A 120,480-nucleotide genomic window follows, 5' to 3' on the forward strand; every position below is an offset into this window, starting at 1 on the left:
ACATGCATTCTCATTGTTTAGGCTCCCTCTTAGGCAGACCAATTCAAGGAAGCCTTCTAAGAGCTCCTCACACTAGGTTAAATCCTCTTTGGGGGGAGTGGGAATGTTCTTTTTGCACCATATCAAGTTCCTGCTATAATATGAATCACATTACATCACTGCCTGTTTACTTCTTTTCCCCAACAAAAATCATGTGGCAAACAGAGCCCCTGTTTTACTGAGTCAAATCCTTGCACAGGGCCTTGCTTCCAGTCCACGTTTGTTAGGTAAATGGGTTCATATCTAGTACTTTGGATATACCTGTTTGAACTCAAGGCTATGAAGTTCCTTACCAGGAAGAAAGCCATCTGGCTATTGGCCAATCACAAAATATGGAGTCCAGGGTAGAAAACAAAACGTACACACTTCTCTGCCAAGTTCCTTTTTTAAGGATGTGCCCCAACAAAACTAGGGAGAGAGAAACAGAGGGTTCTGTCCAGAAGAGCAACATAGAGCATTCCCCCAATGGTAGCTGTGCAGCAGGCCCAGAGAGCAGTCCTTCTAGCTTGGAGCCGGAGGACAGAAGCTTCTGGAAAGAGGTTTCCATGTTGGAACAAAGAGAGGAGGTAATGAGACCAGTGAAGTACCCAGTAGGAGAGTATGAAAACAAGAGTCAAAGGATAGATAGACAGAAGATCTGCTGAGGAGTTTGAAAAAAAATTCAAAGAATCGGATTACACAGTCATTATAATGTAAACCCTGATTTTTTGATATAACGAAAACTATGGGACAAATGGGGGGGGGTGGGAGGCTGGAATAAGGAAGGCTAAATGTTTAGATCAGGAGAGTCAATAGATAATGTCTACATTTGGTAAAATGGGAGATAGTAAAATAAGCGTATTATTTAGGAATCGGAGGTAACTGTCCGGTGGGTGAGACAGCTCCTTGGGACAAACGATGCTGCCCTTGGAATGGGTCACCCGTTATGGTGAAGGGCTTGCTACATTTCTTTAGAAGCCTTAGGCTACTTTTTTTTTTTTTTTTTTTTTAACTACATGCTTGTATTAGTTGGATGAAATATCTTAAAAAACTAAGTGAACCCCTGGTTTACAAGCAGAATTTCAGTGAATCAGCTTTGCATCTGGCCGCCTGGCAGCACACTGACAGAAGACTCGCTCATTTGGAGAGCTGGCTTCTCCTGGCATGTTTATTTTGGCCCAGGGAACTCATTGCTCTGACTCCCTGCTTCTTGTTTAGAAGTGGAGGGAATGTCAAGTGACCACTTTGGCTAATGACAGTGGCCCCCGTGAATGAGTGTTGGACTGACTCGTGTCTAATCTCGACAACAGCTCTGTAAGGTGGGTATTATTATTATTCCCCTTTCGCAGAGGAAGAGACAGATTCAGAGGCACTGCCTCGCCCCAGGTCAGTATGTCAGTGAGAGGTGGGGTGGGGAGGTTCGCTGACTGCAGAGCACAAGCAACTCTAGAGAGCAAGCTCTCTCTAAGGTCACATCCAAGTGTGTCCCCTGCAGTGCCATCTGCCCCAGCAAATCGCCTTCGACCCCTCTCTGCCCATCTTGGCCCTTAGAGGCAAGGCCAGTTCTAGACCTCTCTCTGCTCCAGCCCTGCCTGGCCTCCACCACCCCTGCTGACCCCTGCCTTCACCGTCACTGCTTGGATGCGTATCCTTCCACCCACCTTCTGTCCAGATGCAAACAGATGTCTTTTAAAATTGGCGAAATCACGTGATATGCATTGTCCTGCCCTGTGTTGTTTTTCTCATATGTCTTGTCTCTCTGCCTCTGTTCAGATTGCTCCGGATCATTTCTTTTTCACACACAGTTTACAATATTCCACAGTATAGAGAAACTTAATTCACTTAATCTCCCTCTGCATGTCTATAGGGTCATTTATCACCATTTTTTTCATTCTGATTCTTACAGCAACACTTTAGGCACAGAAATTACCATCCTGGCTTGTAAAAATGCAGAAGGTAGGCTTAGGCAGCTAATTCTTTGGTCTCAGCCACTGACTTGACAAGAGAGGCTTGACGGGAAATACCCGCGGTCCAGAAACAGATCCAAGACTCCAAAAAGTGCCCCTCACGGGGCATTGCCCGTTCGCTGCCCAGAGCTGCTTCCCTCCTTCCCAGTGGTAGCCAAGGGCCATTGCCTGGCGGATGCAGGGATACAAGGGCTCAGTCCCCTTTGCCTCAGTTTGGACGACCTTGAAGGGTTGCCCTGGAGTGTCTGCTGGGGGCTCAGACGTAATCAAACTATGGCTCAGCCTCCTCTCTGCCCAGTCCTGCTGTCCTCATGTTCCCACGGATGTATTTCCTGAGAGCACCTCCCAACCCAACCAACCTTGTGCCTTCAGTCTCAAGCGCCGAGTGTGTCTCCGGGGCACTGAGACCAAGACACTGCTGTTTTGGAATTTAGATGCGTCCATTCTTTAAATACTTCTTTCTACACACGCCCTTTTCTCTTGTTCATATCATTTATCGATATCTGATATGTTATATATTTATTCCTTATTTGCTTTCCTCTGGGAGCATATGCTCCATGCAGACAAAGACTTTATTTTGGTCTCTTTTGTATTTCCAGTAGCTTTTAAAACAGGCCTGGCACTATTTAACAATAAACGATTTCTGATGCACCTGGGTGGCTCAGTTGGTGAAGCGACGGACCCTTGATTTCAGCTCAGATCATGATCTCAGGGTTGTGAGATCAACTCCGTGTTGGGCTCCATGCTGAGTATGGAGCCTGCTTGAGATTCTCTCTCTCCCTCTCTCTGGCCCCTGCCCCAGCTCACAAGTATGCATGCCCTCTCTCTCTAAAACAAGACAAAACAAAACACACACCCCCAAAAAGCAATAAAGGATTTCTAAATTAACTGAATAATTGATTCTTTGAGAGCTGTGGAGGCAACATAGAGAAATGGGTTGAGTTCAGTAGCAGAGAGACTGCTCGATTTCAACCCTGCAACCAAGGGTAACTGGGCAAGATTCTCAGCCTGTCTTAGGCTCAGTTTCCTCACCTGCAAAGTACGGTAAGTAGGAGCTACATCATAGTGTTTTGAGATAAACAAAGGAGATAACTTACACAAAGCCTAGAAGTGCCAAATTCAAAGTTAGCTCTGAAGCCTGTGAAGTGATAATTATAATTCTGAACAGATTTCTCAAAAGATGGTAATTATAAAAATCACAATTCTAAATTATTTTTCTAGACAATTGTGTTAAAATACTGGGGGAAAAAACAATTAGGCCGTCATTATCTCTCCAACCTGCTGCAGGAATATTTTCCCTAATTACAATGTAGATTTCATTAGCTGGTTCTGCAACATTCAGTCCAGGACACAAAAACCCACCAGACAAATTACCACCTAGTACTCCCTGGGCGCAGGGCCCCTCATCTGAGCAACCGGGGCTCTCCAGGTATATTATCATCATTTGTAGCAGCCTGCAATGGTAGGTATATTTAGGAAATCTGGTAGCTTGGAGAACTGGTTTCAAAGCTGGGTAATACAGAAGTACGAATATAGAAAGAAGGTTTGACTTTGAGTCCTTGTTCCTTCCTCTGAAAGCCATGCTGACTTGAACAAGAGACCTATCCACCCGTCCATCCATCCATCCATCCATCATCCACCTGACTCTTACTAAGCATCTATACATGACAGCCACTGTGCTAGACCCTGGGATAGGAATGAGCAATTTCAGCTCTCAAGGAGCACAGCCTCTAGTGAGAAAGAGAGTACACAACTTCACACCCAGGGAGTAGGCACTGGAGTTAAGTGGAATGTGCCATGATGGAGCCTCGTCCTGTGCTGGGACCAGGGGAGTCAGCTGAAGCTTGCCGAAGAAACTGATGTAAGTCGGTCGAAACTCCAGGCAGAGAGAATGACACACGAGCAGGGAAGGAATCTTGAGAAATGAGGTCCAGTAGCGAACTCTGACTAGTTGAGTACGAGTGGGACATAGAACACCAGTCAGGGAATGAGGGGGGACGGATCCAGAAAGAAGAGCTGAGTTACAGACAGAAGGGGACGCGATCAGCTAGGGGATTTGAAATGTGTGTTAATGATACGGGGATACTGCATGGTGTGAAGGAGAACTAGGATGCCATGCAGTCGGTGTTTATAAGGATCACGCTGTCAGCACTGGGATGTGTGGTCTGGAAGGAAGGGGACCTAGAGCCGGGGTTGGAGAGGACTGAGGGTGGCAACACAAGAGGTCGAAACAGCATCCAGGCCACACATAAGCCAGAGGAGGTGGTCAGGACCTACGCCGACGCAGGAAGGGTCGTCTGGAGAAGCGGTACTCTGCAGACCTGGGTGCACGGGACAGGAGGGGCAGAGGCTGTCTTGCAAATTTCTGGCTGGGTGATGAGGAGGGCAGTGGTGCTGGGATCCGAGGTGGGCAGTCCTAGAGGTGAACAGGGTCTGGTTTGGATCAGTGGGGATGGGGAGCTCGCTGAATCCCTTTCTGGACATGTATGTTGTCGGGATCCCTCGTGGGTTGTTGGAGGAGATGCTCTACAGTTGTGGGAAACACAGAATGGAGCTCAGAGGAGCAGCTGGGTGGGAAAGTGCCCTCCTCGACAAAGAGGAGCAACAGCACTTTCCTTGACGATTCAACAGCACCCGGGATGTGAAGGCACACTGTAACGTGAAAGGCACCATTTTCTGAGATTGAATAACGGGTCAGTCAGTGTTCGGGTCTCCAGACTTATACTTCCTTTACAGAGTGTAACTGGGATCTACAAGTAATGAGAACGACTGTGCTTTGTCCTCTACAAGGTGGACACTAAGTCCCTGTCCTGGTTCTCTCCCTGGGGGAGAAATCACTCTTCATGGTGACATTTTCTCAGGTTCCCTGAAGGACCGAGGGAGTCAAGGCACATGCCCACTTCTTGCCCTCCCTGTCCAGGGTTGGCCTTCACCTCTGCAGGGCTCCCACTGCCATGACCCCTCGTCCACCTCCTAGCACTCAAGGCTTGTGGGGTGGCGCATGGGTACTGGGACGCTACCACACTGGGGGTTTTGCCCCCTAGCCACCCCCCGCCCCCGCATGACTGTCATCTCCCAGACCCTCACCCTCGGTGCTCCCCGGGTAAGAAGGAGAGGTTCTCAGCTCCTGCGTGGGGGATGTTCCTGCCCTCGGTTTTGTCAGGCCCCACATGCATTGGACTGTGTAAGGTGCCTTGACCTGCCATTCTCTTCTGGGCACCAGGCTCCCTTACAAGTGCCTTGGCTGCTTCCGCCCCACGGCCCCGCAGGCCCTGGGCATGACCGCCAGCGTGGCTGGGTTCCGGGCACGTGACTCGGGCAAGGGCCCATGCACACCGAGTCATGGGTCAGGCCAGGATCTTTTTCTTTTCCTCTGCAACCAAGCTCTCCAGATCTGCAAGGGCCTGTTTGGGTTTTGCTATTCTGTTTTTGTCCTTCCTGTCGCTCTCTTTCCAGAGGCGGGGAGGCTGACTCCCTCTGGGTCCAGAGCGCCTGGTCCGTCCACAGCACAGGCGTGCGCCCCGTGCGCCGAGGGCCAGAGAAGCTGGGCTGGGGGGACGCCCTGGAGGTAAAGCTCCTTGTGCAAGGGCATCGTTCACAGCGCAGAAGGGGTTTGGAAGGGAGCAGAGGCTGCCTCTCCCGGTCTGCCCGGCTAGCTGGGAGGATGCTGCACTCCTTGCTCCCCGTTTGCCCCACCTGCTCGAAGAAGGCAGAGCCCATTTCCCTGTTTGACCTCAGGTGATGGATATACCTTTGTCATCTTAAAAATGGTGCTACCTCATTGCCTGCTTTTCAATTCAAGTTGTTGTCTCTATGGGGAGGTGCAGGAGAAGGAAAGCAAGGCGGTGGGTGAACATGTTGGAGCAGCTCCCTCCCCCAGCTTGCAGGGATAAAAAGACCCAAGAAGAAGAGTGGTAACACCACTAGAGCCTCAGAGTTACCCAGCTGACGGTGCTCTTTTGATTAGAAAACGTGATCCTGCCATAGGGTTCCCACGCCACCTGCCTTTGTGGTTTTGAGGAACCCATCTTTAGCGAGCTACCAGGTTCACTGTTGACTGACGTACCAGAAGCTCTCACGGCTCTTTGGCTAATGAAGAGGTGCTGCTTCTCCAAGGCTTTTCCGCTTTTGCCCAGCTGGTTTTCGCCCAAAGGATCTGTCTTCTGTTCTTTTTGTTTTCCATCATTCATTCAATGATCAAATGTCTTCTTAATCTATGCTACGTATTCTATTAGGCATCGGTGATACACAGTTTAAAACAGCAGGATCCGTGCTATTCAGAAGCTCCCAGTCTGGTGGAGGCCCCAGAAATACACAGAGACAAGGAAAAGCCAGGGTGACCAGGGACATGACAGAGGGCTCAGCTGAAGAGTTCTAATCCATTCTGACCTTGGAGAGGCAAGGCAGGCTTCTAGGTTGAAGGCATGTTTGAATTTTGACGGTGACACGGAAGACAAGGGTGGAACTAGGGGACATGTTCCATGCAAAAGCAGAAGAGTGTATTGGCCTGCTGGATGGAGCTATGAGTGTTAGGGTTCACCAAATAGTTTGCTATGATTAGAGCAAAGTGTATGTGTGTGTGTGTGTGTGTGTGCGTGAGTGTGCGTCTGTGTGCGTGCGTGAATGGGGGGAGGACTGGCAAGAGGTGAGACTAGAGAATGGATGAGTCTTCTAAGCATCTGTGCTGGACCAGGCGCAGGGAGCCTGGTGAGCCTTTGGAGAATCTAAGGAAGAGTGCCTACCTGCTCAGAGCTGTGCTCCACAGAACAAACAAAACAAAGCAACAAACCCCCGTCTGGCTGCAGTGTAGAGGGTGCAGGGAGAACCTCTGGAAGCAGAGAGATGAGTTTTGAAAATGCAAGGTGTTCTGCCTGTGAATTCCCTTCTCCCAGGCTTGGCCATAATGGGGAAGTCAGAGAACCATGTTGAAGCAAAATTTCCATCCGTAAGGTCCATTTCTTCTGTACAGGTAATAGACTAATAATCCCATGGCTTCGCTTGCTGTGTGGGGGTATAGCATGGTGCAGGATTTTTGGGTTTCCCAGAGAAGGCAGGGATTCCCATGAGGTGGGATCCAGGAGCATGGGCGATGGGGAGGAAGTGATCTCCCCTTTCTGGCCTTGACTGAGTCGAATGACTTGGACAGGTCACTTCTCATCTCTGAGTATCAGTTCTCTCACCCAAAACTGAGGAGATTTGAACTAAATTGTTTCCAGCTTTGAAACCAATACCATGGTAGTTTGGTGAGCTGATTTTAGAATCCGATGGGCCTCAGTCTGAATTCTGTGTCTGCCACTGCTGGCTTACATAACACTCTAAGGCTAAGTTTAAAACGGGGATGATACAACTTCTTGTAAGGCTCTTGAGGGGGGATCAAATGTAACATTGTACATAAAGTATTTAGCACGTATCTATCTATAAATGGGTGGATGCTATTGTGATAAAACACCTTCATGAATGAAAATGGCTGATCCGGAGAGACCATGAAACAAGGAAACTCACCCATAGACCACATGATGTCAAGGAACTAGACAAAAGAATGCTTCACAACCGGCACAAATTCATCTATCTGCGCGGTGTTTTCTGATGGGCGGGCTGGTCCATGTTACAGGGCTGAAATCATTGTGCTCATCTGCTGTGGGAGGGCGCCCTCTGGTGGCCTCAGAGTTAACATTTTCATTAAGATGATTGAAGAGCAGATATAGCTTTGGGGATTTATAAAGCAAACAGCGAGGATTTGGGGGTTCGTTAATCTTAGATCGAGCTAATATAGCTAATCTTAGATAAAGCTAGTAAAGTACCATTAATTATATCACTTCTAATAGTAATTCTTTAGTCAACTTTTCCATAAAAGTCATGTTCCTGGCATTTATTAGATCTTGCAGATCTAAAAGACAAAATTACATTTTAAATTAAAACATAAATTATATGGAACATTTGAATCGCACATAAAATCTTCACAGTAGTTCTTTGTGCCATGAAATTGAAAATAATTTGGCATCACTCAAAAGGACGGTGCTAGAGCAAAGCTGGGGTTTGCTTGGGGTATCCTTGCTACAAAAGGGGCTGTGTGACTTTGGACAAGGTGATTCATTTTTGGGGACCTGTTTCCTTCTATTAGGATATAGGACTCTAAGCCCAAACAGTTCCAAGGTCCTTTCCAGCTCTCAGATTCCTTGATTTAAGAGAAATATGTTTTCCATTTTCTTTTAATATTAGGGCTCTGGCTTCAAAGAAACTTGATGTCAGTTTTTCTTTATGAACCGGTGTGGTCTGAAGCACAGTAGTGCAAGGCCCATTTGAAGATGAGTTTGTAACATTGTATAGAATCAGCTCTAGCTGTCTGTAGCAGAATCTTGGTCATTAGCCGAGATTCATGTGCTCCTTCCATCAGGTAGAATTCTTTGCAGAAGCAGCTGCCCCATCAGCAGCCCCATGAGTGAGATTTTACCAGGTTGAGTTAGGGGCGGTTTGGTAGAGCATGCTTTAATGATCTCAACATATTCTCCAACTGCCTGATGCTGAAATCTCATTTGAGACATTGTATCTAAGCAAACTGAGCTCATAAAAGCTCCCTCTCATATGACTAACATAGAACTACTCAATGTTAGTCACAGCTCTGTTCTGAACAAGATCTTTCCAAGATTTCCTTTGAACTACTTAATTTTATTACACAAAATGAGCCCGACTTAGACATTCTTCTGGTTCTGGATGGGTCTAGACGCTGCAATTACTGCTGAGTCATACCTGTCAGGTGTTTGGGAACAAAACAAAATCCAGCAATCCCTGATGTGGAAAAAATTGCCTAAGCTGCTAAACTGTTTTCTGAAACTTTCTAGTTCTTCTGCATTTTGAAGTGAAAGGAATCACTGATTCTACCCAGTAACAGGTATCAGAGTTATTAACTGGTAAGTCTTATACTTGATAAGAGGAAAGATATGGGAATAAAAGCAAGATTTTTATTTGTTTGTTTGTTTTTTGTTGTTGTTGTTTTAGCAGGGGTTTTTTAAAAAATTTTTTTAAATCTTTTTTTTTTAAGTAGGCTCCACACCTACTTAAAAAGGTGGATCCCAACACAGGACTCAAAATATAAGATCAAAACTCTTGATCTCAACGCAGTTGAGAGTCAAACGCTCAACTGACAGAGCCACCGAGAAGACCCCAAAGCAAGTTTTTTACTTAGCTCTATCTTTCTGCAAACTCTGACAATATTTTGTTTAAGCCAGCACCCTATGAAAAAGAAATTGAGAATCAGTGATGTGGAAACACATCAGCAAGAGTAAGAAAAACCACTACAGTACAAATAGGATTGTGGGACAATGTTGGTCTGGAGCTATTGGCTGAACATGATGCTGGTCACAATCAGACAATTACAGCAAATGTTTAATTAGCAAGCATCGATAACAGCTGCACGAAGGAATGAACTTCCAATGAAATAGATGTCTCATGGAATTAAAACTCTTAGGATTTTATTGTACTTTGCCACCTAAATTATATCATTGAGGATCCTTGAGTTCAAACTGGTTCTGTAAACAACATGATACACGTGGCTGTATTGCTATGAGGAAAATGAGCTTATAGAAATGGAAGATTTTTCTGCAGATACTAACAACATTTAAAGGACCCATAGATCTTGATCTGACATCTTAGCTGCTAGGAATCTAGTCCGGGAAATATTAAGTGTGCAAAAAAAAAAAAAAAAAGAGAATTACTTTTCCTAGAAAAATGAAAACCACCTAAAGTTCATCTGTTAAGAACTGATTAGATCAAGGATGGCAAATCTGTGCCATAGAATGCTCTGTATGCCTTATAGAAAGCAAATAGATATTTATGTGCTGTTGTAGGAAGAAGTCCTCAATGAAAGGACAGAAGCTGAAGACACATAGTATGACCCTGCTGGTCCTTGTTGTTTTTCAAATTGGTGGTGTCACTGGGGTCCAAGAGGGCAAGAGCCCCTGGCTTGGGGACCGAAAATGCGTCAGGTTTGTTTGCCTACTCACCACTGGCCAAATCCAAAGGCAGAGACATAGGTGGTGGTGAAATAAGAACGGAACTTATTTCTGTGAGGCCAACACTGGAAAGACAGTGGACTAAAGTCTCAAAGACTGTTTCCAAAGACTTCTAGGTTTATATAAGGAAAACTGGGATGAAAGCAGGGGGGTATGTGCAGCTGGGGCCTAAAGGTCAGGTTGATCACTGCCTCAGGGTCAATCACGTGGGGTCCTGCTGGTGTCAGGGCAGTCCCTATTATTTGAGGGGTCATTTCAGTCCCATCATGGGATGCTTTGCCCAAAAGGTCTTTTGCCTGAGTTAAGAAATGAGCAGGAATGGGGCACCTGGGTGGCTCAGTGGGTTAAAGCCTCTGCCTTTAGCTCAGGTCATCATCCCAGGGTCCTGGAATCGAGCCCTACATCGGGAATCTCTGCTCAGCAGGGAGCCTGCTTCCCTTCCTCTCTCTGCCTGCCTCTCTGCCTACTTGTGATCGGTCACAGACCACATAAACAAGCTTCGTTAGTCAAAAAGACTCCAGTTAGAATTTGAATCTTGGGGAGTTTGTTAAAAACCTCAGAAGGTTATAAAGAACATGCTTAAATAGGATTCAGATAATTATAACACTCAATATGTAATTATTTAACCAAGTTGGCAGTAAGAAAGATTCTACAGGCAAGTATAGAAGGTTACACAGCCTTAGTAAAACTTAGCTCTTTCAATATGGAGAAGTTTTAACTTTTTTTAAGGAATCAACAAACTGATAAGACAACATAGAAATTTTGGTTTTCTAGGCAGATAAAGAAAACTTTGCTTATAATTTCTTATCAAGAGCAGACCAACAATTCAAGAGAACTTTGTCGTTTTAGCAGAGAAAAAACCCCAAATCCCAGTCTCATACTAGTATATTTTAAAAAATTCATTCATTTCCATTTCAGTCCTGACCACACATTAAATTCTTTTCCAAATATTCCCCTTCACAAACCTCGACAACTTTCTTTTTCATTCAGATTTTGTCCTAAGCATTCTCTCTCTAAATAATCAGTCTCATTTTAGGACAAAATTACTTTCTTTTCCACAAAAATGTATTCCCATTCTTACCAAATCATAGCTTACTTTCCTTGTATATAAAGTTGCTTTCTTTATCATTTCCTGACAGTCTTAATTATGTTTATCAGAACTTTTACTTAGAAGTCTTAGTTTCCAGTGAAAACGATGTCATGACTGACTATGCACTATTACACCAGAATTCTTTAGATCAGAAGTTTTTGAATATGTTTCCTAATTTCCAGAAACATGCTTCTCCATAATATATTCTTTCAATTAAGCATAAAGCTGAATGCAGTGTCTTTGGTTTTTCTGTAATAAGAAGCCAAAAGCAGATGAAGTTGTGTTTAGTAATGAATGTTTCAGTATTTTATCTCATTTGGAAAAAATTTAGCCACCCACTGAGTTCTTACTTAACCTAGCAAAACTTCAAATTCTGAGGTTACCAAAGATGCTGAAAACTATAAACCTTTTAGTCAACCTACTTGCTCTTAACAATTACCCATTCAGCTTTAAGAAACAGACAGAAGTAACCATTATTTTAAGTCAAATTGCAACAGATAAAATATGAATTTAGTTCAGGTAGAAGAGAAGTTGATTCTCTGTATTATATTCAATGTTGGTAACTCCAAAAGACATGCCTATTTTAATTAAGCCAGCAAACTTAAGTTAACGTTAATGCTGATACATTACACCTGTGTCCAGTGTGTGTTCATCTATTCCCCAATCTATTCTAAAATAGACCAAACGTCTATTTTCCCTGGGGCTCCTGTGGGGAAATCTGAGGTGGGCACTCTGAGTCCTTGGGCCCTTTCATGCTGATTGGGAGGTGCTCCAGCTTGAGCCTCATAACGAGATGGATGCTTTTGCTCGCCAGTAGTGATGGTAGGAGGAGCAGGAGCAATGGTAGGAGCCAGCTACGAGGCAGGGGTGAGGGTGCAGACATAGGGGGGGGGCAGGGAGAGGGGAGGGGCAAGGGCGCCACTGACAAGGCTGGAGGTGGGTTCAAAGTTTGGACTGATACTCCTTAGTCTCTGTCTCTTGTTTCTCCCTCCTGCTAAACAGGCTGTTTGGGTGATTTTCAGCCCTTTGCACCAATTATTCAAAATATGCTCTAATGCACTTTCTTTGGGAACAGAAGGAGTATTCCCCATCTTCCTAGGCAAAAGTTCAGAAAGGACAGGGAAGAAACACAAAATCTGACCCCGAAAGTCAGAGCTTCACTGACAGAACCCAAGGGCTTCCTAGTCAAACTAAGAAAGCCAAACCAACCCTCCCCACCCACCCATGTGGAGGCAACTGAATGAGAGGAAGGAATACCAGAGAGCTATGCAGTGGCCATGCTTCCTCTGAGCTTCACATGTACGGGTCAGGCAGTGTTGCAGTAAAGAAACCATCTCCTTAGTCACAGGGTTCTAACCAAACGTAGACCAGTTAGCCAGAGGACTTTGGGAGGGGGTAGTTAGCATCCCCCATCTTGTACACACACACACACACACACACACACTCCAACAGAGATCTCCCCAAATGCGTACCCTGGCTTCCTTCACGTCCACTCCTTTTCTCAAGGATACCTTCACAAATTAGATCAGCTCCTGCCACAACTCAAGCGACGCCAGCCTGAACAAATGGTTCAGAAGAAACCAACAGCAGGGAACCAAGGAACAATGGGTTCCAGTGTGCACTCCTGGGGAACTTACCAGGAGCCAATGTCTAGGACCCACTGATTCTTCAACTCATTTCTCTGCTTCACCAAATGCACTGAAGGCAGTCGATACAGCTCAGGGCAAGCAGGAACGTCCTGCAACAAAACAGGTTTCAGCAGCTGCCCAGGACTTCCTGTCCTCACATCCTGGTGGAGTCACCATGAGCAACTGATTCTGACCTACCACAGCCACTGGCTGGGGAAACAGCACAGCCCCTGGTGCTGCCCAGACCCACTGCTCCAATGGGGAGTGCCCAGGGGGGTGGGCAAACTGAAAATACAGCTCCTGGATGGCTTGCCAAGAATTGCAGCTGGGGGGCACCCGGGTGGCTCAATTCAGCGTCTGCCTTTGGCTCAGGACCTGATTGCAGTCCTTGAATCAAGCCCCACATGCTGCTCCCTGCTCAGCGGGGAGTCTGCTTCTCCACCCCCCCCCCCAACTTGTGCCCTCTCCAGTTCACTCTCTCTCAAAAAACATAAAATCTTTTAAAAAATTGCAACTGGGGTGCAGGGGTGCAAGAGCTCTGGCTCCCAGGGTCCCAGACAGACCAGTTTCAGCCACTCACTGCTGACAAAATCCAAAGCAGAGAGACGAATGGTGGTGAAACCAGAAAGGAGTTATTTCAGTGAGGCCAACACCGGGAGACTTCACACTAGTGGCTCCAAGTCTGTCTCCAAAGTGCTGAAAATACTTCTAGGTGCCCATCAGGAAAACATGGGGCAAAGTGGATGGGTACGAGCAGGTGGGCAGTAAGGGTGACATCGATCATTATCTTGGGGTCAATCAAATGGGGTCTTGTTGGTGTCAGGGCAGCCCCTGTTATTTGAGGCGTAGTTTCTGTCCCCACATGGGATGCTTTGACCACAGGGTCTTTCGCCTGCGTTAACAGATAAGTAGGGAAGAACAACTTCATCAATTAGATAGTACAGACAAGTCGGAATAGAAGAAAAGTCCTCCTTCAAGTTTTGTATATGCTAAGAAAAGACTAGGAAGGACAGTGAGTGAGTTAATTCTGATTTTAAGGTGAGATTTTCCTCTTTATACCTTTTGCCTCCTTAGTTGACTCAGTGTGAATTACCTAATGAGTGTCTACATATATACTCTACCCTCTGGCCAAAACTTACCATTCTCAAGTACTTCCCACTCCTCATCCCCACACCTGTGCTAAAGTCACTTCCCTCTAGAACATCTCTCCCCAGATGTCACTTAACCAAATCCTGTTAGGATGTTTAAAGGTAGATCTCTTCCAAGAAATCAGTCTCACCCCTCACATTCTAGAGAATGATTTCTCATTTGTCTTAACACCTATTACCGGGGTGCCTGGATAGCTTAGCAGGCTAGGTGTCTGCCTTTGGCTCAGGTCATGATCCCGGAGTCCTGGGATCGTTCTCTCGCTCTCAAATAAATAGAAAATAAAATCTTTTAAGAGAAAAACAATAACAACAAAAACAAACACCTATTACCTTTGAAGTCTTTTACAAGCATTTATAATCAATTTCAATTTGCATCTTAGTGTCTTACCTGGGTTGGGTTTTATGGATCTCCCACTTACTTACTAGGTAATGGGTTTCTTATGGGACGAAATCAAGATTTACTCATCTTTGTGGCCCCTACAATGCTCAACATAATAGACACTCAACCAATGTTTGAATTAATGAGGCATATTTGCATTTCAATGTGTATGCTGCTAAAACTTTAGAAAGAGACCAAACGGTTCACTTTTTTTCCAAAATTTTATTTATATAGAATCTTCAGAATGTTTTCTTTTAATTGTTACCACAAGCTAAAATCTCAAAGCTTAAAATCAGATATTTTATGTCATTGTTTAGTACAGGGAGGAGTTCAACCATTTCAAGGAAAAGGTTTCAAAGCTGTATAAACATTAATATTTACAATATTCTTTAATACAGATTTGACAATGTGGTATCATATTTAAATGAACAAAATAGTTTAAGTCATTATATTCCATTACAGAACATTCCAAAATTCAAAGTAATAAAAGAAATCCATAAACACTAATAACATTTGGGGAAAACAGCAGTGCAACAGGTTTATCAATAATCATAGTAAACTTATATGATACTTATACATAATACACAATTTACAATTTACATATTAAATCCATAAATTTAAAGATCTATGACTAGTCTATTTAATCATGCTGGATTCTAAATACTATTTTATAATTCATAGCTCAAAACAAATGTTCTATGGCAAAACTATGAAACAGGAGTACAATCTATGAAATCATATTTAACATTCCTCTTAAAGCCTAAGAGACTACTCTAGGAAACCTCAAAGATAGCACATAAGGCATTTTTCCCTGAAATTAAAGTTCTTATGAATATATTCATAAATATATTCAAAAGAAGAAAATACAAACAACCCAGATACCATGAGTTAATTTTACCTTCTCGAATTTAGTTTGGTATACAGCATCTAGTATAATCACAGCTTATCTGGGAAATTTTTATTTTCTCCTGATTTAGGGGGTTAACATATTTATTCTCTGCCTTGTTCCAGAAAGAATTTAAGGTAGCCTACAAGATTCAGAAAATGCTGGAAAGCACAAATTACAGGGCAAATGTCAAAACAGAGAAAAGAGAGTTTTAAAGAACAGCACACATAAAACCATTTGAGAAAAGGTCAGGATTTGAGTAAGTTAAAAGTATATGACATTATTCTCCACAGTGATTTTCTGGAAATATTGCAAAATAGGATATTAATCTGTAAGAAAATTCTTAACTGCTGGTAAGCTGGGAATACTGATCAAGTTTGTTAAAATTGTATTAATCCTGATAGAGATGATGATAAAAATGTGCTTTTTCCTTTGTGCTTGGGTGAAGTTAAGTTTTCCCAAATGCCACGATGTAGGAATCTGGACTTACAGTGTCTTGTTATTGGTAGAGGGCCGTGTAGGTGAAAAAATTCAAAATTGGGGTACCCTTACTTAATTCCTACTAAGAAACTCATCCACTGAATGCCTGTTGATGACCCGAGCTAGGGAGCTGTATGTCGGGTGGTCAGGTATCCACAGGTCCCCTTGTCCCTGTGCGAAGAATCAGTCTGGAGCATCCTGCCTACAGCACTTCCCCCAAGTCCTCCAGGCACCTCATCAGGCCCCAGCAAGACAAACAGGGCAAACCAAAGAGCAGGAGGCCTGCTCAGGCTGGCTTGTCGAGGCAGCCACCGCCCTGCTGCCCAGACAGCTGCAGAGGTTCTGACCCTGCTTGTTACCCACATCACCGACCTCACCCCACTCCTGTGGGGGAAGTGAGTTTTGGAGAGAAGGCTGGGGCAGCACTAATCAGCTTCCATGAAATACGAATGGATCTGTTCAACTCTATCCTTCCGGCCTTGCTGTCACCAAATGCTCAATGAGCCATCCTGTACCTGTATTCTGAGAGGTAAGTAGAGGGAGTGGGGGAAAAACGGGGAGTGGGGCTTGAGGGAAATGAAGAAAGAAAAGGAGTGGTAGTATATGTGGCATGAGTTTCAAAACTATAAATTACAGGTCAGAACAAAAATATCTACCTGAAAGCTAAAACTAATCACTGCCTCCTATCTTCTTCGTGATGATGATTACTTCTAAGCAACACTCCTAAATTCTCTAAGTCTAGAGCTCAACAAGGTCATGACTGCCAGCTTTCCAGAGCTACCCTTCAGAATACAGGCAGGGCCACCATTAGATACCAGGCAGGCGGTCACCAGTACTTTTAAGGCCAATAAAAATGTTTTCATTTTTTTTAAATTCAGAAGGAAAAAAACAATCTTTTAGGTTGAGGACATGTTAATGTACAATATTAGACTCATTTTATACAAATGCAGTTGTAATGAATTAATTTTTAATTTTTTCTGGAGGAAGACAAAGAAGGCAAAAGTGTCTAAGTCCTACCTAATGTGGCTTTGGAAATAGTTCAAGAATAAAATACTGAAGGGGTAAGGACAGTCTGATCTTGATGATTTTATTCACTGGTTTTTCTTTTTTGAATGTTACTTTGGGATTAGATTTTTAAAAGAGCTAAGTCTGATATCAGAGAAGTATTAATGTAAAATTCCACCAGCCAAGCAGGAAAAGAAAAAAAAAATTAAGTTTATTATTTTATTATCATTGTGCAATCTTAAGAATCAAATCAGGATTAAGAGATCTGGATGCATCCAGGTCCTGTCTCCACTCCTATAAACATTATCAAAGGTAGGTTTTTCTTTGGGTCTCTGCCTCCTGAACCTCCCATGTTATACTGCCTCTCAGTTCCAGACTTCTGTGCTTCTCCAAGGTCCTGGCTCTGACTATCCTAAGTAGCCCAAGTTGGCAGTGACAGGAATGTGGGCACCTGCAGTGGCAAAAATGTTTTAAGAATATGTTAAGAGAAAAGAGAAACAGGGAGAATGAACAAGGGAGGAGAGGAAGAAAATACCACAAATTTTAACGTTCTAAAATTGCCGGGTCCAGAGGCACCTGGGTGGTTCAGTTGGTTAAGCGACTTCCTTGGGTTCAGGTCATGATCTCAGCACTCCCCAGCAGGGAGTCCGCTTCTCCCTCTATACCCCCACCCCCCCGTTCATGCTCTTGAGTGTGCTGTCTCTCAAATAAGCAAATAAAATCTTTAAAATGACACGGCCCAAGGGAAAAAAGGGGGAAGAATTTATACTAAAATATTACCTGTGGTTTTCCAGATAATAGGGTTTATATTTTTATGTTTCTGCTTTTTAAAAAAATATTTTGAGATAAACATACTCTAGCATCAGAAAAAAAATTCTCAGTTAGTATTACTTATAAAATTGTGCTCTCCAAACTGTAACCTCTGAGGATTACCATCTTTGAGTTCCTCACGGTATGGCTTAGGTTAGTAAATATCTTAACTACTGGCATGCAGGGGACCCAGATTGGAAAACAGAATTTTTAGCAATTTCCATTATTTTCCATCACTGAAATTAATCAAAATTGCAGGGAAATGTCAATCAGGAGAGCTATTTCATACCAACTTCTAGGATGTGTGCCACACATACAATGAGAAAAACGTGTCAAAAGGAAGAGTACCAAGGAATCAATTACTACCTTTCACAGAACTGCAGACTTTCTGTATTTGGAAGGAAAAACAAAGCCATAAAATTTAGACCTATGGATTATATAGGTGAGGAGCCTGGGGCCCAGACAGATTATATGACATTATCTCTGCCACAGAGGGAAGTTGGTAATAGAATTAGGATGAAGACTCAGGTTTCCCGGTGTTTGGTCTGCAGCTCTTACCTCCCCCAGTCGTAAAGGTAACTGTGTTATAAGTTATGTTTCATTGTTTATCCTACCTACATAGAGAAATGCATTTTAGACCTGGAAGATTGTCAGGAAGATAACTTAACCCTCAGGTGCACAAGAATTTAGATAGAAGTCAGCTTATATTCCCTACGCCCCCAACTCCACCACCATGAAGTCACAGGGTTGAGTCAAGACATAGGCAAGCCATCTAGAACTGGTTCCCTGCTCCCTCAAACACTGCCATATTCTTCCATGGCTAATGATTACAACCAAAAAAGGTAAAAATACAGAACCATATCCAGATAAGGTGTAAACTGTTTACTAGTAAGAGTGCTTGGAGGTTGGGTATAAATTGCTCTATGGCTCACAGAAATAAACTCAAATCTATCTGTGCAAATGAGGCAGTAAGATTGCTAATTTTACTTGAAAATATATTTAAATGTAAATCATAATTCTAAGTTTTGTTGTTGTTTGAAGATGACGTAAATAAGGCCTTTCAGTGTCTCAGGTTCACATACCTGAAAATAAATTACAAATGTTTATAATTCTCTAGAGCGGGGATTGGAAGATAAAGGCCAGCAACCCATTCTCTGTGAGGCTCATGAAGTAATAAGAATGACTTTACATTTTTTAGGGACTGTAAAAAAAAAAATAAAAAAGAATGTCTGATAGAGACAGTATGTGACCTGAAAAGCCTAAGTTTTTGTCTAACTGTCCCTTCACATAAAAAGTTTTGCTGACATCTGTTCTAGATTTAGAAAACATATGAAACCGGACTAGATATGTAGTATGTCCTAGAAGGTTTTCTTCTTTTTAAAATTAAGTCTCCAATTTAATATTTAAGCATTATTAAAATCTGCCTCTTTCTCCTGGCAGTAGGTAGTAGAAAAAAAATCTAGTTTGAGAATTATGATTATCTGTGTTCCGATTAAATGAGGTTTTATCACACATACCAAGTGGACATAGAGTTGAAGTTAATTATTTTATGTATCTGAAATCCATATTAAATGTTTCAGCTAGCTGAGACAATGGCACAGCCTCTATTATTATTGCTATAAAGTAAAATGGAAACAAAGATCTATAACCGAAAAACCGGCAATCTGATTCTCTCCGTTGGTCTCCTCTCTATGTTTAAGACTTTGGCCGTAGGCCTCCCCTGGCCTCCTGCAGCGTGTTGTTAGATTTACTGCGCCCCTAGTTCTCATCCATGTTCATTACTTCAGTGACCATCCATCCACATTTCATTTGCAACCAGAAACAAAATCTCACCAGAAGACACGGCAAAAATGGAGGTGCTCCTAATGAGACACAGACACGAGGTACCAAAAGTGGAATGACTAGTTTGGGGAGAAATAAATACTAGAGATACATTGCATTTATCAACCTGAATACACCAGAAAAACAGACAGCCCTTCAGAGTCCCCAGCAGCGCCTGCCGGCCGTGGTGGGACTGCAGACTGCGGCACACCCTGCTTCACATGGCACTCTGATAACTGCTGTGTGAAAAAAAGTGTCACAGGATTTATGTGGGAAAGTTTGGATTTTGATGACTAGAGAAAAAATACTAAAGTTGTGCCACCATTAGCTGAGTTACAATACTTTCAAGGTTATTACTTGCAAAGAAGGAGTCGAAATCAGAAGATCTTCCTTAAAAATAATTACATTAACAATTCCTTTGGACCCACAGCACAGTTCTCTTCAGTCCCTCCATTCTCTTCCTTGCTTTTATAATTGGAAAGGAATAAATTTTCTATTTGAGTTAAGAATTCTTCAGCAATGAAGCAATTAGTCACTTTGCTCAGAGTTTTCCTCAGACACTCCAAAAGCTAGTTAAAAAGAAAATTTTATATTTAAAACACAAAAAAAGCATAAGAGGGTTTGCATTACTATCATTGTTGTATCTCTTTCCAAATCTCACATTTTCTAATGCGCAAATGAGAAATAGTCTCTTTAAGCATGGTTGGTGATAAATTTATGATCAATAATCATACAGCCAGAGTGTAGGAGTGTAGGAGAAATGCTTAGGCTAGTTCCTTTATGATTTCATAAAAGGAGACAAACCTGAGATTTTAAGTGTGATGCCTTCTACTTTGGACAAATTTGTGACCTTTTTTTTTTTTTTTAGTAGTTACATTTACCAAGGGAAATAATCCTGTAGAATAAAAATCTGTGTGCATACAAAGGACTCTACAATTTCAAAATTAGGGTACTAGAGGCTGTTTCCTAAAAAAATATGCGTATTAATCTTCCAACAGAACAAAGTGGACTTAATAGAAGGGTTGTAAAAAATATTAAAAAGAAACTTAGTATGTTTAAGTTTTCTCTTCTTAAATTGCTACCAAGAAAAAAAAAGGTGTTGCCATACTGATCTTTAATTCTATACATATGGAAACAAAAAGTGAAACGAAAGAATTAAGGACTCTTACTTCTTACCAGAAAGTTAAATAAAATGACCACCTAAATGTAATTATTAGATTTATATTACTATTACTGAAAATGATCAATTGTTAAACCTAAATGGAAACGTGGTGCTTTTGAATTTAATGAAATGAGAAAAATGTTCTCCACTGTGTACATTAATCTGCTAAGAAATTAACCGGCTAGTACAGACAAATTTATTCTAAAATAGTATTATTTCTATATGCAAGTGTGTGCAACAAAACGCATTACTAATTATCTCTTAGAAATTAATTTCTGAAAGGAAAAAGCCATAAAAAAAACACAGAGAAAATGTATCCACAAAGCATTTGGCATCATGGGAAAACACATCAAGATGAATAGCTTTAGAATCTATGAACAATAGAACCAATTAAAACGAAGGCAGCTTACTTTCTGCAAACAAGTCAGGTCAGAATCCCGGCGAAAGATTTTATCCATAGGGACACTGCTGTTAGAAGAAATATGAAGACAGACTGATGAAACAAATACCATAAACTAATCAGTTTTGTAATAAACTGTCACTGATGCCATATATCATAATTTTATATTTAACTTGGGCTTTCTCTGAAACCTAATTTAATGAGAAACACTGCAGATGTGCAACATCTCAAACCACAGTACATACCTATGGGAGAGCCGATATTTTTCTATTATCCATCTTGTCTTTTCAAACACTAATCCCCACTGAGGTTCTTCCAGCATCTGCTGTACTTCAAATTTGTAAGGTAACCCTAGAAAAGCATAAAGAAGCAGACTGTCATCAACTATTTCTTAAATCCCCAATCTCCTTTTAATTACCTAAAATCCTCACCCTCGCAACTTGGCACACCGGCTGAACAGCACTTTAAACATAGTGGGCATTCATTAAATATTTACTGCCTGGCTGAACCTGGTCCATCAAGCACATTAATGCCAAGCAATTAATAATAATAAAGAAAAGTAAAAGTACCATTTGCATGACAATTATATGTAAGGAACTGAGAGGCAGGATGATCACATAATTTATATCCAAGCCAGGAGACCTTCTGAGTGAAAGGTGGCATTGTTAAAAACTGTGCCAGAACCATGAGCTTAAAATGACATTTAGCTAAGCTAAACAAGACATGTTCCGTCCCAGTGATTTGTATTTTTACACAGGTTAAGCCTACAGCAATGCTATAAGGTAGGCAGCATTACTCCTATTTAACAGACAAAGAAGCTGAGGTTGAGACCAGTGAAACAACCTGTGTAGGCTGGTGAAGTGGAAGAGGCTGGATTTTAAGCCCCAGCAAGTCTGCCTGGCTTCTGAGTCCACATTCACTTCACCTCCCTATAAGTGCTCATCTAACACGAGCCAGGGAATAGGGCTAACTCTGGAGAAGCAGCAATTGCACTTCTCTGCCAAGCTAAACTCTGGAGGAGAGGAGCCCAAGGGGTGGATACAATGCACACAGCTAGAAAGGAAAAGTATCACGGATGAGCCTACTTGGAAATTTCTCACATAACCTTCAAAATCCCCCAGTAACTTTATTTGCCGTGTATTAAAAGAAAAGCTCAGCTGATTCATTACCAGAAGTCAATACCATAAAAATAATGGTAAAACTTACATAATGCTTACTACATGACAGGCTTAAGGTGGTTCACATATATAAGGCCACTTAAGAGAACCAGCTACCAGTACTATTCCTAAAATAAGAACATAACCTGTTCATTAGCATATATATAATCACAAAGAAGCAGAGTCAGGATCTAAACCCAGGCAGTTGTGGCTCGAGTTTCTCTTATTAACTTTACAATATACTGCCTCTCAACTAAGTTTCTGTCAGTATAAGGTTTTTTGAGTAAATACAATGCCAGCAAATCAGAAGGCATGAAAAAAAATGAAAGGAAAAAACATCACGACTGTACTTCCTTACAATATAAGCGTACTTTGTCAGTATTTCTAAAAAGGCCTTTACCCCATTTTTTTTCAGGTGGATTTTTTTTTTTTCACATTTCAATTCTCCTCCATTTTACTTTTTCCCTCCAAAAACTTAGGAGAGTGACACATCACAGAACACAAGCTATTAAGCAAACTCCTTTTGGTGATGCCTATAATTTACTTGATATGCTCAATTACTTAATAAGCATCGACAACAATATAATCACAACTACCTATTGAAGATCTATTATTTGCTAAGCACCTGACATATATTACCAGCAGTTTTTACAACTCCCCTGTAAGCAAGGTAGTAATTTTTTTAAAGATGACAGAAGCAGACTTCTGCTGAGTGTGGTGATGATGACACAGGCCTCAGTCCCAGGACTCTGAGATCATGACCTGAGCTGAAGTCAGATGCTTAACTGACTAAGCCACCCAGGTGCCCCAGCAATGTAGTAATTTTTTCTCATTTTAGAGATGTGGCGAAAGGGAATGAGAGAGGCTAAGTGTTCTGCCCAAAATAAAATAACCAGTAAATGTCAGAGCTGGGGTATGAATCCAGGCAAGCAATTCCTATTCTTAATGAAAGTCAAATATAAGAATAAAAAATAATGTGTTTTCAGTCTGTACTGGTGGAAAACCATGAAAACACACACACACACGCAAGTGCGCGTGTACCATACAGCTCTGTTTGGTAGTAAGAATACTTTTCTAAGTTAAAAAAGTGGCACTAAAAGCAGTACAAATTTCCTTTTGTACTGAATATTTTTTTTTTAAGATTTTATTTATTTATTTGACAGACAGAGATCACAAGTAGGCAGAGAGGCAGGCATAGAGAGAGAGAAGGAAGCAGGCTCCCTGCTGAGCAGAGAGCCCGATGTGGGACTTGATCCCAGGACCCTGAGATCATGACCTGAGCCGAAGGCAGCGGCTTAACCCACTGAGCCACCCAGGCGCCCTGTACTGAATATTTTTAAGTCATTAAAATATCAGAACACTAATCATTAAGTATATTGCCTGCCTATTACAAGTACAGAAAATGCTTATCCATTAGAGACATTTTAAAGATAGAATTTGGGTATATACCTAAAAGGAAAAAAGAAAGGACAAGACAGGACAGGCAAGGAAGAGAGAACCTAAGTAAAAAGTAAACTTAAAAGTAACACAAGGTATCCTATGGCTTCTAGAAACCTTTAATTTGTGAACCAGAATGTTTCCAAGAAGAGCAAAGTGAAGAACCTAGGATTAAGACCTACTAAGCAGGGTGCCTGGGTGGCTCAGCGGGTTAAAGCCTCTGCCTTCGGCTCAGGTCATGGTCCCGGGGTCCTGGGATCAAGCCCCACATTGGGCTCTCTGCTCATCAGGGAGCCTGCTTCCTCCTCTCTGCCTGCCTCTCTGCCTACTTGTGATCTTTGTCTGTTAAATAAATAAATAAAATCTTTAAAAAAAAAAAAAAAAAAAAAAGACCTACTAAGCAGTGTTAAGAAGCATTTAAGAGACAGTTCTGCCCAAAAGAACTTTCCTGCGATAATGATAATGTTGAATACTGTTTGTTGTGCAATGGCAGCTTGTGAGAGCATCAAGTACTGTCCCCCTCTCATCCTTTCAAGTGTTCCCTGCCCCTGCCTGGGGTACTTTCTTCCTCACATGCACTGGTCTGTATTTCTCTCAAATACTAAATCTGTACCTTCTACAAATCTCCAGAGTTGGGCTCTCCATGTAGGTTTCCACTCTCTGGTACAGTTTAGCTGCATTTGTCTGCCCTCTGTCACCTCACCTCAGTCTGCAGCCTCTCGGTGGGGTTCTCCTCCTGTGTCATATCTGGAAATTCTGTTAAGTTGGTACGCGAATTCAGGGCTCCCCTCATTTGTTTTCCATCTCTCAGCGATCATAACCCCTCACTGCCTGATGTTATGACCTAAACATCACTGTCTTACACATTTGTCCAGTTTTGTGGCTATTTCAGATAGGTCTTTTGTTACTTCCTTTGGGCCAGAAGCAAATTTCTAGGAACTGAATTTTAAATTTCACTGAATTCTAAATAATTTGTAGTCTTATGTAGCTCGTAGTTATTTGTATTCTCTGTATACTCTGAGTGCATCAGAATATAGGCTCACTCCCTAAATCCAGCAGGCCGTGAGATGAAAAAAATGATGTAAATTGAGAATGAGCTAATTGTGATTACTCCTTTTATAACTTTTTATAAAATTAAATTTTTATAAAATTTTATAAATTGGGCTAAAGAATGTTATATACATGTGCTATTTGGACTGAAGTTAGTGTCAGTACTATTTGTTCAATTAAAAACCAGCAGAGCTAAAAACCAGCTGACCACTTCCTAGATGCAAGGCAACTGATTACATGCTGGTGGGGTTACAGAGATGAAGGCAGAGTGGGCTGTTTGAGGTTCACATTTTAGAGAGACATGCTAAATAGATACATTAAAAGGCAAAAGCACCATGGAGGCAGGAAATAAGTGTTACAGTTGTGCAGGTGTACAAAGAACAGAGCAACTAATTGCAATGACGTGAGGGTCTTTGCCAAAGAGATAGCATCTAAGTAACAACATGAAAAACAGTGACATTAATTTGTTAAACATTCACTCAGTACCTGCTTTATGCCAGGCCTTGTGCTAGAGACAGAGGATAGAAAAACGAGTGTAATATCACATCTACCTTTAAGGAGCTCATGAGCTAATGGGAACCTGAGTACAATGTGCAGTGACAGCATCTAGAGGACAGTGAACTCTCAGAGCAGCAGTGGTAAGGATAGAGAATAGAGAGTAAGCATCCTACAGATGTCACTGTCTCTTCCAGTCTTTTCCTTTCCGTACACACTTGCTTCTTCCATTCCCCTCCTTTACCCAGTCTGCCACACCCACTCCCTGTCCAGCCAGAGCTGACTGGACCACAAGTGAACACAATTCCCAAAGGAACCAAATCATGTGATGGATTAAGCCCAGCACATTCTTTTTTGGGACAGAATGGAAACTAAGAGAAGGAAACCAGTTGGCACTGTTAAGCCTAAAACTGGGAGGCCAAGGAGAGCAGGTGACAGTGTGGTCATTTCTCTTTGTTTTTCCCATTCAAATGCCATTGCAGAGAAAGCCAGTCTGTGTTCGTAAGAAATTTCCCGAGAACAGAGACTTTGTGTATTTTGCTTACAGCAGTATCTCTAGTACAGGCATACCTCAGGCTATTATGCTTCGTTTTACTGCACTTCATTTCATAGTTACTGTGTTTTTCAGGAACTGAAGGTCTGTGGCAAACCTATGGTCAAGCATGTCTATCAGCAACATTTTTCCAATAGCATTTGCTGACTTCATGTCTGTGTGTCACATTTGGTAATTCTTGCAATATCAAAATATTTTTATTATATTTGTTATGGTGATTTGTGATTCCTGACTGACCCCTTGAAAGATCAGATACTGGTTAGCGTTTTTTAGTAAAAGTACTTTTTCAGTAAAGTATGTATGTCATTTTTTAGACATGATGTTACCTCACACTTAATAAACCATAGTACAAAGTAAACATAACTTTTATATGCACTAGAAAAACAAAAAATTCATCTAACTTTACTGTGATATTTACTCTAGTGGTGGTCTGGAGCCAAACCTGCAATATCTCGGAGGTAGGCCTGTACTTAACATGGACATTGCTTGGCCCAAGCTCTTCTCCACATTGTAATCCTTTTGCCCATCGGTCATGGTAATACAGTAGGGGCTTGAATCTAGAAGGAAGTCACCAAAGGTAAGAGGATAACTGCACTACATGGTGTGCAAACAGTGATTCCCTATTTGAGGGTACAAAGTTTTCCGTCACATAGCTTCACGTAGTTGTAAATTCTTTGGTATATAAGATTCAAAGAAATCAAGGTAGGAACAGGGTGAAGTTGTCTTAGTTGAAAACTTACGGTAAGAGCCATCTGAGCTAATTTCGTCACTTATAACCAGGCAGGTAATCTGGGAATAAGGTAAAGGATTGTTTTGATTATAAGGACTAACAATCATTCCAATGAATTTTGCACCGCCTCTGGAGAAGTAACTCTACAATAAAAAGAAAAATATAATTAGTCTTGACTGCATAAATTTAAAAATCAGTATTTACCCATACCAACATCTTAAACACCTAATGGAGGAAAAAGGAACAAAAAGTGTGTTAAAAACCTCACATCCAAACAGCAACTAAATGAAATATGTATCATTCCACACTTGAAATTTTTCAGGTCAAAATGTGCTCAACCCAAGCAGAAATGACCCTTATACAGATCACATGGCCTGCAAAATCTGTATCATGAATATGTTTACAAATTATTTTCACTACGCTTCAACTATAATCTTTATCAATATGGTAATAATTTATTAACAGCAGCCTACAGCAAAAGCATTCACCCATTTAACATAAACTATCAGAATAAAACAAAACTTCATTTTTTTCCAGAGATGCAAAATTCACTTGTATACCCAGTCCCTATCCTAGTTGTTCCCATCAATTTTTTTTTTAAGATATTATTTTTATTTGAGAGAGAGCATGAGCAGAAGAGGGGTAGGGGCAGCAAGAGGGAAAGAATCTCAAGCAGACTCCACGCTGAGTGTGGAGCCTGACGTGGGGCTCAATCTCATGACCTTGAGATCATGACCTGAGCCAAAATGAAAAGCCAGACGCTTAACCAATTGAGTCACTCAGGTGCCCTGTTCCCACCAGTTTTTAAAAGCTCTCAGAGTACTTATTACTGTTACTTAGATGGTTTGTCTGGGCTAAACAAAATAGCTGATTTCCCAGATGTTTAAATAAACACATATTATTCTTCTGATCAGAAAAAATGCAGTTATTTCAAAACTCCAGATGTAAATAATATTAGAAATGCCAACACTCTGCTAGAAATGTTAAAAATACATTTATTTAGTAGAAAGCAATGAGGGAGGAGAAAAAGTACAATTATTTACACACAACATCACATAAGACCTAGAGGCCCACCTGGTATTTGGCTTGAGTGTCAATATCTCGTAAGGAAGGATTTGGATCAAAGGCAGGATGGGAATGATACCATCCAATAACACTATAGCCTCTCACAGCCAAGGTCTCTGAGGCCTGTGTTTGCGAGACAGGATCCATCTCACACTGTAGTCCTGTACTCAGACTGTTACAGGGCTCTGCTGCACAGACCTATAAAAGATTAATCCTCATACAGTTATCCTGAAATCCTGTTAATTCTCTTAAAGTTTTAGTTCTTCATATGTAGATACAGAAACTTTTTTAAGCCAATGAAAGTAATTAACAGTATCACAGGTAGCCTTTAACTTGCAAATAAATGACACCAAAAGTATGGTTGTATGCAGGAACTCAGAATCCATTTTTCTACTCAAACAAGGCCTAATAATAATTGTTAGTTTTCCAAGTTAGTCCATATAATATCTGACAAATACAGTCTTTCAATGACTCCCATTATTTATGATAATAATTGCAACAGAATCATGCACACCAAGTTTAAACTATAGGGTTGGTGCATGTTTCCTGGCCTTTTAAAGTAGTTGTAGCTTTTTATTGGTGAAAGCAATGAGGAGGCCTGGCTGGCAGTGTGCCCTTTCTCGATGGTAAAAGGAAACAAGTGGTCAATAAACAGAACGTTAGTTTACTCCTGGGAATATCTAACCTACATTTGCATAGTCTCATTTCCATCACAGGTAAAAGTCTATATTTTAATTATATCCATTGAAATCGTTAAAAATATTTGGTATGGTAGCAGTACTAAATAATTACATTTTTTTACAGAGAAAACTTACTTCAACTATTTTATCAACTTCTGAGTATCTTCCTCCTAGCAGACCAATCACTTCTGCCATAGACACATGAGCATGCTAAAAAGAAATACAAAACAGGCTTAGCCCAAACATACAAGTCCATCTGACAAAAAAATCAGAGTAAAACTCACTTATTACAAGAGACTCATTTACAAGTATGGTAACTATGCTTTTCAAATACAGTAGCATAGCAGAGGAATCAGATGCTAGGCTCAGTGCAAAGAAATTTAGGATTTCAGATTTATCTTCACTGCCAGCTGAGAAGCTTTGAACCAAATATTCAAACACTCCAAGATGCTGTTTTTAAATTTACAAAATAAAGATACCATTTGTTTTCCTTACTCAGAAAAGGTATCATAAGGACACAAAGTAAAAAAATCACTCTGGGTCCTCCTACAGAAAAACGCCCGAAACAAACACAACTATTGGAGGTCTCTGGAATTTAGTGCCAACAGAGCCTCCAAACTGTAGGAGTTGTGGTTTGTTGCAGTTATCTAGAAGGCCGCAGACAAAGGATACCAGAAAATGAATATAGGGTTAATGATGATAAACAGTCTGCAAAACTCACATTAATTTATTTTCTCTAAAATATGGAAACATGCAATTGTTTGGCTTTTCTCCAAAAGAAAAGACTTATTTTTTAGATTCCTTGTAAAAGAGGATAGTTAAGATCCAAAATACACGTCTTCCATACTCTCTCTTAAGCCTGCAATAAAAATACACAAGAATAGAAATCAGAGTAAGTAAACACAATAGATTATCCTTACCAAATCCATTATTAAAAGTGCTTCTGAAGCCACTTTCACCTGAAATGGCTCCTGAAATATAAAAAAAAAAAAAAAATGGGGGAGCATAAAAATAGAGATTTTGTTCTTCCTCTGGAATGTCCACCCTTTCCTCCTTCACATGTCACACCAAGTTCTCATTCTCAACCAAGGCTCAGCACAGAACAGAGATTTTTAAAATATTATCATTCAAAATCCTAGCATGAAGAAATACTCTTTCATTTCCCATCTGTATCACTCTTTTGACCCTTAATGCACCTTGCTTTGTCCAATCTTTCATATGCATATATATCTTGCACACACAGAAAAATAAATACTTCATGTCTAACGGGGCATTATTTATGACTATTCACTGATGCATAATAGTACCTGCTTTTCTTCACTGAAAAAATTACAAGGTATCAGTTGGAAGGGATCAAATGAGCTACAAAAGAAAAAAAAAATCACAATCTCAATAACATAGACCAAGAATCACATTCATTTAAATTAGAAAATGTGCATCAATAATCTAAACCCCAATTATCAGAAAAACACTAAACTAGGAGAATTTCTTAAGGACAATTAATTCCATACAACCCTTTTGAAAGAAGAACTGGTTTTTTTTTTTCAGACTCAATAAAAAAGATGGGAAATGACAAGACCTTTAAGAGAAAGTATTCTGTCGCCTTAATTTCTTTTAATACCCAAAGAAAAGAAATAGTAAAGTACCCACACCCTGACCTACACTGAAAGCAGGTTTCAAAAAGTTTGAAGAAAATGTAACTAACTCCCTGACAAGACATGGGTAAGAAAGTTCAAGAAGGAAGTTTCTCAAAAACACTTGTAAGTACAGTATCAGCAGAGTAGGGACTCAACAAATCTTTGCTGAATGAATAAAGAACAAGCAGTTCTGCTAAAGAAATTAATGTATATAAAAAGCCCTATGATAAACCTTTTTTAAAATGAAAGAGTTAAAAAAAAAGACAAAAAGAGGGGCACATATGGGTATAATACAAAAGCATGTGTAAATCTGAGAGAAATGTCAGAAAGGCTTTTACCAGTAAAGAACTGAGATTTGAGAAAGATATTAAGATCAATTAATAAGGTTTCTTTAGGCTATGTCCAGAGAAAGAAAGAAAAAAAAAAAAAAACCCAAACAAGGAATATGTTCATGTTATTCGACTGGAAAAGAGCAGGACTATTTAGTTCCTATTTTACCAGAGACTGTTAGTGCCAGAAAAACAGACACTTCATATCCCAAGTGCCTAGAACAGTGCCTGATACATAGCAAGCATTCAGAAATACTTGTTGAATGAAGGGGAAAGATACTCAAATTAAACAAGCGCTTCATCAACATGAATAAAAAGAACAGGAAGACAGTGTATGCATCCCAGAGGACTAAAGAAGCATGATGTGAAACCCCACTATCTTGTTGGAGGAAATATACAGAATGGAAAAATTTACTAGAGTGCTATGAAGAGGCAATTATTGCAATGGCTTGTTTTCATTTTATTTATTTTCTGAGAGAGAGAGCAAGAGAATGTGTGCATATCTGAGGGTAGAGGGGAGAATCCCAAGCCAGCTCCAAGCCTCGCACCAAGCCCAACGTTGGGGCTCCAACCTGGGGTTTGATCTCATGACCCTGAAATCACGACCTGCTACCAGGTGCCCCTGGGCTTATTTTCAAAACACAAAAAAAGCAGAATTTATTTTTTAAAGATTTTATTTATTTGACAGAGAGAGAGCACAAGAAGGCAGAGTGGCAAGCAGAGGGAGAGGGAGAAGCAGGTTCTCTACTGAGAAGGGAGCCAGATGTGGGGCTTGATCCCAGGACCCTGGGATCATGACTTGAGATGAAGGCAGCCATTTAACTGACTGAGTCACCCAGGTGTCCCAAAAGCAGACTTTAGAAGCAGAGAAATTAGATGTATATATTGGGAAATTCTGGAAAAGATTATTAAACAGCTGATTTTGAGCCTTTAGCAAGTGCAGAGGTGACTACTAAGAATAATAATAATGGATCCAGGAAAATATAAGTCATGATAAGTAAATCTAAATTTCATTTTTTTAAAAAAGATTTTATTTATTCATTTGACAGACAGAGATCACAAGTAGGCAGAGAGGCAGGCAGAGAGAGAAAGAGGAAAGCAGGCTCTCTACTGAGCAGAGCGCCCCGATGTGGGGCTCAATCCCAGGACCCTGAGATCATGACCTGAGCCGAAGGCAGAGGCTTTACCCACTGAGTCACTCAGGTGCCCCTAAATTTCATTTTTGAAAGAACTGATTTGCTAGTAACTAGCAGACTCAGAGATTCAAATATATTTTATCTGAACATAAGCAAGATATCTGTTATGCTTTTTCTTTTGCATAAGATGAAAAAACACAGGTTAACCATAGCAATGTGGAGCTGACTGAACAATGAATAATGTCTAAGGCTTATATTTATCTTAGTTAAACATTTTAATCAGTAGTCAATGACAGAAGAGATAAGCCTACTGAAATGTTTTTAATTCAAAGCTATGAAGGCTAAATGAGAAAAGTGGATCTGAATTCAGAAAGATCCTGACAAACTAGAACAAGGGCCTAGAAATGACAATAAATATGCCTCACATTTAAATTCAGAAAATCAAATGTCTGGATACTGGATGAGGAGTCCTAGCTTATGGATGCCTATCTTTTTTACTTAGTTTTCTCATTTAACTCACTCTCAAAACAACTGTAAGTTTTAATTTTTATTTTAGAGAAGTGATGTGTAATGTAATGGTTAGCAGTATGGATTCTTAAACTCAACTAACTGGATTTAAATCACAGCCTTACCACTAACAAGCACAGGCAAGTTTCTCAAGCTCTTTGTGCCTCAGGTTCCTCACCTATAAAATGGGAATGATATTAACTACTGCACTGAGTAGTTATGCGGATTAAATGAATTGATATACATAGAGTGCTTAAAACATAGCTAACTAACAGTGTTAGCTATTATAATCACTGCTTTGTAAGTGAGGACTGAAGGCTTAAGGCTTTATGTAACTTACCTAGGGACATACCCCTGGTTAATCATCAGGGGCTCTTTCCACTGAAAATGACTTAGTGCCATTTCTAGATATCTTGTTTTAAAAGGGACACTGACAAAACTATAGTCTATTCAGTGGGGCATCTGCAGAAAGTAAGGGTCTAGAAAATCAAGACATTTAACTTACTTGGTGACCTTAACTGTTACAAGTTACAAATACCAGATTATTCAAAACAAGAAACCTTGCTAATAATCGGCACCAACCAAAGAAAAGTCATTCATGAGGTTATCTGTTTATAATGTCTAAGAAGATGAATGACTATCTGTCATAATTAAGGCCCCTTTACAACATATGTTGGATCCTATAGTCACTAAACCCAAACAAATTTAAAACTTTTGCTTAAGATCTTCTAAACTGATAATCAGGGAAATAAAAAATTTCAAAAATTTTAGTATTTTTTGAGTTAATATGAATATAACGTTGTTATATCAGATATTTTTCCGCATGCATTTCCTAATCATTGTGGTAAGTTAAAAAAAATTGTACTTATATAACACTATACCTTTTTGTTGGTCTTGGTACTTTTGAGGATTTAACAGGTTTACATTTTTCCTCTTTTTTTCTTGCCAATTCCTCAGCAGAGAGATGCTAAAACATAAAACACACGTTGATCAAAAAGTCCACCAGCCAATGAGAGGCAGAATTAAAACAAAAATCAAACAACTCTTTAAACCATATTTAGGTTTAGGCATGGTGAGACTAAGATCAACTACATTGACATAGATGTGTCTCACCTTTCTACTAGCAAACTGAAATGCTGGATCATATATAAAAAAATTGTTCCAAAATTTACAGCCACACCAAGCTTAAAACTTATTCCTTCTCTTGTTTTGCCTGTTTTAATTAATGGCACCAGTCACCCAGGTTAAAAAATCTCAGAACCACTTGAGTTCCTCCTCTTACTTACTCCCTATTTCTAGTCACCAAGTCCTACTGTGTTGAGTTCTCTTTCCCAACCAGAAGACACTGAAACATAATGATAAAAAGCACAGATTCTGGAGACAGAATGCCTGGCTCTGCTACTTACTGGGTGGCCCTGGACAAGTTACTGAAGCTTTCTGTGCTTTAGTTTCCTTACCTTTAACATGGAAACACATATAGTAATAACAATAATACCATGGTATTACTGTGATGACTGATTTGATTAATGTTTATAAAATCCTGATAAAATTAAGTACAGAACACATCCCACTTCTACCACCACTCTTATACTCTAGCCCAAATGGACAATGCATCTTTTTTAGAACTTGGTATTTTCCCTGTCTATACCTTTGTTTATACTGCTCCCTTGGCCTGGAATGTCCTCATGTACTAATTTTCCTACTAATCCTTTATGTCACAGTTGAAATATCACATTTTCTGTGATACTCCCTAGACCACACCCTTTGGGGAAGACCTGATATTTCTTAAAACCAATCTTATGGAACTTATCAGACATCATCTTTCCTTAATCTAGAAATTAAGTTCCTTCTAGGCAGGTACCCTGCATTGACTAATGCCATGCCTGGACTGGCGCTTGGGTGTGAGGCTGGGGGCAGGGAATGGGGAAGAGAGAAAGAACATCTCGGGGGGGGGGGGCGCGGGGGCACTTAAATCCAGGAAGAAACAATAACATTTACTAACTGGTATATGCAAGGCTTATTAAGTGCTTGTGGGACAATATTTTAAATGATGTATCAGAACATCATTCTATAAACGTTTACTGAGGGGCGCCTCGGTGTCTCAGTGGGTTAAGCCTCTGCCTTCGGCTCAGGTCATGATCTCAGGGTCCTGGGATCGAGCCCCTGTCAAGCTCACTGCTCAGCAGGGAGTCTGCTTCTCCCCCTCTCTCTGCCTGCCTCTCTGCCTGCCTCTCTGCCTACTCGTGATCTCTGCCTGTCAAATAAATAAATAAAATCTTTAAAAAAATAAAAATAAAAATAAAAAAGATAAATAAATGTTTACTGAAATGAATTAGGCATACCAACTTACTGGAAAACCAGCAGATACTGTTGAACTAGAGACCAGAATGCAGAATAGATAATTAAAATACAGAAAATGAACCAAACTCCTAGTTAAGTGTACTGATGCCTTTATTTTGTTATTTCTTGGTGACCTTTGGACAATAAAATTAACACAGGGAGGATACACACACACACACAAACGAGTATAACACAGGTGGCATTAAGATATATAAATACTACTGCCAGAACAACTTTCACTGATAGCTATTTGTAAAGGTCAAACTTACCTCAAAAGTTTGTCCTTCTAAGTCTTTTGCATCACACCAATTTCCCCATGGGTCTCGGACCCTACGTCTCCTTGTGCGCTGGGGTAAGCATTAAAATAAAGCAAAAGGTTAACAAGGTTAAGTTGGAGAAATTAGAGCACACTAATATATAACACCAAAATGGTATTTTTCTAAAAATCAGTTAATTTCTTCATTGAAATATAATCTCTGATCAGCAATGCCTGAATAAATTTTATTTTATTAATTTATGCTTAATAGCACTCTGTTCAAAAATAAGTCAGTAGTGATTTTCTGAATTTTACTTGGATTTCTTCTTGAATTTTCATTTCTCTTCACCTTTAGGAGCTAAAACACTAGGACAAAAGGTATTTTTAAGACCAAAAGAACCACCAAGAAAATGACTTCCCTTTCAACCACTTGTGATAGAAAACTTGCAAGAACCCACAGCAAGAGGTAGAATATTGAAAACTAGGAGCAAAATAATTATTTCTCAGTCTTAGAAAAGGAAAGATTGCCTAGTGGATACAAAGAGAAAGAAGTACAAAGTTAGCTGACTGAATTACTAATACCCAGCTTTGTAAACCTCAATACTGAAGCCTTTAAAATGCACTGGCTCAGAAACTAGCATATGAAAAGCACCAATTCCAGCAACTACCATTTCCAGGATCTAAAAACATTCTTTCTTACTAGAGTAAATCTAGATAGAAATGGTTTACAGCCTAAACACCCTAAAAAAAATACCCACTCTATTAGTGGCACTTTTCTTCATTTGCCTCACCTATTACCAATTTAACCTATTTCATTAGTAAAACCAGTAAGAATCCAATATGACTCTGCCTTTTAGAGGACTTGCAGGATCACCCATTTTAAAAATAAGATTCATGAATTGTGAGATACTGTAAAAATTCACTAACCTCAAGAATTAAGGAAAGGCTACAAGAGTTTGGATAGCTATTCTAAAAAGCTGAATCTTAGAAATAAAAAATTAAAAACAAACTGTTATGCTGAAAAGAAATAAAAAATTTAAAAAAACTCTTATGCTGAAAAGAAATAAAAAATTTAAAAAAATAAATAAAAATAAAAAGCTGAATCTTAAAAGTAAGACTTAAATAAAGTAACTGAAAGAGAAAAATGAGCCTGACTGGATGGCAGTAGAAGACATTCTAGATACAGAAACCAGAACCAAGCAGTCTAAGAGCACGCAAGCAAAGCACAATGCTTTCGTGTCAAGTCTGCCAGTGAGCTGTGGGTATTTCTCATTTTTGCCCTTTCAAAAGCTAACGTGGGGGCGCCTGAGTGGCTCAGTGGGTTAAACCCTCTGCCTTCTGCACCGGTCATGATCCCAGGATCCTGGGATCGAGTCCTGCATCAGGCTCTCTGCTCAGCAGGGAGCCTGCTTCTTCCTCCTCTCTCTCTCTCTGCCTGCCTCTGCCTACTTGTGATCTTTGTCTGTCAAATAAATAAATAAAATCTTAAAAAAAAAGTGAATAAATAAAAAAAATAAAAAGCTAACATGGAACTGAATGGGAACCAGGAAAGTGAATGCCTAAGGTGAAATATGAGAGAGAACACGTTCCTTTGTTAAATAGCAGGCGAGAAGGCAGCACACCTGACTAACAGGGCCAGGAGCAATCTGGAGAGATTTCTTAGCGAGGGGTGGCTGCTTACCACAGACTGCAGACGCTGTGCAAGCTGGTATGCTTCCACTGTATCTTTTCGGTCTCTGACTCGTACTTTGTCAACTGGTGGTGGCCTGTTGTATACAGCCTGTTCTACCGGAATTCAGGAGAAACAAAACAATCTATTATTTTCTGAAACTCATTTGTTAACTAGGAAGACACATCTACACTGACTGTAAGTTATAAGCCAATGTCTAAGTTCTGTTATACCTGAGCTTCTATCTTTCTCTACAATCACTTGGAAGTTCTCAGTAAAAGTAAGGCTCTTAAGGAAATCCCAGTAAAACAGGGTATTCGTGAGATGGGTAACGGAATTTCTAACTAAATGAGTGCTAAGCCCACTTCGCTGAATTCAAATATCTAATACAGAAAACATGATTTTGCTTTTGTGGCTGAAGAAGCTGTGACACTAGTTTTCTTGAATAGCCAGTCCCATATACAGTGCTTGGGGTAACAAACACACTGAAATGAAGGACAGACCACAGGGCAGACTGTGAATTTTCTCTCCTACAAAATAAAATAATCTCTGAAAGGAAACTTTCTGGTTAGCTGTGTTCTCTTATACATACAATATAGAATATACTTTTCTGAAACTATGGGTTACAAAATTCTAATTAACTTATCACTTTGCAACTATGGTTATTATCGTTTTTAAAAATGTTTGTGTCACGTTAATTCAATAAAAGTGAAGAATACATTTAAAGTCATGCATATTCATGGACTTTAAATTTGAGAAAAACTAGGATGAAAGAAACTTTCTTCCATGAAAAATATTTTGACACTTTTATTACACTTAAGTGTAGAGGCTCATAAATTATTTCCTTTATTTAAACACTACTAGACAGTATTTCTAGCATTAATACAGATTTTACAAATTAAATGGGCCATTACTAGATTTTTCTTAAAATGGCTTTACTTTTACGTGACAAAGAGCTGCATTGTTAAATTATTTCTACTACTTTGACTATTTTTCCTTTTCATACCACCACTTTCACAGCAAGTTATAGGAAAATACAGTTTAATCAACAGAAATCTGTTTTAAAGAAACAACTCAATGATACATTTACTTCATAATGTTGTAATATCCTCCTGAATTCTCTATCTATACTAAATCTGCTTGAATTTTAACAAAGAAGTTAATGGGTGCTCTAAGGATAAAAAAATGTTGTGTAAAAGATGTTGTTGGGTTTTTATTTTTACCACATCCAAAATTGATTGCTCCTATCAACTCGAGGTATGTATGAATCCGTCCAATACAATTAACATCCCCACAGTTCTTCAGGCCAGGACGTACTGAGGTCTTATTTAAGTATTTCGGTTTGCATATCTCCCTAATTAAGAGATGGAAGTACAGTTATTTTGGATAAATAAAAACATGAAAAAAAGATTTCTGGGGAAAACTTCTGATATTTGAAATATCTTAAAAATATACCCCCTCTCAATCTGTAAATATGTAGTAAAAACAATGCTAATACATAATACCCAAGTGTACTTTTTCCTGAAATATCTTTAAATTATACAAAATCGTATGAGTATAATGTAATTTTTATTAAGTATTATTTCTTTCCCATATGAAATGTAAGAGATTCCAGTTATCCCAAGATTTTAAAGTTAGAAGCTTTGTCAACAGATCCAAATTCAAACTTCAATGTTTGAATAAAAAGGGCACTCTGATAATAAATCTACAGTATTTACTATTAGGCTTTTCTTATTTTTAATATATTACTTAGCTTCATCTACTTTTACTTTGCTGGACAGTATATTTTAATTATAAGCTAACTTACAAATGCTTAAAAGTTTTATATTGGTTTTTAAACATTACACCAATAAATATCAAGAGCTTACTCTCCCTGGAAAACAGAAAGAGATATGGGGATTTCAAAGGAATCAAGAAATGCCCAAAGACTATGAAAAAATTAAAAAGTTTACATAATAAAATGAATATTTACTGAATATACTTACTATACCATAGTAGATACAGGTTAAGAGTAATGGAGTACTAATAATAGCAAAAATGCTTATACCAGTACTAATAGTTATCAACCTTAATTCTCATAACTCTACAAAGTAGCATTTATTATTCTTATTCTTATTTTAGAGAGCAGAAAACTAAAAATTAGGGGGATTAAAGTACTTGCTTATGGAGGTTAAAGTGGAGATTTATATACAGACATCATAAACCAAGTATTCAGATATATCATATAACAGGTATTTCTTATTTAATCTTTATTTTATTCTACAAATATTTACTTTGCATCCTACACACCAGGCACTGTTTTAGGCACTAAGGATCCAGAGATGAATATAAAGTTCCTGAACTTACATGCTAACAGAATATATACAATGAATAATATCTATTATATATGTATATATATATATATATAAATACATACATATATATAAATAAATATATATATAAAATACATAATGACAGGCAGCAACAAGTTCTAGGAAGAAAAAGTAAGAAGGATAAGGGATAGAATGAGAAAACTAGGTGCAGACTATTTTAGATAGGGTATTTAAAGAAGGCCTATGCAGAAACCAAATTTAAAATCATGAGTTCAGGGCACCTGGGTGGCTCAGTGGGTTAAAGCCTCTGCCTTCAGCTCTGGTCATGATCCCAGGGTCCTGGGATCGAGCCCCACATCGGGCTCTCTGCTTGGTAGGGAGCTTGCTTCCCACCCCTACCCCTCTCTGCCTACTTGTGATCTCTGCCTGTCAAATAAACAAATAAAATCTTAAAAAATTTCTTTTTCTCCTAACAAAAATTACTATTAAAAAAATAAATAAAACCATTTTTTCTACAGACATTCAGGGAAGGCAAAAAGTAACTTGTGATGTAGAGGGTATTGGAAATTCCACTGAGGGGCACCTGGTGGCTCAATGAGTTATGCACCGGACTCTTGGTTTTGGCTCAAGTCACCAAAATCTAAGGGTTGTGAGACAGTCTCACAGTGGCCGGTGCTCAGCAGGCTGTCAGCCTGGGATTCTCTCCCTCTGCCTCTGCCCCTTCCCCCACTTGCATGGACTCTCAAAAAAAAATGAATATAACCATGGTTGGGGGGGGGGAGCGGAATTCCACTAAAAAGTTTGAGATACCAGTGTGTTTTTACTTCACTTCAATCAAAGGAAACCAACTGCACAAATGAAGCCAAGAGAGCAGGAATAAGCAGTGTAACCAGCTTCCAAAAATCTATAGGAAATCTAAAAACTGTCTTGACTTAAAGATTGCCCAAATCAAGTCTTTAAAAAGAGCTCAGCACTAGCAACATGATGCTAAACAAATGGAAGGCTCCTGGGGGCACCTGGGTGGTTCAGTAGGTTAAGCGCCTGCCTTAAACTCATGTTATAATCCCAAGGTACTGGGGGATTAAGCCCCTCATAGGGCCCACTACTCATCAGGGAGTCTTGTTTTTCCCCTCACCTGTGCACGTGCTAATAAATAAATAAAATCATTAAAAAAAAAAGGGTAAGGCCTCTAAAGATACTTATTCATGATTCATTTGCACCATCTTTCTCCCTCAACAAATAGAGTGCCTCTGGATTTGCTTAGAACAAGTATTGTCCTAAGAATTAGGAGTGTAACAATGAAAAAAACAGACAAAACTCTGCCCATGTTTTGGGCAGAAGCCTGTATTATCATGGGGAAGGAGGAGGGAGGAAGAGGAAATAATACACAAATAAAAATATAATATCCAGTAGTAATAAGTTCTATGAAGCAAGAGAGTGGGAGGCAGAGCTGGGAACTATTTTAGATAGAGTGGTCATGAAGTCCTCTAGGTCTTTTGGAGCAGACCTGAAGGATTTGACGAAGCACAGTTCATTAAGACCTGGGGGGCAGAGTAGGGGGAGCATCCAAGGCAGAAAGAAAAGTCCGGGGAAAAGACCCGAGATGAAGTGTGAAAATAAGGAATAAGACTGCAAGACCCTGAAAGACCCCCTAAATGTGACCTGGAACAAGTTCCTTTTTCTCTCTGAACCTCATTTTTCTCATCTGTAAAATAAGGACAAGGTTGCCAAGAGGACTGGGGATGATTTAAATACCTTTAAATGCATTCGGTAGGCATTTATAATGGTATTGGTTACTATCTTGGTAAAACATACCCTTCAACAGGAAGTCAGTTGTGTTTTTATGGAAAGGAATTTTTAGCTACAAACAAATCTAGCAGGTCTGTTTTATTTCAAAACTTTACTCTTTTTAAATTTTTTTTAACACCACCTCTAGTTCCCTCTTCTATTTCCGAAGAGAATAGTTTTGAGTTCCTGTTCCAAAACATTTCTTTCTGCTTTAACACTGTTTGCTAAATCACTATATTGAAATAACATTTAAGTGGTTTTATGAACTAAGGCAAATGTCGTTAGGAAACTACTGCCATATAATTTATATCATCTATATAATTTATTCTGCCTTATTGAGGCAAAATTCAAATAAATGAATTTATTCAAATTCAAATAAATGAAATTGATGAAAGCACCATTAAGTCACTCATTGATGATTCATTCAGATAAAAAGTTTTTGAGGTATTATTTTTAAGTCCTTCGATTTTGGCCATTCATCCTCTTATTTCCAAAAAAAATTACATACCCATTGAGATCTAATTTGATTGGTCCTCTTCAATAGTGTGAATCAATCAGGCAATGTGAAATAATGGGGAAACTGATGGCCAGGGTTGAGACCTGCGCATAGGTCCTTCTGTCCGTAGCTGGTTGTATAATAAAAGGCAGAACCCCAAACCTCTCCTGACCGCAGAATCTATCAAACACTTTAGAAAACACCACCTGCCTATTTTTAGGCCAGTTGTGAGGAATCAAAACATAGAAAAGCTTTCTGTAAACTGTAAAGCACTGTGCAACTATCAGTTGTTCCTTATCATTCTTCTTTCATTTGATACCACCCTAACCCAGAAATTTTACTTTTAGTCACCTCAACCGTCAGTCAAGAACAAGAGCAAAAATACTTCATTTAGAATAGAGCTATCTTTGAAAACCAAATTAATATTGTACAGCAATGAAGGTTATCGATGTAGTAAGCCTGGTTATTTGTTTTCCTTTGGCAACCTTCCTAACTTATAGCATAACTTCTCTGTAAAGATGGCCCTACATAATTCAGTAACTCCTGAAGCAAAAATAGTAATTATGAATGTTTGATAATGTCTTAAGCTGGTAGGAAAAATTCAAATTATTTGCAGAACACTTGGGCTAATAAGGTGGGAAGTTTTTTGGTTTGTGCCCCATCCAATGCTAAATAATTCAAATTCTGACAATTTAGAAGATAAACTTCATATATTAGAGAATTCCTGGATCCTGATGAAGCTGGATGAAGAGATTATTAACATATTACGTTATAAGATCAAAGCTGAAAGCATTTATAGCAATTTAGAATGGTTTCTGTAATCTAGCCACACTTGATGACAGAAATATCCTCTGTCACCAAAATTTTTTTTTACTTACAAGTACATGATAAACTAGGAAAGACATTCTCCCCCTTTTCCAGTGCAGTAATGTTTTTATAACTTCCTAATACTGTCCTAAGAAACTGTTTGTTATTTTTTTAAATGTTTTATTTATTTATTTGAGAGGGAGAATGAAAGAGCATGAGTGGAGAACGTCAGAGGGAGAAGCAGACTTCCCATGGAGCTGGGAGCCCAATGCGGAACTCGATCCCAAGACTCCAGGATCATGACCTGAGCCAAAGGCAGTTGCTCAACCGAGTCACCCAGGCGCCCAAGAAACTGCTTCTTAAAGCAAATTATCTCTTTTTTCCAGGACCAAATATTCTTAATGAAAGACAGATGGATTGAGATAGCTAGAGACAACAATATTTACCAAAGCTTTCAAAGAAAATTTCACTATGAGAAATTTTAAGTCTTGCCTATTAAAATACATTCATATGTTTAAGCTCTCCACATCACTACTGATGTAAAATACTAAATTCTGCATAGGCCTAATTAAAATACTCTAGAGCATCATACATTTTACAACAGTATCTAAACTATAAGTCTTCCTTACCACTGATCCAAAATGTAATTTCTAATTTTCAAATAGCGTTCTGGTGTTTTAGCTTGCCGCCCCTCAAAAAACTCAGGAATTGCTTGTTTTTCTTCTTCTTGAATGGTATTTCTATCTATTTCTACTTCTTGTTCTGGTGGCTTAAGCTCTTCTTCCTCATGGCTCTCCTCTTCCATTTGACAGGAAGAATAAAAAAGCATTTCATTATCACACAAGTCTTTCTGAATTTCACAACGCTCTGGAGAAGGCAATGGCCTGGCATCATCTATTATTCCATTTCCATCATGTTTTTCAGAGATTTTCATCAGTTTATTACATTTCTGATCATTTAATTCAACTGATTTTTTGTCACTAATGCTCTGTTTTTCAGTCCAAAATTTACTTCCTGAACTTGGAAGTGCTTCCATCTCGCCTTGCTTTATATTCTGAAAATATTCCTTGGAAGATTCCAATACCTGATTGTAAGCAATAAATTCCCCTTGACTGGTTTCATGACTTTTACTATTAGAAATGTTTAATAAGACATCATTGCTAGGATTCTTTTGAGGATCTTGAGAAGTCAACTCATCTGCTTCATCTGTGATGTCTACTTCTTCATCATCAGATAACTTTTCAATTTTTATAGCATTCAAGTTGGGATCAGCACGTCCCCTTAAACTTGATGGTATCCATGCCTTTGTGCCTTCATCTTCATTTTTAGTCTGAAGATCACTGCCGCTCTTCTGATTAGGTATTTCCCTCTCTGGACCATCTAATTTTACCTTATTAAAAATCAAGATAAAAATCCCCATATTAACATTTAAAAATTTATCAACTGGCACATATATAATAAATACAGTATTATTAAACTGACACGTCAATGGTATATTATACCTTTATTGTGCTTTTAAGGGTTTACAACTGCATTTTAAATGTAAAATATCATCATTTCAAATTTCTATCATTATATTTGACTCATTTGTGGCCAGCTGATTTTATTTATCAAATAATCATGACCTATGACCTTGTACAACTATTACCTGTTTTTCAATATTAAATTTAAAACAGGACTCTGTCTCAAATCAACCACAGAATGAACCAACAACTGTTATACTAAGGTATTCTTTAAGATATTAAAATATTTTCAACAGCTAATACCTTAGAATGTCAGATACCTCAGCTGATGATTGTTTATAATGCTGAATAGCCCATTACTTAAAGGAATCTATGTCACATATCTTTATTTAGTAAATTAAATTCATCTTTCTTAAATACAGATATAATAGAAACAAACTATTTTTCAAAGGTTCATTTAATGTAGCTCCAATGTTATACAGCTTATAATTTAAGGCATGAAATTATCTTCCATATGGACTATTACAGACATAAATATCTAGTCGATGGAGAAAAAAATGACTATCAATCAATATAAATGATTTGAAAAAAATCTTCCCACACAGTTTTCAAAAAATTTTGTACATGACTGGCATACCCAAGGGATTTCAGCCTCTAAAAAGAGCTTACTTACAGATCCTGTATCACAACAGAATCCTAGTATCTAGTATTTGAGATTAATTGGCTTATTATGTAAAGAAGAATAAAAGGGTAGCAGGAGAGAAAAGGAAATTTGGACATATGGCCTGGAATAGCCTTTAACAACCTTGCTATTTACTTCAAGCCTCCTGTTTTAACCTTAAAAATTCAGATATGATTTCATATTATATTTTTTATGAATGTCTCTTTTAACATCACAATATATCCTTTCATCCCAAGTCTTTGAGTAAAACTGACATCCTAAGATGTTCTGCATGTTCTAGTCTGAGAAGCATGGGGACTGGAATAACCGAGTTAAACTTTATTCTCTTCCAGAATACCTTTACCTTGCCAAGCTGCCTTGAATATGCATTGCTTGGTTAAAAAAGGAGCAGATGACTGATATCTAATGAATCCATTCCACTCTTTACTTCCCATGCTTAAATGACATTAAGTTATATAAATCTTGTATACAGGATAAAATCCATTATTTGCATTAAAAGAAAACAGCAAATTTCACTTAAGACCTTGTCAAATTCTATATAAGTATGTTCCCAGAACTCAAGCAGAGAAGACATTAAAATTTTCTAAATATCAAACTACATGACTGAACATAGCACAGATTACTTAAAAGATTAAAGAACTACACCAAAACTATGCTTTTCTGAACACTTCAATTTACTGAAGTTTTCATATAATTCTTCAAAAAAAATTATAAAAGTTTCATTGTTATTAAACAGATTTTAGTTTCATGTTAGCATTTATGGTCCCTAAGCTCTAATCATTCCTAAAAGCTACAAGGCAAATCTTCAGACAGAGGTTCTGAGGCTCCTACGATGTCCCGGGTGCCTGCAGGAGGAGGCCCAGCAGAGAAATAGGCTGAAGTCACAGACCGTGGAGTCCTGAGAATATAGTAGAAGCTGTCGCCATGAGGATGGAGTAGGAACAAAACATTCAGAGCAGGAGCAAGGCCAAGCTTTTGGAACATCCAGTGTCAATTTTGCTAGGAGCTCTTAAACCTCCAAGTAAAATCCAGAAACTTTCCCAGCCTCTCTTACAGCCAGGACAGAGGTAAGCTCTGTGCCCAATATGGGGCTTGAACTCACAACCTCAGAGATCAGGAGTAGCATGCTCTGCCAAATGAGCAGCCGGGCACCTCTAACAGCTTGTATTTTCAAACACCATTCTAGAGCTTGTGGGCTGGTTCTTCTGGACTGGGTGTTGTACTCATATATTGAAAAGACTGGTTTTTAAATCAAACTCTTCTCAGAACTTACAAGTAGGCATCTTGCCAATAAAACAGCAACAAAAACAAAAAAAAGCTACAATGCATATCTTTAAAAAGAAAAGGTATTTTTCAGGAGCACTTAATACTCAAAGCACTTAAGATACGCTTTGAGATTTCTGAACATAAACATGTGTTGAGTACTTTATGAATATAAAATACTTTCACTACAAAAACTTAGAATATTGACATTAATGCCCAAATTAAAGCACTACTTTTGCTTCCTAATTTCATTCATTGCAAATACTATTACTAAGTTGGATATTTATATCCTGCTTACCTTATTTTTAAAATACTGCCTGGCATAACTCTTAACTTGTAAAACAGTGCGACTTCCAATTAGCTTTGCAATTTTGGTCCACCTTCGGCCAAATTTAGCCTATGTTATCAAAATGGAAAAGAAATTGATTTTGATTAACTTACTTGTTAATATTCCAAGCAACTGCACATTTAAAAAAAAAATTAAAAGAACAACCCATCTTTATTTATTTTCTAAAGCACACAACAAGCCTGATATATAAGCTAAGACTCTTGAAAGTAAAGCCCACACTCTTGGAATCTGGACTTCTGAAAACTGACCAAAATGATTTAGAAATTAGTTTTCTTTTTACAGCTATCTAAATGAAGATTCTCCACTTTTATGTATTCCTAACAGTATGTATTCATATTGAACATTACAATGTTCCAAATCTAAAAAAACAAGTGCCTGAAAAAGAGGCAGGTTACATTTTCCATTTATAGAATCAACTGATTATGTTCTGGAACTAATTTCAAAATGTCTTTTTTTACCCACATTCCATCTGGCACAATATCTATTACCTGTCCCATAGCAGATACCTTCACTCTACCCAGGTATCACAGAAAACAGACTTCGAAAAACGAATGAATCACAAATGAAGTGACCTGTAGCCAGCACCTCCCTACACCCCAGTACTGTTAAAGGCTTATGCCCGCTAATGACAAAGCTGTGCTGGGGAAAAAACTGAGACGCTGAGAGAGCTCTGCTGTTTTCTGAAGTACAGAAAGGAATGAAATACAATTTTAAAGCTAAAAGGAATTTTTAGGTATCAAGTCTATTATTTGATACATAAATCTTCACAGTTATCTCCACAACTCAGGGAAGCTGATCCCAGGGCTAGATTTATGTAACATTTATAGGTCATGACTTATGGAGGCAAATCATCTTTAAAACCTGACCCAATGATAAGTTAATTATATATTTATTTCTGATATTCATGAGAAAATATGACATGTGAACAATTTCTTAAAACTGAAAGTATTTCTAGGAAAATTCTTAGTAAATATAAATTAAGATTGTTATTAACTAACACTAGCTAAGATCAAATTACTGAACAATTAGTTAAATTTTGTGGGATGAAAGCAAATGAGTAACTTCATAGGATGGAGCACTTTTGGACAGATCAAAGATCTGGACAGAGTATAGCCAGTTGGGATTGTAGGGGCTTGAGCATTATGAAAATTGGAGAGGGTATGTGAACAAGAGGAACAAAGAAAACACCAATTTCAAAATAGAGCAGAGACAATTCTATACTCAAAAGGGAGGGAAAATTTTCCTTTCAGTACCACATAATTCCCTTCTCTAAAGCCTGAGAAAATTCAGTGTATAAGCAAACTATATCAACGGGTTAAAAAGGCTGTGAATACACCCAACAGTTCCGTGTAGTTTTGTGGGAAAACATTCTAGGTTTAAAATATCTGTTTATGTATATAGACAGATACCTACATATGTATATAAATAAATACATATTGGCATATATAGGGACAAATATCTCTGGAAGGACATGCAGAGAACAGGTAACAATGGTTACCTAAGGTGAAGAGAACTGAAGGCACACACAGGAGTGATAGGGAGACTTAACACCTATAACTTTATATACCCTTTGAAGTTTGACTCATGCAGACATAGCCCCTATCATCACCACCTAAAAACACACAAACCATTTTTGTGTATGTGTATACAAACACATACACACATATATATAGCCTTTGGTGAGGGGCAAAACACCAAAGTAGTTAGCAATCTTAAATAAGTGACTGGTTAATTAAAGTTAGGTATAAAAATGATAATCATGCAACAGAACGAAATACCAATATTAAAAACATCAACAGTATAGGAGAAAACCTCAGGAGGAGATAAAACCTTCAAGATAGTTTATTTATATAAAGACATCACAGAACATACAGAAGTCATGGCGATGTCTATAAAAATACAAACATATTTTATTTCCCATCATCTGTAGAAATGTTAATAATGACATTTCAATTTATATTCATAAAACCCACATAAATATTATACTAATATCCTATATATAATATATAAATCTATGTAATTTCAAAATTAGTTACTGTAATATATGTACCTTAAAGGAAAAGATATAACCTACTCCTAATAATTAGAAAAAAAATTTTTTGAATATTTACTTAAAAGTTTCTTTCTATTCATAGGGAGAATCTTTGGAATTACAAATGGGCATACATTTTTTTCTATTATGTAATTTGTGGATATTTAAATAGATTTCAGAACATTCATGCAAAAGATATGTTTCTGGTCTTCCAACTGTATACACTAAAAGAATATTCAGACTGTGTGCACAATGCCAAGTATCTGAATAAATAAGAACTCAGCTGATTATGCAGACAGTTCCAAATATCAAGGGTTTTTTGTTGTTATTGTTTGAGGGGGTTTTTTTTCCCCAAGAGAAGACATTAGATAAGTAATTTTATCCTTTAATCCAGGTAGTCAATGTATACAGAGCTCAGTATCTTGGGTTTTATTATTACCAAAAAAAGGGGGAGGGGATGAAAATTATCTTAAAATATTGATCCTAGTATATTTTAATATTTTAGTGACTTGGCTGTAAGTTAAAAGGAAGTCTCTTGTACTACAAACATCATCACTACAGAAAAATTAAAGATGTGATCACTGAAAGAATTTTCTGGTCTCCCCAAATTAACCTTATAATTCTATCAATACTGGCTTCTAGAATTATTTTACTATAAATTAAAAATTGCTCTATTTACCAGCCCTTGTTCAAACAGCTCTTTTTCTTCTATCGTCCACTTTACTGAGTAACTGGCTGGTTTTGTAGGAGAGTGTGCCCTGAGGGGAAAAAAAGGAATTGCAAAAAAAAAGTCTGAAATGGAACATTCCATATTTATGCAGCTAAAGGTTATAGATAGCCAAAGGCTAAATTCAATACTGTGTGAGTCTAAGAGTTAAAAAAGAAGAGAAGAAAAGGCTGCAGCCTCTACCTGGGGGACAGATTTACCCTGTCTTGTATACTTATCTAGCTCAGGATGATAGGAGCCCCAAGAGACATAATCCTTGGGTCTGAGTGAAGATAACACTAAAAGACATCAAAGGAAGTCAATGTGGTAACAAACACATACGCTTCCTTAGACTGGACACAAAGCAGCAGGTATTAGTACATTTCCAAATCCTGAAAGGCATGTTAAGTGTTTAAGTTGGCTCCAGAAATATTATCTCTTGATTCTTCCATATAAATCTATGTAAATACCAAGCCAAAAAAAAGAAACTATGGCATTGTTTATTACTTTTGAAATGCAGTCCTTAAGAAATTAAATAGTGATGAAACTCATTAATTTAATTCAAGCAATCCATTCATCTTGTCATTAACTTCTTTGTTGTTGTCTATTTAACAAAATGCAAAAGCCAAAGTGTGCTCACTGCTCAAACCCTTGGCAGTGCTAAATCTGTAAGTCTACCCTTTGAGGAACATAAACATGAAAGTTTATAAACACTAAATAACATCAAATTTTCTTCTATTATAGGGAAAGGATATTTGTAAAACAGTTAATACTTAATTTCTCTAGATAATTTTTGAAAGACATAAATTTAAATTAAATTTTTGTTCAACATGAAAACTAACTGACAAGGTAATAGAAATCAAGTCAAATCCTATTAAATTAGATAGCAGCTTTAAAAAACTTCCCCACAAATCCCTAGGAAACTACCTTTTCCATAATCTAATGGAATAGCTTATATAGGCCCATAAAAGAAATTCTGACATATAAATAATGTCATAAAATTATCTTGTGGCATTCTAACAACTGTATACGAAATTTTGATTTTATATTTTTGTACAACCCAAGGTCAAGAGTTTTTCCACAAGCCAACTATAATTTTTTAATTCTCCTATAATTTTAAAATATAAAATGTGTAAGTACATACATGATTTTTGCTGTTTTCTGTAGACTGCACCACATGAAAAAGAAAATAAGGAAGCTTGTGAACAAGTTTTTAAAAATATAAGTTCAGACTTTTAAAGTGTTAAAAATTGATTTTACCTCTTCATGTATTTTTTATCATCTTCCTTTTGATCGAGCCAGAATTTTTCTGGAAGTGATTTTTTAGATAAGTAATACCTGTGTAATTATTAAAGAAACTTTTAAAACAATAACAAAATCATAACATTTTTATGTGACTTATATTAAGTAGGTACTCACATCCATGAAAATCATACTTGAATCTTAGCTAAATTAATTCTTAAAACCTTTTCCAGATCTGCAAAAACTACAATAAAAATATCTACACTTCACAAGGCTGTTATAGATTAAATACCACATGTGAAATCACATGAACACAGCACCTACACAAAATGTGTACTACATAAATGTTAGCTTCTCCTATATGCCCTATTAGAAGTGGTTAAGAGAAGAAACAGTCTGTGTTTCATTTAATTTTTTCATTCATTTTTCCTAAAGCCTGGGGAATGTAATAGATGAATCTGAATGGCTGTCCAGGATTAACAGGGGAATTTGTTTTCCTAGTTCTAAAGATAACAGAAAGAGTTCAGGGTGTTCTCTACATTAATACTAGTAACAGGTCAAATCGGCCATGGAGCTTCCCTCTCTGACTCCTTAAAACTGGCTTGGTGCAATACTCTTCAATAAGTTTGACATGTTCTTCCCTTAACAAATATTGACTATATATCATGTATGTCAGGTAATACACTAGGTACCAGGAGCTGAGGACAAAGATATAAGAAAACATCCCTGTCCTCTAAGAGCTCACAAACCTCTTCATTATTTCTGCTTCTAAATCTGGAAGTGAACCCATGACTACTTAAGTATTAATTAATTGAGACTTGTACTTTTCAATGTATCAGCTAATACCACATATAAACAAAGAATGTAAAATACCTCAATAATATGTTTCTATCATTAAATGTTGAAAATATTATTTTAAATATAATGGGTTAAATAAAATATCTTATTAAAATTAATTCTATTTGTTTTAAATGTGGCTACCAGAAAATTTTAAATGATATATGAGTCTTGCACTATTTTTCTACTGAAAAGCAGTGATGTAGGCTATAGCTGTGATGTTTGGGGAAAGTAAGAGAATAAGAAATCCTAAAAAGGGTTAACCCATGACAATTAAAGGTAAACAGAAACTATGAAATCAACATAGCAGTAACAGGGAATAAAGGGAACAGAGAAATTCCGGCTTAAAAGGAGGTAGATACCCATAAAATACAGATGAGAGTTAAAAATAAACCACTATGTATTAGACTATTAATAATCTTTACAAAATCATAAAATCAGAAATCATTTTGTTCAACCCTTTCATTTTATATATAAGAAAATGGAATCCCAAAGAAGTTGCCATCATCAAACAGATGAAAGAAACTAGGACAAGAAGCTAGTGACTAAACTGTGGATAAAGTCCTACAACTTCTGAGGGAAAATCTTCATCCTGCAGTATTTGTTTTGTGCTTTTTACTTAGATTCCTCCCACATAACACCTGTAAACTGGCAGAGTGAGAAGTGAGAACTTTTACATATTCTAAGTGTATCTCTGGGTAAATTAACATCTCTGGGTTTTAGCTTCTACAACTGTAGATGGAGGCTCGGACTAAGTGATCTTGGACATGGACTAAAGGTTCTCACTGATTTAAAATGTTTTCTAATTTCTACTCAACATTCAGACAGTATAGACGTGGCTGAGAAAAGAAACTCAAGCATATTGAGTTAGATCCTACACTTTGCAGTAAAACAGAAACAGAGGAATAAAATGCTGCTTTTCTCATAGGTAGCTAACACATTATATAATTGCAGTCTGGGGCCAAATAAGGTCCATCTAGTAATAATAGTGGTCTCTTTGGTAAGTCTCGCACTTACAGATTTTTAACCCTAAAATCTTTACTTTCCTCATAATCATTAAAGGATACTCTTCTTCCAACAACATCTTCTCAATGACAGCTCTGTTCTCTTCACTGATGGTGCTATCCAGAGTCCAAGGCTATTAAAAAAGAATATATTTTTCTTTTTACTTACTGCATTTTGAAATTATCTTCTATGTTTCCATTAAACGAAATACATGATATAATGATTACAAGTAATAAACTCCCATTTACTGTGCACAGACATATCTGATTCCCCCGATAACACTGAGAGACAGGTGTTACTACTTCACTGATGCATCTGGACCACCGCAAGTATTTCAAGTGGAGGACTAGAGACCTGACACACAAGACTGCTGGATTCCAAGGCTCAGGCTCCTACCTATGGTAAAGTCATAATGGCTATCAAGTATGAGACATATCAGGTAGCAAACATGTTTCCAAAAGTCACCACAGTTCTTTTTTCCTTTAAGCCACAATCTTTCCTTAAACGATCATACTCATTTTCAACTCTCAAAAATGTTCAGCTCAGTTCTCTTCTCTAAAGTCTATCTAGACTGTTATATCCAACTGCCCACTCCCCAATGTCCACCTGGATATCTAGTGGGCTTCCCAAAGTTAACATGATCAAAACTCACTAACACATACCTTCACCTGTTTCTCCTTGTGCTTCCAACTTTGTAAACAGCATTATGAGTTACCCAGTTATTCCACGTAGAAACCTAGGAATCATACTGGATTCTTCCCCTTTTTCTCAATCTTGTATCTAATCTAACAAGCAGTTCTATGTCCAAAATATAATTAAAATCTACCCAACTCTGCCAAAACCTCAGGCCACTCTACCACCAACTCTTGCTTAGATGACCACAAATGTTTCCTAATTGGTCTCTGTGATTCTACTCTCGCTTCATATAAGCATGACAGAGCTCAGGTCTGCCTCTCCAACCGTCACAGCTGCCACTCCCCGCTTTCCCACTATATTCTAGGCACTGGCTTTTGAGCAGAGTCTCTGTGCTGCTATTCTTTCTGCCTAGAATGTTTTTCCTCAACTCTTCACATACCTATCCTCTCTACTACCTTTCAATTAAACTATCACCTTTCGTTTCCTTCAATGACAACTTTATCTAAAATGGGTTCCCCACCCTGTTACTCTCAGCTAGCATCTTGCGTTCTTCATGGTTTCTACTTAATTTGTGTACTTGTTTATCACCTGACTCCCTTTTAGCATACAGGAAACTTGAGAGCAAGACTATGTCTGTCTCGATTATAGCTGTATCCCCCAAATCTGGTCTAAGAATTCAACAACAAATCTGTTGTAAGAATTCAACAGATAACTGCTACATGAAAGAAATGAACCCTGCAATGATCCCCATCTTTTAACGAAGAAGCAAAAATACACAAATCTGGTAAGTTGTAGAGCAAGGATTTATACCTAAATCTAGCTGGCTCCAAAGTAGTTTCCCAACACACCATTTCAAAGTCAAAAGAAGTAAGAATAAGGTTCTTTCATTTTTAAAGTAAGAAAAATGTTTCCAGTATACTACCTCTGTAACTGCTGAGAACTAGCACCAAGTAAAAAAGAGGTACTCCAGGCAATGAGTAATAGCTTATGCACTGCATATTTTCATGAAATACTTACAATAAGACCATTCTCAGTTCTCCATGATGAATCAAGATAGTGATCTTGTAAAACAGATGCTGTACTTTCATCACTTCTGTAATAATTAAGAAAATGGGTAAAAAGGTGACATTATACCAATTAATAAATACTACTCACGTAGCACAGGAACTGGCAGGACACAGATGTTAAGTAAATATTTTATTCCCTTCTTCCCTTAACAAACAGACTTATTGCAGAAATGCCTACTCGATTTCTTTAACCTTTGGAATATAGAGTGGCTTTAAGCAACCACTTCACCACCGCAACCAGAGTCTGTTCACTTCTTTTGTTTCCCAAGAATACACAACTTCATGAAGAAAAAAAAAACAAACCCCGAAAACAGCAACCACAACATACTTTGTGACCATGAACCAACATTTCAGAGGTCTTTGATGACACCCACATGTATATAAGAATTCCACTTTACAATCAATTCTCTTAGTTATATCTAAAGCATAAAAGTCACCAATAACAGCACTGCCCTCAAAATGAAAAAAAAAAAAAAAAATTGACGAGCCAAAATAGAAAATACTCAAGTACAAAGAAAATTTGATGGTTTCTTTTTTTTTTTTTAAGATTTTATTTATTTATTTGACAGACAGAGATCACAAGTAGGCAGAGAGGCAGGCAGAGAGAGAGAGAGAGAGGAGGAAGCAGGCTCCCTGGGATCATGACCCGAGCTGAAGGCAGAGGCTTTAACCCACTGAGCCACCCAGGTGCCTCAAGAAAATTTGATGTTTTAATAACAATTTATATAATAAAAAAATTAACTTGGGTTATTTGGGGCCTTTTCTATGTTCAGGAGGGATTAAAACTTTGTTAATTCTCATTCCTTTCCCTGAACTAATAAAAACTCTCTAAAGTCACACCTGTTCACTACTTACACAAAAAACCTGAATAGTTAAGTTTTGGAAAGCCCAATCTATGATATAATTAAGTCCAATATTTATGTCTTGAAGTTACAAGTTTCCTAGAAAACTACTGACTTTTCCCAGACCTAGTCTAGTGGTAAGAATTTTGTACCTCTTAGACTGTAAAAAGGTTTAGACTTTTGAATCGTCAGTTAGTTCTACAGTGGTTATTATAAATTGTGGGACTAACAGATTAGCTACAATAAACTAAAAGCAGTAATTTCTCTCAGCTGTTGGTGGCAAAAAGGTTTTAATTCAGGTTTTAACTCTGATTTTGTAGAGGCTGACAAGAATACTAAATAAAGGATTCTGAGACTTGTATCAGCAGAAGGAAACCTCTGCTTATGGAGGTCTGCCAAGGTACAGGAGGGGGACTAGTATCACTTCCGGTGGGTTTTCTGTTTGTTTGTTTTAAGATTTTATTTATGTACTTGAGAGAGAGAGAGACAGAGAGAGATGGGAGCACAGAGGGAGAGGAAGAAGCAGACTCCCCACTGAGCAGAGAGCCTGACATGGGTCTTGATTCCAGAAATCCCAAGACCTAAGCAGAAGGCAGACACTTAACTGACTGAGCCACCTGGGTGCCTCTCAATTCAGGATTAATGTCTTTTTACAGTGTTCCTCAATAAGGATTAGCAATTTCCATACTTCTGGTGTATGCCTCTGGACACCTGAGTCTCCATAGGTAGCTTAAATTAACATGCTTAAACCTTAGCTGAGAAACTCCTCTCAAATCTGCTACTCTTCCATTGCTCCCTATCTCAGACAAAGGATATGCATCCCCCTAGTTTCCCAAGTCAGAAATCTGAGCCTGCCCTTATTTTCTTCACAGTGTATTCAATTGGTTGCCCAATCTGTGGGCTCCTACCTTTTCAAATCCAGTCCTTCCACTATATCCATGCTGACCTTTGAAGTCCTGTAGTTTCAGAGCCAGCTTTCCTGCGTAAGTGTATAAGATAAAGCTAACATGCCATTCATTTTCCCTTCTTTATCTTTTTCCACTTATCCCCATTTGGCCCATCTGTAAGTTTTACTGTTTCTTACCCAATTAGAATGTTAGTTCTATGGGAACAAGGAGTTAGTTTGATAACTGCTATATACCCAGGCCTTGGCAGAGAAGAGGTGCTCAATCAATATTTGTTGAATGATTAAAGGAACAAAGTAGGTGGAGCATGAATCATCCAGGTCTGTAGGAGTTAAGGAATGAGGATTTTCTCATCAAGCAAGTTAGGGATTGAAGGAAGTAACATGAGATCTGGATGTAAGAAAGACTGGTCTAACTTCAGTAAATAGAAGGGGGCCAAAGAGATAGGGAGCAGTTAAGAGGAAGTGATTATATAAACACTAGAGCGGTGACAGTAATTCAGACCCAGGGAACAAGCAGTGTGAACACGAAGAAGTGAATACATTTGAGAGGATACTTAGAATCAATAGGACTTTAACAACTAATAGGATAGAAGAGGTGGAAGGAGAGAGGTAAGGAAAAGGGATAAAGTCTCCATCTGTGCCCTGAGTTACTGGGCGGATGGTGCCATTTTTTGAACTAGCGAACTTGGAGGAAGATGGCAGGTGTGGTAGGAAAAGTTTATAAGCTAAAACTGAGGTGCTTGTGGAACATCCAAGAACAGAGATTCAGAGTATTAGATAAATGGATCTAAAGCTCAGGAGAAAGATTTGGGTTGGACAGATATGGAAAACTTCAGCATGTATTAAGCGCAATTTTAGGAAATTCCATTTTTCTTATGGTCAAAATGGTTGAACATTGGCAAATTTTGTATGATCCAACCTAACAGAAATTTCAGGCTTGAGAGATCGTGTAACCAGGGACTATGTGGTTTGTTTTGTCTTATGACAAAACCCCTTAAAAACACTGATTTAAAGCACGAGCAGGAGAAAAGGAAAATGAGGAGGAAAGGTAGAAGTGAAAGGGAAACCAAGGTTTCAATGCTACCTTCTAACTTTGGTACCTAGAACTTAGCATGTAATTAAAAGTGTGTTTTCAATTAATCCTCAGGAGTTCCACAGATGTTATCACTAGCTGTACCTACACACTTCAGGGGGCACCATTCACCAGAATATAATATTAATGATGCTCCTTGGAGTTGGAGAAGACAAAGGCTCTGACCATCAGGAACCAATAACCTTTGTAATCCAGCTTGCATGAGTCTAAGATGATTGTGTCACCAGTAGACCTAAGGCTGAGCACAATAGCAAGAGAAAGGAAAGAAAAAGAGAAGGCAAAAAAAATTAAACATGATCAGAAAAATAAAGAAGAACCTATGGAAAAAGGGGAGAGCCAATGCTCTGAGATGATCTTCTGTGTTTCCAAGGCTAACTCACTTCTCTCTGGACTGCAGTTAACCATCCCTGCCCACTTAATCACACAGACCTACTGAAAAGTAAATTAAATCATGCATGCAAAAGCACTTAATCAAGATTAACTTGATAACCTGATCTACACAAATGTGGACAATGACTATTAATAAAAGTTCCCTACTAATCTGAATAGCATTGGACTGCTTTTCCTACAGATCCGGGAGAGAATGGCTATACGAATTTAATTACTCCTCACATTTTTATAGTGTTTTAGAGTTCAGCAGAATTTTAAATCCACTATCTTAATCCCTCAGGGAATGGTGGGTACTGTTCTCCATAATTTACAGAGTCCCTAATATTAGGTTGGACTGTATGAAATTATCATTTTTTAGGTTAAAAATGGTCTAAGATTGGCCATTCCACATGGTTCATTCAACCTAAGAGACTTATAAGGAGGTTGTTCATATGTATAAGCAACATAAATGGCCGAGTTTAGATCTGAGGTATTTTGATTCCTGACCAGTCTAGGACTCTTCCAATTCTAAAAGGTGACTGGGGAAGCGCATTTTAAAAATAGTATGTATCAATTTCTTACTTGGAAAGCAAGCAAAGGGCTAGATCTCTCACGCTGGATAATGCTTTTTGAAATCACACTGGCCTGTTCTGCAGAAATCTGTATTAAGTAAACTGTGACCCTCACTAAGTCTTCACCATAATCTCCATGACGGTAAAGAGATGGTGAAGAACATTTATCTAGCTCCTACCGTATGCTATAGTACATTCCATAATTACTTTAACTGATGTTCACAATAACCATATGAGGCACATACCATGACAGTCTCACATGAGCTGTCTGAAGCTCAGGCAAGTTACACGTCTGATCCAAGGTCACAGTGCTAGGAAGTGACAAGGCCGGCCAATGCCGGAGAACCCAGAGCTGTCCAACTCGAAAGTCCTGCCCCTTTCCTTTAAGTCAAGCTGCATACAGGAAGTTTTTCACAACTAACCCCATGTGGAATAGGAAACCTGTCAGTAGGGATGAAACGACACGCCCAAGGTCACACCGCTTACAAGCGATGAACAAGGATCCCTGAGCTCAGGTCCGGTTCAGAGGCCGCCCTTGTTCTAGTTACTACTGTCCGGAGGGAGCAAAGGGCCGGATTCTGGGGTGGACACCATGGAAGAAGGAATCTAATTGCTGGATAGACTGCAATGTGCTAGGCGAAGTCGGCGCCCTCAGGATATCCCGGTAAAAGGTGCAGCAACCATCCCACACGAGCCTCGGGTACCTACGCTCGCTGGGCTCAAGAATAGCTTAGAAGCCGGATGGGCGCGGCACCTCCCCGGCCGCCGGGAGACCCTGGCCCAGCGGATGGTCCTCTTCTCCCCTGTTCCTTGCTGAACCCGCAGCCTGGCCAGCGTACTCTCCTTGCACCCGTGCTCCTCCCCATCCCTGCGAGACCCGGTCTCTACGCCTCACCCTGGCTGTGCCGCGCCTGGCACCACGTCCCCTTCGATATCCACATCCGCCTCTTCAGCCGCCATGATGGGACCTAACCCCATCCGTCCTCCCGAGAGATCCCGCGAGAGGTGGAAGACTTGGGGGCGGAGTCTCACGAGTCACGGGGCGGGGCTGAAGCCTTGTCCAGCCCCTTACGCAAAGGAGAGGAGGGACCTTCAGAGAAAAGTTCCGCAGTTTTGCGGAGGTTTGGTCCTTTGGACTTCTATTGGTTTGTAAAAGACCTTGGGAAGTTGCCCAGGCTTGGGCTTTGAAGAGATAGTGCTCTTGGACAAGTTCTTGGCTCTTCACTTCTCTTATTGATAAAATGGAGATATCTACCTGGAGTGCTGAAAAGATCAAAGCCAGACCTGCTTTGAACTGTGACAGGTGCCTGGTTTTCTATCTTTTTCTTTCTCTTTCTTTCTTTTCTTTTTGTCTTTCTTTCGGAAAAGGGTCACTCAGCGATTATGTGAAGTACTAAACAACTTCTATTTTAAAATTGAAAAAAACATTTAAGAATGTAACTTACTTTATTGAGATCATTACAATTAATTAAAGATTCACTCTCATGACCATTGATCTTTACAATAACCCAGTGAGGACTGGTGTCATCAGTCACACTTTACAGATGAGGAAATTGAGGCTCAGAAAACTGAAATGACTATCAAAGGATGTATAGCTACTCAAAGAAGGAGCTTGGACCAGAATCCGGGTCTTTTGACCCTATACTGAGGGCTCACCCTCTACAAATCATATTGGCAGGATAAACACCATTTCTCTCAAAGAATTTATGACTTCTCAAGAAATTAGATATTGGCCTTGAGTAGCCTCTACGAGCATTTATGCTCACATTGTTGCAACTGTTCATTCACTTGTCTGCCTCCACCATGAGACTGTGAATTCTTTAAGGAAAAAAGCTCTGTCTGCTAGTCCTTGTACTAGTCCTTATACTGGCAACATTCAAAATGGTGCCTGACATGTCTTAGGAGCTCAGGATTTATTTAACTGGTGAATGAATGAAACAATTTAAGTATGCTCATACAGCTTTCTAAGTGTTTCAGGCACCTTTCCACTGTTATACATCCTCATATCACTTTTTGCTAAACTTGTGCAAAGAACAGAGGACACAATGACTAAATTTAACTGAGATATCTCTACAGTTTCATAGTATGTTCAAAGGAGTTTTCAAGTGATCATATGTTTAGATTTTTTTCCCAACAAAATGAACTTTCATAATTATTCCTATTTTCCATCATAATTATCCCTTTAAATTTAGTTCTTTATAATACCTAACAAAAATTTTAACTCATTATGATGCTCTGCTTTCCATAAACTGAAACTGAATGAATGTCAGAATAATTTTAGAGCAATAAGGGCAGAAGATGAATTACAAACAGAGAGGATGGGTCAAGGCTGATGTGATCTCCTGTTGTATCCCACATATTGCATAGGGTGGAATCACTCTTGGACCTCCCAAGAATCATGCAAATCATGCAAATTAATTATTATCACCCCACCCCATCCCCCATTGTAGAGGTGAGGAAACCAAAGTTCAGAAAGTTACAGTTAGATTCCTGAGTCCTAGAGGTGGAATTCCAACCCAAGTCTTTCATATATACACATATATATATTAAATGTATATAATATAATAATATAGCATAAAATATGTTGTGAATTAAAATATAGAGTATGTGTGTATATATATACATACGTACATACATATATATATTAAAATATGGAGTATGTATATATATGTATATTTTATTTATCTATTTTAATATATTTATCTATTTTATATATATTATATTTTATTTATATATTTATATATATTTCTATATATACGTATGTATATACGTATATATACATACATACTCTATTTTTTAATTAAATAATCAATTTTAACTTAATTTTAATGCATATATATGTATATATACACACATACATGCTCTATATTTTAATTCACAACAAAAGCAATAGGGTCTTTCACAACACTACATGAATTGGTTTAAGAGTAAATCATAATCGGGTAATTTTCTGATTTCTTTGAGGCACGTAAATCTAGAAATGAGTAGAAAGTGTATTTTGAAGGTTAGAAACTTATCTTGGGTATATAGAATCCTTCTCAGTCCACTATTACACCTTTATTTTCTTCATTGATCCTAAAATAGATTTGTCAAGAGGTACCATACCTGTAAATCCTCACAAATATAGTTAGAGGAACATTCAGTCAAGAAAGTGTCTGGCTCATATTTTAACTGCACTGCGTTCAAAGACATTAGAGACACAGCTTATTCATTTAATTTCTCCCTATTTCTGGTGAAAAAAGATCACTGCATTTTTATTGAGAAAGCAAAGTATAATTGCAATATTAATTCATAAAAAGCTGGCATGTTAGCGATCATGCTAATTAGCTGAGATTTGTAAAGTGCTTTAAAAGCAGGAACTGTCACACAACTGCTCACTAATGTTATTGTTACATTATGATCCAAACTGTCAGCTAAATGATTGCCAGGAATTCAAGAGTTCCCATTTTAAATAGAAAATGGCCAGTGAGCAGGGAGGAAAACTACTTTATCTATGCAGAGGTGAGATAATAGATGAATGCAGACATAGACTTAAGGGCTACGCTTGGCAGGCATTGGAAATGGCTTGAATTGTTCCAGGAAAACAAACTGCATTTTATTTTATTTTCCCTCCCCAGTTCCCTGAAATCACATAAGGTAGCTACTGAAAAAGCTGTTCTCAGTATGTTGTAAGGAGCGTCTGCCAATGTACTTCTTACATTTTAATTACAGTAATGCTACATCCATCTGACATTATGCGGAAGGGAAAGAAAAGATGCCAACATTAATGAGCTCCTACTGTGTGCCAGGCATTTTACAGACATTATTTCTTTATAGCCCTTTGAGGTAAGGAATTGTTATTTTCACTTACAGATGTGGTAACTGAGGTTCAGAACAGTTAAGTGATTTACCCAGGGAACTGTAGCTTATCGTTGTTTTCCTTACAGCATGCTGTCTTAGGTTAGTTTCTAATAGCATCATTCAGAATTGCATTGTTTCTTCTCAGCAACCCCCAGTGGAAGAATTATGCCTCTTTCTCAAAAGCTCCAGGAGGATGGGTGTTGGTGGGCGGGCTTGGGTCTCAGTCCATCTCAGAAGCCAGATGGACTCAGTTCCACCTGCACCACATTCAATAAGGAGGCGTGGTGGCTCCCCGGAGCAAAATAAGGGTACCATTTCCAGAGGGAGGAAGAATGGATGCTGGGTAAGGAAAACAACAGATGCCAGCTATACTGTTCTATATTGCCATTCCCCTCTGTTCCCTCAGGCCTTTGGTACAGTCTGTTAACAGCTACCGGCTTCTGTTAGCATTGTACCAGGCAAGTTACTCAACCCCTCTAGACGGCCACGTCTTCATTTGGAAAATGACCTATGAAATAATCTCCAGAAGTAAAATTCTTTGATCGTGTTCTTGTTCATTTCACAGACATTTCTGAACACTGTCACAGGGAAAGCAGGGATGGAATTGTCGAAGTCTGCATGGGTTTGGATGTGGTTGGCTGCTTAGTTAAGTACGGACTGTAAACAAAATATTCCCTCTGCCTGGAATGCGTGACACTCCCCACCTGTCTTCCAGAACCCTCCACGCGCAGGGGCACTCTGCCTTCCTTTCCCTATCTCCTTCCCTCTGAAAGGGCTGGTTCTGGCTCAGCTTTGGTCCACTGTTGCCGTTTTGGAACTCGGGCTCAGAGTTGTCAGGTCTTTTGATTCTTTTCTTTGAAGACAAGCCAGAAATCAAGATTAATTTGTGAAAAACCATTCAAAGTTTTGAAAAACGCTATGGAACCAAACACTTACGTGGGCTGCATCTGACCTGCAGTTTGTGACTCTTGCCCTAAATCCTTCTCTCCTACCACAGGTAACATTTCCATGTTCTTATTTTCTCACCGTCTGCCTATGGTGCTACTAAAGTCTTCTTCAGGGCGGGGAGCATGTTTCTGTTCCTCTTTGTATCCACAGCCTCTAGCTACAATGCCTGGTACATTATAACCATTTAATAACTATCCATCTAATCAATGAGTGAATCAACTAGAAAAAAATAAAGCCAGAGTTTTTTTTTAATTGAATATAGAAAACTTATTTTGTAAACACATAATCAATGGATATTTTAAATGAGAGCTATATAAATATGTATATTTACATATATATGTATATTTCTATATAGGTATATATACATAGTATATATGTATATATGTATACATATATATGTATATAACAATATGTATATAACAATTGCATTATGATCCTGACAAAAAATACAGAACGCAGTAGACAAAGGAACAATGATAAACCTAAACAGAGTCCCAGAGTCCCTTCTCATGAGTGAATGAGAGACTTGTGTAGTTTTCTTGCCTGCCTCTTTATTGTGTATGCTGCCTGTACTTTGGAGGGGATTGAGGGGAGGCATAAGGCAAATCTCCAACTTGAGGGGGAAATTCAGTCTGTGCTGATGCTGAAGGGCTGCGTAAAATGAAATGTAAACCTGTGCTGACTCAGTTCTAGAGCTCGCACATGGTCGAGTCTGTGAGCACAAAACCCAGTCCAGGGTCCTTCCCCTTGGCTGTCTAGGTAGCTCCCTTTCTAGCTGAAAAGTCAGCTTCAGCATTGTGCTTTTGCTTATATTCCTGCCCATTCACACAAACTCGCTTCTCTGCGACCCCAGATCCACAGTGCATGCTTGTGTCAGGGGCCCAGCACTCTGGCAGGTAGCTGCCTCCACACTAGCCTGGGACCTCCTTGAGGACAGGAATCATGTCCATGTTATCCACACGCAGCACACAGTAAGGGCCCTACCAGTGTTTGAATGAACAATATGCCTTCTATGTTAGAAAGCACATTGTTATCTCAAAGCTTCAAGAGCTTTCATTCAATTCAATAAGTGTTTACTGAGTACCTGCTATGTGCCAAGCACTATTCTCATGCTTGGGATATACTGATAAATAAAAAAGACAGTTTTCTACCCTGATAGAAGTCACTTCCTAGTAAAGGGGGAGAGAAAATAAACACTAGACATAATATTAATCAATCAATCAATCAATCAATTAATATCAATGAATTATTATATATCAATCACCATATTAATATATTATATTAATACATGAATACATTATATATTAACTAATATATTATATTAATATATTACATATTAATAAATTATTATAAATTAATTATATATTGGTTAGAGGTGATTGAGTATTATGGATAATGGGGAAAAAAGGTAGAGCAGGATATGGATCCTGAGAGTTCAGAGTGGTGAAGGGGTACAGGTTTTTAAAAAGGGGTTCAGGGGCGGGGGCGGGAAGTTGGGTGAGCCTGGTGGTGGGTATTATGGAGGGCACATATTGCATGGAGCACTGGGTGTAGTGCATAAACAATGAATTCTGGAGCACTGAAAGGAAATTTAAAAAATAATTAAACAAATAAAAAAATTTAAAAACATTTAAAAAAGAGGTTCAGCCTAGGCCTTGTTGGGAAGGTGGCATTTGAGCAGAGTCTTGCCAAGCTGATGTCAGGAGAAAGTGTTTAGGTGGAAGGAACAGCCACTGCAAAGGCCCTGGGTGGGAGTGTGCCTAGGGGGGGCCAGGATGGTGGAGGAAAGTGAGCAAAGGGAGAGCAGGAGGGGAGGAGGCCAGCCAGACACCGGGCCACAGGTCCGTGTCTGTCCGTGTCATTCTAAGGACATTCTGAGTGAATCAGGGAGTCATTGTTGGGGTCCACCGAGATTAAACCTAGATATTAGCAATACAAGTTCACTGAAATTTTTTTTAAGATTATATGCCAAGTGGTTGATAACATGCACTATTTGATGTTTCTTTTGTCAGGTTTCCTGAGGAAAAAAATATCCTACAAAATAGAACTGATACTTTTATTAAAATAATTCCTCTTTCCCAGGATCACGGATGAGTCCCTCTTTGTCTACGCTGGTTTTTGTGTTGAGTCACTTGACTTATTTCTCCTTTTTTCACACCACATCCCAAGTTCTCATTTGAACAGTCATACCGACTACCTGAGAAATAAACCGACTGTCTTAACATTTCCCATTCATTTAACATGGGTGTTTTTACCACATTGAGGGGCCCCAAGTCCATATGCTGCTTGCTGTTGTCGCTGCTGGGTTCAGTAGCCTCTGATGTGAACAAGATCTGGTCACCACCGATAAGAAATCCATACTCAATATATAAATGGATCATTACGAAGAAACAGAACAAAGGCCATGAAGCAGAGGTCCGTGCCCGGAACCATGGAGATCTGATGCGGCGAGGCTAATTCTGTGCCTTCTTGTGCTCTGCCTCTCATCCTCTCTAGGTCACTTTTTACTCCAGTGATTTCCATGGCAACCAGCTTCACACAGGTGTAACCTGACGGCACCATACATCTACTTTCTGCAGCAGAAAGTGCACACATGCACAGTCCGGAAAAGCAGGGGTGTTAATACCCCATGAGACAGTGGATGACCGATGGGGAGAAAATCCCTGTAGGATGGAGCCCCTTTGTTCACAAAGCAATAACTTACTCTTGAATTGACTTTTCCTCCTTAACTGGCATGCTCTTTCCAGTTCTCCTTCATAATCCTTTGGACTACTTCCCCAATAAATTAGTCTCTGAAGCCCTGGTCTCAGATTCTTCTTTCCTGGGGAAGCCTAAGAGAAAACAGTAAGGTCAACCTTGGGTTTTGAAAGTTGAGCGAGAGTTTTCCAAGTGTAGAGAGAGGGAAAGTACTTGCATTCCAGGGGGAAGGGGAAAAAAAGGCATGAGCAAAGAATATGAGGCGAGGACAACACAAGGCAGGGCTGGGGATTTGCAGTGACCTGCCGTGACTGAAGCATAGGCTATCTGGACGATATGAGGAGGGGAAAACTAGTGGGATGATTTGATCATTGAGAAATACCCCTCAGATACACTAAGCTGAAGATATTGAAAAAAATGTTCCCCTGATGTTTTGTTTGTTGTTTGTTTCTCATTATAACATTCACACTGTTCTAGGGACACCTGGTTGGCTCAGCCAGTAAAGCATGCAAGTCTCGATCTCCCGATCATGAGTTCGAGCCCTTACATTGGGCATGGAGCCTACTTAAAATAAAGTGCTATTAAAAAAAATAAGCATTCACATTGTTCTTCATTTCTGGGAAATCAATGGCCCATGGACTGAGTAGTAACTGTGAGCCATGCACTCAGGATGAAATAGAATATTTGAGTGACACACCAAATTCTGGAAAATAAAACTGCTCTTAGTATGCATATTATCAACAGGTATGTAAAACAGATTTTATTGTGACCAGAAAAGAGGAGAACCTGAAAAATTTCCAGGAAGCAAACAGAAATGAACTGTAGAATACCAATTACTATTAATTAAAGTTCTATAAAATAGCTGTGCATTTTCATTGTTTTATTATGACGAACAAAACAATTTTTAAGTGTTTTTGTATAATCATTCCTACCTTATTTACCATTAAGGACTTAAGTTTTTGAACTACCCTCTTCCAGGGAGGGAAGGTACATTTAGGTTTGAAAGGAAAATTTAGACCTCTTTGTTTTAGCACTATGTTCTGTCTTATGCAATAATTACCATATTTCACTGAATCTAAGCTTCATTGTCATGGATAGTAAGTTCTTCCATTATTTTATGTGCCATAAAGAAAAAAATTGCTGCCAATTACATTTTGACATTCTGTTGATGGCAAGATGCATCCTGTTTTCAGGGATTTGAGAAAATATATCACTTGAAATTGTTGCCTGCAATTTCAACCCCCCCCCCCCCATTGGGAGCTCTGGTGGGGGCAGGTGTGGGGATAGTGACTTGACTTGTTCAACTTTGACTCTTTCTAATACTTGAGAGAGTTCCTGGTACACCTATGGCAGATGTGTGTTCTGCAAATGTTTATTGAATGAAACTGAACAGATTTTGATGTATCTTTACCTGTTTTGACATAGGCTATTTCATGGGATAAGAATTTCATCATCTCAGAAGCCTGCAAAGTATCATGAAATAGACCCACTACAGTTCTGTATCAACAAAAATATCATATTGCTGTTTTTTGTTCATACTGACTGGAGAACTTATTGTGTGTGATTTTCCACAGTATGTTTCATATATGTTTGTTTCCATGCCATGGATTACTTTCTATCACATTCATAAGAAAACCAAGGACCTCTTTAAAAAAAATTGTTTAGTTAAACGTAGTTGTAAAAATAATTTTGACAGTACAGATACTGTGTTAATTATTTACATGTGAGGGTATGCTTGAAAGGCCACATGCTGTCCGTAACTCTTCTAACCCTTTGAAAGGATTTACATTGATAGAAAAAAATTGGACATCAAGGAATTATTCATATACATTTGCTGTGGTTTTCATTTAAGACAGGAAGGGGTTTTTCAAGGTTTTCCATGCTTTTATTTGATTTAATTTCATGCTCACTAGAGCCCATTTCCATCACAGTCACCGACACCTTGAACTTGCTGTGATTTTCCTCTATTAAGCAGCCCAGATGATATTCAGTAAGATTCTTGGACTCTAAGCCCCATGTCTTGGAAACAGACCTCACTGAATTAGTGAAGATTCCAGGGCATTCTTCTTACTGAGCTGGTTAAGCCTTTGAAAATATACTATGGACGCTAGGATTTGCAGGCTTAGTGGACCTGCCATAAAAGGTTCCAGAGACCTTGGATGGCTCCAGTGCCTGGAGTGCAGTGGTCACACCTCATTAGTCCCAGAGCAGGGGCTGCCTTCCCCACATTCTCCTGTGGTCTACATCTTCCCATTCTGGCTGCGGGGCCTCAGGAAGGCAGCCGAGAGTCACTGAGGTACTTCCTGGGAGAGTCCGGACAGGCACACGCCCACGCTAGGCTCCCCTCCATGGGGATTTTGTCTGTATTTCTCCTTTGTCTGATCACTGAAGACTTTAGGTAGATTCTCAGAAAGGCAGAGGTGATGTTTGCTGGAGTAGCCAGTGAACAGTGGGGTAGAAAATGAACAGGAGGGAATTGCAGTTTTGCATTTACTAGCAGGGAGCATCTGAAAGGTACTTGTTACTGGGTCCCTATTTCACCATCTGTAGTGGTGGTTAACGATCCCTACCTCTGAGGGCTGCTGGAAGGATGATATGATCTGAAATAAAATGAAATAAAGATAAAGGAAGTGGACCCAGGGTCTGGCGCAGGGTAACAAATCTTGCTGCCTCAGGCTACAGCTGGTCAAGGTTACCATGCACTCGATACATATCGGACTGGTTTTGACCCTAGCATCTGCTTTAGGTCTGTGTTCAAAACAGCCCCTCCTTCAAAAGGCACTAGCCGGCCTGCAAAATGTGGCTAAGACCACCAGGGACCAGCCTTTGCCCCTGGCCAGGGGAGGAGGTTTCTGTGATTTCTGGCCATCATGGCTCTGTGCTGTCAGTTGCAGCCTGAGATGAATATCATGGTCTTGTTCCTTGCTTTACATCATGTGGCCCTGCCCACATCCTCCCCACTAAATAAGTAAGGCTGGCAAACTTTAAAGCTGCAGAATGATTAAAAAGAATAATCTGGGGCCTAATAATTCCCTTTCAGGTTGTGCAAGCAGGAAGGTTTTAAATCGCACAAGAACAATTTAAGGGAAAAGGCACACTCGTTTCTATTCCCAGCAAACATAAGCAGCTAGTGGGTCTGGTTTTCTTAAATGATCTTTACTTACAGAAGGATCCATCACCCAGAGAGAGTATCTGTGTCCAGAATCTGACAGCAGGAAAGTGACTCAGAGCAGCTCTGGGGTTCAGAGAGCTGAGGCTGGCTTTTGATGTGCCTTTCACATCTCCTGGGGACCACCCTAGGCCAAGTGAGGAAATCCCTAGCTCCTTTGTTTTCTTCCCTTCAGGCAGTATGTCCCCCATCAGTGGGTAAGGTCTCCGCCTATACCCCTTCTTCTCCCTTTCTCTCTTTTCCCTTAGCTCTTGCTTCCCTTTCTCCATATTTCTCCTGCCTCCTCTCTTCTTTGGATAAAATCTGAAGGAAAGTGTTGACTCAGAAGACAGAGCTTTCGACTTTCTCTCTTATGAAATAGAGCAAGTCTTGGTATGTTCTTAAATATCTTGAAAATGGGGGAATCATATTTTTCACATATCCAAGCATTTGCAAATGCATTTATTTTTTTTAAATTTTTGAAATATTTTATGTATTTCTTTGAGACAGAATGAGAGAGCAAAAGCAGGAGGAGGGGCAGAGGGAGAGGGAGAAATAGCCTCTCCGCTGAGCAGAGAGCCCAAAGCGAGACTCGATCCCAGGGCACTGAGATCATGACATGAACCAAAGGCAGACAATTAAACCAACTGAACCACTCAGGTGTTCTACAAATGCATAGGTTGGCAGGGGAAGTATTCCAGGATGGTGGGTGATGAGAACCCCAAGGCAGGCAGGAACAAAAGCTGTCTGTTGACACTGAACTATGAGGAATGCAGTGAAGAGTGGTGTGAGATGAAACCAAGAGGTGTCTGGGGCCATCATAGAGGCCATAGAAGTAGCACAGAGGATTTTTAATGATATTATGAGGGCAATGGAAAACCATTTATGGATTTTAAGCAGGAGAGTGATATGACCTAGCATCCTTTCTAAAAGATCACTTTGGGTATTGGATGGTTAATGGATTGTGGTGTGTGTGTGTGTGTGTGTGTGTGTGTGTGTGTGTGTGTGTGTGTTTGGGGGGAGTATTGTGAAAGTGGGGGAGATCAGGGGTCCAGATGGGAAATGATAGTTGTTTGGACAGGAGTAGATGATAGAAGTAGATGAAATTGTGATATATTTTGGAGGTATAATCAACAGGATTTGGTGACAGATTGTCTGTGGGGGTGAGGAAGAAGGAGGCAACAAGAATAACTCCTAGGTTTCTGGCTTGAGCAATGCTAGGAGGCAGGTCTCGTTTGCCGAGATGTGGAGGACTGGAGCAGGAGCCGACCGAGGAAGAATCCTGTGGTCAGAGGCAGCCGGGCTTGATGCTAGATGCTTCTTGGCTGAGTATCAGCAACATTCTCTGCCATAGCTAGATGCTAATATGTCTTCAGTGTGCTGGACCAGCAGTTTACTCCGGCGCATTAAAATCGTTTTTCCATGAGAGCGAAGTAAGGACAGCCTTGTATTTGCTTTATTTTTCTCTGCAGATAATGAGGTTGTTGTCAATTCCCTCAAAGTGAAAGCACAGTCCCAGAGGAGAGGGGGATGCTGGTGTTAATGGCAGCATCCTCCTGGAGATGCGTTCAAGGGCTAGTTAGAGTACCCCTTGCTAGGGAGGTTAAAGAAGGCCTTCAGCCTCACAGAGGGCATTTGGCCAGATGGACTCTCTGGTCCTTCCAACCTTGGGGTCCTGGGGTTTGACAGGTCAGCCAATGAGAAGGTTCACAGAAAGCAAAAGCTAGAAAGCATGAAGGAGGCCCCAGGGATGAAAGAAGTTACTAAGTGGTCTTTAAGAATTCATCCATGTCCTCAAAGCAGAGTTTACTCCCTTGGGTGGTCTGGACTCTGGAACCCCCCTCTTTAGGCTTACTAGTTTCCCAGTATCAAAACATGAATACACAAGTCCTTTACCAGACATGTGATCTTCAACGAATGAATTAACTCCTCTTGTCCTCACTTTTCCCTCATGTAAAATTGAGGAATTCATACATCTTGTGATTGTTGTGAGGACCAATTGAAATTACGGATCCTGGCATAGAGTTAAGGGCTCAGTAAACATTACCCTACGAGCCATCAGAGCTCATAGGAGGGGTTTTATAAACATTTTAGAAAATATAGAAAAGTTTGAAAAAAGTATTTTTATCAGTTAGAGAGAACAGGATTAACATCTTTTTTTTTTTTTTTTAAGATTTTATTTATTTATTTGTCAGAGCGAGCACAGGCAGACAGAATGGCAGGCAGAGGCAGACGGAGAAGCAGGCTCCCGCTGAGCAAGGAGCCCGATGTGGGACTTGATCCCAGGACGCTGGAATCATGACCTGAGCCGAAGGCAGCGGCTTAACCCTATTTTTTAAGGCGTTCCCCCCTATTTTTTGCTTTGTTTTGTACGTTTGTGCTGCGTAGTTATGATAGTATTGAATTTCATCTTCTGCCGTCATGGTCTGCTTGGGCTGTTATAACAAAATACTACAGACTGATTGGCTTAAACAACACACATTTATTTCTCATGGTTCTAGAGGCTGGGAAGTCCAAGATCAAGGTGCTGGTAGATTTGTTGACTGGGAGAGCCATTTCCTGGCTTGTAGACAGCCACCTTCTCCTGCTGTCCTCATATGGCCTTTCCTTGGTGCATATTCCTGGAGAGAGAGAGAGAGAGAGAGAGAGATCCATCTTTCTCCCTTCCTTATCTCATAGAAGTACTAATCCCATCATGAGGGTCCCACTCTTCTGACCTCACCTAATCACCCTCTAAAGTCTCCACCTCAAATACCATCATATTGGGGGCTAGGACTTCAACTTGAGAATTTTGGGGGGAGGGACACAAACATTCAGCTCATAACACCTGCTTTTTGCCTCTTAATGTTATTAGACCACTAACATTCTTCCTATTGCATTTTTGTCAGTTTCCCCAATAAGGATTTTATTATTTTTTAATGACAAAATGTGAGGGGTGGAGTTGCTCTTTCTATAGACATTTTTCTATTGCACAATACAATAGAGAGAAGATGGAATTGGACTCAGACAAGCCTGTTTTTGTAGTTTGTTTCTGCTGTTCATCGGCTGTGTCATCATATGCAAGTTACTTAACTGTAACTTGTAACCTGAGGTCTCCGTACAGCAGAGATGATAGGCCTCTTCACAGGGTTGTGGTGGGGCTTAACTAAGATAATGTATATTGCAATCACTACGTTAATAATATTCCTTTCATTAGATGCTGATTTTCCATCTCCAGCAATTCTGTCGCCTAAGATTTTGTAAATGAGGTGCGTGAAGGATGCAAAATGCAATGGTGAAATTCATTCATGGCCTGAGTCACAAAAACTGTCAAATTTTGTACTTAAACATCATTACTCAAAGGTGATGGGTATCAGAGGATGGTGTCCTCAGTGCCCCTGCTTTCTATCTTCAGAAGGATGTGTATATGTGTATGTATTTCCTTGTTGGGACACTCATTACACATCATTGCAATTGTCTACTGACTTGCTCCATCACTAGATTGCACTCCCTTTGAAGAAGGGGCCTGCAAGTTTCTCACTTACGCTTAAACGTCCAGGATTCAGCTCAGGTCTTAGTTAAGAGATGGCTCCCAATAAAGCCATGCTGAGCTGAATGTATGCCTGGATGGTTGGATGAATGGATGAATTAACATCGTCTTGGAGAGAGGGCAGAAAAATGCAGTATTTGTCACCTTAACAGGATTACCATTCTCTTTCTATGTCCTGAGCAAGAAGAATGATTGGAAGTAATAAAAAATAACTAAGAAAATATAATGAAGGTCCAACAGAATTTAATAAAGCAGATGCGCACTGTCATCTTCCCAGGGGCTGAGGAAATTAGAAGTCGTGTTTGAGTCATGTACAGGATATGATGGCAGTCTCTGTTTATCAGCTTGGCTTGGGTAGAAAGTTTCTGTCATGATCTTTGTGAGAAGTCATGTAGCCAAACCATCAAAAGTGTCAAGAGACAACCAGAAACTTACTAACCATGATTATAATTGCTTTAGCTTGTTTGTAAGTTTGAGGAGATTAAACATTATTAGCAATGTATGCAGGAGTTCCACATCAGCAAGGGGACGGGGCAAGTTAAGAACCTGTCTAGTACCTGACCACTTGCTTTACAGAACGTCTGAAATGTAAGGGAGATTCGGGTCTCTCTGAGGTGCCAGTCCCAACACATCCCACTGTTGAACTGAACCAGTTGAAGAGAAGGACACCAAAATCTCAGATCTAGACTGGAAAAAGTCACCTCAACATGAAGCCAAACTGGCTTCCTCCCACTTACCTACCCAGTCACAGGTAAGATCAATGAGGCAAGCAGCCTCCTCCTCACCTACCCTGGGAAGAGTCACCCTGTCACAAGGAGGAGGAGGAGGAGGAGAATGCTTACAGATCGCAAAACAGGAAACAAATGCAGGCCATGTGGGAACAACAACCTTGAATACCTTACTCCTGGCCAGGACAGGATTGTGAACTATTGGCAAACCATCAGTCACTTGTATGTTAGTAAGGGATTGAAAGACCAGAAATTTTGCTCTAGCAGAATGTTCTGGCTATCTCCTGCTGCTTAACAAACCCCTCCACAATGCAGTATTTTTTCCTTACCATTCTGTCTGTTGACAATCTCAGTTGGGTGGTTCTTTCTTAGGGTCCTTTAGGTGGCTATTGTCAGAGATAGTTGCTGGTGTTGGAATCATCTGGGGAATTCTTCATGTCTGGCCTCTGGGCCGGTTGACTGGCCAGCTGGAAACTGGCTGGGACATCTATTCTCCATGGCCTTCTCTACTGTTGTGGCTTGGGCTTCCTCAAAGCATGGAGGAGAGAGTAACTAGATACTTACATTGCATGTGGCTGTCCTCATGGCAAATTTTCCAAGAAGCCTTGGTGAAAACTGCAGGGTTTCCTATGACCTAGCTTTGCAAGTCCTAGAACATGACTTCTGCTACATTCTATGGTCATACAGGTGATGAAGCCCAAGTCAGATTCAAGGGAAGGAGAACTAGAGTCTGCCTCTCAGTGAGAAGAAGAGCCACATCTCTAAGTCAGGGCATCACTGCTCATTCTCACAAAGACCCTATATGGTAAGTGTTAACGATCCCCCTTTTACCAGTGAGGAAGTTGAGGCCCAGAGATATTAAGTGGCTTGGTGATCAATGGATGGCATAGTGAGAGATCAAACTCAGTTATGTCCGATTCTGAAGTTTTTCTCCGTCTGCTACATTATATTATCATGCATCTATATTGAATCTCTCATTTTATGGAGGAGAAAACGGAGGGCACCTTAAATGCCTGTGAACTGGTAGATTCTCTTTTCTCTTTTCTTTTTTTCAAGATTTATTTATTTACTTTTAGAGAGAGACCAAGAGAGCATGTGAGCAGGGGGAGAGGAAGAGGGAAAAGGAGAGAATTCTCAAGCAGACCTCCCACTGAGTGTAGAGACTGACTCAGGGCTCGATGGCATAACCCTGAGATCATGACCTAAGTTGAAATCCAAAGTCAGATGCTCAACCAACTGAGCCACCCAGGCACCGCGAACTGGTAGATATTTACAATAATCACTTTTATGACAGTTTCTCTGGCCCTGTATTTGCTCTTGTCTAAAATTAACGAGTTGATATTGAGCAAGGCCCATATTCTACCTTATGAAATGTGCTAGAAGATGCGAAAGACTTCTTTCCACCCTGAGCTCATCAAGAGGGCTTTTCCAACAGCAGAACCAAGGATGAGGGCCTATCCTGGTACCTCACTGCTGGAGGATGAGATTTCAAAGAAGCCCCTCTATTACCGTGTTGCTGGTGTTTCCACTTAGAACCCTCAGTCTCTCTCACTCTGTCTTGGAATCAATTCCAAAGTCCTTTTGTTTACTAAAGTTCTCCATCAGCAGTTCTTAACTCTACAACACCCACTTTTAATCATAAACATTTTAAATATCTTTCTAAAGATCCTGAAATGGAAGTCATACTACCGACCCACAAAACTCAAAGATAAGCACAGAGGAGAAGTCCAAGGAAGGTACTTGTAACAAAATGGTATGGACTTTAATAAGTAGATACGGCAACACATCTTTGTTTTAAGATGTACACGATTAGTGGTTCTCAAACTGTGATGAAGAGACAGTTAAAAAAAAAAAAAAGTTTTACTTTCGTAAAATACAACAAAATTGTTGCTATAAAGAGCCACTGGGATAAAGGTTCCCGGAAGGTTACTCTTCATTTTTGCACTTAACTGACAAAGGACCTGTAAGTGTGTAGATGAGCTCTGGAAGGTGGATCCCACTTTGACTAGCACTGCTTTAGAGGAGTTAACGCTTACAGTCCTAGTAGGTAGGTACTAGTTAGATTCCCTGTATTCCAGGTTAGGGACTGAGGGCCTGAGGGGTTCTGGAGCCGCCCAGAGCTCCGATCCAGATCCAGGCATTTTGGCACAACTAATGTGGCCCTCTTGGCTGTGATGGCTACAGAATAAGATTCCAGAACCCCTAGAACATGCACAGCCCATTGGAAGAAACAGATAAATAACAGGTTAATTATTTTTGATAAAATTTTTATCATTGAGTAAAAATTTAGGGACAAGACTCTCACCCCACTGGAACGGTGCTCAGCTCCAAGACTCCTCTCCAGCCAGCTTTTCAGGAATTCTCTCATTTTACCTCCATGTGAGCAAAAGTCTTGAAACTGCCCAAACCTCCAGTGTCCCATTCTGAGCCTTCACCAGCCCTCATTGTGAAGAGGCCTGGGCGATGGCGGGTGATGACATCTCTTATGCCCAAGTTCAACATCTTTTCGAGCAACACGTGTGCCCCTCCTGAGGGAGGGTGGAGAGGACATGATGAGGACTTAATTGGCGCATCTGTTCCCACGTCTGCTCGTGAGCAGCCTGTGATCACAAACAACTCATTTAGGGGCATGTCAGTCTTTCCCCAAGAGGTACCACCCCCACACCATTTGTGGACCACACACTCAGGCATGTGAATCACCTCCCAGGATGAGTGACTATTGACTCACTGCTTCAGAGAGCTTCCTATTGAAGCAGCAGTTGCCCTACAGCCTCGGAAAGAGAGCAAAACAGCTTCTGAAGGAAATGAACACCGTCCCCTTGTTAGCTGTGAGGCCATCGCAGCTGCAAATGGGCCTCTCTTCCCATCGGCAACAGCATCCAAGTTTCTGCAGGCTCCTGAGGCCCTGGCCTTCCACAGCTCAAGGGGCAGCTTCCTTAGTCTCTGCAGCCGTGCCTCTTAGGGACTCTGAGACTAATTATTTAAGAGGGACATTTACTGAGCACTCAGTATATGCCAGGCACTGTATGAAACAATTTACATATTTTATTTTATTCTCAAAACAAACAATAATAAGAGGTTGGTGCTGTTATGATTTCTACTTTACAGTGGATTTGAACTGAGGCACAGAGTGGTTAAGAACCTGTCAAAAGGCAGAGAGCTGGAAAGTGGAAGAACAGGCAATTTGCCCCCAGGGTGCTTGCTGTCAAGTGCTGAGCCTTAGGGAACATTCACTTTTGGGCAGGGGCCCCATCATCCACAGGAACATTCTTCCACATTTATTGAATGTCTGCCTGGGCTTCACTCAAGCTACAGAGTGAGGCAAAGAGCGTGGCATCACACCTGGTCTAAGGGTTTTGACCTTCATACCATCACATCAGTATTCTCACTTGTGTTGGGATCCAACATCTCCTTACAGATCCTGGGGAAAGAACCAAGAAGATAGCATATCAAAAACACCCCAGACAGGCTTGCCCTGTGGTAGAGACCCAACATGTATTAGTTACCCATCCTCCCCTAAGATACACAAGAAACTCAAAGAATGTGTAGCTGTATGAACATCACAGATGTGTAATGAACACTTATGAAATGATTGGAATTCTAATGGAAGCACATTTGATTTAAGGATAATGCAAATGGTAATTGTGATGAGATTGTAATTTTATGTGTCTTATCTAATGTAGCCCTAACAATCCTATGAATTTGGTATCATTCTGCTCACTTAATAGGTAAGAACATTCTGTATACATGGTACCAAAGAAGAAAGTATACTCTGCAAAGGGTAGAGTTTTGCAATGTGTAATTGTAGACATTGTTTACTGAGCTTCTACTATGTGCCAAGTATGTGAATCCACCCTACTGAGGTCTCACAGTAGGAATTATTACTCACAATTTATAATGAGGAAACTGAAGCTAAGAACACTTAGGAAGCTTGCCTAAGGACAGAAATCTAATGCATCTCAAAAATTGTTTTGTAGTATAGGATGATCTTATTGATGCTGACTTTGCCATGTGAAAGTCAAATTGGATATAAGCTGGTTTAGGATCATTCTGAAGTTTGTTTCAAGGTGCCCCATAGTTTTCCGCCCTTTAAACACATTTTATTTTATTTAGTCCTCCAGATGTGCCATGACAAAAATAACATTCAAGTATGTTTGGGTTTCTTCTGGAAAATAGGCTTGAGAGCACGATGGCAGCTGAACACATCTGTGAACTCAAAGGCAAAGAGATGGACAATGAGTGAAATGTACCATGAGGCACATTTGATGCATCAACCAGACCAATTCAGGCACAAGGCGATTGGGTTGGTGGAATGATGAGAAGTTCCACTCTTTCAATTGGTTCTCTAGTCTTGGTATGGATTCCTCACTCATCTCTGAACAATGGAATGGGAATATTGAGGGTTCCAACTTTCTGAGTCTCACTGTCCAGCTTTGGTCCATCCTAAGTATGGACCCCTCCAGCACGGTGATATACAAGTTTGGTAGACATGTTTGACCCAGACAAAATTCAGAAATTGGTTGGAGTTGAAGTTCTGGTAAATCCGTATATGACTGAGATTTTGTGACACCAAATATATTTGCTAACCAGCCTATGACATGTTCTCATGTGGGCAGCAGTTTGAGACATTCAGCAAAGCTAAACATGAGACTTGGTACTTACTAGGTTGGATTGCCTGCTGAAAAATGGCTCCTAGCCATGGAAAAGGGTGGCTGGATTTGGTGAAATAATTTTTCTTTCTTGTTTTACTTATCTAGTAGAGCAAACATTTATGAAAGGGACTCTTGGGATACCTTTACACTGTATGTATGAGAGTCTGGATTTGAACCCAGTTCTGTTGGGCTCTAAATGCCTATGTTCATCTTAAATGGATATGCTCTCTCTGGTAATGTGACATTTAAGCCAAATTGTGACAAATGAAAAGACATTTTTTTCCCCCAGATGGATTAAGAGGCAAAGGACATTATAAACCAAGGGACCAGTACATGCATGAACAAGGCCCCGGGCTGTGGGCTGAACTGCCAAGACAATGTAAGTTTACACAGATAATGTAAGGGAAGACTTGTTATCAGAAGAGTTTGAATGCGTTGAAATATGTCACTTGCCATTTATTCATTTGGTAATTCAACAAATGTGTATTGAGTGCCTCCTGTATGCCAGGTAACATTAGAATCAGAATTGAATTAGAATTGGAAATCACTAGACATCTTTGTCAAAATATCACTGCTCCTTATATCTAGAATTTCTTCTCCTGTAAAACAGACAAGTCTACAAAATTTTGTCTCGGTGGCAAAGTAGCAGCAAAAGTCTTCTTTGAATGAAGTCAGTCTTTGAGTGAAATAAGCCATAAATATTTATGATTGATTAAAGGCAAGTGCATACAATAAAGATAAATGGAAAGAAATCACAATACCAGCAAAAGCGTAGGCTCTGCCTCCCTGGGTCCTAGGCCAGTTGCCTCTCCATAGCCACCAGAAGGAGTGGAGTCAAGAAGGTGTCAGGGGTGGGTGGTACCATCCTTGAGATTTCCCTGTGAGTCTTGGGCACCTCCCTTCCCCCATGCCTCTGCACCTGCACTTCCAGCTCTGGGCTGGGAAGGATCTTGTTGATTCTGCTGAAGCCCAGAGATGAAAGTGACCACTCAAGTTCTTTTAGTCATTTGTATTGGCTCCTATCTTTCCATTCTCACTGCCATGATCTTACTTCAATGTCTCATCATTTTTTACCGGGGTTATTCCAATAGCCTTCTAACATCTTGCCCTGCCTATATGCTTGTCTCCTTCCCCCCTCCATGCAGCAGCCCGCAGACCATTCAGATAATCGCTGATAAAAAAGAATGGCTGCAACTGCCTTATTTTACTTTGTTCTTCAAAACCATTCAGTGTTTCCATATTGCTTTGGGCTCTGCTTCTCAAACTGTGATTTATAACCGGGTCCAGACAGTGCTCAAAACCATAGGACAAACAACATTGCTCTAGAATGTTGACTTTACTTGATGGCTAATAATTACAAATATTACCTTACATGAAAACAAATGAATATATTATAGATAAGAAATTTGGGTGACTTTAAAACATTTCAAAGAATTTTCTTGTAGTATCTGTTGTCAGGACCCATGAGAGTAGAAGCGTATTCTTTTCTGCCATTGAGGGATGTTTTAGTGGGAAAAGTCCATAATGTCTTAGACCACAGGATAAATTCTAAGTACCCTATCCTTGATTTCTCCAGGATCTTTTCATTTGTGCCTTGCCACCCTGCTCTCTTCAATGGGTCTCTTGCAACTCTACTCACCAACCATCCCACATCACCACACGTAATAGTTACCGCAGACTTCAGGATTCAGTCAGAATCAAAAACCACTGTAGGGAATCTCAAACAGGAGTGGCTATTACACAGGATATTAGATGTTTGCAAAGCTCTTAGAAGATCTGGGAGAAAAACGTTAGGAAAACCCCTGCCAGTGTTCAGGGAAGTGGGAAGTACAGGAATCATAGGAAAACCATCCCTAGTGAATCTAGCTTGTCTATATCAGCCAAGTGGGTGATCTTCAAGAGGGTGTCTGGAAGCTGCAGATACTAGAAAGACCTTGTGTCTATCACTTGCCAAGGACCAAGACAATGGCTTTTGATTCTCTTCTACCTTTCAATTATTGTATATATGGCTCTAATCCAGACTCTGTATTATGGACTAAACTCTGACACCCACCCAATTCTCATGTTGAGGTCCTAACCTCCCGTACTTCAGAATACAGCTCTATTTGGAGATAGGGTCTTTTTTTTTTTTTTTTTTTTGGCAAAGATTTTTATTTATTTATTTGACAGACAGATCACAAGTAGGGAGAGAGGCAGGCAGAGAGAGAGAGGAGGAAGCAGGCTCCCCACTGAGCAGAGAGCCCGACGAGGGGCTTGATCCCAGGACCCTGGGATCATGACCTGAGCCGAAGGCAGAGGCTTTAACCCACTGAACCACCCAGGTGCCCCTGGAGATAGGGTCTTTTAAGGAGAACTATAATAAACATAAAATGAGGTCTCAAGGGGGCTAACTTAGTGCAGTATGATTTATAACAAGAGATTAGGATGTAGACCCACAAAGGAAGGCCATGTAAAAACATAGGAGGAAGGTAGCCAACCACAAACAAGCTGAGAGCCTCAGAAGAAGCCACCTCTGCTACCTGAGGTTCAGAATTCCAGCTTCCAGGACTGTGAGGAAATGAATTTCTCTTGTTTAAAGCACCCAGCTTGGGGTGAATTGTTAGGGCAGCCCTAGTAAACTAACATACTCCAGGAGTAGAAACTTTCTAAGATACAGTTGCTGAGCTTCCAACTGCCATGTAATAAGGAGAACTTAGAAGGGCAAAAATGGCCCTGAGTTGCCAAGAGACAATCTGGCACAGCTGGCGTGTGTTGGGCACATGCTGGGAATCAGGCATGGATGGAAGCACTTTGCACATGTTGTCTCAATTTGATCCTCCTTTCTACCAATTTAAAGTAATTCTGTCAGCCACACTGTGATATACAGGTAGGAAAACGAGACTCAAAGACGTTTCTTTTCCATGGTCACCCAGTTGGTCTCTGGTAATGGGGAGCTGACATTGACCCCTGCAGAGGACCTCTCAGTCACTGCAAATGTGCTTTCCTCCCTGGTCTACCCAGGAAAAATCCGCAGATCTTTAAGTTTATATTACTTCCTTGGTTCCTTTTTAATCAACGACCATACCTGCCCCCTGCCCCAACCCAGGACCAACCTCCCTCCTCCCCACAGAGTACACCATTTCCTCCTTTATTCCCTCCACACTGCGATCATGTGTGGACTTCTCCCTTGTACCAAGTGGTATCAAAGATGGGGAATGGCCAGTAATGGGAGAATGAACAAGTCAACTATGCTTTATTTACTCAATATCATGTTATATAATAATAATATAACTACATAAGTCAAGACAGGATTGTAGCGAAGAGCTTATAATAATTTTAAAAACAGATTAGTTTTAAATAATCCTAAGTAAAAAAGCAGGATTTGGTGTGATTATATGTACTTAAAAAATAAAATAAAATCCTAAACAAGTTGAAAATGGAGGAAAATTGTCTTAGCCATGATTATCTTGGGGTGATTTTTATTCCCTTAGCTTTGTTGTTTATATTTTGCTTCAGAATTAGCAATGAAGGAAATGATTTTTTTTAAATAATGGACTTTTGAAAAATCTGCATCCTGTACTAAAGAATTTTTCTGCCAATCCCCTTATGTTCTGCTGAGGGACACTGTTCAGAATTCTCTGTGATGGGGAGAGAGCGGGCCACCGTAAAACGGAAGCATCAGGAACATGGAGGCTCAAGAAAGGTCCTTGTTTTTCTCCTCCTCAGTATAAGTGGCAACTCCTGAGGGCCTTCCCAGATCAGCCTGGGCAATGTTGATACATCCATGGTGCCTAGGCTCGGAGGGAACTAATGCAGCTCCACCCTGACCCAACCTGGCTCCTTCTCGAATCCCCTCTGAAAACCTCCCAGTAGGCTTCTGGACTTAAAATACACCTAGCAGTAAAGAGTTCACATGTCTGAGCCAGCCATCCTGCCACCTCGCCTGCAACCAATTAAAGAGTTCTACCAAAATGTATTCTTCTTCTGGCCCTGGTCCTGGTTCATCCAAAATAAGGTTAATTCTTCTCATGACATCCTCTATTACTCCACGTGAATCCTCTCTAGATCTGGTTCATAAGCCCAGAAATTCTGTGTGTTTGGCTGCTGGCTATATTGGTAACGTGTCACAAGGAGTAAGTACTCAGTAAATGTAAAACGAATGAACACTTGAATGAGTAAATGAATGAATGAATGAATGAATGAATATGGTCCATGAATCTTATCTTCTCCAGGCCAGGTATCCTCAGTTCCTTCTACAAGTCTCCTCTGATGTGGTTCCTGGACCCCCTGGGATGCTCACCACTTTCTTTTGGATATCATCTGACACGGCAATGCTCCTATTCCAGCGTAGAACTCAGCGATCTGTATCACAGCCCCAGGACTGTGTGAATGGTGCATAAGTCACAGGAACCATAACTTCCCTCATTTAGAATAATCTGTCTACGATGTAGCTCAAGATCTTAATAAATGTTGACAAAGCCACTTCTGCTAAAAAACAAAAAACAAAAACAAAAACTTAAAAAAACTGGAGTTTTTAGGGTTTAGGGCCATGATTATAAATCCCAGCAGCCCTGGGGTCCCTATTTTGATGATTCAAAACACCATGCAAGGTAGTGGAAAAGGCAGAGGCCAGGAGTTGAAAGACCTGGACTCTGATCATTGAAGTAGTTCTAGCTAATGCTGGGTACCAGGCTCACTCTGGGCCAGGCGTGGTGTAACAGGTCTCACACGTGGATTCCCAATTCTATCCCTGTTGAAAACATAGATGCTATTTTTAAAAAAGATTTTATTTATTTATTTGACAGAGAGAGATCACAAGTAGGCAGAGCAGCAGGCAGAAGCAGGCTCCCCACTGAGCAGAGAGCCCGATGTGGGGCTCTATCCGAGGACCCTGAGATCATGACCTGAGCCGAAGGCAGAGGCTTAACCTATGAGCCACCCAGGTGCCCCCATAGATGCTATTTTCATCCATGTTTTACAAAGGGGGATTGAGGCTTAGGGAAGCCAAGCTACTTGTCTAAGCCTGTCTCCATCCTTTAATTGCCAAGGAATCTTGAGCTGGCCACTCAGGCTCTGTGCTTCAATTTCTTTATTGGTCAAATGAAAATAAAACCTACCTTGGAGTGTTATTGGGAGGATTTATTGAAAGGATGCAGTGAAAGTAACTATTAAAACCCACCGATTTGCAATACATTATTATAAAGGCTCTGACTTTCCAGCACACAGTCTGGAGACCTAGACTCCAATTTCCTCTCCTTGTCTGTGCATTCTACATTGCTGTCAGTTGAGGTAACAAATGTTTTCTTCCTTTCTTGAATCCTGGCCTTTCTGTAGATTAAGAGTAATTACTCCCAAATGGATACATGAAAGTCCAATTTATGCCTAACATAAATCAAGCCATCCATAAATATGCGTTTATATTTTATTTATTATTCTTCATGAAATCTATTTCAAGTGAAAACAAACAAATCCACTTTTCCCCTTTTAAATGATCTCAGCCCCAAAGGCGTCTTTTTGCATTACTCTTCCAGCAGAGGGCACTGTTTCTCTATAAAGCAGGTGATCTTTCAAACAGGATCATCAGATTTTGGAGGGGGTACAGTTTCCCAGAAACCCCAGAAATTGATGCATAGCAAAGTACTAGGAAGGAAAAATAGGAAAGATGCCATTTGGGTTTACTTTCCAAAGAGAATTTTCAGCTAGTGCAGGAATGCCGGTGCTTGTGTTTCTTAATGGGTCGATTTTCATTTAGAAATCACAGAATGTGATTAGAGCCTTACAGACCATTTAGCTCACAGATCACAAAGAAATAGCCTGTGAGCTACATTCAGCCCACATTCATGTTTTCTTCCTTTGCATCATCATCAGCATCATCATATCATTAGATTAATATTAGCTTAAGCAGGGGATTGAACATAAAGATTTCTTAGTATTTCTTTGAAAGCGAATCAGAAGCTCTCATAACCCTGAGCCCACAGGCCACCATGATGGCAACTGGCTGGAATTCAATAAATTCCACTGTTTTGGACAGGGCAGGTTTTGCTCTCTCCCTATAGTCCCCATCCAGCCTGCCTCATGGGTTTACATCAACTATCTAGACCCAAAAATACTTGAGTTTACAACCTGCAGATTCTGGTCCAAGTTCTTCATGTTACAGATGAGGACTATGAAGCCCAGAAACAGGAAGACCCATGCTCAAGGTCACACCACAAGGAGGCGCGAAGACCAGGCTAGATACCAGGCTTCCCAATGGGGTTTCTTCAAAATGAAGATTGGTCTTGGCATTTGCTTATGCCTTGGTAGGCAGGAAGCTTCAGCCCTTGACTCCTCTCGCAGGAGGCTGGTGCTCCCTAGCAGGTCAGAGGGACCACGACAAGGGTCCAGACGGTGTAAGATGCAAACTGGAGGAGGGCAGAAAGAGAGAGGGGAGGCTCGGTTTTGTTTCTCAGACTTTTGATTTCTTCTATGGATGGGACAGGATTTGCAGAATGGAGTCAAAAAGCCTTAGTTCTTCAAAATGTCTGGGCTTTTGTTGCCTCGTCTGTAAAATGGAAAGCACTATTACTTTGTGGAGGTTGCATGAAAATTATTCATTCTATGAGTAAAGTGTCTGTGATCCCTCCAACCCTTCAATTATTACCTGCCTACTAGATGGCAAATACTGAGGGCACAGCCATGCCTGGAACGGGGTGGGGTTGGGGGGGGGGTTAGCCCTCAGGAAATGGGAACAATTATTGAGGAGAAACAGGAGAGACAGGATCTCTGTTACTCAGTGCAGACTCTATGCCTTTAGCCTCAAGCCCTCCATGGCCCATCAGCTCTTTTCCTAAACCTGTGGTTCTCACCTTGGTTGCGTATTAAAATGTCCTGGGGTGCTTTTACAAACCTTGATAGCCAAGCTTCCTCCCAGACCAAGTGAGTCAGAATCCCTCCGGGTGGGATCCAGTCATCACAGCTGTTTAAAGTGACTCGTGTCACTGCAGTGTGCAGCACAGTTGAGGACCACTGTCTTAAATCCTCTCCCTACCCTGCCACAGCTCCAACCCTCTTCCTGACCTAAGAACCACCATAGGTATGCACATCCCTTCCCCCAGCCCTACCCTTGCCCCTGGACTCTGGGCAGATTCGTTAAACCCCTCTGAGCCTTCTTTTTCTTATCAGAATAACAGGGCTATTGAGGAGACAGTTGGTAGCCTACCAACATCCAGGATCTCCTTGTCCTCTCCAAGAAGAAGGCTGATTTTGGAAGCGGACAAGCTCTGGGGGTAGGTCTGGCTGGCCTCAGGGTTATTCAGTCATCCTTGTTTTGCAATGATGGGTTTAGAGATGAGACTGTGGACCTAAATCTGTTAGATGAGACCTGAGAGGAGGTTTCTAGGAAAAGCTTTCTTGCTCTTGAAAATGAACAACTAGGGTGCTGGGTGGTATCTTGATTTGACACTGGAAGCTGCTGCCACCATCTCGTGACCCGGTGGGAGCAGCACTGGGGCACAACATTTAATGATGAATATTAACAGGAGTTTTTAGAAGATTAAGTCAGAAAGATGATGAATGGAGAGCTAATATCTGCTGAGTCCCTCTCATGTTCCAGATCGCCTATTAGGTCCAGTATGAGCTCATGTTTAAGTCTGACAGCCATGGTCAGGTCTGCTGATGGAGTTAGATCTGTCGATTTTAATTTCAGCTCTATTTTTTAGGTAAATAATTTTTTTAAAGGATTTTATTTATTTATTTGATAGACAGAGATCACAAGTAGGCAGAGAGGTAGGCAGAGAGAGAGAGGGAAGCAGGCTTCCTGCTGAGCAGAGAGCCCAATGCTGGGCTCAATCCCAGGACCCTGAGATCATGACCTGAGCCACCCAGGTGCCCCAGGTAAATAAACTCACCAAACCTCAGTTTTCTTATCTGTGAAATGGAAATAATGGAATCTACACATCACGTGATTTTTGGCAGGATTACATCAATGAATTAAATACAGAAAAAAATGCATGTAAATAATCTAGCACACCATTAAGACTCCACAAAACCATGCATTACATTTTTTAAAAAATAAACTCTTGAAACCATGTTATTACTGTTATTACGGTTCTCATCATCTGTTCTCACTCTTTACATAGGAATAAAATGAGAACCACAAAGCCCATTGACTTGCTTAAGATACCACAGTTTGTAAGTGGCAAAGCTGAGGTTTAAACCCCAGAACTCTTACTCTGAATCTGTTGCTTGCACCTTTCCTCTGATCTCTGCTTGTCATGCTTGCTTGAGGAAATCCCCAAATTCTCCTGCAGCAGCTGAGAAGTGCCTGGGGGATCCTTCCATTAAGGTTTGGGAGCAAACCAGGTGAAAAGGAGAAGCTGAGCCCAAGGCATGCCCGTGACTAACTGTGAAAGGCAAGGAGCCCTTCAGTAGGACACTTACTAGGTTTGCAAATATCAAAGGATGGGAGGGCCACAAACTATCAGGGTTCGAAGAATCCTTTCGAGATCAAATAACCCAACCTCATCCCATGTTGAAATTCTTAGTGGCTCACCCCTTGAAATGGGGGCTTCCTACTTCCCAGAGCAGGGCCGTTTTAATTCTTAAAGTATTCTACCATTTGTTGAGACAACTCTTTCCTCTCTTGAACTTCCATCGATTATTTTAAAACTCATTCTTTTGCTGCATGGCAGACCACCCTTTAGAAAGGCGGTGATGACAGCTCATTCACCTGAGTCTTCTCCTCACCTCCAAGCTCCCCTCCCTCAGCTTTCCCAACTGATCCTCTAACTGTTCCAGTTCTTTCCAGTCCCACTACCATCCTGACACCTCATTTTTAAAAACAATTTTATTTAAGAGAGAGAGAGAACAGCACAAAGGGGATGGGAGAGGGAGAAGCAGACTCCCCACTGAACCAGGGAGCCCAATGCCGGGCCCGATCCAAGGACACTGGGATCATGACCTGAGCTGAAGGCAGACGCTTAACCGACTGAGCCACCCAGGGATCTGCTGGCCCCTCTTTTGACACAGGGAGACAGAAATGGAATCAACACCCACTGGATGATTACCTAACAGTTAGAGCTGTTCAGCAATGGATCAGTGGCTGATATGCAACATTATTGCTTTATGTAAATTAGACCTTAAGAATCACTGGGTAAGGGGGAAACAATCGCCTTATGGGGTGGGCATCTATTGTTTGTTTGTCCAACATCCCTACCACCTCTTATGGAGCTGGGATTAAAATTCACTTGGGTGAATGATCAAAGTCCTCCAGTACAGTCTGGCTACAACAGTTAACAAGGTGCGCCACTTCTCTCTAGCTGAAGCAAAATATGGCCCTTGCTGGGTTGACCAGAACTCCCCTTCCTAATTGCGCGTGTGAGTGGCTAGAGACACTGGTTGTCACAGGGGCTCTTGGACAAGCTGGTGCGTAGTTCCTGCAAAACCCCTGAAGTAGCTAGCTTCCTCTTCCTGTCTTACTAAGCCCATTTCCCCACTTTTCTTTTGAAAATTTGAATTCCTTTGTATTTTCCAGAAAACTTCTTCCTGGCATATATTAGCTAGATACAGTTTCTGTTGCTTACATGTAAAGACCCCCGGTTCACGTGGTAATAGAATAGCAGGACAAATAATACTATGGAATACTAATTAAAAAGTCTCAAAACATAGATAAAGAGAAAAATAAAGATAACATTTACTTTATATTATTATACTTTCTGTACATGCTGTATTTATTCTATATCGTATATGTGTATGACAAATATTTTTTATTTTAATTTTTTTTAAATTAAGTTTTTATGGTAGGATAACATGTGCCCACTGTGGAAAATTGGGGGGGGGCAGAAAATCGCACGTTACATATTACCTATATAAAATCATTGCTTGGCTGCCAAAAGTGTGAGTCTATGCCTGAGGGCAGAACTTAGGCCATTCCACACCAGCCTGATTTCTTGGTTACCTTTGGGTGTGTTTTTATTTCACTGGGAATGTGGGCCAGTGCTTATTTTCACAGCCAAATTAATTAATGAGAAAATCCTCAGACTTTCCATCGATCATTTCCAAACACCCACTTTTGATGAGTCAGTTGCCATTTGAACAATATAGGATAATTTTCAAATTAATTAAAGCGAGACAACAATACGGCCCATTTCTTACTCAAGTATCTCCAAGGGATTCTGACTTCATTAATCTTGGGACTAGCACTCTCAAACAGAGGAAGGACATTAATCATGTCTCTCTGGTGGGGGAGGGGCCGGACCCAGAGAGTGAGCGGCTTGTCGGGTATAGGGAAATGCTAGGGTAATTGGGACTCTCTCCAGCTTGGAGTCTTTCTCATTTTTTTTTTTTTTTCTCCACCAGACAATCAATCAGCGATATCTGTATATTTAGTGGATAGCTATTATGTGCTAATTGTTTTGCCAGTACATAGGAGAATGTGAAACACAGATGACGTTGGGATCTAGTTCCCACCCCTCTCAGCCCAAGGAGCAAGAAGAGACAGATGTGTAAGGTGCAGAGAGATAAGACCATGGTGTTCATTAAGTGTAAAGCAGCTGCTATTTTCTTTTCTGAATACGGTGTAAAATCAAGTTTCTTAGTATTTGTACCTTTCCTCTGCTTCTGTAAGTATTTTTAGGATATGCTAGGCACATTGCTGGGGTAGAACCACTAGCCAAGCTCTCTTCCACATGCTATCCCTTCTCTCAAGGGCTTGCCACCACCCCATGAAGGAGGCACTTCCATTTGCATCCTGCAGGTAAGGCCGTGGAAGGCAGGGAGCCCTCTCCCTCTGTGCAAGCTCTCCCTATGTGATTCCATGTCCTAACCTCCAGCATGCTCAGGTGTTCCGGACCTTTCTCCCTCTCCTGAACTCAAGGGTCATACCCAAGTCCCAGCAGGCCTCTCCACCTAGAGGTCCTGCAGGCGGGAGGGATCTCACTATGCCTCAGAGCAAAGCTGTCTCATTTCGTCCCCCAAACCTGTTCTGCCTCTTTCCTTTCTAAGTCCCAGCAAACCGTGTGTCCACTAATATCCTGGCAGGAGTTCTAAGAGTCAGCCTAGATGCCCCCTCTCCTGCATGCCCTTCTCTGGTTCAATCATCCATAATTGCTACTTCTTTCAACTATTTCAAAATCTTCGCTGTCTCCCTCTCTATGACTGTGGTTCAGGCATTCCCCCTTCATCTGCTACTTACTAGCCAGCCAGCCTGTCTCTTCTTCTCATCTCCCTTGGTGCCATCTCCCATGCTTCAGCCAACAGGATTTTCATAAATGCTTATGGTCATGCTATTCGCCTCCTTAAAAATCATTCAATGGCTCTCCAGTGCCTGGGCTACAGAAGCCAAACTTCTCTGCATATCATAAAGGTCTCTCAGAATCTGTTTTCGGTCCACTTCCCGCCTTCTTGACTTGTCCCCTCCCTTCATCACCCAAAAAAACTCCCATTCATCTGTCAAGATGTAGCTCAGATACTATCTTTACTACAGGAAGACTTCCCTAACCCGTGAGATGGAAAAAAAAAAAATCTTGGGAAGGAGGAAAATGAGATTAGGTATTTCTGTTTCTGACACCTTCCCTATAGGGTCATCCCAGCTGTGACTTCCAGATGTCCATCAGAACACCTTTCAAAGTGATCGTCCCCAGACAACTCTTCCCTTACAGGTTCCTATAGCCAATATCCTCCCCTATTGTTTTGGACCCGGGTTGGTAACAGCCCTGCTACAGCTAGTCTTGGGTTCCTGCATAGTCCCTGGGAGTCCCCAACATCCTGCCGCACCCCTGCACACGAAGGACCCATTGGTAGATAAAACTCTCCTTGTATTACCCGACTTTGGGTATCCCACCTGTTTCCCATGGCAGCCCTGGATCCACCAATATTCTGCAAATTTCAGAATCACGTTTCCCCCTGTTCTCATTTCCAACCATATTATCTTCACTTCTGACTGATCTCTTATTGGACTTGGTTTGTAACTCTTTGGCTTAATTCTGGGGGCAAAACAGCTTTTCTATCCTATTTGTCAAGAGAATGAAAAGACTATATAAGTTCCCAACTTTCATTTCCAATATATAGAACTTATCACAGGAATAACAACAAACCATGTTTCTCTCTCTCTCTCTCTGTTAGACTGTGAGCTCCTTTCCCAAGGCATAACTCTGTCAGAATATAGTAGACACTCAGTAAATAGTCAGTTAATGAATAAGCTGCTAGCAGGCACTTAATAAATATTTGTGGAATAGATGAATGGAATAAGAACTGGTGCCCTAAATTTGAGAGCCTTAGGGGCTGCTCTTGTTAATAAGTGAGACCCCTTTCCTCTTTTGTCTCCATGCCAGGATACTGGATTGTTATCTTGCCAGACCTGGGAATTTCCTGAAAGGAGTTAAAAACATCTCTTGTACCCAGAGCACCTCAGGACCACGTACTCAGAGAAGGCACGCTTGAACCGCTAGCCAAACCCTTGTCCCCATCTTCTCTCCCTTCCCCCTCATGGCCCCCTTTCAGATCTGACAACTCTGCAGGAAACCAATTTGCTGTTAATCACCAGGGAGTTTTATTTACTTTGTTGAAAGAATTGAAAAGCAGTCATTTTTATTAGTGCCACAGCTGGTTCTCCCATCATGGAAGATGGAGAATAAGCCGTCTTCGTATGGCTGAATGCAGAGAGCTACAACCTCATTATTCATTCTGGTAGGAAGCAGGCCTTTATAATGAGCAGGGGGGGAAAATGCCCTGACCCCTCATTTATAAAGGGAACAAATCTTAGTTTCTGGAGTGACATCGCCACTGCCACCATAGAAAGAAAAGTTTATTTATTTATTTATTTATTGGTTACATAATAGGAATAGCTTTAGAGGCCTCATTGAGGGGGAGGGGAAAGAGTGTAGGCTCTGGCTTCCGGCCAGCTGGGGTTTGAACCCTGGACCTGTGTCTTGTCAGCTCTGGAGAGAGGGCCTGGTAATTCTCCTGAGCCTCTTTTTTCTTACCTGTGAATTAGAAATACAGGTCTCCCCTGCTTTTCCGAAGTGTGTGTTATGCCACATTTTCTTCATGAAGAACCTACACTGGTGCTTGTTTTTGCTCACCGGAAGAAACCTGAAGAGGCACTGAACATAGTCAGTCAATCAATTGATCAACCAATCTTAAAAAAAGAAAAAAAGGGGCACATGGGTGGCTCAGTGGGTTAAAGCCTCTGCCTTTGGCTCAGGTCATGATCCCAGGGTCCTGGGATCGAGCCCCACATTGGGCTCTCTGCTCTGCGGGAAGCCTGCTTCCTCCTCTCTCTCTGCCTGCCTCTCTGCCTACTTGTGATCTCTGTCTGTCAAATAAATAAATAAAATTTAAAAAAAAAAGAAAAAGAAAAAGAGGCAAAAAGCAAACAGAGCCTTCATCATGGGTCTTGCAGGAGCACCTCCTCTGGCTGGCCGTGGCCCACCAAGCACCCTCCCTGGGAACTCCACTCAGGACCGCAGCAGCCAGCTGCCAGAGCGCGATGACCGGTGCCCGGGAACACCATCAGCTGCAGAAACCTGCAGTACTAGACCAGCTGCCCAGGGTGGGTGGATCCAGCCCCGGCCTCCCTCTCCTGCTGCATCTCCCACCCCACAAAGCCCGCATCTCCGCTGCGGTCGCACTGACCTGTGACCAGTTCCCCAGACTGTGCCATCCTTCCCTGTGCTTCTCTGACTTGGCACGTATGTCCTCTCCGCCTCAGTCACATGCCTTCACTTCCCTTGTTCCTCTGGCAAACTTCTTTCCTTAAAAGTGACGGTTTCTCTGTGAATCCCATGCCTCGGTTTCTCCCCTAGACAGACGCGGTGTCCTCCTCTGGAGGGTGTTGCCACACGCCGCGATGGACCCGTCTGCTCTCGGTGTTTGTTCCAAGTCCCCATCTGTAAGCTCCTTGAAGAGCAGGAACCATGGGCTTCCACTCCTGGGTGCCTGGAGCTGGCGCAGGGCCCGCCAGAAGTCAGGGTCCATGAATGACCGACTGAACACAGGAAGGCTTAAGAACAGCACTTTTCGCTTTGCCTGGATACGGCAGACACTGCTGATGGGTTAAATTTATACCATGTTGGACCTCCCCCACTTTCCCGCTTCCACCATAGAGACACCCCAGTCATTAGGGAATGGGGGAGAGCCCTGTCACCTAGTTTTACCCAAAGAGAAATCGGAGGACGTCTTCGGGGGGTACTTGTTCCTTGCTCTTCGACATCCTAACGAGATCTTGGGACAGAGTATTCAACTCTCAAAGCTCATTTGCCTTCAGGTAGCCTCATCATGTGACGTGTGAGCAAAAGACCGCCTTTGGAATCAGAGAAACGAGTTCCATCTGCAGGGCTTTGTATCCGACAACCAGTGGGACACGAGGGCTCCAGACGCTGACCTGGGCGACAGAGAGCCGGGGTTCAAGGGCTCTCACAGTGTTTGTCCTTGGGCAAGTTATCCAATCATCCTGTTTCTCAGTTTCTTCATCTGTGAAGTCAGGGTAGTAACAGTGCCCGCCACACAGGGGTCAGTAGGTTAATGAATATAAAGTGCTCAGAATAAAGACTGACACAGACTTCGGGCTGTATTCGTGTCAGCACTATTTCGACTACTAATACTGGTTGTGCAACCTTCGGCAATTTCATGTGCTTTCTTAGATTCGGTGGGGGGAATCTATAAAATGGGGGTGTTAGAAATGCCCGTCTTGCAGGTTGTGGTGAGGATGGCAATTCACGTGTGTGGAGCGCCGGAGGCAGTCCTTGGCCTGAGGCCACCGCTGTGCTCCGGGGAGAGACAGTGCTGAGCTCTGGGGGCTGGCAGATTGAAGCTCTTCCCTCTGCTCCTTGGTACCCTCCTCGCTTCCTACCACAACAGAAGAGCGGTCCCTCCTCCTGAGTGAGGCCCATCGCTCCCTCCCCCTCCCCTTCTCAGAGAGCCCCTGCTAGTGCTTTGCCACCCCCCAACCCAGACCCTTCAGCCATTTCCTTGTTTCCTTTCCTTTCTTCTGGCTTCTGCCCAAAAGCATGTAAATGGGCTTCAGTCTCTTGCTTAGAATAAACTTGACTCCACATACACGCGCACGCACACACAATCAGCTTAAGCCCCAGCTGTCCCCTTAGTGCCTTTCCTTCTCTTTCCATCCCCCCCCCCCCCCCCCCCCCGCCTCCCCGGCAAACTCCTTGCAGCATTTCTCTGTACGACCTGGCTCTGCTGCCTCGCCCCCCCACCCCCCACTCACTACTGGTGGTGCAGCCTGGTAAGGAGGAGGGTGACTATCCGAGTCTGGAGGAAATAAGGTCAGACATGAGGTCAGGAGTTGTTTTCATCCTAAAAAGGGGGCCTAGAGAGAGGGTAGAGAGGGACGGGGAGGAGATAGGAACTCTGGTGAACTGAGAATGCAATCGTCCTGGCCCCTGTCGGCCTTGTGGGCCTCGTGTGCATGCATGTGGGACGTGCACATGCCTGGGGGGCTCATGCCTGTGGGGCGAACCCACAGTCCTCGAGGTTTCTGACGCTCGCGGTGCAGCTGCCTCCCACACTCTGAGCCCTCTACCTGGTGGAACCTGACTTCTAATCTAGCCTGGCCCACCCTCTGCCAGTTCCTCTGGGACCTTCAGCCTGATAGCCTTCCTCGCCCATGGCTTCCGTGAGGTTGAAGCTGTGCCAAGGAGAGAAGAAGGTCAAGAAAGTATGTGGATGCAAGTTTTAATATTTTCTCCTGTGATTTTTTTTTTCTTTCTCTTGTTTCCTGATCATTCATAATCATAAGAGACCGGGGCAGGTGCTTCTGATCGTATTCTAATGCTGCCCATCTCGGAAATCATGCAGGAATGTGAAATGCCCTACCCAACCCCCAAAGATTAGAGCTCGTGTTGGGGAAGCAAGCACTACAATGCTCTGCCACATCCCGGAGCTCAGTGGAATTTCTTCCCAAAGGTATGAGTTAAGGACCCTTGCCAACCCCATTTACCGATAAAGAGACCAAGGTTCCAAGAGGATCCAGGTCAACAGCAGTTACATGTACTAGGTGTGGCCAGGCAAAGCACTTTGAGGATAGTATATTTAGGCCTCAGAGCCATTGGCTCATACATGCTAGGATGCCTCCCACAGATTAAAAGCACAGAATTTGCTAGCGATAAGGCAGGCTCTGGTACATACTGATAAGATGGGTGAATATGGGCGACTATCTTAAACAATCTGGGCTTCAGTTCATCATCTATAAACTATCAGGGCTAGATCGAATGAGCCAGAAGTCCCATTCCAACCTGAACTCTCTTTGGCCTAATAATTGCTGGGCATCTCCCTCAGTAGGCTCAACTTTTACTCAGCTCTCTATATTGGAACAACAAAAAAAAAGTTATTTCAGTTTTAGGAGTGGAAATAAAGTGGGTGGAGAAAGGACTAGGTGGACTGGAACTGCCATTCTGTTCTCTCCTTGCTAGATGGTTCTTGTGGGCTAACTCTTTCCAGATTATTCTCAGTTGTAAAGCCTGAGATTTGAGAATCAGAGAGCAGACCCAGACCCAGTCTCGGCAGCAGACTTTACCAGTTGTGTGACCCTGAGCAGTGCATCCACATTTCTGAGCCTCCGTTCCCTCATCTGTAAAAGTGGGTGCTCCCCAGACTTTTGGGAAGACAAAGAAGGGAAGGGTGTGGGAAGTTGCTTGATGCATAGTAGATGCTCCATAAATGGTGGTCATTATCATCTCTTTTAATTTTTTTTTCTTTTGGTTTAATCCATTGCACAATAAAGTGACAAATGGAAGACCCTAGAAACATGTGTATGGGTTTCAGGCCTGGCATTAGAAAGTATTGCCAAGTATTTACCTTACCTCCCTGTGTTCTTGCGCTCCTGTTAAAATACATTGTTCTGTTAAGTTTTCTGGTGTCGCGAACAATTGCACAAATGAGCCCAGCGGAGGTGGGCGGAATCAGGGTGTGTTTTCAGCAACAAGTGAGGCGAGGTGCTGAGCGGGTGGTTTTGAGCAGGAGGCCCGGGGAGTGACAGCGGAGGGGGAGCAACGCCGAAATGGTAATATTAGAGTACACAGAATAATTCACAGCTGCCAGGTCACGCAACTTGAGAAGTGCTTCAGAACAGTCAACCCTTCCATGTTGTTGCTAAGAGACGGGGCGGTGGGGAGGTAATCATGCTTCTAACGAGAAAGAGGGGAAAAAATGAACAGAGACAAACTTCAGATTTTGGAAATGATTTTATGGACTCCTCTTCAGTGAATGCTGGTGACTTTGAAGATATTTCTCTTCTAAAAGAAGCATGGGTGCCTGTGTTAGGGTCCGTAATCAAAGGAGCGAGACGGATACGAAGTGAAGGTCAAGCAAAGCTTTATTTCGCACCAAGCCTCGAGAATCAAACCGACTGGTCGGGGTCACCTCTTAAGAGATGCTTGGCAAGAAATAAAGCTTTGCTTGACCTTCATTTCATATCCGTCTCGCTCCTTTGATTACGGACCCTAACATCTGGGTTGTTCAGTGGGTTAAGCCTCTGCCTTCGGCTCAGGTCATGATCCCAGTGTCCTGGGATCGAGCCCCGCATCAGGTTCTCTGATCAGCGGGGAGACTGCTTCCTCCTCCCTCTCTCTCTCTGCCTGCTTCTCTGACTACTTGTGATCTCTGTCTCTGTCAAATAAATAAATAAATAAATCTTAAAAAAAAAAAGAAGAAGAAGCATGGATTGAGTCCCTACAGTGTATCCGACGTGGCTGCAGGCCCTGGAGAGACCCCTGTCAACAATGTCCTAGATCTCATGGAGCTTCTTCCACTGGGTTCAGCCATCTTCGCACCTGAGGGGACACCGGAGGTCCTGAGAGGGGAGTGATCTGCCTGAGGTCCCAAGGCAGCCAACTGGCAAAGCTGATCTTAGAATCTGGGCTTCCAAGATCCTACATCAGGATGTTTTCCATCGACTTCATATCACAAAAGAAAATCATCTGCAGCCGATTTAAAAAAATTTTTTTATTTTTTATAAACATATATTTTTATCCCCAGGGGTACAGGTCTGTGAATCACCAGGTTTACACACTTCACAGCACTCATCAAAGCACATACCCTCCCCAATGTCCATAGCCCCACCCCCCTTCTCCCAACCCCCCTTCCCCCAGCAACCCTCAGTTTGTTTTGTGAGATTAAGAGTCACTTATGGTTTGTCTCCCTCCCAATCCCATCTTGTTTCATTGATTCTTCTCCTACCCACTTAAGCCCCCATGTTGCATCACCACTTCCTCATATCAGGGAGATCATATGATAGTTGTCTTTCTCTGCTTGACTTATTTCGCTAAGCATGATACGCTCTAGTTCCATCCATGTTGTTGCAAATGGCAAGATTTCATTTCTTTTGATGGCTGCATAGTATTCCATTGTGTATATATACCACATCTTCTTGATCCATTCATCTGTTGATGGACATCTAGGTTCTTTCCATAGTTTGGCTATTGTGGACATTGCTGCTATAAATATTCGGGGGCATGTGCCCCTTCGGATCACTACGTTTGTATCTTTAGGGTAAATACCCAGTAGTGCAATTGCTGGGTCATAGGGAAGTTCTATTTTCAACATTTTGAGGAACCTCCATGCTGTTTTCCAGAGTGGTTGCACCAGCTTACTGCAGCCGATTGTAATGTTAGTTGAGACTCAGTACTTTGACTAGGAAAACAGAGTCCTCATTGGAGAAATGTATGGAAATGAATTTAAAAAATGATCTCCTTCATTTCAAATGTCCCACTGAGAAATTTTATATTTATTCAGAGCCCCTGTCCTGTATTATTACCTGCAGCTGAATGAGACTATAGGATACAACTGCAGTGGGAGGATAAAAGGGGGGAAGATTTGGGTATCTCATCACTGCTGAAAATTAGCAAGACACAGAAGCCCAGAGGACTGGGTCCAGAACCAGATTCCATCCCTTCCTACACATGCCTTTTGCTTCTCTGGGCCTCCTTTTTCCCACTTGTAGAATGATCTCAAAATCCCACTCCAGCTCTAGATTTTATAATAAACCACCCAACAGGGCCATGAAAGCCTGAAGAACCCCAAATGTAACTTCAGATAGTGGCGGTGGTTTGAGGATGAAGTCTTGAGCATGAACCACCCTTCGTCTGTGCTGCTGTAGTCCTAGTCCTGCAGGAGGCCACCGCCATGGTGCACGGACCACTGTGCCTAGTGAGACTGTCCCTGTCCCTGCCTTCCGAAATGCTTGCACTTTTAGGGGAAAGGACAGTGTCCTACACGCCTCTGCATCTCCCCCTCCCAGTACCTACCAACTACCTGGCAAGGATGGGCATTTCATGTGTTTGTAGAAGGACCTTTCATTGAGAAGAGGCAGCTGCAGAAAAGGAGAAGCGCTTCAAAAGGTTGCAGTGATAGAGACTCAGGCTGAGGGCAGAGCTGGTAAGTGACAGGGCTCCAGTTCAAACACAGGGCTGCCTGACTCCTGAGCCTGCGTTGTTACCCGCTACACCGTCCTTCCACACATTCGCTTGGTTACTCAAGATGGCAGTGTCAGCGTCACCTGAGAATGAGATGGGCCTAGACAAGACAGGGCGTGAAGCACACACATCCTAGCTAATCCTTACTCGTTCCTCGAAGCCTGGGTCAACTGTCACCTTCTCTATAATTTTCCCCAGTCCTTTGGATGGCATTAGCTGTGCTTGTCTCTATGGCTGCTGTGACTTTTTCTCCCTGGGAAACCTATTAATCTTACTGCAGGGTGACTCCCTTTGGAGGCCTTTTTTCTCCACCAGACCACAACGGCTCTGATGGCAGGGACTGTGTCTTATTTACCCCTCTGCCCCAAAGATCGTTACTGAGTAATCGATACATGTTTAGAGAGTGATGGAATAAATAAATAAAGAATGAATGAAAGAGAAAACTCTATTTCTTAGAGTCAACATGGGGAACGCACCCAAGAACCTCCCCTGAACAACTTCTTAAGGCAATCACAGAATCAAACATTAAGGGGGTGGAGGTTATTGGGGACTTACTCAAGGTCACAGAGTTAGAAAGCAACACATCTAGGACTTCTGCCCTCTTTCTCTTTTTTTTCTTCCATTCAACACCTCATAAGGGTGTCTGGCTCCAAGCTATGACATTGCACACAGGTGGTTTTCAATAAACATCAATCAGAAGGAAATGAAATCTGTAGTAGCTGAGAGTGTGGATGTCTGACAGATGTGGGTTCGAATGCCACTGGACCACTGACTCCTGGCGTGGTTTGTGGCGACTTAACCTCTTTGAAGTTCAAGTTTGTGTGAAGTAGAACAGGCAAGAAGACCTCCAACATCCCCCCTCCCCCCACCAGCAGGCTCTTTCTGTGGGGATCACTGGGAGGCATTATGATTAACCCAAATTAGAGGTCAGGATGGGAGTTTCTGAAACCCCAAGTCTCACTGTCCTGCTTGATTTGCTTTCAGAGCAGTGGGCTCCTTGCCTTCCTTTTCTCTTTCGAAGGGCCGTGTTTGGCTAGGTAACACATAGCCTTCTGCCCGATGGCGGGCGTCTGCCTTCCCGACCATGTCTATGGTCTGTGGTTTCCAGCCTGCAGAATAGATAAAAGCCCATTCATCCCACCAGTCAGTGTGCGCACGTTTGTATTTTTGCTCTTCGTGCTGCTGCCCTCTGAGGAAAGGCTGGGTCCTTGCTGCTGCCCAATGCACGACTGCAGCCGGCCAGCACCACAGACCTTTCTCGGGGCTGGCAAGCATTTCAGCCAATGGAGCCTGCAAGGGGAAGCGGCTTCCGGTGTGAGCTTGCTGTGAGTCACAGACCTCAGGGACACGCTGGGTGGGGAGCTGGCAGAGGCTGTCAGCAGATGCCCCTCAGAAACTCCGGTTGTTTGGCGGCCTGGAGGGAAGCCGGCCGTTATGGGGCCCGAGAGGCAGCCCCTCTGTTTTCTGAAGAGGAAGCTGTAGAGCCGTGGGCTCCACCACGTGCACAGTGGCTGCGTCCAGACCTGAATGCCCCTCTTGTGACTCAGCGGAAGTGAGTTCGAACACTTCACACAGGAAGATGACTCGCTCCTCCAGCAAGATGCGGAAAGCCTTTCTGAGGAAATGATTTGAAGTGTTTAAATACTCTGTTTCTTAGTCTGCTTTTCCTCTCTTGAGTCTCTCAGTTCGAATGGGAGCCTTTATGGGCAAATTGATCTGTTTGTGGCATCCTTTGCACACCTTGGAGGAATTTTAATTTGCACTCAAGCCCGTTACAATACTTTTTATGCAACCCTGGCTCCCTTTACGCTCCTGCAGCATTGCTGTGGAGAAGGCCGGTTTGCCGGAGAGGTGGGAAATAACACAACAAGCCTGTTGCTTTTGCAATTGGAAATGAACAAGCACAGTAAAAAAATAACAGCGCCCAGTGGTCATGGGTCAGGCTGGAGTACAAGGCTTTGTGGGTCCCTAACATGCCTGCCTAAGCAGGTGGACAAAAGTGGGAGAAGGCAGGATGGGGCACTGATGTCTTTGCCCCTTCCAAGTCCACTTAGGAGCAGGGCAACTTCAAAGACCCAGTGAAGGAACCAAGAAGATAAGTTAGTCTCCTTCTCATTCTCCAAAGTAGGTGTGCCTGGAGTGGGGACTCCTGTTTGCCTTCTCCAGAACCAAGCTGCGATTTGGCATCTTTGGGGAAGATCTGTCCATGTCCTACTGGCAAGAACAGACTCTAGAACCTGCCCCCAGGGAAAAGAGCTGAGAAAGGTCAGACATGGTTCCAAGCAATCAACCAAGGAGCTGGGACAACAGCAGGCTCTAGGCTCGGGGAAGGGACACTTAAAGGCTGGGCTTATGTGACTGGGGAACCCAGCCGGGTATCATGGGGAATGTATGACTTTGGACTTGGAGAGCAACAGATTTGAATCCCAGTTTTGCTATCTATTAGCTGTGTGATCTTGGGTGGGTCCTTCCCTTCTTGGGGGGAACTGCAAAATAATTCCTAGGGAAGTAGCGTAATAACCAAGATCAGTCAGACAGACCTGGGTTCGAGGCCCTAGCCCGTAACCATCAGTTACTTCATTTATGTACTTAAACCTTCTGTAAACCTCAGTTTCCCCATCTGTAAATAAGATGTGAGAGGCTTATCTGTGAAGATTCACTGAAGCAATGCAGGTAAAATACTTAGCATTAGGCTTGGAACCCAGACAGCCCTCCATAAAAGTTGGCTATTAGCTGGTCCTGGGATGTCAGGTCCTGGTTTGGTTGGCAGTGAAGGTGCAGGAAATAGAGCTATGTGGCATGTGTTTGGGCAATGATGACCATTTAGGGGATACTCTAGGGTTTTCCATAATTTTCCTATCAGCTGGACCTTGGGGCTCTGCAGGAAGCCGTGACTGCTTGGTCCTGGCTAAGTTAGCAGATTCCTGGTCTGGCAACATCTTCCAAACTCTGCTGGATGGGCTGAGGAGGCATCTGAGGTGACTTAGAGGGAAACTTTGCTGTATAGGCTTGCTTCAAGGAGCGAGATCTCTGAACCAGAGAAGGCAGGGCTGAGGCCAACATAGAGTATTTCCCCAAACACCTTCTCCTCGAGTTTGCTCTCTACAGCTTCCACCACCAATGTTCTCTCTGCATGAGGACTCAGAGGTCCTGGGAGGCTCCCTGCGTGGGAGTCCGTGCTGGTGCAGAGCTTCAGAGGCGAGATGAAGCCACACAGTATCCGCATGGCCCCAGTGTCCTCCTCAACCCAGGAATCACAGGGGTCTCCTCTGTAGGCTTGGTACTGGGGCGAGGAGAGGGGAAGCACAATGCCTGCCCCTGTTCCTGCCATTCCATGCCTGGTAATAATAGTTCTGAGGCTGTCATCAGACTTACTATTTATGGAGCAACTCACTAAGAGATGCTGAGTGCTTTACACAGGCAATCTTGTTTTTCCCACAGAAAAAAACACTGTGAAGAAGACCTCTTGAAGCCATTTTACAGATGAGGAAAGGAAGGTTTAGTGAGGTACCTGAAGATACACTCAGAGAAGAGCTGGGATTTAGGCCCCTTAAGCTATACCTGCTCATCCTTAATGCCATGTCACTTACCTTCCTTGTTTTATCCTGCAGTTAGCTTAGACCTAGTTACGTGCCAAAAACCCAAACCAAAACAAACAAACAAACGAAAAACCCCAAACTGTGAATTGTGCACAGGGGATACGAGTATTAATTTTTGATCTCTCTCTCACTAAGCTACTGATGAGTCAGTGGTCAGATGTGACTCATGAAATTGTTCCTGTTCTAGTTTGATTTGAATTTCTACCTTGAGAGTTACATAAAACCTCTGATGACCTAGGAGGACCACAGCAAAAAGCAATGCCCCCTTTCTCGGTGTCACTGTAGCTGGGATTCATTCTCTCGCTCATCAACACCGCCTCCCCCCACCTGCCGTTTCTGAATAGATGGTTATGTTTTCTACCAAATTACCTATTGAGTTATAAGAAAGCGTCATCTGTTAAGAAAACCAGTCCTGTTTATTGATCATATATATTAGAAATATTTCCCCCCACTTTGTTGATGGTCTACGGGCTATACCCATAGCATTTGGAGGGGACCATACAATACTTTTGTATTATTTTTAGATGAGCCTCTCATGTAAAGAGAAAAAGTAAATTATTTATGTATCCAGATCCCATGTTTCACTTTATTTTCTTCCACTGATTTATCAGTCTAGTATTTCCCAACCCTAAATTGTTATATTTGCAGCTTTATAATATACTTTAATATCTGGTAACGCATGTCCACTTCCATCGCCCCTTTTGGAAAAGCTTTTTGGTTCCTCTTGCATATTTACTTTTTCTTTAAAAAATTGCACAAATGGTTCACTCTTTTTACAGAAAAATGAGAAGTATGGGTAAGTATAAAAGGAAAAGAAAAGGAAAAAGTGAATAATAATAGTCCCCAAAGTTTACTGATATTAATTTCTTGGAACATCTCATTCCAGTCCTTTTCTCTGTGTTTTCACGCCCTCCCCACCACCCCTCCACACTCATGTCTCTTCTAAAACAAATCAGATCATGCTATTCTAGCAAATACATTACTGAAATCGGTATACCCATTGTTTAATTAATACGCCCATTGCTTAATAGACTATGTTTTATTTAACCATTCCTCTATTGTGGACCATGCAAGTTATTTCTAATTTTTCACTCAAGCTATTTATGCTTGTTTTTGTCTTGGTGTGAATGGATCCTTTGCACATTCCCCTAGCAAGCTGATCAACATCTGGTCTAAGATATTCACTGTATTCTGGTGTTAAGTTTGGAATGTCCCTAACAGCTAATCAATATCTGCTCCAAGACTCCTTTCTCCTTGAAAGCACCATTCAGAATTGCTGAGTGTAAAGGAGACGCTCATGGTGGAGGAAGTTGGCATTGCGGTTAAGAGCATGAGTTTTGGAATCAGACAGAACCATGTGAATTTGGAGAAGTTGCCTGAACTCTGAGTCTGTTTCCTCATCTGTAGACTGTGGACACCAATAGCTACTAGGAGGATTATAGAGGGATTAAAGGTGATTGTACAATAAAGTCCTCAGTATTATGCCAGCACATAGTAAGATGTTCAGCAAACGATATCTACACCCATTGTGCCTCTGCCAGCTACTCAACCTTGGCTGCCCTCCCTCATTCTTATGAATTTTGCTGCTTGACAGTCTGGGGATGGAGCTGCTGAAGACTGAGTGACCTTCAGCAATCTTGCTACACAAAGTGTGGTCCAGAACCAGGAACATTTGTATTAGCTGAGAATCTCAGAATTCGCAGAATTTCAGGCCCCACTCAAGATCTATTCAACCACAATCTGCACTTTTAATAGACGTCCAAGTGATTTGTATGCCCAATATAGTTTGAGAAGGTATTGGTCTGACTTTTCAGGATGCTAGCGGTGGTTGTGTGCGAGGCGTGGGGGCACAGGAGCCTATGACATCTCTGCCTTGGGATTCTCTAGTCTGGAATTTGTATTCTCTTGGTCTCAAACCCATCACTCAATGGCAATGGGCTCTTCACAAAGTTCCAGTGACCTTTATCCCTGGGAGAATCTCTATCTTCAGATTGACACAGATATGGGTTTCAACCCCAACTTTTTTATCTGGAAGATTTGATAAATGGGAGACATTGAGACAAATTATTTCAACTCCCTGCTCAGTTTCCTCACCTGTGAAATGTAGACGAGGCACCTTTCCTGAGGTGTAGAGATAAGCTGTGATAAAGTATTTAAAAAGCCTGTCACACCCCAGAAGATTCAAAAAGTATCTTGACTCCAAAGACCTCCGAAGCTGAGTGCATCTTAACTCCATAGTCCACTTGACCAGTGCCTTCCTCTCCTGGGACTTAAGTTTCACCATCTGTAAAATGAATATTTAGGTCAAACAATTTCTGAGGTCTCCCTTTGCTCTAAAATGTGGCAACTCTTAGGCATGTTTCAGTATGCATATGTGAATCCTAATGGTAGCTCACGGTCAGAGAAGAGTTGAGACTCTTACCATCCTGACACATTATGTGAAATGTCTTCAATCAGAGACCTAATGAGAGGGTTAGATTTTTCTATGTTTTTAAAAAGATTTTATTATTTATTGGACAGAAGGAGAGAGAGGGAGAGAGCAAGCACAAGCAGGTGCTTGTGCAAGGGGTGGGGGCAGCAGGCAGAGGAGAAGCAGGCACCCTGATGAGCAAGAAGCCTGATGTAGGGCTCTATCCCAGGACCCAGGGATCATGGCCTGAGCTGAGGGCAGACACTTACCTGACTGAGCCACACAGGTGCCACTAGATTTTCTGTTTTAATGCATGTATTTGACTGGTACAAATAAGAGACTCATTGAAAGTGCTGGCAGTGATTAAATAGCATGAGGCCATATACCTAAATGATCCTAAGATTGGTACTTCGATCTCCAAAGCTGGATTTTGAAACTCTGGCGTGCTTGGGGCACATTTGTGGTACTGGAAGTTCTCTGATTCGAATTAGAAAGCTGTTGAGATCATCCAGACTGAAAATGCTTGATGGGAGGAAGGAGACAACAACCTGGCTTCCCACAATGGAGACTTACTAAATGATAGATGATTGATTAATTTAAAGTGGCTGAAAGTATCCCAAGTAATCCTTTCCCCCAGGTTTTTTGAAGAGAATGTAGGATCAGGAAAGTCAGAAATACGCTCAAACTAATAGTTTGTACCTCTGAGAGAGAGAGCAAGCAAAACAAGCATGATTTATCACCCATTTGTGCCTTCATTCTCTTGCTGAACCTTATTTGAACACTATTACAGATAGCCATTGTGCTGGATGTTGGGGGATGGAAGATCAGAGCAGGAATCAATTGGGTAATTCCAAGGTTCTCTATGAGATGAGACATATACCCAAATAATTCTAACAGAAGATAAAAACTATCAACAGAGAGGGAATGATGAAATGCTTTGCACACGTATGGGACAGAGAGATTACTTCTGCATCTTTCTAGCATATGTGGCATCTAATCTGGGCCTTGAATGATTAGATTTTATTCACTGATTCACCAAATGTTTGCCCGGAACCAGTTAACCACAATGCCTCATAGAAGATGCATTCGGAGTTGGTTAGTTATGACGGAATGGTTTGCCAGTTGTTATCTTCTAAGATTTGCTCTTCTTCCTCTTCCTTTGACACTCCCCAGTTTGGGGACACTAAACTAGTAGATCACTGGGGGGATGATCCAAAGTGGTCATTGCTAAATGTTGGTGTCTCCAAGCCAGACAAATCCGCCTTCATTCAACATACATTTATCAGGGAGGTACTGTATGCTTGACATTATATAGTGACAAGCCCAGGCACCGTGTGACATAGCTTAGAGGTCAGTTGGAGAGAGAGTGTCAGATGATTTCACAGATACGCGTGGAAATGTAACTGATGAGTGCTGCAAAGGGAAGAAGGCTCTTGTCTCTGAGGGACTTATCTTAAGGAGAGCTGGCCAGTCAGGGGGATCAGGGAAGACCTTCTGAGGTGTAATGCTTGACCCTTCACACACTCAAAGTGTGATTAGGAATTAACAGGCAAAGAAGGAGGACCAGTGTTCGAGGTAGAGAGAAGACTGTGCTCTTGGGGGACATTTCTGAGGCACGGGGGAGAGGAGAGCTGAAAAGAAGACAATGTGAAGTGATTCTGGAAGTGTAGGGAGGGGCCTGAGTCAAGAGTTTCATCCTTAATCTAAAAGTCATCAGAAGTCACTGAAAGTTCAAGCAAGACAGAGGTATGGCCATATTTATTTATATTTTGAAAAGATCCTCCAATTTGTTAGCTCTCAGTCTTAAACTCACTGAGTTCCTATACCTTCTGGCTGGGACAACAGGAATAAACACAAGGCAGGACAGAATAGATGGAAGGAAGCCGGTTAGAATGTTAGTGCTAGGGTTCAGAAGAAAGATGTTCTTTTGATCAGGGTGGTGGTAGCCATGGAGAGCACTGGGAACTCTGAGAGGTAAATAGGAACTAAATCAATAGTGTAGTGGGTAGAACATGAGAGATGAAGGTGAGAAAAGGGTCAAGATATAGTCCTGGTTTCTCTCTGCCATGTGTAATTGGATGAAAGGAGTACAATTTACTGAAATGAATCAGCAGTTGGCCTCATCCCAGGGCTGCCACATACAGTTGTTTGAGTTGTGCACTGCATCGGGCATCTGGAGGAATGGGGAAGGCAGGAGCTGAAAGTCAGTCCATGCTCTGTTTGCCAACCATACATCCTGAGTCAGGGCTATCCCTACCCAAGTCTGAGAAGCACCTTCTTATAATTTGCAAAAAGGAACTATCCAGTTGGCCAGATAAAAAACAATTAGGCCTTTTAACTCAGCACTGCAGGAATCCAGGCAAGCCTAGGTGGGGTGCTACACGTTGAGGCCGACTGGAGGTGGTAAGGCCAGGAGCACAGTGCCCGGATGGTGGAGGCAGGGGCTGGAAAGATTGATGAAAAAATGGGAGAGTGCAAAGAACACCAAGTTCGTTTATTTATCCTGCAGTGGCTGTCTCTGGCCTTTCCTGCACTCCTGACCCATAGGGAGGGATCCTGCCTGTGGCTCACCCTTCCTGTTATTTCTATGCTTTTGTTGGATGCCTTTGATGGGAGTAGATATGGAAGCGCAGACTGTCAGAGAGCAGAAACCGTTGAAGAACACTTCTACTTTCTTGTTCTGTAGGTAAGAGCATGGAGACCCAGGCGAAGTGGAAGGATTTGTGTCATGTCCCTGTGCTGGAACTAGATCCTCAGTTTCCTGACTTCCCACATCTTGCTCATCTTCCCTCTGATAGGAAATAGACTGAGCTCTGGCAGGCAGGGAAGCACACTTGCAAGAGCATTGGTATCGGGTCGGGTCAACCTGGATTTGGGTCCCCACTTGTTATTTCTTTGCTGTGTGATCTTGGGCGAATTACTTAATCTCTCTGACTTGTTTCTTTCTACCTGTAAGACAGAGATAAAAGCATTCTCTTTGAAGGAGGATGGCGTGAGAATTAGTGTGAAGGCTCTTCACAAGCCATGACCCAGACCCATTCTCCATTTCTATTAGCTTCTCCAGCCCCTGTTCCCTCACCTACTTTTTCTCTGTTCCTGAGAGTTTGGCAGAGATCTACAGAACACGTATTTCTTTGGAAGGTTTTTGTCTAGCCCTGCGTAAATTCAGCGTGTCAAATAAACCCACACTTGAGAAATGACTCTACGTGTCCCTCTAAACTTGATTGAGGGGTTCTGATCCCTAAGATGTCAATGGCAACTGAACTCTGGCCCCAAACCAGCCCTCCCCCCACCCCACTATGATGACCGTCTATGGGTTTCAGGAAGCGTCATGTGAAAATAACACCCTGAAACCAGAAGCAAAAGGAACTGGAAAGGCTTCTGCAGGAAGCAGAATATAAAGAAGACGGAGGGAAGGAGCTCAAAGAAAAATAAGCGATCACAAGGACGTTTTGTTTTTTCTTTCAAAATGATTTTCGATGGCACATAGTTACTATTATTTGTTCCCTGACTTTGAGAGGCTGACAAGTAGCCGTCTTAGATTGAATATCTATTGTTACTCCTGAGGTTTCTATGCAGAATAGAAAGGATTGTTTTGAACAGTTTCTCATGGACAAGTGGAAGCTGTACTCTTGCTACGAATGATTCATCCAGGAGAAGCGATGTATAAACAAGGCTGCCTGCTTGGAAAGTGGATAGGAGGGTGAGGTATTTCAGAAGGGCTTTTCACTCCCGTGCCAGCTAATGAGAAAAGCGAGCTCGGAAAATAGCAGGGGTGCTATGGAATGCAGACGCCAGAAAGTTTTAAAATGCTGCATCTCACAGTTAATATCAAAGCAGGCGTTTCTCAGATCTCAGATGAAGACTAGTTGCTTTCTTGCAGTCACAGTGTGTCGGCAGCGCAGGGGCTCTGGGAGCTGATGCAGTGGAGCAGGCTATAAGGCAAGGCTAGCAGCCAGGGCTCAAAATTTTAGGAGGCACCTACACTGACAGTCCTACAGGAGCATGGTCAGCACCTGCGTGACCCTGAGCGTGAGTGCCTCCTTAAATTTTGTACCCTGGGTGCTTCCCTTGCCTCATCTAGCCCAGGTTCTGGAACTGAGTTAGAATCAGGGCTCTGTCCCTTGCTGGTGGCATAACCTCAGAGAGGCAATTGGAATTAGGCTTGACTAATTTTCACAGGTAGGAGCTTATTTCTCTATTACAGAAAAATATAGAGCAATACAGAGCAGGGCTAAAATCATGTCTCTGTTCCATAAAGTCACCAGAATCTAGGTTTCTTCTAGCGTGCTGTCCTGCCCTGTCGGTGTTTTAGTCCTCATGATCCAAAAGGACAGCCTCCAAGTTTCAAGATGGAGACAACCGTGTTCCAGGTGGCGGGAGGGAAGAAGGTGCACAAACGATGTGAACACATGACCTAATTTTAAATGCAATAGAATCCCAATTACAAAAATATAGACCAGACTTTAAAAAAAAAAGTAATACAAAAATAAAATCTTTCATTTTTTTGGATTGTTAAACCACTTGTAATCGGTATTTTTTTTTAAGATTTTATTCATTTATTTGATAGACAGAGATCACAAGTAGGCAGAGAGGCAGGCAGAGGGAGAGGGGAAGCAGGCTCCCTGCTGAGCAGAGAGCCCGATGCGGGGCTCGATCCCAGGACCCTGAAATCATGACCTGAGCCAAAGGCAGAGGCTCAACCCACTGAACCACCCAGGCACCCTGTAATTGGTATTTCTATCAACATCACTCCAAATTCCCAACCTGAGCATCACCTTTATTGTAATTAGAGCATGGTCTTGCTCCCTGCAACTGAAAACGTTTCCAGGAGGACACATTCTTATGCATCTTCATGAAATATTCCTAATGCCATAGCCTTGGGAATAGGAACATTACCCAGACTGGGGAGGTAGACATCTGTGTATTTTCCTACCCAGCATTCATTCCCCATTCTGGTAGTCACACCCTAATTTTTCTTTGCAGAACTACCAGTTCCTATTACTGAGTACTTGCCATGGCCAGACATAGCTTTTAGTACTAGAGATAGAGTAGATTTGGTAGAAGCTATTAATTGGGCTTTGGGTGGGAAGGGGTAGAAATGTAACTCAAGCCAGAACAACAGCCTCCCCCTCTCTCAGAAATTTGCCTCTTGAGTAGAGAGAAAGTGCAGAAATATGATTAGAGGCCATTCTTTCCAACAGAGGCATGGATTTCCAACAAAGTCCATGAGCTGCCCCAGACTCTGTCCCATCTGATGTTTGACCTTCAGCTATTCCTTTAAGTCTTGTTCACGGTGCCCCATACCCTTCCAGTAAATCTCTTTTATTCAAGTTACTTGGAGTCTGTTTCTGCTGCTTGCAACCCAAGAACCTTAATTGACACAAGAAGTTATTCATTGTTCTACCTGAGGATGTGGAATTGCATAGGCTGATGGGACTATTATTAATGCTAGCTCTTTCTTCTCTAGCATCTTCTGATGAAGCCACTAATGCCTCCAACCACAGACTTAGGCCTGCCCTACCTCTGAGCCAACATCGAAGTGAGATACGAAGGTGGGATGAAGATTTAAGTCATCCCTCTTATATCTGGGCTTTAGTGACTAGTAGGACTGTTAAGACCGAGACCAACAAGGGGGTAAATGATATGTAGCATACCAGAGAGGAAATCCCAGGGACCAGGCTGAAGAATTACCTAGAAGGCACCAATCCGAGGAAGGAAAAGACCAACATATTATTTAGATTTCACAGAACAAGGAGTGTTGCCTGTCTTCTTCCCCACTCTATCCCTAGTACTAAAAGCTATGTCTGGCCATGACAAGTACTCAGTAAACATATACTGAAGAAAAGGATGCAAAAGCAGTAGTGTTCAGATTTGTGGTGGCAGAAACCAAGTGAAGGAGTGAGGCGACCTCACAGAGGTGGAAAGAGGTCAGTGAGGAAGGGAGTACATACATGGAGCTGAGGGTCCGGAAACATTGAATTCTAAAGGTACCAAGGCAGTCACTGTGATGCTTTCTGGTTTTCCACCGTGTTTTCTTGGGTTCTTTTCTCAGCTAATTACATCTCTTAACCAGAGTCAGCCTCAGAAAAACCAAGGGCTACCACATTGAGCTTCTTCCTTCCTGTACCCCCAGCTGCCTTATGATTGGGCCCAGCCCATCAGAATGACATTCTGTCTTGGTCCCTCCCCTTGAGTGTTAATGCTTTCCCTTTTCCTAATTCCTAACCCAGGGCCTGGGGCTCTCATACCCTGCCTTGCTCTCCCAACTCTTCCTCACTAAGACCAAAGACTTGCTCTACTTTCTTGACATGTCCCTAAGGTGTTGTCCCTAAGATCAGGCTTCCCAAATGATGATATGGTAAAACACATACACAAACAAACAAACAAAAATGTAATGACAATATCTAACATTTATTGGACACAGATAATGGTAGGCCCCTAGGCAAAGCCTTTTTATTTTTGTAATGTGCTCACCATAACTCCACGAATTGAGCATTGTTACTTTGGCATGGATGGTTAGTAGCCTTCCCAACATTCACTGTCCCATTCACAAAGGTTAAAGACTACACATCGCATGCTGCCTTGTAGCTAGAAATGGCCAACAAAATATACATGGAAGTTGCTAGGTGAGCGTCTGTGAGAGCTCCTTAAAGTAGGTAGGGTGCCTTTTAACACCCTGATCTTTTTCTCTTTCATCTTGGCTGAAAGGTGGCCATGGCTCCTAGAGGGCCCCTTGTAACCTTTGAAGGGACTTTCAGACGAGGTAGAAGGGGCTTATGCTCCCGTTGACTGTGGAGCTGCCCACCTCTTTTATAATAGAGGAAATAAACTTCTAGCTTTTTAAAGCCACTGTTAATTGGCTGTTCTATTTCATGCAGCAGAGGCTAATCCTGATCGATTAAATTATTTTAATTAAATATTAAAATACAGTGGGACAGACAAATCTATAGTGCTCCCCAAATATCTCTATGCCCCTCCCTATTTCTCAGTGTCCCTTGCAGTTAGGCTGGGATCGTGTCTTGTTTTGCACAATGGGCTCTGAGCAGAAATCACCTACATCACTTTTTTACTAAGGCACTTCAGAGCTGGTGTGCCTTCCCCAGCTCTCTCTTCCCTGCTGCAGTAACAACAAAGGAGGCTGTACAATGAGAGAGCGGTGTTACAAGCTAGAAGGAAATGGATTCCCTGAGTCCCGGGGTAAAGAAGGGCTCCCACTAACCTGCCTTTGGGCGAGACAGTTGGGTGAGTGAGACATTGACTTCTGTTTTGCTAAGTCACAGAGAGTTCAGGGTTGATATATGGCTATAGCATGGGTTAACCTATTCTGACTAACAATACCTTCTTTTATAAACAAAGAGATTGAGTCTTTCAGCAATTAAGTAACTTGCTCCAGTCAAAGGGGCTACTTAGTAACTGAGTCTATCTGACCCCTGTAGCCAAGCTCTGTGGTCTCCAATTCCCTCCTTAGTATTGGTCTCACTGGCATCCCTGGTTCTGTTGGCCTCCCTTTACATGTTTCCATCCGGGTCATTCTTCTTTCCTTCAGAATCTCTCTCTCTCTGGCCTGCATAGATGGGAATGCCACATGCCCAAATATTCACCTATGACACCAAGATCATAGAATTAGATCTTATACTGCAATTCTGTCTTGGAATGTATTCAGAATCTTGGCTGGGTGAGTTGGCCGATACTGAAAATGGCTGCCTAGCATCTGGCTCCTATTTGGTCTTTGGCTAAAACAAAAAATTCAAAGTTGATTTTCATCACCGGGTATGTAGTATTTTCTGTTTCTTTCCTGAGCACAGAAAAAGAAAGTAAGATGTGGCCATAATTCTGTATCTGAATCACTTAGCTTGGTAGGTTGGAACAACTTGTTCACAAGAAAAGCTCATGTATTCAAACAGATGTTATACTTCAGGGGCCCTGATAGATTCTGGGAATTCAGGGAGAATTTTGCTGCACATCCCTGATTTAAAGGAGCCCCCAGTCTCATTACCTGAATAGGTAAATGAAATGCAAAATAGCATGGTAAGCCCAGAGAGAATCAAGCAAGGTGTATCAGATGCGGTGGTGACACAGATGAAAAAGTTGTCTTTTCGAATTGTCCCCGTTCCCATAGGAAGGGGTTTTAGTGTCCCAGCTGGCAGAGTTTTTCAGAGGTTGGTGAATGTTCAGTGTTGTACTAAGCATTTTCTAGAAATCAGATTTTGTCTCTCATTTACAACTATTGCATCTACCCCAGGGATGAGTCAACCGTTGCTCAGAAAGAAAGGGAATCATTCAAGGTCACCCATATAGGATCGTAACCCAGTTCTGGCCAACTCTAGCTCCGCCTATATTCCCCAGCATACCCAGCCGGCCCCTCGGTGGAGGCAGATGGGTTTATTTTGACAATGTAAGGCTCCCTCATCTTATCCAGTGAGCTTCCTGAGCCCAGCCCTCCACAGTTCCATCTCAGCGTGGGCTTCTGGAAAATAGGTTCTTCTTCTCAAGGCCTTCCTACCTGCTGAGCCTTATTCTTCACTCTGAAATTGGAGTGGCCCCGGAAACAGTGTCCGGCTCTCACTTCCTGGCCTCCAGCTGGTAGAGCAAGAACATTTCCAGCGCATATGTTTCCCTATTCCGTGGAAAAAAAGAAAAAATGTTTTTATACTTGGTCCCCTCTGACGGAGGGCGACGCGCATGCTCTCGTCCCAGCCCAAGTTATTGGCTGGGCTTTTCCGAATCCTTCATCCTCCGAGGAAGCCCGGAGCGCCGTGTCTGCCCTCTGGCGCCATCTACCGGCACTGCTCCAGCCTCTGACGGAGCCCCCAATTAACTGGGTGAATCTTGCCATATCATTAGCTGATTGTTTTTTGTTTTTCTGGTTTTTTGTCTTCCCAGAGGAGAGGGTGACCAAGGAATAAAGAAAGTAGATAGCAAATCTACGCTACTTTAAAGAGACCAGAGCCTCCTTCCTCTCACTTTTCCTACTGCACCAGTTGTGACATTCCTTCATCTCCAATTCTTTCTTTCTTTTAAAAATATTTATTTTGTTCTTATATATAGAGATCCGGGCATGGGGCACAGAGCCACGCACCTGGGCAAACAGAGGGGCTGGCTGGTGTGATGGCATAATGAAAACCATTAGTTTTGAGCTCATTACTGTGATTCCACAATGGGTACCAAATCCCACTTAAGACCCACTAAGGAAGTCTTCAAAGGGACACTGTTCCAGGTCTGTGCCTGGCGAGCGAGCTGCCTCTCTGAGTCTTTGCAAAGGAATAACCCACGGTTGGAGACCCAGGCCTGTCAGATCAAAACCAGGCCTGGCCTCCAGACCATGAAACAAGTCGAAACAGTGAACCTTACTCATCCATTTTCAAAATGTGGCCTGTTCTCTACAAAATGGAGCGAAGCCTCTCTGACTGGCTCTGCCTGCCCTGTTTGATATACCAAGGAGAGTCGTGACTCCTTCCAGGTTTCTGCCAGTCTGTTTTAAAGCCAAATGTCTTGGCCGAGAGTAGTTTTTGGTTATTTTTTTCATTTGAAATGGAATTCAAAATAGCAGGGGCATAAAACCCAGATATGGACGGGAAAGAAAATTAAAAGATCGCTGGAGTTCCCTCATTCACCTTTCACGGTAGGGAAAAGGAATTAGCATTTCTTGTAATCCTACTGTCTGCTGAAGTAACCTTCAGGGAGAGTCCTACTGCGGAGCCATTGAAATTTTCAAGATTTCTAAAGATGTGGATTTCTTTGGAGGAAGCTTGATGGGATGGTCAAAAGCTTGACTTTGGAACCAAACCCAGCTCCTGACTCTTACGGTCATGCCGACACAGCCGTTTTCTAGGAGCCGTTTGATTCCAGCTTCCTGCCCGGGGAGCAAGCCTGTGATAGCTCGCAGATAGGGCTGTTGTGAGGCTGAAACAGGTAGCCCAGAAGGCAATCTCCCCCCCCCCCCCCCACCCAGCCCCCTTGATGGGCACATCTCAAGACCTTCACAAACAGCTAATGGCATGATCAGTCTCTTGCAGCCAGGAATCAGAGCTTCTGCCCCTAAGATGAGGTATGTGACTTTTAGAAAATGCCTCCGTTCTTTTTGCTGTCATCTAAGCTCTCAGGTTGTTTGAGACTTGAGGGTCAAGGAACCATATTTAGATTTGCTACATTAAACTGCACACCATCTGGATCCACCTGCCCCATGGCCTCTGCCCCTTCCCATCCTCTCCCTTGATTCCTCTGGAGGGAACCTTACATTCTAACCACACTGGTGTTCTGGCTCCTTCTAACACGTGCTTTTGCCCAAGACAGGAATGCTTTCCCTACCCACTCCCGTATGCCTGACTAATTGATCAGGTCTCAGTTTAAAGGTCGTTTCCTTGGAGAGGCCTTCCCTAATGACCAGACTGAGTCAAGCTCCTCCCCACCCTTCCACTGAAGGCTCTGGGAGTGCACCCTTCACCGTATCTGGAAAAATACTGCTTGCACGTCTTTGCAGCACTTTGCAAAGCACTGGGGTTGATATGCTGTTGTGACCATCTTTTGATAATCTGTTAAATGTCTCTTTTCCTTGCCTAAACAGTAAATGGGCAGAGACTTCATCCATTTTTGTCCATGAATAGTTGATGCTTGACTGATGGGTCCCGAGTCCTGCTTACCTTAGTCCTTGATGTCCCCTTGCCCTGGAATGCCAGTACCCCATTTTTCTGTCAAGCTCCCACTCATCTCTTTGAAGATACAATTCCAAGTCAGCTTCTCGGTGAAGCCATTGCTCAATTCCCTTAGGTGGGGTATTGTTTCCAAGGTACATTGTATTTACCTGTACCATCAATGTACATATATTGGATGCCATCAGCTTTTTTTTTTTTTAAGATTTATTTATTTTTTCGAAAGAGAGAGAGAGAGAGAATCCTGAAGCAGACACCTCACTGATTGCAAAGCCCAATGTGGGGCTTAATCCCAGGACCCTGAGATCATGACCTGAACTGAAATCAAGAGTCAGCTGCTTAACCAACTGAGCCACCCAGGCATCCCACCATCAGCTTTTGATAGTAGGGTTGATGTCTTATGTAGCTTCTCAGTTCTGGTGCTTAGTGGGTGCCTAGCACAGAGGAGGTATTTGATAACCATTGGGTAAGTAAACACGGTAACACTACCTTCTGAGACAGTGGTGATCATTCAGTCTCATGTTAGTCTCTTAAGGTGGGAAGATTTTGATTATTAACGCTAAGAACTGGTCAGCATATTACCTCCTAGAAACCGCACAGTAAACTCATCAACCTTTCTTGGTATGTTGTACTTGCAACACTGGATTTATCTTTCATTTCTTATGATAATAACCAGCTCTAGAAATTTTCAGAGATTTTTCTCCTTCCTAGAATTCAATCATGATCACTGTCTATTTCACTTTTTTCTGACTTTTGCTATGTCAGCAGTTGAACTATGGAAATACTAGTGTAGCTACTGATACTGATACAGTTTAGGGAGGAAGACAGTAGAGAAAAATACAGACCAGAATAGATTAGTGGGATTCCTGACATTTCATAGCTTTGCATGGAGTATATTTGACTCTATTTCAACTGGCTTGGATGAATAAATTTTTTACAATAAATTTCACAAAAGCAACTAGTATTAGTAATTATTTTTTACAGAGTATTTTTACATGCTATACTGTTTAAGACAATCCTCTTGAACCTTTTCCATCCAGAGAAATATGTTTCAATGATGTATACTTGGAGCCCCCAACTTGTTATGAGAGATTGAAGAATGATTCATGAATCTTGACCCAGCTTTTGAAGGAAGCTAGCTGCCCCTCTACCCTGCTCTGTAAGATTTGATAATAGTAACAACAATAATCACAAAATAGATGGAGCGGCATCTACTCCTTTGTAGGTTCTGACATTGCTTTGACCATCTCCTCTTTCCTCTCTCTGTTCTCCTGCCATGTGGTTTGATGGGACTCACAAGCCCCAGTGTTGAAGGTTGACAATACCTAAGCCAATCAGTATGCTACATGCCACCCCTCAATCAGGGTGATTGGCTCAGAGATGGATATGAGACTCAAACAAATCAAGAGATACCGTCCTGGGAGGGGGTGAGTAGCTACTGTTGCCCTCTTACTTATTCCTGTGGACATAGAGTGGGGTCTGCTGGATACTATCATATGGAGCCTGGGCATGAAGCTAACACTTCCATAGCAAGCTGAGTGATGGAGGGAAATCAGAGCCTGATGATTCTTTTTGAGCCCAACATATAGCCAGGTCTAGGCTACTTCTACTGATGCTTTTCAATGATTTATTCCAATAAAATTGCTTTTGACTTAAATTGATTTAAAATATAAGTTGATTTAAAATTTTCTGTCACTTGCAACCATAGAATTCTAACGGGTGCATTTCTGATTTGCCAGCCCTAAGCTTAGCCCTTGTACATATATCAGCTTATTTAATCCTTAATGTTCTAGTTAGCACTAGGGTTCATGAAGGACTCAGTCACCATACTGTTCCTGGGACATGGCTGGAGAATGGTTGTGTGTTCCTTCTCAAGGGCCTGCATACTGTCAGACACCATTCATTTTTCTCTCTTCCCTCTCCAGCACTCTTAACCTATTTGTTTTGCTCTCCTCCCCTTCTCCTTCATTCCCTTTCCAAAACTTGAGTTCAGGTCTCCAGGGAGATAAACATGAGCCCCTCAACCCAGCAAGCTCTGGGAGTCCGGCTGTAGTCATCCTGCTGCCCAGGACACGGGACTGGCTGAGATGAGCCTGGCGTAGCCCTGCTGGGCTGCTTTGCTCTGGGAGTCACAGCCCATCTCTGGGTGCCAGAGATTGCTTCTTCCTTTCGTGGCCCCGAGCCATCCTCAGAGGTTTCTTGGACAGCACCCAGGGTGACCCGGGCTGATAGGCTTCCTGCCTAGGTAAGGCATGTCGCTGCCTGGGCATTCGTGTACAGCTGGCTCTGTTGGAAATTGGGCCTCTCTCTGACTTCACTTCCTGAATGTGCTGACAGGCCTCTGAGCCAAGTCAAACAGGTTCCCGATGCTGTGCCTGCAGAGCATTCCCCTGTGAGTGCAGCTGGGGAAACAAAACTTGTCTCCAGCCCGTGGAGAGGACCTGCCGGCCCTTATATGACCAAGAAGCAGGCCCGGTGAGACCTTGTTGAATCTTACCAGGAAACGTTTGCATTTCAGGGAGGGTGGTTTGTGCATGTGTGCGTGCACACACACCAGCTTGGAGCATAGCGTGGGGGAGTCTTGATTGCTTCTTTTTAAATGAACAAGTCTACAGTGAAAAGTGGCTAATTCTTGCTTGTCTGCTCCATACAAGGGCTGTACATACACGATCCTCCTGACCGGCTTCTGAGGGAGCCCTGGCTGGCCTCATTTTTACAAAGGAAGGGATTGAGGCTTAGCGATATTAGGGTACTCGCCCCTTGCTCCCCCAAATACAACTGCAGAGCCCAGATTAACCTGTAGGCACTCAGTTCCAAAATCCATGTGCCTCCTCTAACTTGTAATACCTTGATTCTTTATGGAGTCAGAAGGATAGGGAGGAAGAGTGGAAAGGGGAGAGGCTCTAGGTAGAATGACAACGGGGTCTGTGGCAGGGAAATTGTAACGCTCCGCTGAGATATGTGGCACCAGTACTCAGGAATAAGGATATGTGTGTACAGTGCAAGCTCTCTGGCGTCAGAAAGACCTAGACTCAACTTGCATTTCCACCAGCCACTTACCCCATGAACCTGAATTTTCTCATGTATAAAACACAGCCCTGTCATTTACTTGTGAGACCTAGTACAGTGCCTGCTACATAGTAGAAGTTTGGGAAATGAGATCTATCATGAATATTATACACGTGTTTTTATTACACTTGTAGAAGATGCAGTTGGTTTCTCCTGGAGTTGGGAAAGGCTAGGTAATGTCACGGAAACAAGTAGCTCTCAAATCTCTGTGTCCTAAAACAACAAAGGTTTTGTTCTTGCTCGTGTTCAATGTCTATTGTAAATTTGCTGGGCCTGGAGAGAGACTTTGATCTACATCATTATTATTTAAAGACCCAGGTTAATGGACACCCCATTTCTATGCTTCCATATTTGCCAAAGCTGAAGCGTGTTGAATCTCTCTCACTTGCTCTTGGGCTTCCACCTGATTGTGAGAGATGTCACCCCTGCTCACATTGCATTGGCTGACACAAGTCACGTGGTTTCTTACCCACCTTCAAGGAGGTAGGAGATGGGAAAGTACTACCCTACCCTGTACCCAAGAGGAGAGCTGGAAATGTTTGGCATAGAGCATTAGTGACCCTCCACCAACCCAAAAGCCATCTTCTTTCTCACTTTTTTCTTGCTATCAGAGCCCTGAGTTTTTACTTATTTTAAAAATAACTTTGTGTGTTCACTTTCCCATGTGGTTAGAAAAAGGGGATCCCAAAAGGCAAAGCATGACTGTCAGCCAATTATGGAGCCTCATCCCCTGTTTGGGTATATGTATGTGACCAACTCCTAACCAAAGGGATCTGAGAGGAAGTTGACAGGGATGGAGGTGGGGAGCATCCAGGAAAGATTTCTTTTGCTAATAAAAAGAGAAAAATTAGAGTAAATGTCCTTGCATTGTGTTTACCTATGATGTCAGGAGTTGCCAGAGCTATCTTGAGACCACGCAAGGATGTTCCTTGACATACCAAGAATGGTGACACAGAAAGATAGAAAGCCACTAAACCCATGATGATGTCCATGAATGAGCCCTGGACTTGGGTCATGCCTGGACCTCTTTAAATTGGGTCTTCTGTTACTGGTCCCTATAAGCATCCTAACTGTTAGTATGGTCAATTACATAACAGCCCAGGTTCTTGCCCACCTTTTTCCAGGACTTGTGATAAGGCCAGGGAAAATTCCTCCCATTGAACATGAACTTAGATGAATCACCACTCTGGAAGAGATTAGCCAGCAGCAGAAGCTGATGCACTGACAGTCCCGAGGAGATCTGGGAAATACGCAAATTCTGCGCAAATAGCCAGTGAGGAGCAGTAACCTGAGAAGGCAGTAACGTGGTGATCTGGGAATCCAGTGTTCTAAAGCAACAAGGAGGCAACCATCAGACACTATTTTTCGGTGGATGTACATGGGAGAAGTCTGTATGGCAAGAAAGTGCCAGGGATTCTTGGCACTAAGTGTTCTGGCCCCTCCAGAGAGGATGAGTTTGTAGCAGGACAAGGGGAGTTCAGCACTCGCTGCTGGGGCACGGATGGCATATCCCAGGATACTATCTGATTACCTTTGCTCAGATGGTGTGCACATCAAAGAACTTTCTGATGACTAATTCAGTTCCTTGGGGTCCTTGATGTGGAAGCGGGGACGTGCCCTGGATAAGGAACCCAGGATCACCCGGGCATCTGGTTCCTAGAACAACATAGGAGGAGAATATGGTTCTTGAAGCCTAACAGTGGCCCCATCAGCCAGTGGATGAGAAGAGCCTGAACAAAACTCTTAAGACCCACTGGGAGCAACAGTTGCTGAGTCAGTGAGATCCAGCTAGTACCAATGACATAGCCAGGGTAGAGGTACCAGTGGAAGGAGACAGAAGAGAGAAGAGCCCTGTGGAAATGACAGAGGTGTGAACTGGGGAGCGCACATCACATTGCTCATCACACTTCCTTTGCTCACTCCGCCAGCAAAGCAGGCTGTCTCTCAACCCCTGGGATGCCCAGAACTCTTCCCCAAGCTTTCCCTCCTAGGGCACCTGCATCTGCTGCCCTTCTCATCTGCTCTTCCCCTGAGGAACTCTAGTAATGGAGGAAGTCTCAGTTTAGGTGTTTTTTGCAGAAAGGCCTTTCCCCCTGGCCCTGCTCAGAAGATTTTTCTCTTTACTTTCCTTCTTTACTGTCTTTGTCGAGGTGTAGAATCATACATTAATCGCTGTGTTTTCTATTTACCGGCGTCTCTTACCAGAATAAAAACTCCATGAGGGGAGGCATCCTGTGGATTTCACTCCCTGTTGCCTTCCGAGTGCCTGGCACAAAATAGAAATTCAGTGTTGCTTGATAAATCAAATGAGTGTCATACGGATGCTAGGTGTTATGATTCAATTCTCCCAGCCTAAGTAAAAACATCGGTCTCTTGGCTTACATCAGAAGGTTTGCATAGTTTGGGTCAATCAGTCCCACTGAGCTTAGTCAGTTCTGGCAGATGACGTAAAATTAGGTTTGGGTCCTGCAGTGGTGAGATCACAAGCCTTTTTTTCTTTTACATCTGTTTATTTGAGCATCCTGACACTGAGCAGGGAGAAGCGACCATTTTATAAGATGACTTCCCTTTGGATGTCAAGTTGACACAGGAAAACTGAAGTTCGGGACAAGCTGTCGAGGCAAAGTGCGAACTTGCAGATTTCCCTCCTTAGGCCCAGCTTGCCAGGAAGTTGTGTAGGAACAAATGTGGGATAATGGGGGTCCAGCCTAAGCCATCTTCTTCCCACTTCTCCCCCAGCTCCAGGACAGCTTTGGAGACCACAGGCATTCCAAATTAAACTAAATCCTGTCTTTGGTATCACCCTTCCTTCCTGGCATCTTCCCCACCAGTCCATCACCCAAACTGTTACCAGCATGAATCTCTCTCGAGTTGAGAGTCCGTTTCTCTGTGTCCTTCTACATTTCCCTATCACCTGCAAGATAACTACCAAACTCTTAGCATGGAACAGATCCTACTTCACAACCTCACCCCTAAACTTTCCTGCTTCCATTTCTCTTCTCATACCTTCATTCCCAGCTTCTCCAAGCAGCTCACAGTTCTCTGAATGCACCGTGCTCTCCTATTCCACTGTGCCCTCGCATGCAGGTTCCTCTTCCAACCTTTCCTTCCTGGTGAGTCCCACTGGCTCAGCTTACATGTCACCTCTCCCATGAAGTCTCTCCTGATAATGGTTCCTCCTCCCCAGATCTGGCATTTCTTTGTGCTTTATCTGTATGCTCTTCCCCACCAGACTGTGAGCTCCTTGAGAATAGGGATTGTGTCTTGCTCATCACTGAATCCCATGCTTAGCATAGGTCCTCAATGAGACCGAGGCCCAGGGGCATGCCCTTCTCTGGGATGTCAGACGTCCAAAACCAAATAAATGGGGCCAGGTTCCAGAGTTAGGAAGAAACAATTTCACTTTCTGGGGCCATCCCATATTCTAACATTTTCCCATTTTCCATGACCTTCCACTTGACCCATATAGAAGACCCATGGAGGCAAGAGTAGGGCAGAGTCTTTTTTGGAATGGTCTTTTTCGGTTAGTTCCACCAATGCACATCTTCTCTAACAATCAAAGGACATGGGGAATAGATACTTCAGCATGATCCTTATCTCTATCCAGAAGATGCTAAGCACTAACTTCTAGATGCCTGAGATATATTAACTTTATAAAAAGAAAGTCCTCTCTGCGATTACCAATGAAGTAGGTTTTTTTTTTTTTTTTAAGATTTTATATATTGACAGAGATCACATATAGGCAGAGAGGCAGGCAGAGGTGGGGGGGGGAAGCAGGCTCCCTGCCAAGCAGAGAGACCGATGCGGGGCTCGATCCCAGGATGCTGGGATCATGACCTGAGCCAAAGGCTTAAACCACAGAGCCACCCAGGTGCCCCGAAGTAGTTGTTTTTAATAAAGCCACATCTGGAACTATTTTTTATGCTTGCCTAATGGTCATACATTATCCTTTCCCATCCCCACCTCCAAGCCCAATCTTTCAGGCAGACCCATTTTATATAAGGAGGTGCCCACTTGCATTAGTGGAAGGGAGAAGGGACACTTTATGGTTGGAAGAACGTGCTGACAGCTTATTTTAAGAACACTCATTGAAAACTGGGCTTTAGAGCACTCACTGAAAATTGACTAGGCTTGAATTTTCTTGGGGTCTTCAATCCATCTGGACTTGTATACCCGAAAATGGATGAAGTATACTTCACTAGAAGAAATTAAGACCTGAAGTTATTTTGGAGGAGGGTTTAAGTTCAATTGCTTCTTCAATCATCACACATTTTAATATATCCTAGTGCCAGGCACTGTACTAGGAGTCTGGGGTCCACAGATGAGTAGGATAGGGTTCTAGCCAAGAGTCACAGAGGTTCACAATGATAATACTTTGATAAGTGCTACCATATTAGTTTTGATAAAATGTTATGCTCAATGGGAATGTTCATTCCTCCTGAAGACAGAGTTAGTAAGGAAGGCTTCATAGTGAAGGCACTATGTATGCCAAGCCTTGAGAAATGGATGGGATTCATCCACGGGACCAGAAGGAAAGGCATTCCAGGTAAATGGATGAGCACAAATAGAAGCCTAGAAGGGGGGAAAGGCATGAGACTCAGATTCACACAAAAGCAAATTTCTCATAATGAGTGTGTAGCCATTAAGCTTGGGAATTATTAACCATTTTTGAGTCATGAAACTCTGTGAAAACCAAATAAAAGCTAATGATTTCTTTCCCCAGGGGAGCGTGTATGTGCCCGTGTATGCATGCACGTACACATACATAGAATTTTGTAGACTTTTTCATTGAGTTCATGAACCCTCTGCCTCAATTGACACAAAGGGTTACAAATCTGTTTGAAATACTCATACATAACACAAATTAGAAGAGAATTAATGGTTTTATGTGGCACTAGCTTCATCTTCTCCAAATACTGGTGCTACCCAAGTAACTTATTGAATGGCAAAATAAAATTAACTTGTGTGTCTACAAAATTAGCTGATTTTCTGTGTCCCAAGGTCATTGGTTAATGTCCTCTACCACAATGACTTTTCTATCCCTCTTGTTAGAATGATTAGAATTTCAGGGATATACATTTAGAATGTTAGTTGAAATAAACAAAAAGCAAACAAGAGTGGCAATAGGCCTGAGACTCAGGCTCTTTTTTTTTTTTAAACACTTGGAGTCTAAAGCGGGGGAGTGGTGTGGCTTTTTCTGTGCTGCTCTGTTGTCTGGCTTAGTCTACCTTTGCAGGTAATTAATTCCCCAGCCTGCTTATTTTTTCTAGTTGGCTCTTGTTTAGCTTCCATAGAGCCCCACCCCAAAGTGCTTTATTGTCCCTCTGCTGACTATTCCTACATATGGTCAAAATCAACTCACCTTCCGGGTTGCTGACATCGGCAAATTCACTGTTTGGCAAACTCTGCTCTGCTCCCAGTAACCCTTTGTTAAAGAAGTGTTATTACAACGGAGTGGATCTGATAGCTAACAAGTCTGTCCAATCTCTTGCACTCTGAGATACACTCTGAAGG

General features: G+C 41.6%; 1 protein-coding gene and 3 long non-coding RNA genes across 10 annotated transcripts; 1 reads left to right on the top strand and 3 right to left on the bottom strand.

The window, feature by feature from the left end:
• Nucleotides 1–12,702: 12,702 nt before the first annotated feature.
• On the bottom strand, nucleotides 12,703–57,295 carry MYSM1 (Myb like, SWIRM and MPN domains 1). 6 transcript variants are annotated; one of them, XM_059135369.1, is made up of 21 exons: nucleotides 57,208–57,295; nucleotides 52,480–52,555; nucleotides 50,889–50,959; nucleotides 49,003–49,080; nucleotides 48,887–48,910; nucleotides 47,716–47,794; nucleotides 44,954–45,052; nucleotides 41,877–42,637; nucleotides 37,068–37,198; nucleotides 35,857–35,960; nucleotides 34,189–34,266; nucleotides 32,461–32,546; nucleotides 29,278–29,332; nucleotides 28,891–28,941; nucleotides 28,106–28,180; nucleotides 27,300–27,488; nucleotides 26,236–26,368; nucleotides 21,049–21,154; nucleotides 20,814–20,868; nucleotides 19,647–19,810; nucleotides 16,802–17,061 (listed from the first exon to the last, which is right to left on the bottom strand). In XM_059135369.1, exons 1-21 carry the CDS (start codon nucleotides 57,288–57,290, stop codon nucleotides 16,917–16,919), a joined length of 2,643 nt encoding a protein of 880 aa, XP_058991352.1. In that variant the 5' UTR covers nucleotides 57,291–57,295; the 3' UTR covers nucleotides 16,802–16,916. The 6 variants fall into 6 exon arrangements, with proteins under 6 accessions (XP_058991354.1, XP_058991352.1, XP_058991351.1 ...); XM_059135368.1 differs by having other exon boundaries at nucleotides 20,814–20,871; XM_059135371.1 differs by lacking the exons at nucleotides 16,802–17,061; nucleotides 19,647–19,810 and adding an exon at nucleotides 12,703–12,822 and having other exon boundaries at nucleotides 20,814–20,871.
• Nucleotides 22,342–26,229, bottom strand: LOC131808976 (uncharacterized). Its single transcript, XR_009345014.1, has 2 exons — nucleotides 23,791–26,229; nucleotides 22,342–23,575 (listed from the first exon to the last, which is right to left on the bottom strand). It is a non-coding gene; the product is annotated as an uncharacterized LOC131808976 (long non-coding RNA).
• Nucleotides 57,296–57,334: 39 nt separating the features above from the next.
• Nucleotides 57,335–63,897, top strand: LOC131808975 (uncharacterized). 2 transcript variants are annotated; one of them, XR_009345013.1, is made up of 4 exons: nucleotides 57,335–57,615; nucleotides 60,024–60,137; nucleotides 60,718–61,149; nucleotides 63,113–63,897. It is a non-coding gene; the product is annotated as an uncharacterized LOC131808975 (long non-coding RNA). The 2 variants fall into 2 exon arrangements; XR_009345012.1 differs by lacking the exon at nucleotides 60,718–61,149 and having other exon boundaries at nucleotides 63,597–63,897.
• Nucleotides 63,898–81,243: 17,346 nt separating this feature from the next.
• Nucleotides 81,244–89,671, bottom strand: LOC131809717 (uncharacterized). The gene is made up of 2 exons (XR_009345270.1): nucleotides 89,445–89,671; nucleotides 81,244–82,374 (listed from the first exon to the last, which is right to left on the bottom strand). It is a non-coding gene; the product is annotated as an uncharacterized LOC131809717 (long non-coding RNA).
• Between the last annotated feature and the right edge of the window lie 30,809 nt (nucleotides 89,672–120,480).

This window comes from Mustela lutreola, chromosome 10 (genome assembly GCF_030435805.1).
Source record: "Mustela lutreola isolate mMusLut2 chromosome 10, mMusLut2.pri, whole genome shotgun sequence".
Taxonomy (NCBI): Eukaryota; Metazoa; Chordata; class Mammalia; order Carnivora; family Mustelidae; genus Mustela; species Mustela lutreola.

Bases quoted from the DNA above. Each gene is read 5' to 3' on its own strand.
- MYSM1 (XM_059135368.1), bottom strand. From the start codon at position 57,290: ATGGGGTTAGGTCCCATCATGGCGGCTGAAGAGGCGGATGTGGATATC. The intron at 32,547-34,188 runs GTAAGTTTGACC...TTTATGTTTTAG, and splicing joins TAGAAGGACAAACTTTTGAG to CATCTCTCTGCTGAGGAATT. The intron at 29,333-32,460 runs GTATAGTGTTAT...TTTCTTTTGTAG, and splicing joins GTACCAAGACCAACAAAAAG to CTCATTTGATCCCTTCCAAC.